A 144179-nucleotide genomic window follows, 5' to 3' on the forward strand; every position below is an offset into this window, starting at 1 on the left:
CTCCAAGTCTCGTCCTTGTGCAGGCAGGAAGTAAGGTCGGGTCGGACTCGGAACGGAAGTTCTCGGTGGCCGCAGCGGGGGGGCTTTATGGGGGGCTAATGAGTCGCCAGCTGGGGCTGAAGCCTGGGTAAGCCCCAGCGTGGCGCCGCCACTGTGTGCGATGTGGAGCTTCTGCTGCACCGAGCTCTGGCAGATGGTGTCGGGAGGAAGGAGTAGTCGGATAATTGTTATTGTATTGATTTGGTTGCGTCTGACATTACAGATTCCATCTACATGATACAACATTATGAGCAGTACATAGTAATATGTGAGCAGAGTGCTGCTGATAGCAGTTCTCCATGGCCTGCTAACTCTGACACAGACAGCAGTCAGGTAATAACTATTATCTACACATTCAAGGCTTGTTTATCTGAGAATGGCTGTAGTATATGTGCAGAAGGCTTCAGACTTACATCTGAGCTGGCAATCAAATGTCTTCATTGTCCTAACTCTACAGAAGCACTTAAAGTGTTGCAGACTTGAGGGATCCTAAAGATTTTATACTCACCCAGAGCTTCCTCCAGCTCCATAAGCAGGTGCGGTGCGAGTCCCGTGCCGTCCTCCCGCGGTCTGCGTTCAGCCGCGATCAGCCCCGGTAATAGGCTCAGTCGGGATCAGTCTGGGCTACTGCGCACGCATATGAAATCTTTAGGATCCCTCAGCTCTGGTTACCTGTAACTACTTGCGGACCGCTCCATGCTAATTGGCGTGGACACAGAGGCAGCCCCAGGACCGCTCCATGCCGATTGGCGTGGACGTGTCAGCAGCCCCAGGACCACTCCATGCCGATTGGCGTGGACGTGTCAGCAGCCCCAGGACCGCTCCATGCCGATTGGCGTGGACGTGTCAGCAGCCCCAGGACCGCTCCATGCCGATTGGCGTGGACGTGTCAGCAGCCCCAGGACCGCTCCATGCCGATTGGCGTGGACGTGTCAGCAGCCCCAGGACCGCTCCATGCCGATTGGCGTGGACGTGTCAGCAGCCCCAGGACCGCTCCATGCCAATTGTCGTGGACGTGTCAGCAGCCCCAGGACCGCTCCATGCCAATTGTCGTGGACGCGTCAGCAGCCCCAGGACCGCTCCATGCCAATTGTCGTGGACGTGTCAGCAGCCCCAGGACCGCTCCATGCCGATTGGCGTGGACACAGAGGCCGCCCCAGGACTGCTCCATGCTGATTGGCGTGGACACAGAGGCAGCCCCAGGACCGCTCCATGCCGATTGGCGTGGACACAGAGGCAGCCCCAGGACCGCTCCATGCCGATTGGCGTGAACGGCATTCTATGGGGCTAGCAGGAGATCGCGCGCTCCGCCTTCAGTCTCCCAGCGGTGATTGCTGCTCGGAGACTGTTATATATAACGAAACTGCCATCTAATAACTGTGTACAGCGCTGCAATCTGCTGTCACACAGCTGTCCCCTCTTTTGATGCGGAAGTGATCCGCTGTCATAGCCTGAAGCCTATGACAGCCGATCACGCTGATTGGCTGGCGGGGGGAGGGAGGGTGCGGGGAAAAAAAAATAAAATTTGGAGGAGCGATCACTCCCCACTAACAGAGAGCTCCCTTGGTGGGCAGAAAAGGGGGGGGGGGGGGGTTGGGAAGGAGAATCACTTGTGTGCTGAGTTGTGCAGCCCTGCAGCGAGGCCTTAAAATTTCAAGAAAAAGGGCCTAGTCTTTAGGGGGGGGGGGGGGGGGGGGTTGAGTTTAACACTGCGATCCGCAAGTGGTTAAATCGGTCCTTAAATTAGGTTTTAGATACTTACTGTTCTCTGGAACTGTTTTCCATCCTGTTCTTCCACCACTGTTCCCCCTTTAAAATTTTACGCCCTGCTGTGTCAATGGCCCTCCTCTGTCAGACCAGGGCCAGTTCAAGTAACAATTGGGCCCTAGGGCAAGATTAGCCTGGGGGCCCCCCAACAGACACCACCCCAACCAAAAAGCGTCATCAGAGGCCCTATGTTGCAGCCAAATTTCCCACCTGGGCCCCTGAGCTGGCTGCTGACCCTCCCCCAATCACCTCCCAACTTAAGAGACTCTACAGAGTCCCTGGGGAGCAACAGTTAAGATGGTGGAGGGACAACTTGGGGGCCCCTACAGGCTCTGGGGCACTGGGGAAATTGCCAATTTGTTCATTGGTAGCTCCGGCCCTGAGTCAGACTTTGGAAGAACTTGGGTCCCGGTCCCCATCTACTTCCGAAGACCTGCAGCTCAGTATTGTGCACTGCAACTCGTGTCCGTGATCGGAGACACAATTACTTCTGAAGACTGCCTGAGGAGGGCCAAAGATGTATGGGACTGCAGGTCGATACTTTTACCAGGAATACAGCAGGGGGAACAAGGACACGTAGAGGGGACCGGGAAGGCTCTATAGGACGTGGAGACTTTCCTCTAGAAAGGTGAGTATTTTAATTTGATTTCCAGGTCACTCCAGTGTCACTTTAAAATAAATCTGTAAAAAAAAAATAAATAATAATATTTGTTGCATGTAATACGTGTGTTAGTGTGTATTTTGAGTTGGTCCTCATATGCTTGTATATTGTATCTATGTGTGTTGTTGCTGTGTGTGTTGGCATGTGTGAATGACGACACGTTGGATGCAGAATGCAACAGTAGAACTGTGAATATCCCTGTGTGGATGGCAACAAAGTATCATTCTATGATTTTATATGTACTTAAGCTGGCCACTAACGGTCCAATTTCTAGCGAAAAATCGTTCGAGCGATCAGAAATTCTGATCGGATGAAAAATCGTTCACTACACCATCAGCTAACCAATCATTGCTTCCTATCTATCACGACCACCAAGAAAATCTAGCTGGCCACTAAAGCTGGCCACTAACGGTCCAATTTCTAGCGAAAAATCGTTCGAGCGATCAGAAATTCTGATCGGACGAAAAATCGTTCACTACACCATCAACTAACCAATCATTGCTTCCTATCTATCACGACCACCAAGAAAATCCAAATTTTCGTTCGACGAAAATTCATTCGGGCGACATTTTTTTCACTCGTTCATAATCGATTGTGTCCACCAATGGAGATTATTTACAACCAATCCGATCAGAATTTCTGATCGCTCGAACGATTTTTCGCTAGAAATTGGACCGTTAGTGGCCAGCTTAACTGTCTAATTTCTAGTGAAAAATCGTTCGAGCGATCAGAAATTCTGATCGGACGAAAAATCGTTCACTACACCATCAACTAACCAATCATTGCTTCCTATCTATCACGACCACCAAGAAAATCCAAATTTTCGTTCGCCGAAAATTCGTTCGGGCGACATTTTTTTCACTCGTTCATAATCGATTGTGTCCACCAATGGAGATTATTTACAACCAATCCTATCAGAATTTCTGATCGCTCGAACGATTTTTCGCTAGAAATTGAACCGTTAGTGGCCAGCTTAAATTTTCGTTCGATGAAAATTCATTCGGGCGACATTTTTTTCACTCGTTCATAATCGATTGTGTCCACCAATGGAGATTATTTGCAACCAATCCGATCAGAATTTCTGATCGCTCGAACGATTTTTCGCTAGAAATTGGACCGTTAGTGGCCAGCTTTAGATCTGTATACAGCAAGATCTCAGTATCCGGCACAGGCGGGGACTGCATGATACATGTTCTTGCCAGTTGCATGAACCGGTGTTAAAAGAACTCCCCTGAAAGGTTGTAATAATGTGCTGCTTAAATCACCCCGATATTAAAATATATACAGCACATCACAATTTCTTAAAAATGACATCATTGCTTCAGCAGCACATTCCTCCAGACAGTGCTTTACAGATACATTAATAATTAACACTCTAGAAGTTCCAGGCACCTGAATACAAAACCTGTATTTCAATACCCAGTTGGTATATTACCATACAAGCCACTGTGACAGAGATCTGAAGACTCAGACCTATTCATGCATTGTTGTTAAAAAACCTGGTCTATTGAGAAATTAACACATGTAACAAAGTCTTCCTCTGCCAGTTGTTTACAGAATAACAAATCCTATTGTCTCTGCTGTCTGTACCATGTCTATGCTATTGTTTCAAATATTTTCTATGTGCACTCCGGTCTAATCTGGTTTTTTCCCTAACATCAGGGTGTATATAAGATTGACCTGTAAATAAAGATTTCATTTCTGATCGCTCGAACGATTTTTCGCTAGAAATTGAACCGTTAGTGGCCAGCTTAAATTTTCGTTCGATGAAAATTCATTCGGGCGACATTTTTTTCACTCGTTCATAATCGATTGTGTCCACCAATGGAGATTATTTGCAACCAATCCGATCAGAATTTCTGATCGCTCGAACGATTTTTCGCTAGAAATTGGACCGTTAGTGGCCAGCTTTAGATCTGTATACAGCAAGATCTCAGTATCCGGCACAGGCGGGGACTGCATGATACATGTTCTTGCCAGTTGCATGAACCGGTGTTAAAAGAACTCCCCCCCTCCCCCACTGGAACAGCAGGAACTACTCTCTGATTGCCCGGGCACCATCTTTTATGCATTTTGCACCTCCCAACGGGTGTCCGGTGTCCTCAGCGTATGGCTGCCAGAATGTCATCTGGCTTGCATTGGGTCACGTGACATACCTGGAGTCATGCGTGGATGTCAGAAAGCTGCTGCGAGGGGCAGGATACGTTGAAGAAGGCGGCTGGACGATCAATGAGGTTTTTTGCTCTCAAAACCCCCCTAAAACCACCAAAAGCTTGGGCCCGTTACTTTGCTGTATACCCAGGGGCGTAACTAGAAATCACTGGGCCCCCTGCGAATCCCCACCCGTCACACACATGGTGTACAGAAAACGCATACAGAAAACCGACGAGTGTGCTCCCAGCTTCAGCTTATTACATTCACTCTGTCCATCTCTGATGAAGCAGGACTGGCTCTGCAGACTTCTCCAGCATCACTACAGCACACAGCACTTGGGAAGGGGAAGAGAGGCTGGGGGTTGGACGTTGTACACAAGACCCTGCTGCACACTGAATAGGGACTGTCTACAAATCTCTGTCTGTAAAACTTTGTATGATTCCTGATCAGTGGCTGAGCAGATGCTGTCATTAGAACAATTGTGCTGAGAACAGAAAGCCTTTTCTCTCCATGCCCTTAGTTGTCAGTCTCTCAGGACAGGGAAAATAAACTTCTCCCCCCATGCCACATCCCTTGCAGGGCCTATTGTTACTCCCCTATGTATATCAGTCCTGAAAGAAAGAAACATGAGGAAAAAAGAGGGACAGAGAGATTAGGTTCCCAAAGAGGGACTGTTCTTCTAAAAATTGGACAGTCAGGAGCTATGCATGATATTCTTGTTGCCGGAACCCCCTAGAGATATTGTATCAGACGACAGAGGCTCAGACCAGCAGTCTGCTTCCATTAAAAGCAGTTTTGGCTGGAATAAGACTTTTATATCGATGCTTTACTTTGCCGCAGAGTGCAATCAATAGCTTGAAGAGCTAATAGTGCAATCAATAGCTGGAAAGTGATAGCAGACTCTGTTTTGCCAACAGTGTGAGTCACACGTTTCGCCATGTCTTGTAAGCTGTATCAGAGCCAGCCAGCGATGCCAGTTCAGTATCGGGCATGTCGCTGCGCTGTTTGCTTGGCACTGGCAGCCTATGGTAACCGTGTGTCCCATGTCAGCTCAGCAGTTCACACGGGTGCAAGAAGAACAACTCCTCAGTATGTAAAATACTATGTAGAGAAGAAAATCTTTTATGATGTAAGCTTTAAAACTGGAACTTCAGCAGTTAGCTTAACACACTTAACACGTAACTGGGGCAGAGTATCGTGCCGTCCTGTGGGAGTCGAAGGATCGAGCGGCCCCAAGGGGGGGGGGGGGGGGGGCTGGAGGAAACCCTAGGTAAGTATAAAACCTGACATGTCGTTCATCTCAGGTTCAGTTTAAAGTGTGGGACTAGTGATGTTCGTAATCAGCAAATTACGATTACGCAAAGTTTCGCGTACACCTATAAGTATTTACGATTTGTAAATTTAATTGATTTCACATAGTCATTTGTAATTTTGCGTAATTTTTGCATGATTTTCGCGTAATATCTTGCCGGCTTTAGCAGTGTATAACAAAGACCCCATACATGCTATTGACACCAAAATTGTTACATAGGTTAAGGAGAATAGTCGGTACAAGTCTAAAAAGGAACTTTCCAAAAAAACCTTGTAGTTTTTAAGAAAATCGATTTTAAAAATGCAAAGAAAAAAATCATTTTTAAAACTGAAAAATTAGTTTTAAAACGTTTTTTCTTTGTATTTTTAACCACATAAGGACCAGGGGTGGATCTGTGCTGGGTGGGCTCTTCAGCCCCCAGCACAGATCAGCAGGCGGGCAGGGATGTCCTGCTGGGGGGGTCTGATCGCCGCCGCCGCTCACGTGTGCCTAGCGGGGGGGGGCACCTCAAAGCTCCCCTCCGCAGCGCTATTCCCCCTCCCTCTCCTTCCCTCCCTCTCCTTCTATCTATGGGCGGTACAGGATGGCGATCCATCCTGTACCGCCTCTGATAGGCTTCAGCCAATCAGAGGACGGGGATCGCCGATCTCCTTTACAGCGCTGCTGTGACAGCAGCGCCGTATGCTGTAAACACCGGGGATTTCTTCCCCGTGTGTTTACATTTCGCCTGAGAGCCGCGATCTGACGCTCCCAGGCTGTTCACGGAGCCCCCTGTCGTGAACTGACAGGAAACGGCCGCTCGAACAAGGAAATACCACTGCGACCACCCGCCGCCTATTGGCGTAAGTGGTTAAAATCGTTTTTCTCAAAAACTACAATGTCTTTTTGAAAAATTATTGTTTCCTCTTGTACCCACTATTGTTTTTAACATACAGTATGTATCACTTTTGGTAGCAATAGCATGTATGGGGACTTTGCTATTAACCACCAAAATCAGCATAAAAGTTAGCGACATTGCGCTAAATTACGTGAAAAATTAAGCTAAATTATGAAATACTACTTTTACATATGAAATTAATTACGGTTTTCTCTGAAATTTTGCATTATGATTACGATGCGTAATTGCACATTTCGCACATGGGAAATTTCGGCTCACCACTGTGTGGGACTAAAGTTTAGAGTCAATTAAACAAATTTTTGTGTGTGGAAAAATACATATATTTACACAGATCAGTACATCAGTCCTGAAGAGGGATAAGTGAGGAAAAAATAAGGATTTGATTGCCAAAGAAGGGACTTTCCCTTAAAAAGAGGGCAGTTGGGAACTATGGCTTCCCTTGCTATGGGAGGGGGGGGGGGGGATTGCTGGGTGCACGGGAGCTGGGGGGTCCTGTACATTGTTAAAGCAGAGTGACAGCAAGGAAAAGCCTTAGTGCCCGCTTCCACTAGCCGTGGTGTGATGCCATCATCGCATTGCATCAGATCGCACCCGAACGGAGCCAATGCAAGTCAATGGAACAGTTTTGGATCGGGCGCATGCTGCAGATTCTAACAGCATGCATCCAATTCCTGTACAGAACAACTAGCGGCCGCATCCGGACTTCCGGAAGACAACCAGTACAACAAGTACACGGGAGCTATCGGCAGGGGCGTCGCTAGCCCTATTTTGGGGGGGCACGTGCCCCCAATCTGTGCTGGAGTGCCACGGATCTCCGCCCGCCGCTCACCCCTCTGTCAGCGCAGCCGCCGCCGCCGCCGCGTCACACTCAGTCAGACCTCAGCATCAGGCGGCGAGCCGGCGACCAATCATGCGGGCGCTAGGACCCAGCGCCCGCACTGATATGCGGTAGTGAAATCACTTCCGCATATCGAGCGGGTGCGTCCGGCGCCCGCTGGTACTGGTCTGGTCGCCGCTGATCATGAGGTCTGCTGCGAGGTAGGGGAAGCGGCGGCTAGAGGGGGGCCCTCCCTGTCACTCACTCACTGCCTGGGGCCCTGTCCCTCACTCACTGCCTGGGGCCCTGTCCCTCACTCACTGCCTGGGGCCCTATCCCTCACTCACTGCCTGGGGCCCTGTCCCTCACTCACTGCCTGGGGGGCCTGTCACTCACTCACTGCCTAAAGGGGCTCCTTGGCACTCACTCACTACCTAAAGGGCCTCCCTGTCACACACTCACTACCTAAAGGGGCTCCCTGGCACTCACTCCCTAAAGGGGCTCCCTGGCACTCACTCACTACCTAAAGGGGCTCCCTGGCACTCACTCCCTAAAGGGGCTCCCTGTCACTCACTCACTTCCTAAAGGGGCTCCCTGGCACTCACTCACTCCCTAAAGGGGCTCCCTGGCACTTACTCACTCACTCACTCACTCCCTAAAGGGGCTCCCTGGCACTCACTCACTCCCTAAAGGGGCTCCCTGGCACTCACTCACTCCCTAAAGGGCCTCCCTGTCACTCACTACCTGAAGGGCCTTCCTGTCACTCACTCACTCACTCACTCCCTAAAGGGGCTCCCTGGCACTCACTCACTCCCTAAAGGGGCTCCCTGGCACTCACTCACTCCCTAAAGGGGCTGCCTGGCACTCACTCACTCCTTAAAGGGGCTCCCTGGCACTCACTCACTCCCTAAAGGGGCTCCCTGGCACTCACTCACTCCCTAAAGGGGCTCCCTGGCACTCACTCACTCCCTAAAGGGGCTCCCTGGCACTCACTCACTCACTCACTCACTCACTCACTCACTCACTCCCTAAAGGGCCTCCCTGTCACTCACTCACTACCTAAAGGGCCTCCCTGTCACTCACTCACTACCTAAAGGGCCTTCCTGTCACTCACTCACTCCCTAAAGGGGCTCCGTGTCACTCACTCACTGCCTAAAGGGGCTCCCTGTCACCCACTCACTCCCTAAAGGGGCTCCCTGGCACTCACTCACTGCCTAAAGGGGCTGCCTGGCACTCACTCACTGCCTAAAGGGGCTCCCTGGCACTCACTTACTGCCTAAAGGGGCTCCCTGGCACTCACTCACTGCCTAAAGGGGCTCCCTGGCACTCACTCACTGCCTGAAGGGGCTCCCTGGCACTCACTCACTGCCTGAAGGGGCTCCCTGGCACTCACTCACTGCCTAAAGGGGCTCTCTGGCACTCACTCACTACCTAAATGGGCTCCCTGTCACTCACTATCGGGGTCCCTGTCACTCACTACCTAACTGGAGGCGCCTGTCACTCACTAGCTAACCTGGGGGTCCCTTTCACTCACTACCTAACTTGGGGGGCTACCATATTAAGGGGGCATTCTGCCTATTTATGTGAAATGCTGTCTATTTATGTGCCTCATGACTGCTGAATTTGTCTTGTTGGGGGCCTCATGATTTGTTGGGGGCCTCATGATTGCTGAATTTGTCTTGTTGGGGGCCTCATGATTTGTTGGAGGCCTCATGATTGCTGAATTTGTCTTGTTGGGGGCCTCATGATTTGTTGGGGGCCTCATGATTGCTGAATTTGTCTTGTTGAGGGTTACATGATTGCTAACTGCGAGACTATGGGAAAAGCTGAATCCTTATCATATGAGACAATAGCATTAAACCTACTTTTTTAACTTTTTTAAACAGAAAATAAAACTGGGAGGTTCTAAAAAATGTAATACATTTTTCAGGAGTAGGATGGATGAAATTGTTTATCTTCACAGTTCAACTTGGATTTTACATAATGTTCATGTATGAGTTAAAACGTTTGTACAGTATTTAGTTTAAATTGCTGTTGCCACTTTGCGATAGATAAGTGACTTTTGGGTTGCAGTTTGGGCACTCGGCCTCCAAAAGGTTCGCCACCACTGTCATAATCTAATGTCCCACCATTTCTAGGTTCATGTAAATTTGTCTCCACCCGTTACCACACCTATATTCTGGTCCATGGCCCACCCATTTTTTGGTGCGGCGCGATAAGCACGCCGCACAACGTGATCGTCATATTTTTGGCACGCTAGCTGCAGTGTGCTGAATTCTGCTGCCTACAGTATGTACAGTATACGCTGTTCTCTAGTGCTTGCACTGTGTGCTGATTTACCTCCAGTGTGTACAGTGTAAGGTGTTACTCTGTGCCTTTACTGATTGTAAACCAGCTATATTGTATGCTGATCCCTGCTACTTTCAGTATGTACAGTATTAGCTGTAAAGCCTGGTACACACATACAATTTTGATTAGCCAATTTTAGCTCTGTTCATAAAATTCATTGTCTGTTGGCCCACTTACTGCACGGGGGTGGTAAAACTGGGGGTCAGCGATTGACCAATCAAAATTGTATGTGCGTATACATCTTTGATCTATGCCTATACTGATTGTAAATTATCTAAATAAAGGACAGGGGGCTCCATCCAATATTTCGATGGACAGGCCCGTTATCTGTAGCTTACACCGCTGCTAAATTCATGTACATTTGGCCCCACCCATGGCCATGCCCACTCACCCCATGACCACGCCCATTTTTTGCCGCGGCGCGCATATACCTCCCCGTCTGGTGCCCACAGGTGCCCCCGATCTCCGAGGACCCTAGAAACGCCCCTGGCTATCGGTAGTGGAAATGGGCCCTTATACATTAACTGCTCTCGCCAGTGATACACCTGTCACATGACCTGGCACTGAAGCTGCGTGGTGATTGGCACTTGCAAACTGAAAAGAAAGTGAAGAGGGAGCTGTATCAGAGGGAGCAGGTCATGTATAACGCCCCACTCCGCTGCTGCTCTGCATTATGTACAGGGTCAGAACCCTCCTCCTAACTCCCGGCTCGACCCGCGTGATGGAGGTTAAAGTGATCCAGAGCCGAAGCTCGGGTACATCAGTAGATACTTACCTAAGGATAGGGAAGCCTCGGATCCTGTTTAGGCTTCCCTCCCTCCTCTGATGTCCCCCGTCGCTGAACGTATCCCCCCGGAGATTGCCGACATTGATGGCAACATAGTAATGTCGCCAATTCCTATTGAGGCCATGCGCCTCCTTTTCCGCATACTTGGCCGCGCTGTAGATGCTCGAGCCTGCCCACGCATGTGCAGTAGCATGGAGCCACGGGCTCTGTTCTACTGCCGTGCTCACCCATCTCATGACTGCAAGGAGAAGAGCTGTGCAGCATTAGGGTGGGAAGCCTCAATAGGATCCCGAGGCTTCTCACTTTTAAAAGTAACATATTTAATAGCAAACCCGATCTTGGGCTCGGGTTTGCTTTAAGGGGGATATTGTCCGAGAGCAGGGGTGCAGCTAAGGTTTTTGTGGCCCCAAGCGGACTGTAGCAAGAGGCCCTAGGCGAAAAATGGGTGTGGCTATCCCGCATAAGTGGGCGTGGCCATGACATGTGGGTGGAGCAGGAGGGCAGATTGGGGCGGGGCTGTTTGCGGGGAAAAAATGGATGTTGGGGTGATTGAGGCGCGCGTAGCGCGCCGAAAGATTGGCGCGGCCATGACATTGTATGGGCGAAGCTTAACCGTAGCACAGCAAATATAGCCAACTATGACCATTAAATAATAAATGCAGCAACAGTTACCCCAGACACCAGAAAATAAAAACGCAATTTGGGCCACATTTCAGCAGAAATCAAACGCAATTAGGGCACATTTTCAGCAGAAATCAAACGCAATTAGGGCACATTTTCAGCCGAAATCAAACGCAATTAGGGCACATTTTCAGCAGAAATCAAACGCAATTAGGACAGAGTTCAGCAGAAATCAAACGCAATTAGGGCCACATTTTCAGCAGATATCAAACGCAATTAGGGCACAGTTCAGCAGAAATCAATCGCAATTAGGGCACAGTTCAGCAGAAATCAATCGCAACTAGGGCCACATTTTCAGCAGATATCAAACGCAATTAGGGCACAGTTCAGCAGAAATCAATCGCAATTAGGGCCACATTTTCAGCAGATATCAAACGCATTTAGGGCACAGTTCAGCAGAAATCAATCGCAATTAGGGCCACATTTTCAGCAGATATCAAACGCAATTAGGGCACAGTTCAGCAGAAATCAATCGCAATTAGGGCCACATTTTCAGCAGATATCAAACGCAATTAGGGCACAGTTCAGCAGAAATCAATCGCAATTAGGGCCACATTTTCAGCAGATATCAAATGCAATTAGGGCACAGTTCAGCAGAAATCAATCGCAAATTCGCAATTAGGGCTGCGGCTGCAAAAAGAAAAGAATTTACTCACCTGGCAGGCTGGCACTGGCAGAAGTCTTCTCTCCCTGGTCTCCTCTCCCGGCCGGCTCCTCAGGCGCGCAGTTCCCACGGAGCTCCCTCCCTGGCTTCCTCCTCCAATCTCCCGCGCTGATTCATGCAGGGCTACGGGTCGGGAAGATGGCCACCCGAAGCCCTGTACTGGAGACATAGTCTCCAGAGCAGGGCTTCGGCGGCGGCCATCTTCCTGTAGCCCTGCTCTGCTCTGCCAGTGCCAGCCCGGCGGGGCTGCGGGGAAAAAGTGACGTCACGCCGACGTCACGGAGCCGCCGAGGCCCCTAAGATTGTGAGGCCCCAAGCGACCGCTTGGTTCGCTTTATGCCTCGCGGCGCCCCTGTCCGAGAGACCTATGCAAGGGAAGGGGGAGGGGGGAGGTTACACATCAGGGGCACAAGCCCCTGTTAGGCCTCTCTCAGGCGGCCGGCTAAACTACATGCTTGCCGGGGGCAATTTAATGCAGCAGTTATAACACATATACATATACACATGTCAACATTTGATCAGCCTGCATGGTTGACAAGGGGTTAATAAAATCTGTGGAGTGGAGGGGAGGGGCTACATTTTTTTGAAAATTAAAAAAACAATTAGCATGGCCCCTCCCCTTTAAACTTTCATTAACCCCCTTGTCACCCATGCTGGACAATTCTCATTGGGCAACCAAGCGGACTAACGCGGCACGCAGGGGAAATAGACCCTTGATGACATATAACCAAATGTATCTTTGTCGGTATGAATGGAAAATTGGAATGCAAAAATTCACATAAAACACGAGCAAAAAAAAAAAAATAGGACGCGAAAAATCACTAAACGCAGAAAAACATGGCGGCACATTTCAGGGATAAGTGTCAATGGAGCTTCATAATATTTTAAGGCGTTTTATTTTCCATTTCAGTGTGAGAATTTTACAGGCGCTGGGTGGGGTGTTTTTGTGCCGCCTCTGGAATTACAATGAAAAAAAGGCGATATTTACACAACTGAGAACCCTGTGGACCTAGCGTGCGGCGGGAACCATTAATAAAACGTGAACAAACAGGATTTCACTGCTCTGTAGCATGCGGGCAGCGGTGGGTGTTGGAAACCTCAGAAGTGTTTTATGAACAGGAGAAAAAACTGCTCCGTAACGTTGGTTACTGAAACAGAAGAACGTCCGCCAGGTCTTCGCGACGTGTAACCGCCATCGTTTTACAGCAGCTTATCAGGACAGACGAGTTATAGTTTAACAAATAGATATACACTATGCTGTCTACTTTCAAGGCTCAAAAGATCTTTCTGAAATTCAGAGAATAGGAAGGAGTAAACCTTTTACCTTACAAAGGCTGGAGGGACGGGGTTCTGGGAGAAAGAAGACATTTGGGCACCGGAAAATCGCAGAAGTTTGGGTGCTGCCATAGACACCCATAGAAATGTCATCATGGTGCTCGCTGACATCGCTGTTTAACCGGTGCCTTCAGTGCCCAAATTTCCTTTAACCAATAGTGCTTTGAACCCCTATGGCGGTGCCCGGTGATTTGTGTCTTTTTGCTGTGGGGAGAATGGTTAAGGTTAGGGGTCAGGAAGCGGGTTTGCATTGGGGGTGGTGGTTAGGATTAGGCGACAGGAAGGGGGTTTGCGTTGGGGGTGGTGGTGGTTAGGATTAGGCGACAGGAAGGGGGTTTGCGTTGGGGGTGTGGTTAGGATTAGGCGACAGAAAGGGGGTTTGCTTTGGGGGGGGGGGGGGTTAGGATTAGGCGACAGGAAGGGGGTTTGCGGGGGGGATGGGTGGTTAGGATTAGGCGACAGGAAGGGGGTTTGCGTTGAGAGTGGCGGTTAGGATTAGGTGACAGGAAGGGGGTTTGTGCTGGAGGGGGTGAAGGTTAGGCGTCAGAGGGAAGGATTCTGACTATGTGAGAGTAGAGTTAGGTTTAGCTGCAGTAAAATACGGGTAACATTTACAGACATCTTGCTATCAAAAATTACTACTGAAAAAAAGTAGACTATCGTTAAAACTGGCTATTTGCCAGTAGTGATGGTCGTAATCAGCTCATTACTATTATGCAAAATTTTGCGTACATTTTCGCAATTTTGCCTATACGTAATTACGATTTGTAAATTCAATTGATTTCGTATAGTCATTAGTAATTTTTGCGTAATTTCGTGCCGACTTTGGCAGTGAATAGCACAGCCCTTATACAGGCTACTGACACCAAAACTGCTACATATGTTAAGAAGAATAATGGGTACAAGTCAGAAAAATAATTTTTCAAAAATACTTTGTAGTTTTTGAGAAAATGGCAAAGAAAAATTGTTTTTTAAATGCAGAAAAATGACAGTTTAAAAGCCATTTGTGCATTTTTAAAAATCGATTTTCTCAAAAACTACAAGGTCTTTTTGAAAAATTACACTATAGCATGTATGGCGGCTTTGCTATTAACCGCTAAAGTCGGCACAAAATTATGCAAAATTTCAAGAAAATTATGCGAAAATTTACGCAACATTATTAAATATTACTATTACATACGAAATTAATTACGATCTTCTCTGAAAATTCGAAATTACTATTGTGATACGTAATTGCGAATTTTGATGTGAAATTTCAGCCCATCACTGTTTGCCAGCACCCAAATCTCATGACGCCTCTATTTTGTGTACGCGCTTTTGGGGATGGGTGTGAGTAACGTGTGTGAGTAACGTACGTGTGTGTGTGTGCGTGCGTGTGTGTGCGTGCGTGCGTGCGTGCGTGCATGTGTGTGTGTAAGTGGAGGTTGGTATAACTCAGCTCTTACACTAATGAGGCAACTAACATCAATAAAATATGGGTCTTCTATAAAATGTGGGGATTCTAATTCAAATTGATCTACTAGGCAATTGGAAATAGTGGCATTGCATTTTTGTGATTTCTGCATATGCTGGAGGTGCAAGTCTAGGGGTGGGGGTACAGGTGGGATGTGGGGGAGGGGCATGGGGGTTGGTTGTAGGGGTTCAGGAGTTTTTTTAATGTCTAGAATTTCTATTAAATAAGGTTTATACATTTTTACTAAATCTCTTGTTGATTTGTATCATTGGTGTGTACCCTCCTCCATTTTCTTTACCTTCCTACTTTGTTTAATATAACTTCAATAAAAGTTTGCTTTCTTAGAACAGAAAGAATTTGCAATAATTGAGGTTGGAGTGAGCTTGAGATGTCTCCCAGAGCACCACTGCTGAATATATGCAAATTAACCATTGTTGCCCTTAGAAGCTAAACACACCTCCAGAACCACTGGAATGCAATGATGTGTCATCTTGTTAATTTGTGCAGAGCCATAATAATCCAACATGCATACAGACTGTTTTGGATTGTTTCCTCATCAGTGCATGGCATAGATTAATTTGGCTCTATGGAGTAGGGCTTGTAACACCGAGAGGTACAGACTAACCAGCAAGCTCATGGTGACCCAGAACTCATTGGAGTGTGTAAGGGACTACAATGGTCCTAAAAGCCCCCTTACTAAGATGTTAAGAAAAACAAAAGTTTGCTTTCTTAAAGCAGAAAGAATATGCAAATTAACCATTGTTGCCGTTAGAGCAGGGGTCAGGAACATTTTTGGCTGAGAGGGCCATAAACGCCACATATTTTAAAATGTAATTCAGTGAGAGCCATACAATATGTTTCAAAATGGGACAGTGCGCATGCTCAGCAGAGGGCCATGCAGGGGAATTGTCAGACACGTCTTCAGCTTCTCTTGGGTTTCAGCAACATCAGCAATTTCCCCGAGAGCCAGACAGGAGAAATACAGACTAACAGCTTGTACAATTAGCCAGCTGACTAGGGGGTCGATTCACTTTGTAGGACGAGATCCCCGCACTTTGGCCCAATTGGCTGCCTGTCAAGTGACAGGCAGCCTATTGGGCCAATCAAAGTGCGGAGATCTCCTCCTACAAAGTCACTGTACCCGACACGGTCCAGAGTGGAACAATTGGAGCAGCCATTCGTTTTGGGGTAGCATGAGTAAGTTAGCAGTGCATGCTACAGCAGTAGTGTGCCTACTTTGAAAATTTTATTTGCGCTACCACACTAAGCTGCGCTGCTTGAGCAGTGTAGCTTAGTGAATCAACTCCTACTGATTGTATGTGAGCCAGATGTAGCCATCAAAAGAGACACATCTGGTTCCCGAGCCATAGGTTCCCTACCCCTGCCTTAAGCCCCGTCTACACGGGGAGAGGTTGTAGCGATCCGGCGGCTCGATTAGCCGCTGGATCGCCTCTTCCGCGTGCCCGCCGCGTCCCCGCTCGCCGCGCATGCGCCGCATTCGATTCCCCGCTCGTCCCCGCCGGCGCCGCTTATCTCCCGCACGATTCCCTGCCATTGTCCCCTCTCGCGGGGATCGAGCAGGGAATCGGCGGTGCGGAGATCCGTCCTGACGGATCTTATCAATCGAGCCGCATCAGCGGCTCGATTGATAAGGAGCATCGCGGCCGCATCTACGCGTGTAGATGCGGCTTTAGAAGCTAAACACACCCCCAGAACCACTGGAATGCAATGATGTGTCAGCTTGGTAATTGTACAGAGCCACAATAATCCAACATGCTCACAGACTGTTTCGGATTGGTTGATCCTCATCAGTGCATGGCATGGATTAATTTGGCTCTATGGAGTAGGGCTTGAAACACCCAGAGGTATAAAGTAGTATTATTAATTTTATTTTTGACATCATTATAACTACTGTATTGCCAATATTCCGAATCTGCTTGTAAACAATAGCGGAGCCGCCGCTGCGCAGGGCAGCGTGGCGACGGCCTCCGCATCCCAGCCGGCGGATTTCGGGACGCGGGCGCGCGTGGACTCGGGACCTGGCCTCTCGGATGTTCTGAGGCTGAGGGTCACACGCGCGCGCGCAAGGAGGCAGGACTCTTACCTCCTACGTAGGAGGGTCAGCTGACATCAGGAGAGTCCCTGATTGGTTGGGCTTCTGGGCGGATTAGCTGAGGAACTCTCAGCATATAAGGAGCTGGGTTTCAGTTGCTCCTTGTCTGCTGTCGTGAATACACTTGTGTTAGCGCTCAGACCTTAGCTCAGTGCCCTGGTGTTGATACTAAGGATTTCACACCTTAGTTAGGATTGTATTTGATATTGTATCTGTGTTTTGACTCCGGCTATCCTTGACTACTCTCTCTCTCTACGCTATTGTACCTCTGCCTATCTGATTCTTGTTGCCAACCTCTGCCTGATTCCCGATTACTCTTCTGCCTTCAGCTCCTGTACCGCTGCTGTCATCTCTGTTGCCGAACCCTTGCCTGTCTGACCTTTCTCCCTTCAGTGGAACGTCTCCCACTGGAGGGTTATCTCTGAGGCTTGCCTCTCCGAGACGCCTGCCCCAAGCAGACGATTACTGCTGGGGGTCGAAATTCCTCACTCAGCCTGGTTAGAGGATCTCACGCACGGGGTTCCCATTCAGAGGTAACCACACCTCTGAGGAATTGCAGTGAGGTGGATATTTCCACACTTTTTTGATATTACTGTATTTCTTGTGTTCCTTTTGCTGGGTGTCCAGAGGTTAGCGATATATCCGTATTATCGGTGATTCTGCAGATCGCCAATAATCAGATTCTCTCTGAGTGCTGATACCGATCGTTACACTGCTGAAATGTCTTAATTTTGCATGGAATTCCAAACGAATACCAAAGGTGGTCATTAGTGTTGGCCTTGGCCGAGCTTAAACTAGTGTGTGTACAAACCTTTACTCAGAACCACTTTCTAAATCGATGGCAAAACGTTTTTTTCCCCACATGTCCTCTAGTCTGTAACTGTCTTCTTTGCATTTAGTATTGTATTACGTTAATTTCTCTCTAGACCTTCCAGTAAGGTTGGCTGTAGTTTGTACTGTGTATAATTCTTGTCTCTCTGTTTATCTGGTGAAAGCACATGGAAATTATGATCAACATGCTTGTTTTTGGATTTGGGTAATCCCAGAGACTAGACGGTCAGTGAACCCTGCAGGCCAGGAGGATGAGAGTGACTCACAGTCCAGGGGATGGAAGCAACGCAAACAGCTTACTGTCAACTATCACAGCTTTCTACTATATGTCTGTATAATGTATGAGTTGAATTAAGTGGTGAAATTGGACCTCCAGTAAGGGACAGGTTCCTAACTGACTTCAAGTTAAAGGCCATTTATATGAAAAAATAGAATTTCCTTCCTCCTTTCTGTTCCCCTGCTTAAATTATACCAGGCCCATGGCAAAGCTAGCCAAGGTAAGTACAGAATTCTCTATCTCAATTACTGCAAGACCAAAAGAGGAAAAAAAGTCCCTGCGTCTTATAGTCCAAATTCAGGGAGCTCCTGACTTTTGAATGCCTGCCATGCAGAGGAGGACACAGAGGGAACAGATGGAGGATACAGGTGACACAAAGGGGCATGGAGGAAGACACAAGGGGGACACAAAGGGCAGAGAGGAGGACACAGAGGGGCATAGAGGAGGACACAAGGAGGACACAGGGGGAACAAACGGAGGACACACGGGGACACACAGAGGGGCATAGAGGAGGACACAAAGAGGACACAAAGGGCGTAAAGGAGGACAGAAGGGGGGCAGAGGAGGACACAGGGGGACACAGAGGGGCATAGAGGAAGACACAAGAGGACAGAGGAAGACACAAGGAGGACACAAAGGGGCATAGAGGAGAACACAAGGAGGACAGAGGAGGACACAGGGAGACACAAGAGGTACAAGGTGGGGCATGTGGTACAAAGGGGGCATAATCCACAAGATGACCCTTCACCATGGATGCACCAGGTTTAGTGCATTTTTCCCCTGGTTTTGTCCTCTAAACCTAGGTGCGTCTTATAGTCAGGAGTGACTTATAGTCTGAAAAATATGATACTTTGGCTTTTGGCTAAAGTCAAATTCTCCAACAGGAAGAGGCGGGCTTGCTGTGATGTTCCCTCCTATCTCCTCCCATTCCCACTTCCTAATTGAACTGAATGGGGCGGGGGAAGGGACAGGAATTTGTTTTGGGGGCTCTGCTTAGTTATAATGTTTAGCAGGAGACTCTGCCTACTTATTAGTTTGTGCTCTAATTATTTATGATTTTTGGGTGACACATAGGTAATTTTGATGTTTAGTATACGCTCTGCTAAATTCTTTGCTAACATGCTGCCTCATTGTTATGTGGGGGGATCTAGCTGCCTAATTATTATCTAAGAAAAGAATGTAGAAAATGTATATTTTGTTACATCGTATAAAATATATCTGTTTAAATAGTAAGTTGAGAGCCTTACACTTTAAATATTCATGTAAGGCAGAAGTCCCCTCTGCAGCTGTCAGAGCCGTGAAGAGAGGAAAGCAGTGCCAGAGCGGTTGCAGAACTCTGCATGTGATCAGCATGTTACCAGCTTGTGGTCAGGTGACTGATTTATAAGGCTCTGGTTTGCTGGTTCTGATCATGTGCTGCTTTTGTTTCTTGTGTAAACTCAACTCAAGCTACATACACCAGGCAAATTACGATGTTGGAAACGACCAATGAACAACCCAGCATCCAAGTGTCATATGTAGATCACTAGCACAAAAGACGGCTTAAGGGAACCATAAATGACAGATCCCCAATGATGTTCAGACACCTGACGAATCGCCTTGGTAGATAATCGTTCATCATCAGTAGTGTGTACAAAGCTTGTTAGATTTTTTCCACTAAGGGTTTTTACCCTAACGGCCCAGAGCTATTTTCACCTATCAGTGCTCCTCTCTTTCATTTGCCAATAACTTTATCACTTCTTATCACAACAAAAGGATCTTTATCTTCTTTTTTTTGCCACCAATTAGGCTTTCTTTGGGTGGTACGTTTTGCTATGAATTATTTTATTTGAAATGCAATTAAATGGGAATAATAAGAAAAATATGGAAAAAATTCATTATGTCTCAGTTTTCAGCCATTATAGTTTTAAAATAATGCATGCTACTGTGAATAAAACCCACATATTTTATTTGCCCATTTGTCCTGGCTATTACAATGTTAAAATTATGTCCCTAGTGGTGACAATATGTTATTTGGTGCATTTGTTCAGTTTTGTGCCCATCACTAATTACAAGCCCATATATGCAAATATAACAGTAATATACCCTAATGCCATACATAGTAAAAAAAAAGAAAAGCATACAATGTAACTGTATATGTATTTTTATGTATTTTTTTTAATTCTGTTTTTTTAGATAAGTGTTTTATTTTTGTAACTATGGAGGGCGTGGGAAGGAGGTATTAATTTATTTGTATTTAATGTACAAAGTATAAATGTAGTGTAAAATGTGTATTTTAACTTTTGGATGTATATTTTTTTCTTACCACTAGATGTCACTAGTCAGTGTTGCTACAGTGAAGATCATTGGTTTCTCGTTGAAGCCATGATCTTTGCCTTACAGGCACTTTGGCTGGTTCATGGAACACTTCTTCCCTTTTACCAATCTCTCTGGGTTCAGACAGGTACACACAGTGGGGGCGCAGACGTGTGAAAGGCAATGGCGGCGGAGGAAGTTTTAAAACGTCTGTTGGTCCGTTAAAAGGCGCATGGCCCAAAAATGGTTAAATGATGTGTCTGTGAAGTCTATGTCACTTTCCCCATGGTCTGTTTCTACGACATCACATCCTGCATCATTTAACAATCATATAAGTTCACAATCATATGGCATTTGGTTGTAGTCTTCTGCTGATCTTAATCCTGATACACACCTTCAATTTTGATTGGCCAATCACTCACCAATTTGTCATACTACATGAAGGTGGTAAAATTGGCCAGTCAAAAGTGAAAATGTGTGCGCCAGGATTTACATCACATTGCTTGACATTTTCTGTTCTTGATCATGGAATGGTCTCTTATTGGTTGTTTCAAAAGAGGACTATCTTCCAGAGTGTATAAGGCTTTCCACACAAAGCGATCACAGCGAATAAGAGCCTTGCAAATCTATCACCTGACCGAACTGATCACGTGCTTCCCCAAGAGACCTGCTATGCATTAGGAACTCACTCAGAGGCATTGTGAAGTCTGTCGTCCTTCAGTTTAGGGTGAAACTCAGGTCTTCTACTAAGGACTCTAGCCTGAGAGAATAGCAAGCCTCATGTTCCTACTGTTCTTCACTGCACTCCAAGCAAATGCAGGCATAGCAGGATTGGTTTGATTTGCAGAGCAGCAGCACACTGATGAGTCATCACTTCACCTCCTTCTACACTGCAAGATTGAACTGTCCTTCCTCCTCACAGTCCGACATCTGCTGTGCAGGATTCCATTGCGTGATCTAGTGGTATGTTAACAATAAATTTAACAGTTTGAATTGTTTATTCATTTTTTAATGTGTTTTAATTTTTTGCAATATTTGCTAGTCCCAAGTTGTACATCTGCCCTGGTAAAGAAGTTTGTGCTGTTCTCTATAAAGTCCAATGAGGCTAAGTCTGGGGTGAAACAGAGGATGTACCACCTATGACAGCTGAAAAAGTTTGGTCTACCACAAAAATTAATGGTGCAGTTACGGTATATACTGCAATCATTGAATCCATCATGACATCATCTATGACTGTATGGTTCAGCTCATGCTCTGTACAAGAAAAAGTGAGATTTCAGGGCATCATCCGAACAGCGTAAAGGATAATTGGCTGTAGCTTACTTTCCCTGCACGATCTTTACGCTAGCAGCTACAGAAAGAGAGCGATCAAGATTGCGATCAAGAAGAGAAAGTAATTAGCACAAAATGTCAGACTAGGCAGCTCAGGAGCAGCAGGTGCATACAACTGTGCCTCCAGACAAGGAACACTCCAAGTAGTAAACAAAAGGTAGAAAAATCCAGGCACCAGTTGAATTTGCTAGTCACCTATTTATTGAGCTCCCGACACCTTCAAACACACATGCAATGAAATCTTGGCCTTCCAGCCGTTTCGCAGGGATGCCTTGCTTCTTCAGAGGCAGCAGATCAAGATTGCCTCTGAACCCTCTCACCCTGCTCACTCCATCTTCCAGCTCATGCCTTCAGGGGTGAGATACCGGTCAGTCGCAACACAAATTTCCAGGCATAGGAACACCTTCTTCCCTCAGGTGGTAGCCATGCTTAATGCAGAACCACGCTAGAGCTGCTAAGACTGGAAAGCGTTACAGCACAGAACTGAAAATCAACACTACTCACCCTGTTTGATACCACTTTAACTTATATACTGTCCTTGACTTGCAATAATTTTCACTGTGTGTCCTTGTATTGTTTTGTTTGTGTCTGTTAAGCAACTGCCAAGTCAAATTCCTTGTAAGTATAAATAATAAATTATTTGGCTGAACAGCATGCTAAATTTCAGCCAAAGGCTACGTTTCTAACAAAGGGCACATCGCGACTGCCAGCTACAGCTGGGGTCATCGCACTGTGTCCAGGCTAAATGTCACTATTGTGCTGTGTGGAGAATGACAAGTGACATTACTGACATTCTGACAATGACATCAGCCAGGATTGTTTCAAACAACGGAACAAGTGTTTGGAGCTTTGTGTTGTTTTTTTAGATGGAAACAGAACTAGTACTGATACCGGTTAGAATAAAACACTTAAGGTGGCCACACACGATGCAATAAAATGATCCGATTTTACTGCAATTCGATAAAAACGATCGGATCTCCCGAAAAAATAGAAAGGTTTTTTTTTCATTCGACTGAAAAATCCGATCGGTTTCCTGTTTTTTTCAATTTTAATCGATCCGGAATGTCAGATATTTTTCTTCAATCTTTCCAAAGATTGTATGGTGTGTGTTACATTGTCAATTTATTAATATACTTACCCTAGCAATTTTGTCAGAGTTTCCAATCATTTTTATCATAATTGGGTAAAAATGTAACATGTGTGTGGTACATTGGTCAGATTTTTGAAATGTTGCGATCAGCCAGAAAAAATAATTGCAATCCTTAAATTGAACAGATATTTAAAAAATTGTAAGGTGTAAGGCTAGGTTCACAGTGCTCAGTTACGTTGCGTTAAAATATCACACATCCTGCTCTGCGTTCATGCAAATATATGCGTTGACGCACTCAATGTTAGTCTGTGGCAATGCTGGCATGTTTGAATATTTGCATTGCGTTGCACTACATTATAGGCATTGCTATTGTACAAATTTGTTTTAAAAAAAGGCGGCACTTTATACTCTTAAGGCTGGTTTCACACCAAGACGTTGCGTTTTAGGGGACGTTATGGTCGCATAATGTGCCCCTAACGCAACGCCTGGTGCTCCCTGCTTTGGACGTCAGAGTGAGCCGCGTTGTGCAGCTCACTATGGCGTCCGTGATGCCGTGATGCGCACTCTTGGACGCATGCGGCATCACGTGGTCCCGCCGGCCAATCGCCGCACAGAGCGGCCGCTCCAGGAAGTAAACACTGCACGTCACTGAGTGCAGTGAATATTAATTAGCCATGTGCCTGGCCGCTCTCCGCTCCTCCCCAAAATTACTGAGCATGTGCAAGCAGTCTAACACGGCTCTGCCGCTTATAAAGTACTGCATGCAGTACGTTGCCTTATGGCGCAGCGTTACTAAGTAATGCATCGTGGGCACTGTGAACAGCCCATAGATTTTTCATTGCTGTGCGGTGGGGTGCGTTACAGGCTGCTCTAACGTGCCCTGTAATGTCCCACTGTGAAACCAGCCTAAATGTGCGACACAAACGTCGCACACCTATGATGCAATTTTGATTCTTATGCCTCCGTTACATCACATGCCACAGCAACAACATTACTTGCTACTTTTTAGCTGCGTTGTGTAGCAACGCAATGCGCGTCCACACTGTAAACCTAGCCTAAGGCCTCTTTCACAGTGCACATTATAAAATATTTCAACGCAGAATAACGCACAACAATACTGAGTCTGTGCGACATTCACAGTGCACACGTTGCGCTTGTGTGTAACGTGTAGCGTTATTAGAAAGTGCTGCATGCTTTGCGTTATACACGTTATTAGCTGCGTTGGACTGTTTGCACATGCTCAGTAATGACTTGGAAGCATACTTTTCATTGCCTGTATCCGACGATAACAGGGCATTAAGTTGCGGTGCAACTTTTTTGGGGCGTTGCATTGGAAGTTTGCGTTTTGACTTTAAAGGGACTCCGAGCTCACGAAAAAAAGAAAAGTTGTACTCACCAGGGGCTTTCTCCAGCCCAGTGCTGGTCGGGAGGTCCCACGCCGGCGTCCTGGCTCCTCTCCTTCTCCCCGCTCCGGTATAGCTGACAGGCCGCAGCCCTGGCGACACTCGGTGGAGTGTCGGGCTGCAGCTTCCGCGTATGACGCGGATTACGTCACACGCCGGCCGCCTCGCGTCATCACGGCGGCCGGCGTGAAAGTACTGCGCATGCGCGCTTTAATCGCGCATGCGCAGTACTTTCACGCCGGCCGCCGTGATGACGCGAGGCGGCCGGCGTGTGACGTAATCCGCGTCATACGCGGAAGCTGCAGCCCGACACTCCACCGGGTGTCGCCCGGGCTGCGGCCTGTCAGCTATACCGGAGCGGGGAGAAGGAGAGGAGCCAGGACGCCGGCGTGGGACCTCCCGACCAGCACTGGGCTGGAGAAAGCCCCTGGTGAGTACAACTTTTCTTTTTTTCGTGAGCTCGGAGTCCCTTTAACAGCGCATCAAAACGTCCCATTGTGAAAGAGGCCTAAGGCTGGGTTTACAGTGCTCAGTTGCATTACTGAATAATTCTGCATGTCAACTCACTGTCCATACAATTCTGTGGGCCTGTTCAGAGAACTTTGGTGTAACTGATTGCTTTATTCTAACTGGCTGCATGCAGGCTTTGTATTAAAGTCTACTAGCCGACCCGCGGCGTAGCATACGCCGCATACGAGGGTAGAGGGCAGGAAGGGGGTATTGGGCACAGCGGTGGGGAGGGTGGTTGGACCCTCCCTCAACTGGGTACCCCATGTGTGCTCTACCTCCAGCTTAAGCTCAGCAGGAACCCCCCCTCACCTTGGTCCCCCATGTGCACTCCCCCTCCTGCTTAAGCACAGTAGCAGCCGCCACTATTAGTAAGAGGCAGCGGGCGGGGATGACTCACCTCTTCCGTGTTCCATCGTGCGTTCCACTGTCGTCACTTCCTGCAATGCCGCACACTGTATTGGTGTAATTTGCCTTTTTAAAACAGAAGGAAATCTGCAATAATTCAGCTATAAGTGAACATTTGTGGTTATCCACAATGCACTGCTACTAAATATGAAAATTACCCCTTTCCCCCCTTGGTAAGCCAAGCAAGCATCCAGAGCCGCTGGAGTATAGCAAGCATATAGCTTTAAATTTTACACAGTCATATCAAACCCACATGTAGATAGCCAGTTTCAGACATTTGGTCCTCATCAGTACATGGCACAGATTGATACGGCTGTATGAGATAGGGATTGGACCAGTACACCAGAGTAACCAAGCAGCTGAGGGTGACCCAAACCACTCGTAATGTATAGGGGGATGAAAGGGACCAAAAAGACCTCCTACTAAAAAAAAGCAAAGCTTGGTGTAATTTGCCTTCCTAAAACAGAAAGAAATATGCAATTACTCAACTATAAGTGAACATTTGTCATTACCCACAATGCACCGCTACTAAATATGCAAATTATTCCTTTTCACCCTTAGTAAGCCAAGCAAGCCTATAGCTTTAAGTTTTACACAGTCACATCAAACCCACATGTGACAGCCTATTTCAGACCTTTGGTTCTCATCACTACATAGGCTATCATTCATAAAGCATTTCCGCATGCGGAAATGCTTAAAACAGCTGACTTTCCCGCACACGTAGCAAAATCTGCATTCATAAAGGCTCCTTCCGCATCAAAAGCTCACATTACTGAGCAGAGCGATAAATCACCGCCTTGTGCGGTGATTGTTGTAAAAAATGTAGCAAAATGTTAATTCATAAAGATCACCGCAAGCAGTGTGAGGTCGGGATGTACCGCTCCCTCTGATGTGGCGATAACAATGTTAAATGAATGGAGACACAGAGACCTCCCAGGCAGCTGCAGTAGCACGGAACACGGAGAAATGTATCAACTCGGCAGCTTCTGTGTCTCCGCAAGCCTACCACCTGCCTAGTTTGGGGAATCTCAGCACTGCTACCGCACCTGGATACTTTTTTATGAATCAGCAGCCAGAAGTCAAAAACACCATCAGCGGTGTTTTCCCACACTGATTCTCCATACCAACAGCACTTTCATGAATGATAGCCATAACAGAGATTGATATGGTTGTATGAGATAGGGCTTGGACCAGTACAACAGAGTGACCAAGCAGCTCAGGGTGACCCAAACTACTAAGAATGTATAGGGGGATAAAAGAGACCAAAAATCTCCCCTACTAAAAAAAGCAAAGCTTGGTGTAATTTTCCTTCTTAAAACAGAAGCAAATCTGCAATAATTCCGCTATAAGTGAACATTTGTGGTTACCCACAATGCACTACTACTGAATATGCAAATTATCCCTCTTTGCCCTTGGTTTGATATGACACTACTTCTTCTTGCTTGGACCAGCCCCTTCTTCTTGCTTGGACTGGCCCTGGGGGCAGGGCACTACTTCTTCTTCTTGTTTGAAGGTTGAGGCACTTACTCTAATATATATATAGATGGGCAGTCTCCATTGTAGTTTACACTCATTATAACGCGTGCAAATATGGAACTGAGCACTGTGAACTTAGCCTATAGCTGGGCTCACAGTGGTCAGTTGCATAACACACATGTTATAATGAGTGTATGAACAACACTTGAGTCTGCCCATAGACTTTAATACAAAGCCTGCATGCAGCCAGTTAGAATAACGCAATCAGTTACACCACAGTTCTGTGAGCAGCCCCATAGAATTGTATGGACAAAGGCTATCATTCATAAAGCATTTCCGCATGCAGAAATGCTAAAAACAGCTGACTTTCCCGCACACTCGGCAAAGTCAGCATTCCATAAAGGCTCTTTCTGCATGAAAAAATGACATTCCCGTGAAGAGCGATACATTTCCGCCTTGTGCAGAGTTTTTCTAGATTAATCTAGAAAAAGTAACAAACACGTCCATTCATAAAGATTAGAGCAAGCAGTATCCGGAAGGAAAATACCGCTTGCTCGACAGTAGCGATAGGCGGGCGGATTACATGTAAATGAATGGGACGGACCTCCCAAGCAGCATCAGGCAGAGGAGCGCACGGAGGGAATCAGGCAGCTTTTTTGTTTCCGCATTTCTTCCGCCACGCTACCGCCAGCTTCCTCCAGAAAACCTCCGCACTTCTACCGCAACAGGCAACTTCTTTATGAATGACCACCCAGAAGTCTTAATTACCGGTTGCGGAGAAGAACGGTGTTTTCCCGCACTACCGATAGCCTCTTTATGAATGATACCCAATGAGTTGACATGCCGGATTATTCTGCAGCACAACTGACCACCAGTGAGGATCACACATTTTGCATAATCATAATTCCACATCGTAATTCGCAATTGCAATGCAAAATTGTAATGCGAAATAATGCAGTAAATGGTAATTCATTTTGTTTGTAAACGTAATCAGGAACTGTAATTTCACAATTTTTTGTAATTTTCACGTAATTTGATTCCAACTTTAGTGCTTAATAGCAAAGTATTTAGTAGTAGTTTTTGAGAAAATCAATTATAAAAATGCAAAAGAAAATGTTTTTTCTGAGTTTACAGTAAAAAACATTTTTCCTTTGCAGCTTTAAAATCCATTTTCTCAAAAACTGCAAGTTTTTTTTTGAAAAAATGTTTTTTGCCCTGTTGCCACCCTTCTCATTAAAGCAAGTCTGAAGAAAATAAAAAAATAAAAAAACAGATACTCCCCTATGGAGAGGGAAGGCTCTGGGTCCTAATGAGCCTTCCCATTCTGCTCCCGATGTCCTCGTTTCCCTGCAGGCTCCTTCGTTTGAATCTCCTGCCACGGGAGACTTCGTAAGTCTTTGAAAGCACTTGGGCGCACGCGCAAGGGAGGGTGCTTGCGAGTATGCAGTATGGAGCAGCTCGTCTTCAGAAGACTTCAGAAGACAGTTTTCTGAAGAGTGCTTCCGAAGACTGCCAAAGCGCACCCAACACGGAAGTGAGCAGTCCACGACTGAACGGCGGAGACCGGGAGGAGAACGAGAAGGCTCTATAGGACCCAGAGTCCTCCCTTTTCTTAGGTGAGTATTTTTTTTTTTTTATTCGCTTCAGACTCCCTTTAACATACATAGAAATTTTGTTGACGATAGCATGTATGGGGCATTGCTACTAAGCGCTAAATTCGGCACAAAATTGCTGGACAATTACAAATGGAATACATTAAATCAGTTAAAAGCAAAGCCCGGGCTGGGGGCCGCAGGGCCTGGGGAGGGCACACATGATGGGGTTAAATTCGCCCCATCCTGGAGGGAGAAGGGGTTCATGATTGGCCTTAGTGGGAGTATGGCGAGTGGCTGGCCAATGGGAAGAGGGAAGGGGTGGGACAGGCGGGGAAAAGGAATTTAAATAAGGGGCAGAGCAAGTAGCTTCAGGGTTTGCTTAGGAAGAAAGCTCCCTCTCTTTGTGTTAGGATGTTTTTGCTGTGTCTCTCTGCGTTTTTATCTTCGTCATTGCAGCTGGAGGGGGTTCAGTATCCGGAGGTGGTTAAGAACTGTGAGGTGGGGTTGCGCCTTGGTGCGTATACCTCCAAAGAAGGTCAACGTCTTCAATAAATGACTGTGTTGGGCGGAATTCAGCTGTCCCTGAGTCGGTGATCGCGGCTAGGGGCCGGTGCTAAGAGCTGTATTCCCTTTAAGTTAAGAAGGTGTTTTACGTGTACCTCCGGATCCCTCCCCCTTTGTTTTTCTTGTTCCTCAAAATTTTGCATTATTGTTAAGTTATGTTTAATAAAGACTAAGGGCTGCTCTGGCCTATAATTTTTCCATGTCAAATGGCAGTCCTGCGTCTCTGTTATAATGGGTGTTTAAGTTGGTTGGGGGTAAGCTGTTTTGAATGGGTTGGGGAGGATGGGGTGATAGGTTATGCCCTCATCATGCCCAAACTGTAGTCACGAATTGCAAAAATTGACACAAAAGTTTGCATAATCGTAATTAGCAGATTACGATATCACTGCTGACTACTGTGAATTAGCCCATAGGCCCTACTGCCTGCTGTGGTCATGGCCACTGCTTGTTGAGGCCACCAATGTCCTTTCGGGGGGGGGGGGGGGGGGGAGAAGGGGGGTGCATCATTGGTCTTACGTGCCAGGGGCAGTACAAACATCAAGCCCTGGTCATTGCACTCGCTTTACAGAGTTGTGGACCAATGAGGATCCTCCCTGGTGGAGGGAGGATTTCCTTTGGTCTGACACAATCCAATGGGAATCCCCATAATTCTTCTGTCGGGCTCCAATATGTATACTGGTGCTTCACTCCTGCAGTAGACCTGAGTGGCAGCAGCGGTGGTGGAACAGAACATGCGGGTGGCAGGTGGACAGGATGAGTCATGATTGGAAGCAGAAATGCACAACTGTCGGTATGTGTACAAAGCAGCGGACACTGCTGGATTTTCATCAAACCAAAATTTGGATTTTCATGTCGGTTGTGATAGATAGGCAGCAAAGATCCCAGTGACATACTTTCTGTCCAGTGAGAGTATGTCACTGCCGGGTGAAGTGTGGCGAAAGGCATCGAAGGGTGTGCAGGGGCCATGCAAGGGGGTTGTAATAACTGGGACAAATGGGCAAATTAAACGTGTAGGTTTTATCTACCGTAGCACATTTTATTTTAGAATTATAATGGCTAAAAACAGAAATAATGATTTTTTTTTCATTTTTTCCCTTTTATTCCCTTTAAAATGCATATAAAATAAAATAATTTTGAGCAAAAACTACCACCCACAAAAAGCCTAATTTGTGGCAAAAAAAAAAAAAAAATTAGATCATTTTGGTGTGATAAGTTGCAATAAAATTATTGGCGAACGAATAGGAGGAGCATGATGTGTGAAAATTGCTCTGGGGAAACAACCTGTGGTGGGTGTAACGATCGGTGTAACACAGAGAGGATCTGATTACCGGTGATATGCAGTATCACCGAGAATACAGATATATTCCCGATTATTGATGATCTGCAGTATCACCGATAATCAGATATATCTCTAACCTCTGGACACCAGGTAATATGAGTGTTATGTGCAATAGTAATACTTTGAGGAGAGCACCCGTATAGAGGGTGCAAGGCAGTAAAGGGTACCGCCTAGAGAACAGGCTCCTTCCAAAGGCCTGAGGCTCCCCAAGGGGCGGAGTCAGGCTGAGAGTGGGAAGGACCAGAGTGTGAGTGACACCAATGGAGGGATGTCACAAACAGACTGTGAACTATCTCTAGCTGGGGAGATAGTTCTCGAGGTCGGGCAGGCCAGGTCGTCAACACACAGACAGATAAAGTACAGAGACAGGAGACAGATGCGGAATCCTAAGACTAGCCGAGTTTGGCAACAGAGTATCAGATATAGCGAAGTACCTAATCAGAGATCAGAAGAATGGTCAGGAAAGCAGAAGGTCATAACAAATAATCAACAATGCCTAGACTTGGGTGTGAGCTCCTAGATCATCAACACCCTGGAACTGGTCTAGATAATAACACAGATGGTAACAGGATTCCTAGACTAAGGTGTGAGCTCCTTGATCATCAACACCTTGGAAACTGGTCTAGATAATAACACAGATACTGACAGAAGGTCTGAGTGCTACCACGTAGTGATCGCAACGCCAGACACCAGAGAAATGACCAGCATCCAGTATATATACCCCAGCGCTCTCCAGCGCCACCTCTAAGTGCTGGACCAATGAAAACTGCTGGAATTGTCAGCTGACCGGCTTGGTCAGCTGACACCCTTCTGACTGTCATAAAGGCTCTGCCTCTCCGCGCGCACGCGCATCCTCCTGAACCTGTGTGGACTATCAGTCCCAGCCACACCAGACATGTGTTGTAATGTTTCTGCTGTGTTGGATGCGGAACCAGCTGCACCGATGTCCAAGCATGCGGCGGTTCCTCCGCTTTCAGCAGTACTGTCAGAAATATGCCTATGCGTGCAAACCTCCGCGTCTGACGTGGAATCCACCGCCTTGTTCATAAGGCATGCGGCGGTTTCATCGCGCTCCGTCATGCCAGTGGATGCAGACCCACGCGCGCAACCTGCCGCGTTGGACGCGGAATCAGCCGCCTTGCTCTGAGTACCCGCGGCGGCTTTTCCGCGTTTTCTCACAGTGGGAAAGTGGTTAAATCTTTACAATACATAGCAAAAAACTAAATTAAATTTAACATGAATCAGCATCAGGTACACTTTAATATGGTAAATGAACAGGAAAAAATGATCGAGTTTGGCTTCCATGACTGGTGACACTTGTTTTAATGCCACTCCATTTATTTCCTAATGGTTTGGTTGTCGCGGGGGAGCCTGATCTGTCCAAGCACATTATGACATCACCACAAAAGTGTCCCCAATCACAGCAGTGTTTACTCATCTCCTTCCTCGTTGCTGTTTGAGGGAATGTCTAAAAATTCACACACACGTTCACACAACACTGCGGCGGTACTGTGTACATGGCGATAATAGGCGCTCCAATGATAAGCCCGCACTGCCTGCCAAAAACACAGTGACTCATTTCTGGAAGAACAGCGACAGTTCTGAGGAAGAGATTTAACAATTCCACGACTGTGATAAGGAAAAATTCCCAGAGAGAAAAATAAGAAAAGATTTGCATAAAGCGAAATGTCGGCACACAAAGCCCAAATAATAATTGCCAGAAGAAAGAGGCGGGATCAAGGAGATGACACATTATTTTGGTTGTATTCATAATGAAGTATTTTAACAGACCATTACTGCTAAAAATAAAATATTATTAAAATAAATAAATTCAAGTTTAAAGAGGAACTGTAGTGGAAATAACGTTATAAATAAAAGCATATATATTTTCACAAAATTAATTTATATTCACTTATAAATTGTTTAGTCAGTGTTTGTCCTGCCAGGGGATGTCTGCGGAATGTTTGGTTACTGAGAGTTCTATGCACAAAGGGAGATACTGGCTGCTTGGCAGTTGGAAACAGCCATTATTTCCCACAATGCAATGAAGTTCATAGACAGAAAACTGTCAGGGCCATGGCCATGACGTCAGACTGTGGGAGGTGTTCATCCACAATATCAGCCTTACTGATGTCCCTGATTATCTATCAGAGATAAGATAAAGATGGGGTGAAGTTCAAGCCTGGCTTAAAGATCCTCTCTACAGCACAGGTATACACATAACAGTAGGCAAAGACTGCTACATTCACTGTTTGGCTCCATCCTCACAACAAGTAAAAACTTTCCGTTTATCGGAACTGTATGGAACCGAACGGATCCTATGCAAAGCTCTGTTCTCATTAGTCAATTCAGAACTGAATTGTTTGGTTAGTTTTTAGGAGCAGAATGCAAATTTGAGTCCCATAGGACTCTTTCAGATTGGACAGATGAAGGAGATGGTGATGGAAGCAGACAGAACCAATTCTAGCCTATGAGAAAGAACGGTGTCTATTCTCACTAGGCTGTTCGCCGCATACTTTTTGCAAGATGCTCAGCTGCTCTCTCATTCTTGTCCTCCAGCGGCTGCTGCCGCTTTTCATTAAGAACTCTAAACGAGCTGTCTGATATTCCAACCCCAGAGCCCCATCAGAAGCATCAGGCTATAGTTGGTTTGCTTTTGGTTACCTCCAGAGGGAGGCTTTGTTGGCTCACTGAGTAGCGGACCAATGAAAATCCTCCCTGATGCTCAGGGAGGATTCCCATTGGTCTTTTGCAAACCAATGGGAGCCTGATGCTTCTGACGGGGCTCTGGGATTGGTATACCGGTGTTTCTACTGTGAAGGGACCTGAATGGATTCACAAAAAAAAACCAAATGAAGCTTATGGGAAACTCAAGAACAAAAGAAGTCAACTTCTAGAGGAAAATGTGGTTCTAGGGATTGGGCAATACAGAAAGTGTGTTGAGGGATAATATTCAGGAACCTTTGCCTTGAGTATGAGAGGACCTTGTCCCGGCCTTGAACTTCTCCACTGATGGATTTGCAGCTTAATTTGATTGGTGTAATTAAGTTCTGCATTGCTAATTGCTCGGTTGTTTTGGTCATATGGAGAGAGGGAATCTGTCCTCTCTCACATTAGATCTGGAAAGCAAGGCAGCCCTTGTGACCTTCATTGTTCCATGGCTGGTGGCCAGGGCAGCAGCTGCGGCAGGCACTGCATGATGTCAGCAGTGATGGTAGCTGGAGCCTGGAGGTATTCCTTGTCAGCTGAACCTCGGACACTCTACAGTACAGCTCTTCTTCATTGATATCTTTGCTTCATGGAGGCAAACCCTCCTTGTACTTCTAGAGTCCTAGTTCAGAAACCCGACCCAGACACACTACCTTCATGGAGTATTTGTGAGATTCCCCCCAGGTGCTCCAGATTACTCTCACATCCCAAAACGAAAGTTTGCTTTCTTAAAACAGAAAGAATTTGCGATAATTCAGGTTGCAGTGAGCTTGAGATGTCTCCCAGTGCATCACTACTGAATATATGCAAATTAACCATTCTACCCTTAGAAGCTAAACACACCTTAGTAAGGGGGCTTTTAGGACCATTGTAGTCCCTTACACACTCCAATGAGTTCTGGGTTACCATGAGCTTGCTGGGTAGTCTGTACCTCTCGGTGTTACAAGCCCTACTCCATAGAGCCAAATTAATCCATGCCATGCACTGATGAGGATCAAACAATCAGAAACAGTCTGTATGCATGTTGGATTATTATGGCTCTGTACAAATTAACAAGCTGATACATCATTGCATTCCAGTGGTTCTGAAGGTGTGTTTAGCTTCTAAGGGCAACAATGGTTAATTTGCATATATTCAGCAGTGATGCACTGAGAGACATCTCAAGCACACTCCAACCTGAACTATCGCAATTTTTTTCTGTTTTAAGAAAGCAAACTTTTGTTTTTCCATGCATATTAGTAAGGGGGCTTTTAGGACCATTGTACTCCCTTACACACTCCAATGAGTTCTGGGTCACAATGAGCTTGCTGGTTAGTCTGTACATCCCAAAACAATACTGTTAAATTAGTTCTCGTTCCCCGAATCAGCTGCAGTCTCTGGTCAAGGGGAGGACATTCGTTTGTGAGTACCTCTAAGGGACAGATATGATTTGTTTGATGTGCTCTGTGTAAACTAGCACTGGGATAAGAAAGAATATACTGGTCCTTATTAATTTCACTTTTTCCCTTACGAGATAACTTTTCATCTTCTGTTTAACTTTTCAGCACTCTGCAATTGGAAAAGTACAAAAAGGAGGGGGAAAGTCTGTCAAATTTATTCTGAGAATTTTATTGCTTGCTGCCTAATGTGTTTTTATTGATAAGGTGTAAAATATCACCTAGGAGAAAGCTTAGGAGAAAGCAAAATGAAATGAATAAGGACCAGTTATTAGTTATCCTATTAGCTTTTCTCCTGAGTTTTCGCCAAACAGATAATTTTTCATCTCATCTAAAAAAATAATAATTTTTCAGTACTTTGTTGTAGGTAAAAATGTAAATGTAAATAAAACTCATTTTGACTAATTTCTTGCTTGGTAGGAGCTTTAAAAGTATTTTATTGATATAGTTTGAAAATATCTACTTGGAGAAAACTCAAAAAAAGGTATTTAGCCTTTATATGTCATAGGATGGACAAATGACGATGGTAGGACTAGATTGTGAGCCCCTTGAGGGACAGTTAATTGGCATGACTATGTACAACATTGCAGAAGATGTTGGTGCTATATAAATACAAAATAAAAGTAATAATTATCTTTAGAGGGTGGATGCAGTCAATAGGCATGGACTGCTCATATCTGAACCCCTTCCACCTGCCCCCCCCCCCCCCCAAAAAAAAAAATATTCTGAATTTATATTAAAAAAAAAGTAGCAAGCCTCCCCCCCAGCTATTTTTCATTTTTTATTTGAAAAATATACTTTAGGACATAGGCCATGTCCTTTACGCATTAACAAAGTCTTATTGACAAACTGTGATGTACACAGAGGATCTGATTGGCTAGAGTTTACTAAAATACCATGACGCTGTTTAAAGGGAACCTGAGACGACTATTATGGGGGTATTTATACTTACCAGAGGTTTCCCCCAGCCCCATGAGGTGCGTAGGCTCCCCTGCTGTCCTCCCCAGTCTCTCCGTTGTGTAGTAATCCCCCCGGTAATCTGTCCAGCTGCGCTCTTCTGCACATGGGCAGCTCGGTCACCTGTGCAACCGTGTCGCTCTCCTGCAGCCGGGGAGCATTCTGCAGCTGCGCAGTAGTACTGTGCAGGGGCAGAACACCCCCAGGCACAAGCCCACGATTGCCCGCGACTGCCCAGATTATCGGGAGAGGGGGGATTACTACACAGGTCAATGGAGCAGCTGGAGAGGATGGCGAGTATGTGTGTAATCGGCCTTATACAAAGCCTGCATGCAGCAAGTCAGAATAACGTGATCAGTTATAACTCAGTACTGTGAACAGCCCCATAGTATTGTATAGGCGGCGAGTTGACATGCAGAATTATTCTGCAATGCAACTGAGCACGGTAAACTAGTACTTAGGGCCCTTTAACAGCGAAAAGCACGATCCCGATGCTGTGATGGAATTGTGATTTTCTTGTGGGTTCTTCCCCACGATTTAGCAGCGCTTGCATTTCGCAAGAGCTCGAAAAATGCAGTAAGCCGGGCTTTTAAAAATCGCAAAGTTAAAATCGCACTGCTGGAAAAGAACTTCCACAATTACCATTAAAATCAGGTTGTCATTGCGATCTTAGAATCGCAAGCGTTTGCATAATTGCAGCGCATTGCAGCCGAAGGAAAAGGGCGCCTGTACACACTGTCTGCGTTGAGCTGCATTTTTAAAATCGCTTGCCTTTTGAACAATCATGAAAATCCTGATGACCAGTACACAGTGGTGCAATGTGTTTTTATAAAAACGCAATCGCAGTGACTGCAGCGCTTTTTAAACGATTGCGTTTTTGAAGCACAGGAAAATTGCAATGCATGCGATATTCATTGTGCTTTTTTAGGTAAACAATCAGGAAACCAGGAAACGATAGCTTCAATAAAATCATAATCGCATCACGAGCACACAAAAATCACAAGTAGAATTTTAATTAAAAAACGCAATCACATCACACTACGTTTTTGATTGCGCTTTTCGATTTTCATTGTGTAGTGTATGGCCACCTTGATTCTCAACACGCAGAGATTGGCTGAGCTTATCTCCAGCCACCAAGCACCAGCGTCTCCTTGGAGGTGTCAGTTTCTCCCAGCTCCTTAGGGCCGGGACGAGGCAGAGGCAAGAGAGGCTCCAGCCTCAGGGCGCAGTGTAGGAGGGGCCAGGCAGAGGCAGGAAAGGCTCCAGCCTCAGGGCGCAGTGTAGGAGGGGGCGCACAACTCACTCAGCTATCATTCCCCTATTGTGTATGAAGCAGAGAGAAATAAGAAAAGGGGATACATAGCAGTGACTGCAAGCCAGATAACTAGAGATGAAGGTGTTGGGGGCCCTGGGCACCTCTTAGTCTAATAGCAATCAGTGTGTGACGGCTGGGGTGGGAGGGATGGGGGGGCGCACTTTGGTGTCTCAGCCTTGGGTGCTGGAGGACCTTGTCCCGGCTCTGATCCGTCAGTGCCCTGAGATGTGTGTCTGTTATCTGCCTTCCCAGTGAACAGTGACTACAGTCACTCCCAGCTCTCCTCCCTCTTTTCATAGCTGAGCTCTCTAAGTATTCATCTGAGGGAATGATAGCAGAGGGACGAGCCTGAGCTGGTTGGTGTTCAGCGCTGGGAATCCATGCTGATTCTGTAGACTTTGGATCCAGGGCTGGTCACGCTTCCACCGAAGGACATGTAGCCTGGGAGAGACTCTGAGAGCTCGCCTCAAACTTCTCCGGTGAGTTCTGGAAACTTTTCACTGCTTAGACTTTTGTGGCAGTTGGAGGTGCTGCTGGGAGGGTTGCTGTTCTCATTTAGGATACAGTTCAGGTTGTGCTACTTCCTTGTATGTGTTGAGTATGTAGGGATTAGCTGTTACAGAACTACAAAGCCCAGCATGATAGGGCAGGCTGGCACAGGATTGGCAGCTTAGCTGATGTGTATCCAATCACTGCAATCTGCTGGGACTGTAGGATGTCAATTTTGTCTTTTTTGGCCAGTGCAGAGCGGAGTCTTGAAAGAATTACGTTACTCCATTTTCCATATAGAGATTAAGCAATCGACTTTATTGGGCGATCAAAAACAGTGTGGTCAATCGAAAGTAAATCGACTAGTGGCCCACACACTGCAAGCGAGATCCTGGTAATTCTCCTTCACGAATCGATCTGAACAATGTTGTGCCTCTATGCTTGTAAACCAAAAATCCACTCTGTGTCAATTAAAAAAATTAGAAGATTCCTTTACGATCCCCCGATACTTTCCATCTTGCTAGATCAAGCTAATTTGTCGACTCTGGCAGATGTCAGCCCATTCGTCAGGGAAGAACACATGTCAGGTATTGCCTGAGGAATATCAAGCTGTCAGCCAAAGTGATCACACCTACGATCCGTTTGGCTGGCAGAAAGCCTAACGTGGGTATGTTCCTATCACCACCACAAGCATGGCAGAAAGTTGTGCCAATCTCTGGTCAATTAACTGCCATAATTTTGAGGGACAATTCTGCCAATGTATTATTATTATTTATTATTATTATTTATTCATAAAGCGTCAACATATTCCGTGGCGCTGTACAATGTAAGAAAACAAACAAGGGATACATAATGATACAGACAATGATATACATTAAACATGGACACTGGTACAAAATGCAGAACTGGTGATTACAATAGCAAATTTAACATGATGACTAAAATGTGTAACAGAATGCAAGCTATTAAATTAATAACAATCCACGACATAAAAGGGTGAGAGAGCCCTGCCCCTATGAGCTTACACTCTAAGATGTATAATACTTTAAAGCCTCATTCACACTGGTCCGTTTTTGTACATATTTTGCACCTGCAGAAATGGGTTAGAATTGACAACTCATCTTGATCGATCTGTGGAAACCAGCTTCCTGAGTTTTTTACCCACTTGTCGATTCTGTTACACGCTGGAACGGGCTGCTGTTGCTGCTGTGTGTATTTTAACGCATGAAACTAGGGATGGTCGTAGTCAGCCAACTTCCCTACGCTGGAATTACGCGTAGTTTTCTGCGATTACGCTTCGCAAACTACGGCTACAAAATCAGAAGCTTCGCTACGTTTGCATTTCGTAGACTACGCGTTAAAATACGGAAGCTTCGCGTAGTGCGAAGCGTAGTTGATGCGGACGCTTATGCACTTATGTGGAAAAATTTCTGCAATAATCCGCTAGCTATGCAAATGGGTGAACTAATATATGCGTACATTCCACCTTCCAATGCGGAATTGTATACGTATAGAAGGGCAATAATATTTCTGCGCATGCGCAATGATCCGTATAGACGCAGTTACCGCACGTGTAGTTGACTTCGCAATACATATGTCAACTACGCGTAGCGGGCGAAGCTTCGCATAACGGGACTACGACTACAAGGAAATATGCATGCAAAGTTTTTAAACTTCGTCTATGAACTACGATGCGTAGTTGCGGACTACGACGCGTAGATTCGCGCTGGCGTAGTTTATGAGCAACTTCGCATAAAACGTGCATATAAACAGCATAGTACAAGTCAGAAAACTAATGCCAAAAATACTTACACTAATGTAGTAATTCGGTACAGTGACATAACTACAATTCATGAACCCCCCCCCCCCCCTCAATGGTCACACCCCTTCCCTTGCCTCCCCTTGGTGCCCTTCATGGCCTTGGGGCCCATCTCACAAGGGTCATATAACAAGTGTGGCCATCATGATCTTCACACCCATAACAGGTGTAGCCACAAAAACACCAATTCTGAAGTATAGTCCCCTGTATCGGACGAAGGGAAGGTTAGTAGGGGCCCCAAAACATCTCTACCCCACACCCTCTAGTTAAAGGATACCTGAACTGACATGTGACATGATGAGATAGACATGTGTATGTACAGTGCCAAGCACATAAATAACTAGGCTGTGTTCCTTTTTTTCTTTCTCTGCCTGAAAGAGTTAAATATCAGGTATGTAAGTGGCTGACTCAGTCCTGACTCAGACAGGAAGTGACTACAGTGTGACCCTCACTGATAAGACATTCCCCTTTTTACCTCTTTCTTGCTCTCAGAAGCCATTTTCTGCTAGGAAAGTGTTTTATAGTTGGAATTTCTTATCAGTGAGGGTCCCACTGTACTCACTTCCTGTCTGAGTCAGGACTGAGTCAGCCACTTACATACCTGCTATTTAACTCTTTCAGGCAGATAAAGAAAAAAAGGAACACAGCCTAGTTATTTGTATGCTAGGCACTCTACAAGCACATGTCTATCTCATCATGTCACATGTCACTTCGGGTATCCTTTAAGCTTCTGATTAGGTGAGATGCAGCCTAAAGCAATACCACAGTCACAATATAAATAATATAATACGTTTCTCTTCCCCTCCCCATTGCTAACAACTTGTTACATCATATAAAAGATACCTCCACATGTTTGTTTAAAGTGGAACTCAATGTAGAACTTCCTCTCTGCTCTAAGAGATCAGCCACAGCATGATAACCCTTCTGGGGAAAAAAAATCTTCATTACAATTTATGGAAATCCTACAAAACCCCTGAAGTTTTAACTTGGTTTCACTTTTGCAGTGATCACTGAAAGGGTTAAAGGGACTCTGAAGTGGAAATAAACTTATGAAATAATGATTTGTATGTGTAGTACAGCTAAGAAATAAAATATTAGTAGCAAATATGAGTCTCATATTTCTTCCAGTACAGGAAGAGTTAAGAAACTTCAGTTAGTATCTATGCAAAAGAGCTTCTCTGAGCTCTCTGACTAATTTAGTCAGAGAGCAGTGTTATTTTCTGAAGCACTTATACATCAAAGAAACAGTGGAAGTCAACTTCAAATAAGATTTTTCTGCAGGAAAGTTCAAAGGGTCATTTTCTCTGCTCTGTTTTATAGGTTAAAATACAGAGTGTAGTTTGTACACTGCAAATATTAGAGAATGGTGCAATGTTATAAAAGAAAGCTGTATAACTGAAAATAAAACTATGAGACTCCTTTCTCTGCTACTAATGTTCTAGTAATTATCCATGCTACACATACATTTCTAATATCATAAGCTTTTTTTTCGTCGCTTCAGTGTCACTTTAAAGGACAACTGAAGTGAGAGGGATATGGTGGCAGCCATATTTATTTACTTTTAAGCAATACCAGTTGCCTGGCTGCCCTGCTGATCCTCCGCCTCTAATACTTTAGCCACAGACCCTGAACAAGCATGCAGCAGATCAGGTGTTTCTGACATGATTGTCAGAACTGACAAGATTAGCTGTGCGCTTGTTTCTGGTGTGATTCAGCCACCACTGCAGCCAAATAGATCAGCAGTGCTGCCAGGCAACTGGTATCTTTTAAAGGGAAATAAATATGGCAGCCTCCATACCTTTCTCGTTACAGTTGTCCTTTAAGACTTTAAGAGTGTTTACTGTGTGGGGAGAGCTGTCTTGACAGATCTCCTCTCCTGCAATCTAGTCACAGTTGCTTCTAAGAACTAATTAGACACTTTGATCTGGCTAAACAAACACAGGAACACAGAGCAGTGCATTTCTTCACCAACTATATGTAGAATACAGACTTTTCATTGTGTGCTGTGGAAGAGGTTGGGTCCTCTCTAAATATTGTGAAATTGCAGCCATAAGACCACTCCTACCCTTTTTTTTTCATTTTTCTGGCCCAGCCCTCTGCATCTCTTTCGGACAGTATGGTCAAAGATCCATTGTGCTCTATAGGAATCAATGGAGCTTATGAACAGAAAAATGTATATCGCCATAATTAATATTGTTGTTGCAGAAGGTGTTTTTGTTATTACTTTTGCCATAATCGCAAATGAGATGGCCGATATCATTATGGCCCCTGGCTCCTGGGCTATGCAGGAATTAATGGGATATCACAACAATATTATTTTGTTATGTCACATTCATTTTACAAGATCCTAATTATTATTATTACTATTTAGTATTTATATAGCGCCGACATATTACGCAGCGCTGTACAATGTATATATATATCTTGTCACTAACTGTCCCTCAAAGGAGCTCACAATCTAATCCCTTCCATTGCCATATGTCTATATATTATGTAGTGTAAGTACTGTAGTCTAGGGCCAATTTTAGGGGGAGCCAATTAACTTATCCGTATGTTTTTGGAATGTGGGAGGAAACCGGAGTGCCCGGAGGAAACCCACGCAGACACGGAGAGAACATACAAACTCTTTGCAGATAGTGTAATTGATATTACAATCGTTACTTTTGTTTCCGAAGGGTTTTCTTTGTTATGGCAACAAATTATATGGTTAATATTATCATAGCCCCTGGCTTCCGGGCTCTGCAAGAACTAATGGGGTAGTAAAACATAATTATTGTTAAAATGTTATGTTCCACCAATGAAGGATACTTCAATTATTTTATTCAATCCATTATTTTATACTACCCATTGTTAATTTTGATAATGTAATGCAATGTAAGTGATAAATAAGCAATAAAGTTAAAGAGGAACAGTAATCAAAGTAACTTAAAATGAATAAAATTGCTTACCTTTTTACAATATTCATTTATAAATAATTTAGTCAGTGTTTGCCCGTTGTAAAATCTTTCTTACTCTGGTTTTCTTTCTGAAATGTATTATAGACAGCAACAGTTTTAGTACTGTGCAGGTGAACTCTGCAGAATGTTTGTTTACTGAGAGTTCTAAAGTCAGTAGAAAATATCTCTGGTCTGCCACAATGCGTGTGGGAGGGTGGCGGGGGGGATTCAGCATAATAAACAGCCTAGGCTAAGTCTCGGCGGGAGATCAGGGCTATAAACCAACATACAATATTCCTTTAAAAATAATTTAGTCAGTTTTTGCTTTTGTAAAATCCTTCCTCTCCCTACTTTACTTTGTGAAATTTATTGCAGGCAGCAACATCTTTGGTACTGCCAGGTGAACTCAGAATGTTGGGGTAATGAGAGTTCTAAAGTCAGTAGAAAATATGGGCAGCACATGGGCAGCACGATGGCGTAGTGGTTAGCGCTCTCGCCTTGCAGCGCAGGGTCCCTGATTCATATCCCAGCCAGGTCAACATCTGCAAGGAGTTTGTATGTTCTCCCTGTGTCTGCGTGGGTTTCCTCCGGGTACTTTGGTTTCCTCCCACATCCCCCAAAACATACATATAGGTTAATTGGCTTCCCCGAAATTAGCCCTAGACTACGATACATACACTACACTAGACATATGACTACGGTAGGGATTAGATTGTGAGCCCCTCCGAGGGCCAGTTAGTGACAAGACAATATATACTCTGTACAGCGCTGCGGAAGATGTCGGCGCTATATAAATACTAAATAATAATAATAATAAAATATCTCTGGTCTCCTATAATGCTTTGGGCGGGGGGAATTCAGCATAATAAACAGCCTAGGCTAAGTCTCAGTGGGAGAGAAGGGCTACAAACCAACATAGGAAGTGTCTAATGCTGAGACCAGGATATTTAAAGTAAAAGTAGGTATCCAGAGGCAGAGAAAGAAAAAAAGGAACACAGCCTAGTTATTTGTGTGCTAGGCACTGTACATACACATGTCTATCTCATCATGTCACATGTCTGGTCTCCCTATGACCCGAACAGCCCCACTGCAGTCCATCATGAATGCGGCAGCCAGAATTATCCACTGCTCCCATCGCTCCACCACGGCAGATCCCCTCCTAGAATCCCTCCACTGGCTTCCTATCCAGTCCAGAATCAGATTCAAGATACTGTGTCTGACCTACAAATCTGTCCACAAAACCTGTCCAACCTACATTTCCGATCTTACTCAGAGGTACACACCTAGCCTCTCACTCCGCTCTTCCAATGAACTTCGCCTAACCACCCCCCGCATCACCCAGTCCCATGCACGCCTCCAGGACTTCTCAAGAGCTGCTCCAACACTATGGAACTCCCTACCTCCACCCATTAGGGCAGCCCCCTCCTTCAACATATTCAAGAAAGCCCTCAAAACTCACCTTTTCACTCAGGCCTACTACCCCTCACAAGTGCTCTAAACCTACACTGAACTCTGGTCCCCTACCATTCAAGTCCTTACCTCTCCCTCTAGATCAGGGGTGCCCACACTTTTTCGGCTCGCGAGCTACTTTAAAATTTGCCGAGGCCAGGAGATCTACCAACGTCCCAAATGCTAAGCACGCGTCCCCCCCCCCCCGCCCGCGTTAGCCAGGTATATGTGCCTGCAGCATAGGTTACGTGCCCTCAGTATAGGTTAGCCTGGTATTTGGGCCCTCAGTGTAGGTTAGCCAGGTATATGGGCCCTCAGTGTAGGTTAGCCAGGTATATGGGCCCTCAGTGCAGGTCAGCTAGGTATACGGGCCCTCAGTGTAGGTTAGCCAGGTATATGGGCCCTCAGTGTAGGTTAGCCAGGTATATGGGCCCTCAGTGTAGGTTAGCCAGGTATATGGGCCCTCAGTGTAGGTTAGCCAGGTATATGGGCCCCTCAGTGTAGGTTAGCCTGGTATATGGGCCCTCAGTGTAGGTTAGTCTGGTATATGGGCCCCCAGTGTAGGTTAGCCTGGTATATGGGCCCTCAGTATAGATTAGACAGGCATATGGGCCCCCAGTGTAGGTTAGCCTGGTATATGGGCCCCCAGTGTAGGCTAGCCAGGTATATGGGCCCCCAGTGTAGGTTTGCCAGGTATATGGGCCCCCAATTTAGGTTAGCCAGGTATATGGGCCCCCAGTGTAGGTTAGCCAGGTATTGGTGCCCCCAGTGTAGCTTAACCAGGTTAACCAGGTATTGGTGCCCTCAGTGTAGCTTAGCCAGGTATTGGTGCCCTCAGTGTAGCTTAGCCAGGTATTGGTGCCCTCAGTGTAGCTTAGCCAGGTATTGGTGCCCTCAGTGTAGCTTAGCCAGGTATAGGTACCTGCAGCGTAGGTTAGCCAGGGTCCTCTAGACTCCTGGAACCTCCGGCAGGCAGGCCGCTGGCCAATATGAATGTCGGGGAGAAGACGGCTAGACGCGGCGAGGAGAGAGGCGGCGCGGCCGCTACGTCATGGCTGGGGGCGGCGCAGGGCATGTTACCAGCACGCACGTTGCAGGCTGCCCGGCGCCGCCCCCAGCCATGACGTAGCGGCCGCGCCGCCTCTCTCCTCCCTCTCTGCTCGCCGCGTCTTCTCTCCCCGTCTCCCGTGCATTCTTATTGGCCAGCAGCTAAACATGATGAGCTGCTGGCCGCAAAATTTAATAAGACGCGGCCAAGAGGCCGCGATCTACCGAGGAGGCGGTCGCGATCTACCGGTAGATCGCGATCGACCTATTGGGCAGCCCTGCTCTAGATTGTAAGCCTTTGGGCAGGGTCCTCCTCCTTTTGTGTCCTACCAGATCATGCACCTCCATTACTGTGCACCCATGCTATGCATTTGAGTGAACCTAACTTGCCTAACTCCATGCTCCCATCCAGTGACTGACTAAGCATTACCTTGTACTCACACTGTGCTGCATGATCTGGTCTTTCCTGTATTCCTGTATTGTCATATTGCTGTATGTCACCCTTAAATATTGTCTGTAACTTAAATTAATGTCCAGCGCTGCGTAATATGTTGGCGCTTTATAAATACAATAAATAAATAAATAAATGTCACTTCGGGTATCCTTTAAAGTGCTAGCGTATTGAAAAGCGCTCAGGAACGCTCTAGGTGTGCACAAGCCCTAAGAGAGGGAGGAGAAGAGGTGGTTTGAATTTTATGAATGTGTTAAATCAGGGACAACAGCACGGTGGAAATTTACCATCCTGTCTGTGCCCGTACAAGAGAGGATCAATAAGATACTAAGACATACAGATTGCATGCAAATTGTATGCAGTTAAATGCACTTGCTGAGGGTTTTGGCCAAAAATCCAAGCTGCATATAGAAGTCTGCTTTGAATGTGCATGCAGTTTGCAATTATTAGAGTCTCATTAACCATCATTACATCAGACTCTCAAAACCAGTCAAAAATGCTAAAAAAATGGACTGTTGTAGACTAAGTCTATGTCTGCCTTTAGTTTTATCTCTTACAATCCTTTGTGCCACATATCAGTGCTATAGACCATAATTACATGATAATAATGATCATGGTTATTATTATTTCTCTCCAGAAAATAAGTTACAAGTCATAGATTATATTATTATTTTTTATTTATATAGCGCCAACATATTCCGCAGCGCTTTACAAAGCACAATAAGACGACAAGGGGAACATAGATACAACTAACAAATGTACAGCAAGAGTTCCAAGTAGCACAAATATTGTTACAAAGCAGTAAACATTAGATGGATGACCCTGCCCTTGTGAGCTTACACTCTAATGGGTAGTGGGGGACACACTAGGTAAGGGGGTGGAGGATGGATGAGGCAGTGACCCTTTGCCTCTGATTACAATGTGACAGATAAGGGCTATAGAATGTTATAAGCTTGTCTGAAAAAATGTGTTTTAAGAGTGCTCTTGAAGATGTCCAGGTTTGGAGCATGACGTACAGGCTGTGGAAGAGAGTTCCAAATGAGGGATGATGCCCGTGTAAAGTCCTGGATGCGAGCATGAGAGGAGGTGATCAGCTTAGAGGCCAGGAGAATTTCTTGGGAGGAGCGAAGGTTGCGGGAGGGACAATATCTTGAGATTAGTGGGGGGATAGATACATGGGATTGTTTAATAGAATGCGCGATCAAATCTGTCATCAGTCCTGATTAGGAATGATCAATGAATGGCAAATTTCTCCACCTTAAATCAAACCTGGAACTTTCAAAAAGTTGAACGTTAGATACTTACCTAAGTTGTAGGAAGCCTCTGGAAGTTCCCACCTATCATCTTCCTATTTGCTCCACTTAAAGGGAAGTGAATGGGGCGGGAAGAGGAGGAAATGGGAGGCAGATGGGAGGAAACATCTCGTCAGGCCTGCCTCTTCCTATCTGAAAATTTGTCTTTAGCCAAAATAATAATTTTAGATTTTTCCTCGGGTCAGGTGTGCTTTAGAAGATCCCCTGGATAGCGTACTGGTTAAGGCTGTTTCTTTTGACGTAGGAGTTTTAGCCTTGCACCAGTGCTCAAATTCCGGATCAAGCCAGTAAGGAGTTTTTGGGCAAGACTACCTAAAGATCGTAATGGAGCATGCCCTAATTGGCTGCAACCGTGAAGCATATGATGTACATGTCCCGTGTCTGTGTGACAGTAAATTTGCATTAAATAATCCTAAATTGTTGGTACAGTGTTGGGGTGGTTGTTGGAGTTGTTGGTACATTTTTGGATTGTTGGAGTTGTTGGTACAGTTCTTGAAAGAAGTGAAGTTCCGCTCAATGTTCCACACAGAATTGTAGCCTTTATTGAACACCAAGTATCAAAAAACACACAGCACTGCATGTTCACTGACGTTCAATAAAGGCTACAATTCTGTGCGGAACATTGAGCTGAACTTCACTTCTTTCAAGATCTGTCTATTGGGGATTGAGGCACCTGGTTCCAGCCCTGTTCCTAACAAAAGGTAGAGCGGACATCACCTTGAACTTTTATATTGTTGGTACAGCGTTGGAGTTGTTGGAGGGGTTGGTACATTTTTGGATTGTTGGAGAACAATGTTGGAGTTGTTGGAGTGGTTGGTACATTTTTGGATTGTTGGAGTTGTTGGTACAGTGTTGGAGTTGTTGGTGCATTTTTGGATTGTTGGAGAACAATGCTGGAGTGGTTGGTACATTTTTGAATTGTTGGAGTTGTTGGTACATTGTTGGATTATTGGAATTGTTGGTACATTGTTGGATTGTTGGAGTTGTTGGTACAGTGTTGGAGTGTTGGAGTTGTTGGTACAGTGTTGGAGTCATTGGTGCATTTTTTGATTGTTGGTACAGTGTTGGAGTTGTTGGAGTGATTGGTACATTGTTGGAGTGTTGGAGTTGTTGGTACAGTGTTGGAGTCATTGGTGCATTTTTGAATTGTTGGTACAGTGTTGGAGTTGTTGGTGCCTTTTTTGGATTGTGGGAGTTGTTAGTACATTGTTGGAGTTGTTGGAGTGATTGGTACATTTTTGGATTGTTGGAGTTGTTGGTACAGTGTTGGAGTTGTTGGTGCATTTTTGGATTGTTGGAGTGTTTGTTACGTTGTTGGTGTGTTGGAGTTGTTGGTACAGTGTTGGAGTGGTTGGTACATTTTTGGATTGTTGCAGTTGTTGGTACAGTGTTGGAGTTGTTGGTGCATTTTTGGATTGTTGGAGTGTTTGTTACGTTGTTGGAGTGTTGGAGTTGTTGGTACAGTGTTGGAGTGGTTGGTACATTTTTGGATTGTTGGAGTTGTTGGTACAGTGTTGGAGTGGTTGGTACATTTTTGGATTGTTGGAGTTGTTGGTACATTGTTGGTGTGTTGGAGTTGTTGGTACAGTGTTGGAGTCATTGGTGCATTTTGATTGATAGTAGTAGTACAGTGTTGGAGTTGTTGGAGTGTTGGAGTTGATGGTGCCTTTTTTGGATTGTGGGAGTTGTTAGTACATTGTTGGAGTTGTTGGAGTGATTGGTACATTTTTGGATTGTTGGTGTTGTTGGTACATTGCATGCCTTTACTTTTTGCAGTAAACATAACGAGGGCACCAGTGTGGCTTCTGGCAGGCGGCATCCAGTAGATATTAATAAATGAAAAAGGGATGGAGGTATTATGTGCTATGGGTGGTAACATGCTGTGTCTGTGTAATTGCGGTGGAGGTTCGGGTCTCAGCATGTTATGCCAGGGCGAGGCAAGGTTGAACGTTAGCTAATGAGGACCTCCAGAATAATATGTTATTCTGGCACAGGCTTGGCTACTCATTATAAAGGAGTAAGAGAGTCTCTGCTATGCTGTGCTGGTCTGAGACAGGCTGCTACGAGATCCTGGCTGCTCTGTTCAATAATGAGGACCTCCAGAATAGTACGTTATTCTGGCACAGGCTGGGATTCTCATTATGGAGGAGTAAGAGAGTCTCTGCAATGCTGTGACGGGCTGGTACGAGATCCGGTATGCTCCGTCACTACATAACTGGCTCTTCAACCTCAACTCCCTTTCCCATCTGGCAAAATGTTCACATTCTATGGTGATCCTCTCAGGAGGGAGTCACAGAGGCTGCCATTGCCAACCTTCTTCTGAAAGGTCCCCTTTTCTAAAGCAGGCAGTTTGTTCAGTCGTTAGGGTTAGGCATCAGTTATGGGCTTGGCAATGGTTGGAGAGGTGGTTAGGGGTACCAATTGGTTGGGGTTAGGCATCAGTTGGGGGGCTGATTAGGGTTAGGCGTCGGTAGAGGGAGGGTTCACGTGAGAATTGGGTTGAGTTAGGAGATAATAAAATATTGGTAAAATGTTACTATCGTAATTACATGGTAGACTATAAGTAATTTTACCGATATTCTACTAGCGGCTATTTCTGGCGTCCAAATTCCAGGGGGCTCCTTTTTACATGTACACCCCTTTTCTGCCTGGTTGCCATAGTGACACTTCCTGAGCGGCATGTCATGTGCTCATGTAACCACGCCCGGCTTCTAGAATGGCCACAAAGGCTACAGGCTAGAGTAACTATTCCCTAAATGAGGAGAATGGAGAAGAAAGATGGGATCTCCTGACTATGAAAGAACAGAAGATGCCAACATATGGAGGGCTGCACATATAAGAAGGGAGCTGCTAGACTTATAGATAACGCACTGGCAGAAAGGGGCAGCTGGACATGGAGACACATGGAAGATAATAGCAGTGATATAAAGCCATAACTCGAGGCCCACAAAAATGTATAACAAATTGAAATCCGTGTTGGCCTACCTTCATGAAGATGACTGGCGCATTATTCCTGAGAAAAGGAGCTCTGAGCTCCACTACTCTACTTATCTGGCACTGTATTGACCCGATGAAGCGGGCTTGAGCAGCGAAACGGGTTGTCCTCTGTGTGGCATAAAAGTAATCTTCATGACGGTAGGCCAAAACGTAGCTTCATCTTTAAAAGGATATTAAATTTTTATTTATTTTTTGGGTACCTCTATTTATCGCTTTCTATCAGTCTTAGTCACCTCTGTTAATTTTACAGAGAGAACAGGGCAAAACATTTTTTTTCAAAAAATACCTTGTAGTTTTTGAAAAATGCTTACTACAAGAAAATTTATGCGTGCTCAACACCAAGCTTAACCCTTACAAGTCTGGTTGTGCAAATCTGGCTAAATTAGCTTATCATGAGGCATTGCTCATGCAAAAATGCATTTGCTTTCGCATGCCAAACTTTGCAGGGTCAAAAACCAATACCGCGAAGCGGTTGCCCTGCGGGAATTAGTTCATGCTACATAGCACTATCCAGGAGCGCCACGGGGAGGCTTCCCAATGCCCCCATACAACCGGGGGGACTGCGGGGCCCCAGGCTCTGAAAGTTTTTGAAAAAAAATCAATTTTGAAAATGCAAAGGAAAAATGATTCTAAAAATTTTTTTTTTTTAGCATTTTCAAAATCTCTTTATTTCCCTTAACACGGGATTAAACTCTGACATAACATTCAGTAAACGTGTTTTCCTATTTTTTATTACCCATAAAGTTACCATATTTGCTTTTGTGCACAGGTGTTATTGTCTGTTTACAAAGTACAAGTTCCCTAAGTACAATTTATCTGCTCTGAAGCTGACATTGTAATTTATTTCATAGCTGCTGTATTTATCCTATAATAAAACCCTTCTGTCCCTGCGTCATCCTCCTGTCCCTGTGTCCGTGTGCTTTAGCTACTGCGCATGTGTAGCCGTTGGGACAGGAGGAGGACGGGGCCAGGGGGGCGAGCGCGTGTGTGTGCAGTGCACGGGCATGCGCGCTTACATGCAGTGGCGGTGGCAGCGGTCTCAGGGGCGGGGTTGTGAGGGGCTAGAGCCCGTTATATTTACGGGCTTAGGTCCACCTAGTATATTATAATGTATCCACTGAGAATGTATCTTCTGTGTACATTTTCTGCTTGTCTTCAGCTAAAACTCTGCCAGAAATGTTTACTAATAGTGGCAGATAAGGAAACATAAATAAGATAATGTAATCACTTAATCAACCTTGGATTTGGATTTTACTGCAGAGTCCTGATGAGAGTGTAAATGAGAGGTTACTCACCCAGCTCTCTGCATTCCACTGACCAGATCTCCCTTCAGTCAGATTCACCTCTAGCTACTTAATACTGAGGTTCCTCTAGCTACCTAATACCTGAGGGCACCTCTAGCTACTTAATACTGAGGGTATTTCTGGCTACCTAATGCTAAGGGGCACCTGTAGCGACCTATGATGGGCAAGGGAAGTAAGGGAGAAGTGACAGCTGGGCCAGCCAGCACACTTGCGGTGCAGTTCAGCGGGGGTTTGTGGGTTCATGGAGGGCGAAGTTTAGGGTGCCAGGACATCTGTGCCTATGTATTGCACTGTCCACGTTATGATTCCTGTGAATTTTTATAAAGGAAAAGCAGAGAATCCTATTCTAGACAGTTTCCATCTTGGTTACCTTTGACCTCCTGACATCATTTCCTCCCTCACTCTTTTTTTTCTCCTCTTGCTAATTGTGTATCTGTTACCCACCCTCCTCCCAGAGTCTTTAGACACTCCCACTGAGGTCTGTACTAGGAAGTGCACTGTCCTATGTTATTAGAAGGAGGGGGAAATAAAGGAAAGAGGGTAAAAAGACCCCCCAGCATGCAACTGTTTGGCAATGGCAATAAAAGGGCCAGTGCTCCTAAGGTATGCGATAACTCTAAAAGATTACAGCAGAAAAAGTTTTGAAAGTTTTGAATGTAGGATTAGCATCTTTATCACTTAATGCACTCAGACCAGTTGCAGTTGAAATTTGATTTTTATGGTGACAATCCCGCTTTAAGGGGGCAGAGACCGCTGGTACTTAGGTGGTTAACAGTACATGCCATATCATTGTTATGCTATTCAGAACCCTTTCGCTGTACTTATCAGCAATGCCAATTTACATGTTAAAATTACCTTCCTTTCTTAATGGAACAAGTAGTTCTGTAATAGCCTCTGCCTGGTTTGCCTATGCCTAAAAACGGCCCCGAGAGAATGGAAATAACGTTTAGTGTCAATTAAACACATTTTCAATAGAGGATGAATACATATATGTACATAGATGGCTACATCAGTCCTGAAAGATGAACAGTTAGGAGCTACGACATGACCCAAATATACACAGATAGGTCATAACATCTCACCTGATTCTGCGTTCCAGATCACTGCCATTTACAAAGTAATGCAGGACTAGATCTACCATTAAAGGACAACTGAAGTGACAGTGATATAGAGGCTGCCATATTTATTTTCTTTTAAGCAATACCAGTTACCTGGCTAACCTGCTTATCCTCTGCACTTAATATTTTTAGCAATAGCCCCTGAATAAGCATGCAGCAGATCAGGTGTTCCTGACATTATTGTCAGACCTGACAAGATTAGCTGCATGCTTGTTTCTGGTGTGGGATTCACACACTACTGCAGCCACATAGACCAGCAGGGCTGCCAGGCAACTGGTATTGCTTAAAATGAAATAAATATGGCAGCCTCCATATCCCTCTCATTTCAGTTGTCCTTTAGAACACTGTCCTGTGATATAAACCCTAATATGAGGTCTGCACTGGCAGCCTCCTCCATATTTCTTGCATAACTGGTTCACTTGCCACCTTAGGCCACAAGTAAATTGCCTGTGCGTATAGCTTGTGATTACCTGCGTACATGGGACAGCCACATTCTCTCATGGCAGATGGGGCACCTGTAGAGTGATTGTACGGTGCTGTTTCTCGCGCTTTCGGTGTAAAACTGCGTACACAGGCCGGAAACTTCAACAGAGGGGACCGCTTTGGGCTGTCTCACCGAGATCCTTGCATTAGTAGTACAACTGCCCCAATATCATTCACATGACGCACCATGCAATTTCCCATCAGCTCAACGATTTAGAATAGATAATTTCCGATAGGTCTGATCAAGTTTACAATCTATTTTTTTTTTTTTTTTTTACAGAAGTGATCAGAAAGTCGAGTTGAAAAAGTGATCGGACCTTTCATAGTTACATAGTTAGTGTGGTTGAAAAAAGACATTTGTCCATCAAATCCAAGCAGAAAAAAAAATATATAAAAAAAAAATTAAAAATAAAATTGCACATATCCCAGGTGATCCAGGGGAAGGAGAAAACCCCTACAAGGCCTGGGCCAATTAGCCTTAAAAGGGAAACATTCCTTCCGACTCCGGATGGCAGTCAGATAAATCCCTGGATCAACTCTCCCAGGCATTTCCTAGTAATTATAGCCGTGGATGCCCTTCAATGCAAGCAAAGCATCCAAGCCCTGTTTAACCACTTGAGGACCACAGTACTAAACCCCCCTAAAGACCAGGCCATTTTTGGTTAATTGCAGCTTTAAGGCCTTGCTGCAGGGCCGCACAACTCAGCACACAAGTGATTCCCCCTTTTCTCCCCACTAACAGAGCTTTCTATTGGTGGGGTCTCAGTCATCGCCCACTAGATGTTTATTTTTTTATAAATATTCATCACTTTATTTTTAAAATAATTTTAACTATTCATTATTTTTTTTATCCCCGCCCTCCGTCCCCCCCCCGCCAGCCAATCACTGTGATCGGCTGTCATAGGCTTCAGCCTATGACAGCTGATCACTCCTGAGCCAATGGAGGGGACAGCCGTGTCACACAGCTGTCCCCAGTACAGCACTGCTGCAGATCGCAGCGCTGTACAAGGTTTATAGACGGCGGTTTCGCTGTCTAACAGTCTCCGGGAGACTGGAGGCGGGGCGGAACTCCGCCTTCCAAGCCGAGATGCGTGCGCTTAGGCACGCAATCTCCTGCAGTAGCCGGCCCCGGGACTTGACACCAATTGGCTTTAGGCGGTCCTGGGGCTGCCGCCGCGGCCACGCCCATTGGCGCAACAGGGTCTTTAGGTAACTAAATGCAGATATAGAGTTGGCCATAGCTACTTCCCGAAGTAAGATATTTCGAAAATGATCGATCATTTAAACCCGTCGATCCGACAGGAAATTGCATGGTGTGTACCAGGCATTAGACTTTAACCTCTGAGGCAGATTCAGCCTGTTGGCGTATTCATTCCATAAAGTTTCTCTGAACGTTTTTTGCATGTTCGGCTGACTTGCATCACTTCGGGCAGCATCAGAAAAATCTTACCTGTATAAACAATTCACTGAGATTACAGCATAACTTCACAGCCGTGGCTCAAAGGCCTGTTTATTGTCTGTAGCGGCGGTAACTAATCCTTCCTGTTCTGCAGGTAGGCGGCGATCCCCCTGGAAATAACGTTGTATTATGCGCTAGTGCCGATCAATGAAACTAGCGGACGAAGCTGCCAGACTGTGACACGAAGGAGGTAATTTTTTCTGTATTACTGTAACACATTAGCATGTAACTGATATAATAGAGCGGAAAATAATTCTGATCCTGGAAAAAGTTAAGCTTTGTCTAAGCAGCTAGGCGGGAAGTAGTCCACCGGGGGAATCTCATTCAAGAATTCCCCTAAATCTGCAGCTACTAGGGATTAGTGATGGACAAGTCTAGGGGAACTCACACAGAAGCATGTGGTTTGTTTGATCAGCTGATAGATTTGCAAAGCTCTGATTTGCTGTGATCACATGATCATAACTAGAAAATTTAGAGACTAATGCTGGGTACACACGTTGCGTTCCTGCATCGAATGCGCTGCTCGATTCCCGACGATTCGATTATTTCCAAGCATTTCCGCGCGCATTTCGATGATTTTTAGGTTGAATGCCATGTAAAGTATGGCAAATCGACCTAACGATCCATCGAAACGCGAATCGGACATGTTGGAAATAAACGAATCGACGGGAATCGAGCGGCGCATCGACGGGAATCGAGTGCCGGAACGCACCGTGTGTACCCAGCATTAGAGAATACCCAAGGTGACATGTGACATGATTAGATAGACCTGTGTATGTACCGTGCCTAGCACACAAATAACTATGCTGTGTTCCTTTTTTTCTTTCTCTGCCTGAAAGCGTTAAACATCAGGTATGTAAGTGGCAGTTCCTGTCAGGACTGGGTCAGACTACAGTGTTACCCTCACTGATAAGAAATTACAACTATAAAACATTTTCCTAGTAGAAAATGGCTTCTGAGAGCAGGAAAGAGATAAAAAAGATCAATAGTTCATAGATTTTAGCTCTGGCATACTTCAATGAATGTGTCATTGAGCAAAAACAATAAAACAGTAAAAATTTAAAAAGTAGATTTAAATATAAAATAAACTGTAGAATATCTTAAAAAGTCATATTTAGGAGAAGGAGGATAGATACAATTATTTATTTCCTTCGTACTTAGCAAGGAAATGAACAGCGCAAGTGCCTACCTGCAAAAGAGTGCAAGCCCCACTTGTGGGATATAATACACACATAATACACACCGAGCATACACATGACCTGTCTACCACTGGAGGAGGATGTTAGTTTCCTGTAACAGCTTGCATGCAACCTATTAAGTACTCGTCCCTCCCACTGCGTAGAAGTCGATCCTCCATGGGAGGGGCCTAACACTAACTAAATCCTAACCTATGTATATGCATAGCCTGGGTGCGGCTAATCAAATAAAATCGAAAATTGAAAATTGCGCAAAAGGTGGATCAGCGCAACACCAGGCCGCCTCCGAATGGCCTCCAATCAGAGGTGCGCTGAGCCCCCCCAGAAACTACAAACGCACCTTGAACCCAAACAGAAGCTCTGCATATACATCAAAAGCATGGCTGTTAAGTGGGAGCAGCTGACCAAAAACGAATTAAATTAGTACATAGCAAGGAAATGAGCAGCGCTACTTAAAAACAGTCTAGTGCCTACCTGCAAAAGAGTGCACGCCCCACTTGTGGGATATAATACACACCGAGCATACACATGACCTGTCTACCACTGGAGGAGGATGTTAGTTTCCTGTAACAGCTTGCATGCAACCTATTAAGTATTTATTTCATTCATTTTTTTTTATCTCGGGTGTCCTTTAAGGTGGTCATATGTCAGGCGACTTGGCGGCCGATCGCCCATCCGATTAGATTATTATAATCAAATCAGATAAAAATCAGTTCCAAAATTGGTCGCAAAAATGAGTTGGACATGCTGCAAGATGTCGGTTGGGTGCATAGCTGTAATGACAAGTGACGAGCGCAGCAAAACCCCAAGTGCTGTCGCCCCTAATGCGTCGGAGAAGTGGAAATTTAAATTCAATGGAATCTAAATGAGCATTGGTACATGAGATGGCCCAAGGATGCTGCTAGCAGTGTCCACCAAACATGCTGCTAATGGAAGTGTGGAGTCCAGTGTCAGCTGACTCCCCCGGATGGAAAATGGGGGCGTGTCGTGTGAATTTAGCCTGGAGGCGTGGCAGCTCTGTTGTTTGCATGCTTTTTGCTGTGATTGTTACAGTCTCTATGTACACTGCGTGTTTATTGACAGTATGGCATAGCGTACATCTGGCTCGGAGGTGAACTTGTCCTGGACTGGTGTGTGAACCTTTTTTGTGTTTCGTTTTTTTTTCCTGATAGTCACATTTTTTTGTAAATCTTTTTTACAAAAATCAAAAGTGCTTTACCTATGTGAGGATTGGGAACAATGCGGGGAATGTCAGCACGTCCCCGGGGCTCAGATCTTGTGTAATCCTGCGGTGGCCGCGCCTTTGCTGAATGTCAGAGCTCTGCGTGTAGAAAACTGTGACAACAGACACCTATAGCTGGCTAACCTATACTGGGGCATCTATGTCTGGCTACCTATACTGGGGCACCTATAGATGGTTAACCTATACTAGGGCACCTATAGCTGGCTACCTATACTGTGGGACCTATATCTGGTTAACTATACTGGGGCACCTATAGCTGGCTACCTATACTGGAGGCACCTATAGCTGGCTAACCTATATTGGGGCACCTATAGCTGGCTAACCAATACTGGGGCACCTATAGCTAACTAACCTATACTGGGGCACCTATAGCTGGCTACCTATACTGGAGGCACCTATAGCTGGCTACCTATACTGGGGGCACCTATAGCTGGCATCCTATACTGGGGACACCCATAGCTGGCGAACATATACTGTGGCATTTATAGGTGGCTACCTATACTGGGGGCACCCATAGCTGGTAAACCAATACTGGCAGCACCCACAGCTGGCGAACCTATACTGTGGCACCTATAGCTGGCTACCTATACTGGGCCACCTATAGCTGGCTAACCTATAGTGGGGCACCTATAGCTGGCTAACCTATACTGAGGCACCTATAGATGGCTACCCTATAGCGGGGCACCTATAGCTGGCTACCTATACTGGGGCACCTATAGCTGGCTACCTGTACTGGAGGCACCTAAAGCTGGCTAACCTATACTGGTACACCTACACTTGGCAAACCTATACTGGGTCACCTATACCTGGCTAACCTATACTGGAGGCACCTAAAGCTGGCTAACCTATACTGGTACACCTATACTTGGCAAACCTATACTGGTACACCTATACCTGGCTAACCTATACTGAGGCACCTATAGTTGGCACCTGTGACTATGGGGGGAGCACATGTGAATGTCTATGGGTGTGTGTGTGAGGCGTTAATGGTTTAGGGCACCGGAACCTTTTTGCCTATAGGCTCCTCAGCTGTAAACCCGGCCCTGCTGGATCCATTTTTCTCCACCAGTTGGTTAGTATTCAGCTTTAGAGTTCTGGTCCTGTTTTCTTGGCGCTTTTAGCCGTGCTGTTAGTATTGTTTACGCTGCTGTTAATACATGCCGCGGTCCTGTATCATTAGTCTAGCGAGATTTACTGCGTGGGACTCAGGACTATCTCGTTCTTCTGGTTTGGAGCAGCTGACACTTGTTCTTTCGATGAATGTCTATAACGTGCAGTTAATTCAATAATGTCAGCCAGAAAAGCAATAGCTCTCTGTCATTCTGACAATGTTCTTGGAATGTCTCTGTACGTTATAGGCAAGGGTCACACGCAGGCTTACTGTAGGCTGTGGAACATTGGCCAGAGCTATTACTGACATGAGGTAGCAGTCTATGGTAAAGACATGAGGTGATTGCTATGAGGTATTCTCAGGAAAGATGGCTTCAGGGGTATTTGGGCTCGTAGTGGCTCTGCCCGAGTATCAGGGGTCAGGTTTAGGCAGAGGCTTGGAAGAAACAAGGTGCTGGGTGCAGAGCACTGAGGGTGCGCATGTGCCATATGCACAGTATTCGCGAGCACACACATCCTGCTATCCAGTGGCGTAGCTAAGCAATTGTGGGCCCCGATGCAAGTTTTACAATAGGCCCCCCCCCCCCAAGCACTCTATACATAGCAATTGATACGGCGCACCAAAACCTGCCAATGGCAATGACAGTGTCAGAGGTGCAAGAAGGGGGTGGGGAGCAATTTGTTAATGATTACCACTGTTCAAAGTATCTATAGAAGTGATTATTATGAGCACAGGACCAATAGAGAGATAATACTGTAGTTAAGGGAGGGCCCTTCGGGGCCCCTCTGGCTCAAGGGCCCCAATGCGGTGGCTACCTCTGCAACCCCTATTGCTACGCCCCTGCTGCTATCTATACTGGGGAGGGGGCTACCTAATAGTGGGAGCTCATATATCTACCTATACCGGGGAGGGGGTTACCTATACTGGGGAGGGGGCTACGTTTACTAAGGAGGGGGCTACCTATAGTGGGGACGGGGCTGCCTATACTGGGGAGGGGGCTGCCTATACTGGGGAGGGGACTGCCTATACTGGAGAGGGGGCTGCCTATACTGGGGAGGGGGCTGCCTATACTGGGGAGGGGGCTGCCTATACTGGGGAGGGAACTGCCTATACCGGGGAGGGGACTGCCTATACTGGGGAGGGGGCTGCCTATACTGGAGAGGGGGCTGCCTATACTGGGGAAGGGGCTGCCTATACCGGGGAGGGGACTGCCTATACCGGGGAGGGGACTGCCTATACTGGGGAGGAAGCTGCCTATACTGGGGAGGGGACTGCCTATATAGGGGAGGGGGCTACCTATACTGAGGAGGGGGCTACCTATACTGGGGAGAGGCCTACCTATACTGGGGAGGGGGCTGCCTATACTGGGGAGGGGGCTACCTATACTGGGGAGGGGCTACCTATACTGGGGAGGGGGCTGCCTATACTGGGGAGGGGGCTGCCTATACTGGGGAGGGGACTGCCTATACTGGGGAGGGGGCTGCCTATACTAGGGAGGGGGCTACCTATACTGGGGAGGGGCTACCTATACTGGGGAGGGGGCTGCCTATACTGGGGAGGGGGCTGCCTATACTGGGGAGGGGGCTGCCTATACTGGGGAGGGGGCTACCTATACTGGGGAGGGGGACGACTGTACCGAATACTAGAGGCACATCTGCTATCTATACCCAAGAGGGGGTGCTGTCTAAGGGCCAGTGCACACCAAAAAGCATTAAAGAGAATCTGTATTGTTAAAATCGCACAAAAGTAAACATACCAGTGCGTTAGGGGACATCTCCTATTACCCTCTGTCACAATTTCGCCGCTCCTCGCCGCATTAAAAGTGGTTAAAAACCGTTTTAAAAAGTTTGTTTGTAAACAAACAAAATGGCCACCAAAACAGGAAGTAGGTTGATGTACAGTATGTCCACACATAGAAAATACATCCATACACAAGCAGGCTGTATACAGCCTTCCTTTTGAATCTCAAGAGATCATTTGTGTGTTTCTTTCCCCCTGTTCTCATGCACTGAAGTTTCAGGCTGCTCTTTTCTTCCTGCAAACAGCTCTGCCCTTGTCTGTAATTCCTCAGTATGTGAAAGCCCAGCCAGCTCAGAGGACGATTTATCCATCTTGTAAAAGATAAGAGAGAAGAGAGAAGCTGCCCTAATCTAAATAATACACAGGCAGTGTGCAGAGAGGGGCCTGGAAGGGGGGGAGTTCATAGCAGAACCACAACACTGAAGAACTTGGCAGCCTTCCAGACACAGGCTGACAAGTCTGACAGGGGAAAGATACATTGATTTATTACAGAGACAGTGATAGTATAAAGTGCTGCAGTAAGCCAGAACAAATTAGAATAGCTTTTGGAACTTGTAGGATGATAAAAAACAGGATGCAATTTTTGTTACGGAGTCTCTTTAACGCAATCGCAAACGTTCAGTGCTTTTTGAAGTGATTTTTCTAGGCGATTCTAGGCATGTGCTTAGCGATTTTCTAATTACGCCTAGCGATTGTTGTAGCAGGTTTTATTTTTTGTTACGGTAGAGCTGTAACTGATTAACAGCCTCTGTAACAAAAACGCTTGGAAAATCTCTCTGATCTGGCGCTTTTCAGAGCGGTTGTTCACTTATCTATACTTAACATTGAGGCTGAATTGCCTCAGAAATCAGCAAAAATGCTGCAGGACCCACGTTTGCATTTGGGAAAAAAGCTCATCGCTCCGGTGTGCTCCATCCCATTCAAATACATTAGCCAAACGCTTTTCAAAGTGCAAGCGTTTTAAAAAGCGCTCAGAAGCGCCCTTATACTGGAAGCTCATCTGGGCACCTATACTGGGGGGACATACGTAAAGCTGGGGGCATATCTGGCTAACTACACTGGGGAGGGGGGTCTATCTAATACTGGGGACAAATAAGACCTCCTGTGCTGGGGGGGAGGGGGAGTTATGGTGGGCTGTCCCAGGCCAACCCCAGCAACTGTTCAGACTGAAGAGTAGCAAATTATGTACTACACTGCACGCGTACGTTAAAAAAGGGCGTTGGGAAAAAAGGGTGCAGGGTTTTAAACGATAAGCATGAATAACGTTTAAAAAAAATTGTGCTATATTTCGTTTAAAAATAATGTTTTATAAAGTTATAAATCATTAAATAATGTGTATGAAATCGGCAATTGTAAAAAACGTTAATCTTTCCTGTTTAAAAAGTGAAATTTATAATAACGTTTCATAAAACATTAATAAGAATGTTACTAAAGATATACCTTACCCTACTCTCACACAGAACCCTCCCTGTACCTACCCCTAACCCCTAGACCCCCCTGGTGGTGCCTAAACCTAAGACCCCCCTGGTGGTGCCTAAACCTAAGACCCCCCTGGTGGTGCCTAAACCTAAGACCCCCCTGGTGGTGCCTAACCCTAAGACCCCCCCTGGTGGTGCCTAACCCTAAGACCCCCCTGGTGGTGCCTAAACCTAAGACCCTCCTGGTGGTGCCTAACCCTAAGACCCCGCCTGGTGGTGCCTAACCCTAAGACCCCCCCCTGGTGGTGCCTAACCCTAAGACCCCCCTAGTGGTGCCTAACCCTAAGACCCCCCTGGTGGTGCCTAAACCTAAGACCCCCTGGTGGTGCCTAACCCTTAGACCCCCTGGTGGTGCCTAAACCTAAGACCCCCCTGGTGGTGCCTAACCCTAAGACCCCCCTGGTGGTGCCTAAACCTAAGACTCCCCTGGTGGTGCCTAACCCTAAGACCCCCCCTGGTGGTGCCTAACCCTAAGACCCCCCTAGTGGTGCCTAACCCTAAGACCCCCCTGGTGGTGCCTAAACCTAAGACCCCCCTGGTGGTGCCTAACCCTAAGACCCCCTGGTGGTGCCTAAACCTAAGACCCCCCTGGTGGTGCCTAACCCTAAGACCCCCCTGGTGGTGCCTAAACCTAAGACCCCCCCCTGTGATAAGCATTAATAACGTTTAAAAAAATATTGAGCTGTTTTTCGTTTAAAAATAATGTTTTAAAAATTATAAATCATTAAATAATGTGTAATCATGAGAAGCAGTTATAAAACATTAAAAGTCTCTGGGCGCCGCTTGTAAAACGTTATTTTTCTCCGGCGGCCTTTTTTCCTGTTGGGCGCCCATTAAACGATATTTATTATGGGAGTGAATGGCAGCGCCCTTTTTGTCCTACTGCCTCATGCGCTCAAATTTCCTGCCTCCACACTGCACACTGAAAGCAGAGCAGGATCATCTACCAGGCAACCTAGGCAGGTGTCTGGGGCCTAGTGGGTGGCAACGGGGCCCACCTGCCACCTTCTCTGACCTCTCTCCAGTTCAGCTTACTAAAAGGACCACAAGTAGGCACTAAATCGAATAGTTTTCCTAGGGCCCCATTACATTTTAATTTATCTCTGCGGAAGTGACACGACATCACATGGAGGTTGATTAACAAACCTTATGAATGATCTGATCTGTAGCGTTGGTGCTTTGCCTTTTGTAAACACATTTGCAAATGCACATTAGGGATTTCGCTTTCCCGATGGCTGGTGAATGCAAACGTTTGGTTATGATTGCAAGCAGCGATCCCATTACACATGATACTCAGGTGATCTGAGCTGAGATGGCCAATCAGAAGCGAGCTCTAGTGTGCAAGCAAGAAGACGCAAACACAACTGCAGAATACTGGAAGGAAGACAGTGGCATAGCTAAGGAGCTATGGGCCCTGGTGCAAGTTTTACATGGGGCCCCCCAAGCACTCTATACATAACAATTGATACAGCACACCAATACCTGCCAAGGATTTCCACAGTGTTAGGTGCAAGTAGGGGGTGGGGAACAGTTTGTTAATGATTACTACTATTTAAAACATCTATAGAAGTGATAATTACCAGGCGTACGTACGAAAAGGGCGTCGGGAAAAAAGGGCGCGTGGTATAAACGATAAATGGAAATATCGTTTATAGAAATTATTGTGTAGAATTTCGTTTATAAATAGTGTTTTAAGAATTTATAAATCACTAAATAATGTGTATGAGATCGGCAATTCTTAAAACGTTAATCTTCCCTGTTTGTAAAGTGAAACTTATATTTTCGTTTATTAAAAACCCTCCCTGTACCTATCCCTAACCCCTAGACCCCCTGTTGGTGCCTAAACCTAAGACCCCCCTGTTGGTGCCTAAACCTAAGACCCCCCTGTTGGTGCCTAAACCTAAGACCCCCCTGTTGGTGCCTAAACCTAAGACCCCCCTGTTGGTGCCTAAACCTAAGACCCCCCTGTTGGTGCCTAAACCTAAGACCCCCCTGTTGGTGCCTAAACCTAAGACCCCCCTGTTGGTGCCTAAACCTAAAACCCCCCAGTTGGTGCCTAAACCTAAGACCCCCCTGTTGGTGCCTAAACCTAAGACCCCCCTGTTGGTGCCTAAACCTAAAACCCCCCAGTTGGTGCCTAAACCTAAGACCCCCCTGTTGGTGCCTAAACCTAAAACCCCCTATGGATAATAATGTTTTACAGACATTAATAAATAAAAAATGTAAAGAAAAAAAATGTAAATTATTTTTTTGGGTGGATAATAATGTGTTAGAAATGTTTTAGAAATAGTGATTTATTATCTTCATAAACGTTATTCGTCACGGGCTCATTTTGTAAACTTAAATAATCACAAACATAGTTATAAATCCTTAAAAATCTCCGGGCGCCGTTATAAATCCTTAAAAATCTCCGGCGCCTTATTTTCCCTGTTCGGCGCCCATTAAACGATATTTATAATGGAAGTGAATGGGGCGCCCTTTTTGTCCACTTGTCTCATGCGCCCAAATCTACTGCTTCCAATTACCAGCACAGGCCCAATAAAGAGCTAATATTGTGCTTGAGGAAGAGCCCCATAGGGCCCCTATGACCCAAGGCCCCCGATGCGGTCGCTACCTCTGCATCCCCTATTGCTACGCCCCTGCTGGAAGCCCTGAAATCACACTCAAAAATGCTAGGACAAGTTGGTGCAATGTAAAACTGTCCTAGTCAGTATAGTTCAGCTTTGCAACACAGAGCAACACAGTTTTGCAAAAGGCAGGTTCGGCCACCGGTGTTGCAGAGCGATGCAAGGCTTGCGCTCTTACCCGGTAATTGCACTCTACAGTCTCTGTAAAGCACTGTGGGAAAAGAGTCACTGTAATATAAACAAGCTCTGTCAATAAGCAATATATGTACAGTCTATGACATGTGACATTAATAATATTTGCCCATGATATGATTCTTTTGCTTTCAAAGATTTATTGAAACAATGATAGAATAGAATTTATTATACCTCCTGCTTTTCTGATCACTTTTTGGCTGTTGGTGAGTGAGCACTGCAGGCATTAGCAGACCCCTGAAAACTTGTCTTTAGCTTATAACTTCTTCTGCTATGCATTGGTCTGGCTGGTGAATATGTACGCTTGTACTATTAATTTAGCTGGATGATTACTGACGTCCTTACGTCCGTTTTGTGATAGTTTATTATGCTCCTGAGTTTTTGCTTTGTCCTCCATTGATTGCTTGTCTATTTTCCAAGACCGTATTTGTACTTTTTCCACCCCTAGGCCAGCTTTTTGTACAGCACCCTGTGCAGGAAAACAGTAAATTCGGGCGCCTGAGGCTAGTGGACAAATCGGGCGCCGCCATTCACTCCTATAATAAATATCGTTTAATGGGCGCCCGATAGGAAAAAAGGGCGCCGGAGATAAATAACGTTTTAAAAGCGGCGCCCGGAGACTTAATGTTTTATTACTGTTTCTCATGATTACACATTATTTAATGATTTATACATTTTTTAATTTTATTTTTAAACGAAAAACAGTACAATATTTTTTTTTAACATTTTTAAACGAAAAACAGTACATTTTTTTTTTAACATTATTTTTAAACGAAAAAACTAACAGGGGGGGTCTTAGGTTTAGGCACCAACAGGGGGGTCTTAGGTTTAGGCACCAACAGGGGGGTCTTAGGTTTAGGCACCAACAGGGGGTCTTAGGTTTAGGCACCAAAAGGGGGGTCTTAGGTTTAGGCACCAACAGGGGGGTCTTAGGTTTAGGCACCAACAGGGGGTCTTAGGTTTAGGCACCAACAGGGGGGTCTTAGGTTTAGGCACCAACAGGGGGGTCTTAGGTTTAGGCACTAACAGGGGGGTCTTAGGTTTAGGCACCAACAGGGGGGTCTTAGGTTTAGGCACTAACAGGGGGGTCTAGGGGTTAGGGGTAGGTACAGGGAGGGTTACTTAGGCACCAACAGGGGGGGTCTTAGGTTTAGGCATCAACAGGGGGGGCTAGGGGTTAGGGGTAGGTACAGGGAGGGTTACTTAGTATTTTTTTTTTTAAACGTTATTATACGTTTCACTATTTAAACGAAAGATTAACGTTTTTACAATTGCCGATTTAATGCACATTATTTAATGATTTATAACTTTATAAAACATTAATTTTAAACGAAATACAGTACAATACATTTTTAAACGTTATCCATGCTTATCGTTAAAAACCCGGCGCCCTTTTTTCCCAGCGCCCCTTTTTAACGTACGCCCCTGTGCAGCCCCCTCTCCCATGTCTAACATTCATGTACAGCAGCCTCTTTCAGTTAGATACAGATCTATTGCACAGCAGTTCTCTTCTATGTGTTGCTCCAATTTGCAGCCTCTTCTTCCATATGCAGCAGTCCCTCTTCCATGTCCAGCCGCCCCTTGGCCAGCTGCCGCCCAAGAACCGAGCCTTGGAGGCCTTTCCGGAAATCCGGCCCTGCTATTATCTATCCTCTTCTCATTCTAACCCTGACCAGACTTAAAGGGATACTGTAGGGGGGGGGTCAGGGGAAAATGAGTTGAACTTACCCGGGGCTTCTAATGGTACCCCGCAGACATCCTGTGCCCGCGCAGCCACTCACCGATGCTCCGGCCCCGCCTCCGGTTCACTTCTGGAATTTCCGACTTTAAAGTCAGAAAACCACTGCGTCTGCGTTGCTGTGTCCTCGCTCCCACTGACGCCACCAGGACTGTATAGCACAAGCCCAGTATGGTCTGGGCCTGCGCAGTACGCTCCTGGTAATGTCAGCGGGAGCGAGGACACGGCAACGCAGACGCAGTGGTTTTCTGACTTTAACCACTTCAGCCTACAGGGTTGAGAATTTTTTACATCTGAGCAACTTTCACCTCCCTTTCATTTGCCAATAACTTTATCACTACTCATCACAATGAATTGATCTATATCTTGTTTTTTCCGCCACCAATTAGGCTTTCTGTGGGTGGTACATTTTGCTAAGAGCCACTTTACTGTAAATGCATTTTAACAGGAAGAATAAGAAAAAAAACGGAAAAAATTCATTATTTCTCAGTTTTCAGCCATTATAGTTCTAAAATAATACATGCCTCCATAATTAAAACTCACGTATTGTATTTGCTCATATGTCCCGGGTATTACACCGTTAAAATTATGTCCCTATCACAATGTATGGCGCCAATATTTTATTTGGAAATAAAAGTGCATTTTTTCAATTTGCGTCCATCACTATTTTTTGAAGCCCATAATTTAATAAATCTTATTGATATACCCCTTTGACATGAATATTTAAAAAGTTTAGACCCTTAGGTAACTATTTATGTTTTTTTTTTTATTATTATTGTAATTTTTTATTTTATATTTTATTAAAACTTGTATGTGGGTATTTTTGGGTGTGGGAGGTAAACAGGGGTTTTTACATGTTTAAAAATGTATTAATTCAACACAATGGGTCTGATTCACAAAGCGGTGCTAACAGTTAGCACGCTGGTGAAAAGCCCTTTATCATGCCTAAACTCAGTTTAGGCATGATAAGTTTAGGTGTGATAAGTTTAGGTGTGATAAGTTTAGGCATGATAAGTTTAGGTGTGATAAGTTTAGGCATGATAAGTTTAAGCACCAACTGCGTTAGCACCGCAGTGCACAGCTGATCAAAAGTTTTGCGCTAGCAAAGTCTGGTGCACATCGCATAGAGTTTAATGGCGCTGCTTTGCGTGCGGGACTTTGCACGCTATCTACACTTATCTAAACTTAGCATGCCTAAACTTATCACACGTAAACTTATCACACGTAAACTTATCACACCTAGGGCTCGATTCACAAAGCGGTGATAACCCAGTTAAAGACTTTAGGCGTGATAACCATTTTTATCATGCCTAAACTCAGTTTAGGCATGATAAGTTTAGGCATGATAAGTTTAGGCATGATAAGTTTAGGTGTGATAAGTTTAGGCATGCTAAGTTTAGATAAGTTTATATCGCGCGCAAAGTCCCGCACGCAAAGCAGCGCCATTAAACTCTATGCAAAGTGCACCAGACTTTGCTAGCGCAAAACTTTTGATCAGCTGTGCACTGCGGTGCTAACCCAGTTGGTGCTTAAACTTATCACGCCTAAAAACTTATCACACCTAAACTTATCATGCCTAAACTTATCACACCTAAACTTATCACACCTAAACTTATCATGCCTAAACAGAGTTTAGGCGTGATAAAGGGCTTTTCACCACGGTGCTAACTGTTAGCACCGCTTTGTGAATCAGGCCCCTAAACTGGCTTTTCTCCAGCATGGTGCAATGGTTATCACGCCTAAAGTCTCTAACTGGGTTAGCACCGCTTTGTGAATCGAGCCCAAAGTGTTTTTTTGGTGTAGTTTGCTATTTGGCCACAAGATGGCCACAGTCAAAAAGTCCTGGGAGCGATCAAGCTCGCTCCCAGGAAGAAGATAGAAGCAGGGGAACTTTTTGATCTCAGAAAAGCCGCAGCGTCCGAAGAGACGCTGTAGGCTTTTCTCCAGGGGGGTCCGATCAGTGAAAGGGATTTATAATAATCCCTTTCAATGATCGCTGGGCTAACGGCCCCCAGCGGGAGCGCGCACGGGGGGCCCGCGGGAGCGCGCGCGACCCTCGGGAGTGCGCGCAGCCTAACTGGACGAAAATTTTCGTCCAGTTAGGCTGAAGTGGTTAAAGTCGGAGATTCCAGAAGTGAACCGGAGGCGGGGCCGGAGCATCGGTGAGTGGCTACGCAGGCACTGGACGCCTGCGGGGGACCATCAGAAGCCCCGGGTAAGTTCAACTCATTTTCCCCCGACCCCCCTACAGTATCCCTTTAAAGCCTTTACTGCTGCCAATCCTATTCCTATATATGACACCCGCCGTTCTCCTAGGCTATCATTGATTCTACCATCGCCATCAACATTGTCCAGTGTATCCGGTAAAGTCCTGCAGGACCTCGTACTTGCATTCTGCTCACTGGAGTGGACCAAACGGATCCATTCCAAATGGACTATTTTGCTGAGATCCCTTCCATTTTATTCCGCTAAAGTGAACTTTTTGTGTGCCAGTGTGAACAGAGTCTTATCGTCACCAGGGTCGTAACTAGAGGGGAGCAGCCCCAGCAATCGCAGGGGGCATCAGAGCTGTGAGGGGCCCCAACTACTAACCCTCTCTTTCTCTAATACAGGGGACTATACTTCAGATCAGGTGTTTTTGTGGCTACACTTGTTATGGGTGTGAAGATAATGATGGCCTCATTTGTTGTATGACCCTTGTGAGATGGGCCCCAAGGCCATGAAGGGGAGGTGACGGAAGGGGCGGGAACATTGGAGGGGGCATCAAAATTTTGCTTGGGGGCCCGATGAATTGTACCCTATTGACTGTCTCCCAGAAAATCATTGGTGATACCAGGGGCGTCGCTAGCCCCAAAGATCAGTGGCACATGCTCCGGATCTATTCTGGGGTGCCCCGGATATCCCCCAGGCAGAGTCAGCTGTGTTGTCTCAATGGTGGGCATGGGAGCTGTGGTGCATCAATTGGGGGTATGCTGGGTGCTGTGGTGTTTTTTACGTGGGTAAACTGGGTGCTGTGGTGCTTTTAAGGGGGCATGCACAGAGGCGTATCTAGAGTGTTGCAGGCATGGATTTTGCCATGGTTGCCACAGCACTATGTGGGCACCATGCCTGCCCCTGTGCCTCCCTGCCACTCATACCTCAGATCAGATTAATGCTGTTATCTGGGGAACATGGCTACTTATGTATGTAAGGCGCACTTGACTTAGTGTTGGCATAGAGTATAGAGAGTAAATAAGAGGCATTTCCAAAAAAGTAATTTCAGCAATATCTTGAGCCAAAAAACACAGGCAACCATAACACACGTATGGCGAGAGAACATTTTTGCGCTTTGAGTCCTATGGGAGAAAAGCGCTTTACAAATGTTATTGTATTGTATTGTATTGTATTTTTTGGGGGGAAGGGGGCTCACAATTTCAGTGTTTGCCATAGGTGCTATATTACCCAGATACGCCCCTGGGCATGCAGGAAGCTGGGTTTCTTCTATGGGGTCATGCTGGGAGTTGTGGTGTCTGTGGTCTGCCCGCCCAGCAGAAAGCCAGACCAGACAGCACAGAAGCCAGGTAACTCTGCCTAGTTATGTTTAAGTGACACTGACTATTTATGTGATCTGCTGCATTTTAGTTTTTTTTTTTTTTTGTATTAATGGAAAGGGGGCTTCATACAACATTTTGCTGGGCAGGCCTACTTAGATGGCTATTAAGTTCATGTAAATTTGGCTCCACCCATGACCACACCTACATTCTGTTGCGTGACCACACCCATTTTCTGGCTGGAGTGCTCAAAAGTGCCCTAGGTGTCTTAGGATCCTAGCAACGCCCCTGGGTGATACTAACAGGTGACAGTTATTACTGAGTAGCCTGTTCTGTTGTAGGGAAGCAGGCGGGGGGAGGGAGGGGGATGATGTGCGGTAGATGAGCAGCCCACAAGCCATAGATCCTAGCTAATAATTTGCAAGTGTCCCTGCGTATTGTCCAAGTGTCATTGCTTTTGCACTACTGTGCATGTCAAGCACTGACAGCCGTTGGGACGTCCGTGCGGGCGTGCGTGCGAGCCCGCGGCGGGCGGGAGCAAGCGCACGTGACAGGTGGGTGCGCGCGCAATCGGGGCGCTTGGTGGTGACAGACCTAGAGCCTATTTTCAAACAGGCTTAGGTCACTTGTGTCAAATAAATGTCAAAGTGAAGTTTTATCTCCTAATAGCATTAGGTTTAAAAATATTCTGCACATATTCAACTTTGACTAATAATTCTAAGACTAATAAAGGCAAGGTTTATGGTATTCTGTTTTCAAGAAGGGCAAATCTTTACATGGCTGAAGTTGTGGTCAGAGGTGTAAAAACAATACAGAAACAACGTCACACTTCTTTCCTTGGAAGACTAAAAGAAACAGTATGACTCAGTTGTGAGAGAAACATATCTTATCTTGTATATCAGGCGTTTGTGGCATGTTCCTGATATGGGGGTTTATTCACAAAGCTAACTTATTTTTCACTTTAAAAAGAACCTGAGACGAAAGATGTAAAAGAATTGATACTTACCTGGGGCTTCCTGCAGCCCCACGACCACCGTTGCCTTCCTCGCCGGTCTCCCATATGGCTTTGTCCGCCTGCTATCGGCTAAGGACCGGTAATCTTCTTTCAGACACGTCAGGCAGGCTCTGCACATGCCCAGCCGCCCATTGCGTTCACGTTGCCAGGAGTGTTCCGCAGGCAGTACTGGGCAGGTGCAGAAAACTCCCAGCGACGTGCACGCGACCGGGCTGTACATGTGCAGAAGAGCTTGACTGATGTGACTGAAAGAAGATTACCGGAGCCAAAACGCGGGTGAACGGAACCACCCAAGAGGACGGCGAGGGATGCAACAGTGGTCGTGGGGCTGGAGGAAGCCCCAGGAAAGTATCACTTCTTTTACATCCTTTGTCTCAAGTTACCTTTAAAGGGGTTCTGTGGAGTGTAAAAACAAAATCCGACACTTACCTGGGGCTTTGATCGGCCCCCTGTAGCTGTCATGTCCCGCGCCGTCCTCCTCCGAACCGCCGTTCCCCGCCGCCGGCACCAGTCAATTATTCCTCTAGTGAGACTGCGGCCGCGCGCGTGCTCATCCCACTCGCGTCTCCGGGAGCTTACTGCGCAGGTGCATTATGAGAAAACCTCATACTACGCCTGCGCAGTAAGCTACCTGAGACGTGAGCGGGAGCGCGCACTATTCGTCTTGTCAGACGAATAATTGACTGGTACCGAGGAATGGAGGATCATAGGAGGACGGAGCGGGACATGACAGCTACAGGAGGCCGATAGAAGCCCCAGGTAAGTGTCTGTTTTTGGGGGTTCTTTTATACTCGAGAGAACTCCTTTAAGGGTTTTTTCCACCGGAAGCCGCATTTACAGTTTGGCCGGAGCTCTGGTTCTGCTCTTTAGCCGTAGCCCAAATTGTTAAGCTGTACCGTCTAATAAAATATTTACAAAAATGTGAGAGGTGCACTGACTTTTATGAGGTACTGTACAAATCACTGGCTATGAAAGCTGTCCAAAAGTTTGCTTTCTTAACCTGCTGAGCGGTCTGGACGAGCTCAGCTCGTCCAACACCGCCAGAGGCTGCCGCTCAGGCCCTGCTGGGCCGATTTTCACCAAATAAAGTGCAGCACACACAGCCGGCACTTTGCCAGCCCCGTGTGCTGCCTGATCGCCGCTGCAGCGCGGCGATCCGCCGCGTGCAGCGGCGAAAGAGGGTCCCCCCAGCCGCCCGAGCCCAGCGTAGCCGGAACAAACAGTTCCGGCCAGCGCTAAGGGCTGGATCGGAGGCGGCAGATGTCAGGACGTCGGCTGACGTCCATGACGTCACTCCGCTCGTCGCCATGGCGACGAGGGAAGCGAAACACGGAGGGCCGCTCATTGCGGCCTTCCGTGTTATTTCTTGCCGCCGGAGTCGATCAGAAGATCGCCTCCGGAGCGCCCTCTAGTGGGCTTTCATGCAGCCAACTTTCAGTTGGCTGCATGAAATAGTTTTTTTTTTATTAAAAAAAAAACCTCCCGCAGCCACCCTGGCGATTTAATCAGAACGCCAGGGTGGTTAAAACAGAAAGTATTTGCAATTAAATAGGTTAGAGTGAGCTCTATTAAAAGAAAGCAAACTTTTGTTTTGCAAAACATTTTAGTAAGAGGGCTTTTTGGTCCATTGTAGCCCCCTTACACATTCCTAGGAGTGTCGGTTCACCATGAGCTTGCTGGGTGCTCTGTAACTCTGATTGGAAATAATTACTGTCCAAAAAAACCTGTTGTGAAATAGATATCTCGCCAGGCTGTACCTCACTGTTATATAACCTCTCAGTCCTGTGGTTCTCCACTCTTCATACTGCTAGGCTGCCCACACCAAGCATGTGCATTTACAGGCTAGGTCAGTGGTGGCGACCCTGTGGCACGCATGCCAGAGATGACACTTCGAGCTCTCTCTTTGGGCACGTGCGCCACCAGCCGCCACTACTTTAGAACACAGATTGCAGAGAGGTGATGTGCATATTCCACAAGGTATTCACCCACCCACCCACCAGCAGGAGGCTAATTACTGCATTTCATGTGTGGGGTAATTACTGCATTTCATTTGTGAGGTGATTGATGCAATGCAAATGTGGAAGTAATGTCCTGTTATGATTTGTGGGGTAGCTGCAGCATTTCATTTGTGGGGGTAATTGCTGCAATTCATTTGTGTGGGTAATTGATAGACAGATAGACAAATATACTAATGGCTGGATAGTGTACTGGTTAAGGGCACTGCCTTTGACATGGGAGACCAGGGTTTGAATCCTGGTTTGGGTCAGTACCTATTCAGTAAGGAGTTCAAGGCAAGACTCCCTAACACTGCAGGGTGGCCTCTTGAGTGTGTCCCAGTGGCTGCAGCTCTTGAGCCCTTTGAGTCCAACAGGAGAAAAGCGCTATACAAATGTTCAGATTATTTATTATTATTAATTGCTGCTATGCCTGTGTGAGGTGATTGCTGAATTTCAAATGTGGGGTAATTGCTGCATTTTAAATGTAGGGTTTCCTTCAATTTATGAGGTTATTTTTTAAAAAACGAAAACCTAAATATTCAGTATAAATTGCTGTGTTAGCGCTATGTGATGAATAAGTGAGTTTTGGGTTGCAGTGTGGGCACTCGGTCTCTAAAAGGTTTAACATCACTGGGCTAGGTAGTAAGGCAGACTTTACATTTCCCTAGAGAAAATCTCATACATTAGTGTCTAGTCTGAGTGTTTCCTTCTGTCGGTTCCAGGCAGAGGGCTGGGCTTCAACATATGTTTATACTGCAAGGAATACATGTAAATGTTCTGTGTCACATGGGGATGTACATAAGGACTGATGGGCTATATATTCAGGGGATAAGTGAAGAAGACTAACAGCCCTGGCATCAGTGATCCACTCCTACCAGATGCCTGACTGCAGACTGACTTACGCAGGAGACACAGGTACAGCACTATTCAGCTTGTACTGTATATTAACTAATGTATTGATAGACAGACAGAAAGATAGATAGATAGATATTATTTAGTATTTATATAGCACTGACATCTTACACGGCGCTGTACAGAGTATATTGTCTTGTCACTAATTGTCCCTCCGATGGGCTCACAAGCGAATACCTACCATAGTCATATGTCTATGTACAGTATGTATAGTGTGGTGTATGTATCGTAGTCTAGGGCCAATTTAGAGGGAACCCAATTAACCTATCCGCATGTTTCTGGGATGTGGGGAAACTGGAGTGCCTGGAGGAAACCCATACAGATAGACAAATAGTTAGAAAATGGACAGCTAGTTAAATAGATAGCTGGATAGATATGAAATGGGTCATTAGATAGATATGAAATTGATGAATTGAACATTTTTATTTAAGACACATAGGCCCTTATTCAATTCACTGTTTCTCCTAGGAGATACATTTTCATTTTCTGTTTAAAATAACTTTTCAGCACTTTGCAACTGAAAAAAATACCGCAAAGTAGGTGAAGAAGAACTGTCAAAATTATTCTAAAAAATGTTCTTGGTTGCTGCTAGCTTAAACGAGATTGGCCCACATGCAATTCATTTTTTCTCCTAAGTTTTCTCCTAGGAGATACATTTTTAACTTTTCAGTGTTTTGTAATTAAAAAAGGACCAAGCGTTAGGTCTGGAACCCACTGAAATCCGCAAACGCAAAACGCAACCGCTAGCGTTTTGTCTGAGCGGTTTGCAAGCGGATTCATGCGCGTTTTTAGTCGTGTTTTGCAACATTGTATTTTTTTCCCCAGCGGGTGCCTAGCGTTTTGCGTTTTGCGTTTTTATCCTGATTGGTCCTGTGAATTATTTTTCATTTTGTTACAGTGTGCTGAACCGCAAAACGCTAGCAAAACTGCTCAGTTTAGGTTTTGCTGAGCGTTTCTGCTAGCGGTTCAATACTTTACATTGAAGCGCTAACGCTCCCAAAATGCTGCAGGTCCTGAGTTTGCGTTTCTGGGAATCGCAAACGCTCCTGTGGAAGTTGCCCCATCCATTAACATTAGCCCAGCGTTTTGGCAAACTGCTAGTGTATCGCAGTGCTGCCAAAACGCTGCCAAAAGCGCTCCTGTGGGTTCCAGCTCTTAGGGGAAAAGTACTATTAATATTATTTTGAGCATTTTCTAGCTTGCTGCTGATTCAAAGGCATTTTTTTTGACAAGGGCCTTTATGCAATTCACTTTTTCTCCTGAGTTTTCTTGTAGGTGATTTGCTCATAACTTGTCAATAAGATGCCTTTGGAACCACCAGCAAGCAAGGAAATACTCAAAATCATTTTGACAGTACTTTCTGGTACTTTTTCAATTGCAAATGCTGAAAAGTTATTATTAAGAGAAGTTTAAAAATTATCCCTTAGGAGAAAACTGAGGAGAAAAAGTGAATTAAATAAAGGCCATAAGAAATACATAAATAGGCAAACATTAAATGGGTAGAGAGATGGAGAGATAGATAGATAGATAGATAGATAGATAGGAAGATAGATAGATAGATAGATAGATAGATAGATAGATAGATAGATAGATAGATAGATAGATATTAAATGGATAAATAGATATAAGGGCTCATTCACATTAGAGGCACTTTTGACATTTTTTAAGCGTAGGCGATTTTCAAAATCGTCCTCAAAACGCGTGTGCAATTATTCTCTATGAGAGCGTTCACATATGAGCAGTTCGTTTCCGATTCGCTCAGAGAATCGGTGCGTGGACCATTTTTGAAGCGATTTGCCACAATGGAAGGTATAGGTAAAATGCAAAACGCTCACAAAATTGCTTTGTGCATCGATTGCATTCACGGTTTTTAAGAATAAATATATTGGATTCTTTTCTGGATCAAAAGACAGAAGTGCTCTGCAAAAGCGCTTACAAAAACTCTTAGCAAAGACCGCGCGCGAACAGGGAACGGGAAAGGGGGAAAAAGTGTCTAAAAACGCCCAACGCGAACGCTAACTGGAGCGGAACGCAATGTGAATGGGGCCTTAATACATCTGATGAAGGGCTTTGCCCGAAACATGTAGTGTCATCGCTTGCTCCAATACAGCTTGTTGCTGCATACAGCTCCTGAGTGCCGTGTCTTTTTTGATGTTTGTCTGTGAATGGGGCCTTAAAGATGAGCTGACAGAATAAGAAAAACTCAGAGATTTGATTTTCACCTTGGAATTTTCATGCTTCGAGTTAAAACGCAGGACTTTTAATTCTCCAAATTCCAAGGTCCAAAGTACCAGGTTTAGCATAGAAGTCAATGGCATGGACTTTTATTGCAAAGCCCCCCTGCATGCTATCGTCACCACATTTGTATGTAGGTATTTCAGGGCCTAGAGTAGGAAGGAATGTGTCCATGTTTTGTAAAAAAAAAAACAAAACAAAAAAACTTATAGTGAGGAAATTGATTTGAAAAGTTCAAAGGAAAAAAATGTGCAAATGCGTCGCTAGCCTGCAGGATAGAGACGCATGGTTGTTTCAGGTGTGTGATTCAGACACCACTGATGCATGAAAGTTTAGGGGGACTGTCAGGCAATTGGTATTGTTTAAAAGGAAATAAAATATGGCAGCCTCCATGTTCCTCTCGCTTCAGGTGTCCTTTAAATGCCAATGACTTTAAATGATGGAGGTTTTTGGGCTACTTACACATAATCAGTGCCTAAACTGCATCTAACTAGCCAGTGAGTTGAATGGGTTTTGGAAACAAGCACACAGGCCGCATCCTGTGCAGGAAGTGGAAGAACAGAAACTATCCGTATACTTTATGCTATAGATTAGAAAGATGTAAGTTCCATAATAACTAGGGTTGCTTGTAAACTACGCCAGTGTGAATCTATGCATCGTAGTCCGCAACTACGCATCGTAGTTCATAGACGAAGTTTAAAAACATCGCATACATATTTACGTATAGTCGTAGTACCGCTGTTTGAAGCTAGTTGACGTATTATTGCGAAGTCAACTACGCGTGCGGTATTTGCGTCTATACGGATCATTGCGCATGCGCAGAAATATTATTGCCCTTCTATACATATACAATTCCGCATTGGAAGGTGGAATGTACGCATATATTAGTTCACCCATACGCATATTTAGCGGATTATTGCGGAAATTTTACCGCATAAGGGCATAAGCATCCACATACACTACGCTTCACACTACGCGAAGCTTCCGTATTTTAACGCGTAGTCCACGAAATGCAAACATAGCGAGGCTTCTGATTTCGAAATCGTAGTTTGCAAAGCGTAATTGCATAGAACTACGCGTAGTTCCAGCGTAGCGAAGTTGGCTGACTTCGACCATCCCTGATAATAACTCAGTTGTAGGGATCTGTAGCCGGCAGTCAAACGCTGTGTCACTAAGGGCACTTTTCCTCTGGGAAACACAATTGTGTGCGCATGCGCGTTGGAATTACAATTGCATTTCCTTGCAATCTCACGTATACACGACGTCGCATGACGTTACCCGTCAGGGCGCGAATGAGACTTCAAGTGATTGCGGTACTTTGCGCGGGAGTCTTAGGCGGTCTTAGGCTAGGTGCACACATAGCATAGCGTGAAAATCCGGCGTTTTACACAGGTGAGTTTGAGTTTATGTATTCCGATTTTAGGTGCGTATGCATTTTTTCGTGCAGAGGCATTTTTCATGCCTTTTTGCATGCGTTTGTATGCATTTGTGGTTCGCTAAGAGAAAACACATATGCGTTTTGAGATATATGCAAATCATTAGGACAACAGGAAGCGGAAACACGTCAGAGACCTTTTACTTTTTAATTAAAAACACAGCATCAAACGCATGGAAAACGCAACGCATATGCGTTACCATAGACTTTCATTATGTGCGTTTTGGCATCCAGCCTGCATATTCTGCAACACTACCAGCATCTGCAGAACGCTTACTGTAAATCGCAGGTGGAACGCTGGTCCTTCTACGTCCCATAGACTAACATTGCTGCATAAAACACAGCGTTTCCCGCTCCGCAAGCGTTTCTGCCATGTGTGCACCCAGCCTGACAATAAGCAACATTCGTGTTGTGGTGCACCTGTACCCACATCAAGATATCGCGTAAATGACTGCTCAACGCTCAAAAAATTGCTGGTCATCAGAAAAATCATTGGGAATATTGCGTAGTGGGTATGTGCATGTTAAGCTGAATTAAAAAAAAAAAAAAAAAAAAAAAACTGAGAGAGGGTTCTGGGTCCTATAGAGTCTTCCCGCTCCTCTCCTGGTCCTCTCGTTTCAACACTGCTTCTCCCGGTAGCAGTATCCAATACTGCTCTCTGCCACCATGCCACCATGGCCAAATAAAAGGGATGATAGAAAGCTGCAAGGACCGATACCTAGGAGAAGTGACATAAAGAACTCCCAGAAACTCACCGTCTACCAATCACTGCAGAGGGAGTACACAATGGCTCCGTATCTGGAGAGGCTACACCACCACAAAGACAGACAGGCCTTGAGCCTGTACCGTCCCACAGCCTGGAGATAGAGACAGGGCGACACAGACAGACAAGGAAGCCCCGGGAGGAGAGACTGTGCAGGCAATGCGACCAGGGGGTCCTGGACAATGAGGCCCACTTCCTGCTACACTGCAGCAAATACGCACCTGTGAGGATCGCCCACTTCCAGAGACTCTCCGCCCACATCCAGGATTTCACCTCGACAGATGAGGAGAGGAAACTCTACATCCACTGGGGGAGGAGGTGCAAATAGCAGCCCGATATATCCCTGCCTGCCACTAACGGAGAGGAACATGATACCACATGGACTATATAACCCTTATACCTATGGACTGTATATCTCAGCCCCCATACCATTCCTTACACCCTCCACATGGACTGTATACCTATATCCTTCCCCTATTCCCAAAATTCCAACCCCCAATGTTAATGTTTTTGTTTTGTTTTGCTTTGGCAATGCTAAATGTGTTTGGTCCTGCCAATAAAGCTTTTTGGATTTGGATTTGGCTTTGGAAGTCTTCGGGAGCCCAAGTACTCGGAAGACGGGCATCTCAGTACAGCACATGCGCGAGCACGCTCTCTCGTCTGCTGCACGGTACAGAGCCCAGCAGCACTCTGCAGCACTCGGGCACCCAAAGACTTCCAAAGCCTCCTGCGGCGGAGGATTCAATTTTTTTTTGTTTACAGCCTAAAGAGGAACTCCAGTGAAAATAATGTAATACAAAAAGTGCTTCATTTTTACAACAATTATGTATTAATGATTTAGTCAGGGTTTGCCCATTGTAAAATCTTTTAAATCCCTGATTTACATTCTGACATTTATTACAAGGTGACATTTTTACTGCTGGCAGGCAGGTTATGTCACTGGAAGGAGATGCTGCCTGCTTTTTGTGCAGTTGGAAACAGCTGTAATTTCCCACAATGCAGCAAGGCTCCCACAGTGTGATGTCAGGACCTTGGTCACTGTCACTACAATATCAGCCATACAGTGCCCACTGATGATCCGTTTGTGAAAAGGAAAAGATTTCTCATGTAAAAGGGGGTATCAGCTACTGATTGGGATGAAGTTCAATTCTTGGTTACAGTTTCTCTTTATCGTTAGTTTTATGCATTCCCAAATGTTTTCTCTTGAAATCAGTAACATCTTTACAAAGTGCATTACCATGTGCAGGATCTGGCCGGGTGCATCAGCATGGGGATGTGGTTTAGCAAATACACAATACCAGCAGAATTTCCATGCTGCATGGTCCATTTAGATCCCGCTAGGGAGAGCGAGAGGAGAGAGGCGTCAGTAATGGATGCTGTACTAGTGAGCGAGGCTTGAGTTACAGGCATGGAGGCTGGCTGGGCTCACAGCCTAATGATTTCTCAGTGAGATGTGTAAGCACTGCAGTGGTGATCACTGAGTCATCGCGTTGGAATGCAGCTCTCGGATTATCCAACATTATTTTTGTGGGAACGGGATTGTCTTCTCTGCGGTGAGGATTAGTGATTGTGCGCACACGGGCGAAACTCTGAGCGGCCGAATTCAAGTCATTAGACAAGCGTTCACTTGTCCCGGGATTCAGTAATGATTAACACAGCATAAAACTAATAGCATAAAGCATATTATTGGTTTCCAAGCTAGGGCCGGTGCACACCTAAAAGCGCTAGTGTAATCACAAACTCTCAGTGCTTTTAGAAGTGTTTTTTCAAGGCGATTCTAGGCATGTGCAGAGCGATATTCTATGCGTACCTAGCGATTTTCGGAGCATTTTTGTGTAGCATTTTATTTTTTTAGGTACAGTACTACTGCTAGTGTACTAGTTTTGTATCAAAAACGCTTGGAAAATCGCTCTGATCTAGTACTTTTCACAGTGATTTTCCACTTTCCTATACTTAAAGGGGTTCTGTGGCCTTTAAAAACAAAAAGTGTCACTTCCCTGGGTCTCCTACAGGCCCCCTGCAGCTATTAAGTCCCGCACCGTCACTGAAGCCTCCGCCGTTCACATCCAATTATTCTTCTTACTAGACGAATAGCACTGCGGCTGCACGGCCATGGTCACGCGTCCTTGCTCCCGCGCGCGTCATCGGGAGCTTACTGCGCAGGCGCAGCACAAGAAAGCTTCCTACTGCCCCTGCGCAGTAAGCTCCTGGAGAAGCAAGCGAAGACACACGGCCGCGCACCCACAGAGCTATTCGTCTAGATAGACTAATAATAATGACCCGCGGTGAGGAACGGCAGAGGCTTCAGTGACGGCGAGGGACGTAATAGCTGCAAGGGGCCGGTAGAAGCCCCAGGTAAGTGACACTTTTTGTTTTTTAAAAGAAAACCTGTATCTAAAAAAATTTCCCCTGGGGAAACTTACGGATCCTATCGAGGCTTTCCCCGTCCTCCTGTGTCCCACGGCGGTCTCGCTGTGCCCCTCCGAACAGCAGGGATGTAAATAGGTACCTTCCCAGCTCCAGCGCAGGTGCAGTATCGGCTCTACGCTCGGAGATAGGCGGAAATAGACGATCGCTGTCGGTCCGCTCTACTGCACAGGTGCAAGTCTCCTGTGCCTGCGTAGTAGAGTGGACCCAACAGAGATCAGCTATTTCCGCCTATCTCCGTGCAGAAAGAGCCGCAACAGCGCCCCCGCTGGAGCCAGGGAAGGTAAATATAGCAAGCCTTGTCAGCCTTGTTGAGCCAGGTTTGCGGGTCGCTTAGGGGGAGCCAGCGCTGGATTGCCTGCAGCTACAGGGGAGGGGGAAGCCTCATTGGGACCCTGAGGCTTCCCCTGCCCGAGGTGAGTACCCCCCAGGGAAACTTTTTTTTTGTTACAGAGTCTCTTTAAAGGCCACAGGACCCCTTTAACATTGAAGCTGAATCGCCTCAGTAATGTTGCAGGACGCGCATTTGCCTTTTGGGAGAAATCACATTGCTCTGGTGTGATCAATCCCATAGAGAAACATTAGCCAAGCGCTTTTGAAAGCGCTGGCATTTTAAAAAGCGCTCAGAAGTGCTCTAGGTGTGCACCAGCCCTTACTGGAACCCAAACGTTCCATATTTGGATGAGATTGCCAGTGCTGTAACAGAATTATCAGATTGACTACAGTGCGTAAACAATGCAGAAAAGTTTCTGCTTAACCAGGGGGAAAGCACAGAACTTTCTCTCTTTTTTTTTCCTCATTAATTACTTAACCACCCTGGCGTTCTATTAAGATCGCCAGGGCAGCTGCATGAGGGTTTTTTTTAAATTAAAAAAAAACTATTTCATGCAGCCAACTGAAAGTTGGCTGCATGAAAGCCCACTAGATGGCGCTCCGGAGGCGTTCTTCTGATCGCCTCCGGCGGCCAAAAGTAACACGGAAGGCCGCAATGAGCGGCCCTCCGTGTTTTGTTTACTACGTCGCCATGGCGACGAGCGGAGTGACGTCATGGACGTCAGCCGACGTCCTGACGTCTGCCGCCTCCGATCCAGCCCTTAGCGCTGGCCGGAACTATTTGTTCCGGCTGCGCAGGGCTCAGGCGGCTGGGGGGACCCTCTTTAGCCGCTGCTCGCGGCGGATCGCCGCAGAGCGGCGGCGATCGGGCAGCACACGCGGCTGGCAAAGTGCCGGCTGCGTGTGCTGCTCTTTATTTGATCAAAATCGGCCCAGCAGGGCCTGAGCGGCACCCTCTGGCGGTAATGGACGAGCTGAGCTCGTCCATACCGCTAAGGTGGTTAAAGTACATCTGTAACTTAAAAAAAAAATACTTACCATGGGAGGGAGAACTCTCTGGATCCTAACGAGACTTCCCATGCTGTCCTCTGGACCCCCATTGCCGCTTGCAGACCCCCAGAAGCTTACCCACAAGGGCTTGTCGGTAGGAACATCGGGGCCACGCTCTTCTCCAGGCATGAGAGACAGCGGAGCAGCACCTGCACATGTATAGCCACACCTGTGTAGTAAGCAATATCCGCTTGTGCACGAATAGCTCTGTGCTGCTGTGCAGGCGCGGATGTGCTCACGCAGGGGCAGTGCAGCTGCGCTTGTGCACAAAGAGGAGCACAGCCTTGATATTATGTAGGGTCCCAGGCAGTGGCGGAGGACTGGACGACAATGTGAGAGCCCTCAGGAAGTCTTACCCACATGTGCTGATCATGTGGGTAAGAGTCTATTTCTTGCAGGCAGAGAACTCTGTCAGGCTGCCCAGAGCTATGATAGGATAAGCTGTGTGTCCTGGGAAGAGGTGAAGTGCTGCTGATGCTTATCACGACAGATCAGGAGGGCTGGCTCCAACAAAAACACAAATTGCCTGACACATATACAGGACTGTAGAACTCACATTATACTGCTGCTCTCCTATATCCAGGCTTTGTATTGAGCGTGACTTGCTGGTGTCCTGCGGGCTGCTGCTAGGGCTTACATTCGGGGGAGGTCTTATATTTCAAGCATGCTAGGAATTCCTGCTAATGCTTATTCTCAGGGGATGTCTTACTTAAAGGGAACCTTAACTGAGAGAGAGATGGATATTTCCTTTTAAACAATACCAGTTGCCTGGCGTCCTACTAATCTCTTTGGCTGCAGGAGTGGCTGGATTACACACCTGAAACAAGCATGCAGCTAATCCAGTCTGACTTCAGTCAGAGCACCTGATCTGCATGCTTGTTAAGGGGCTGTGGCTAAAAGTATTAGAGACACAGGATCGGCAGGAGAGTCAGGCAACTGGTATTATTTTAAAAGGAAAAGTCCATATCCTTCTCAGTTTAGGTTCCCTTTTAAGGGGAAACAGGTACTTACTACGGATCATCAGGTGGCGCTGTATGGCTGATATTGTGGTGAAACCCCTCCCACAGGAAACTAAGAAGACCATGGTCCTGGCAGTTTCCTGTGAACCTCATTGCACTGTGGGAAATAGCTGTTTCCAACTGATAAAAAAGCAGCATTACCTTCCACTGACATCACCTGCCTGCAGTAAAAATGTCACCATGTGATAAAGGTCAAAATGTAAATCAGGGAGAGGAAAGATTCTACAATGGGCAAACACTGACTCAGTTATTTATACATAATTATTGTAAAAATGAAGCACTTTTTTATTACATTATTTTTACTGGAGTTTCACTTTAATTGAGAAAGCCAGAGCTAACATCTATCTGAAGTATTATTATTATTATTTTTATTATTTAGTATTTGTATAGCACCAACATCTTCCGCAGCGCTGTACAGAGTATATTGTCACTTAACCATGGCTAAAGAGTTGGTACAAAAATCAGTGTGAGCCCGGAGTTTGTGCGGGAGCAGGGTGAGACGTTTTTAGGCCTCGCCCTGTGCCGATATAGCCCGCAAAACCTCCACTAAGGATACCTAACCGCTCCCACCCCGATAAGTCCCAAAACCCCCCTTCACCCAATGCCTAACCCTCACTAAGTTAACCTTAACACCCCCCGACTAATGCCTAACCCTACCAACCCAACACCCCCCCCCCCCCTCCGCCTATCTAACGCGGGGATCAGTTGAAAAGGGCGCCCGAGCTGCGTGTATGAAAAGGGCGCCGCCATAGACATCAATGGTATTTCTGGAAATATGGGCTACAAGGTGTAGAAAAGGGCGCCCGAGTTTTGATATAGGCTACAAGTGGGCTCCCCTTTGTAGCCCATATTTTTTCGGCTACAAGGTTTTCGGCTACAAGCGGGCTCCCCTTTGTAGCCCATTTTTTTTTCGGCTACAGTAAGGTGCCCCTCTGTAGCCCATATTATTGACTTTTTTTTGTAGCCGAAGTTTTTATATGGGCTACAAGCACTGTAAGCCGAATTATTTCATTCCCCCACTATCCATGGCGGCCTGGAGGGGGAATAGTAATTAACACATCCCGGAGTTTTTTTCTAGCCGAAGTTTTTATATGGGCTACACCAGGCGCCTTGGATTTTTTGTAGCCGAAGTTTGTATATGGGCTACACCAAGCGTCTTTTTTGTAGCCAAACTTTATATGGGCTACACCAGGCGCCTTTTTTGTAGCCGAAGTTGGTATATATATGGGCTCCACCAGGCGCCCTTTTTTACCGGCGCCCTTTTCATGTAGACCCCTAACCGTACCTCTACAAGTGGCTGTAGCCATTCATTACTATGTAGTAACCTATCTGCTTCTAGCTGCACCAGGAGCCCAAATCACAGCTTTGGCGTTTGATTACTGACAATTAACCCATTAGCCACTTCAGTAGCGTTATCTCGTTTGAGATACTGCACTTCTTTTTGTGCTCAGTCGGCAGAAATTGTTGTGCTGTAAATTCTTGGAATGCTTTGATGTCTCTCTGCTAGCAGAAGATATAGAAACTGAAAGCAGAAGTCCTCTGTTATTGTTTCACACTGCCCCCTAGTGACAAGTGGCCATAGATACACAATACAGCAGTACTAATTAGAAGCAGGGAATTGTAACAAATTAAAAATTGGCCTGGAGCACTTGCAAGCCTCTAAATAAATTGGCTGCTAAAGGGTTAACACAGGCATCCACTAGATTCCTTCAGATACTGGAGCTCAATGACCTGATTGGGGGGGCGGCGCTATGTAGCATTTGCATTGCATTGTGGGACACTCCAAAAAAGTTAGAAGGACACTGCAATCAATGTAGGAGGAGGGCACAAAAATCAGGGTTAAAAGTTGAAGTTTCGTTTGAACTCCCCAGTGAGAAATCAATAGAGAGGAAACAGCGGATAACATTCAGCTCACAAAGACTAGTGACCTCAGTGCCAACCCACCATACCCGCGTCACCGTGTCGATCGCTGACCGTGTGACATCTGCTCGCCAGATCTGTTTCGCAAACTGTCATTTACCCCAGAAAGGAAGCTTTTCCAGATGGCGGAGCACAAATGGAACATTGTATTATGGTTGCGTCATACCGCCCTCCGTTTACTGCCCACCTAGTACTGACTCAGCGACGCTATCACAGCAGGAAGTATATTAGAAGCCCACTACTAACAATTACACATTTATTTAAAAAAGAATAGGTAAAAATAGGGCAACAGACGAATTGGTGCTCCTACGGTAGGATAATATTGTTAAAGAGGAACTGTCGCAAAAATCTTAAAATTTAAAACACATACAAATAAGAAGTTCATTTCTTCCAGAGTAAAAAGAGCCATAATTATTGTAGGTAGTAGAAATCTGACATTACCGACAGGTTTTGGGATAGTCCATCTCTTCATAGGGGATTCTCAGCATGGCCTTTATTCTTTATAAAGACATTCTCTGAAAATGATTAATACAAAGATGCTGGCTGGCCTCCCTGCTCGCTGCACACTTTTTTGGCAGTTGGACGGAGCAACTGCCATTCACTAAGTGCTTTTAAAAATAAAGAAAACCCTGAGAACTCCCACATGAGAAGATGGGCTAGTCCAAAACCTGTTGGTAAAGTCAGATTTCTACTACCTACTCTAAATGACAGCAACATAGGAGAAAAGTAATTTATGGCTCATTTTATTCTGGCAGAAACGTACTTCATATTTGTATGTGTTTACATGTATTTTAAATTTTAAGATTTTCGGGACAGAGGTCCTTTAACTATTTTTTATACTGGCGTCAGTCTGCTGTTTAGAGGTAATTATTGAAACAAGAAGATGGAAATTAAGGCATGGGGGGGATCCAGTGTCTGTCTGCTGGCAGTGGAGTGATCCTGGAGGTAAACCTAACAACTGTTTTAAATTAAAAAAAGGGACACCTTCAAGACACACCCCTGCCACACCTATAAACCTCACTGATTTCAGCCTGACTCTCTATATTGCAAAGATTAACGGCAAACATTATTTTAGACTAATTATTCCATGGTGTGTGTGTGTGTGTGTGTGTGTGTGTGTGTGTGTGTGTGTGTGTGTGTGTGTGTGTGTGTGTGTGTGTGTGTGTGTGTGTGTGTTTGTGTGTTTGTGTGTTTGTGTGTGTGTGTGTGTGTGTGTGTGTGTGTGTGTGTGTGTGTGTGTGTGTGTGTGTAAAAAACCCGGCAGATGGGAGTACAGATAGTCTGCTGCTAGTTAGATTAGTGCAGGTGTTAAAAATGAGCACAAAGCGTAGCAAAGCCTCCTGCTACGTGCAGCTTATTACTTTTGCAGCAAGTTGGAAGTTTTTGGAGAGGCTCATAGCAACAGTATTCCAAGCGCACTACACAGAGTGCCGTTATCATGGCTGCAAAGTAGAGAAGTTTAAAGTTTCTTTTTAAAAAATGTTTTAACCAGCAACAGACTGAATTTGATATAAAAAAAAATACATAACACTGAATTACAAAAATACTTGTACATCAGTGATCTATGATTACAGGACTTTTCTTTCTTATGAAAGTGGAATGCCCTTGTATTAGTCATTGGCTGTGTGAGAAAATGCCAGTCACTGTACTGTGACATGCTCGGTAATAAATAGCGAATAATTGTGCAAGACATCCAGTTCTTGTTTGTTCGGTGACAAGATATTTAACAAGTGTCACTTCCTGCATATTTTCCCCTGTTCTATGAATTCCAGCCGTATTTCCCAGATCTGCTTCTCAGACACAAAGACCACAAAAACAATCAACAATATCAGAATTAGCTTTATTCGCCAAGTCCGAGAGGGGGGTACACCCATAGCTCCCAACAGTCCTTCTTGGGGAGCCCAGTCCCTCTGTCTCTCTTTCCTCCTCATTTGTCCCTCTTTCAGGACTGATGTACAGATCTATATAAATATATGTATTATTCTACTGAAAAATGTGTTTAATTGACTCTAAAATGTATTCATATCCCTTAAATTGATATATTTCTTACTAGCTAACCTAAGCCCGTTTAAAAATGGGCTCTAGGTCTGTCACCACATGTCACTGCGCTTGCTGTGGCGCGCACACACCCACCCATTGGCCCCGTCCGCCCCTTGAAGCCGCACGTCACTCCCCCTCAGTCTCTCTGCGCACATGCACAATTCGTTATGAGCAGGGACACACATACAGGGACCCACACGGACGCAGAGACACTTGGACTTTATTATATAGGATTTTCAAATGTTAATATGAAGGTCAATGAACCAGGACAGAAAAGACCCGTGTGGTTTGAATTATAAAACAATATATTTTCTTATGAAATCTTTATGGTATGCGTCATTAGGGATGTGACAGGGGCGTGATTAGGGGTGTGGCAGGGGTGTGGTTAGGGGTTATCAGGGTGTGGCTTAAATTAAGTGTCCCTCTCTTAAAAAGTAGGGAGGTATGGTCACACCTGGAATTGTTTGGGGCACAGACAGGGACAGCAATAGTGCAATTAAAGAACACAATTCAGTATTATGTACCAGTATTTTGTGTATGTACCATTGTCTGTATTTTCTGTAGCAGTAAAGTAAGATTCTTTTTTTTTTTGCTCTTAAAACATTGTCAGCCCGACCAGCACTCCAATGACATATAGTAGAAAACAGGTAGTCCCCGACTTACGTACGACCCGCTGTTACGAATGGACAGAAATGTGAAATTTGATTCTGTGGCAACAAGTCAAAAATGTTTTTCAAAAAGACGTAGTTTTTGAGAAAATCTATTCCCAAAAAAATTCAAAAAAACCCAGTAAAATGACATTTTGCTGCAGTACACCAAGGGCACAAGGGGGCAGAGCTGACACAGTGGGGTGGGGGTCAGAGATGGCACTTAGGGGGACACTAAAGGTACAGGGTAACAGAAGTGACACAGAGGGGGGCATTAGAGGCACAGTGGGCGCAGAGAAACAGAGCTAGCACATTGGGGGACACTGGAGGCACAGGGGGAGGGGGGCATTGAGGAGTTACAGGGGACAGAGATCGTACAGTAGCGCAGTAGTAGGACTGTCACAGAGGCGCTTGGCATAGCACCAGACCTGTTTTTGTATATGCTCCATCTTAGTGCCTGAGGAAGCAGGTCACTCCCACGAAACGCGTTGTATTTTACTGGAGTATGTAAATAAATTGTTTTGCTGAAAATTGATTGGCATTTTCTTGTGTCTGCCCGGAGGAGGTAAGTCCACCACTACCTCCTCATTTTAAACGTTTAAGATCTTTTTATCCTTCTGGCGCCTCTGTATCCATACTACGTTATGTTAGAGAAAAGGTAAAGATTTCTCTTGGGAAAGGGGGTATCAGCTACTGATTGGGGTGAAGTTCAGTCCTGGGTTAAAGTTCCTCTTTAAAGGATACCCAAACTGACATATGACATGATGAGATAGACATGTGTATGTACAGTGCCTAGCACACAAATACCTATGCTGTGTTCCTTTTTTTCTTTCTCTGCCTGAAAGAGTTAAATATCAGGTATGTAAGTGGCTGACTCAGTCCTGACTCAGACAGGAAGTGACTACAGTGCGACCCTTACTGATAAGAAATTCCCACTATAAAACACTTTACTAGCAGAAAATGGCTTCTGAGAGCAAGAAAGAGGTAAAAAGGGGAATTTTCTTATTAGTGAGGGTCACATTGTAGTCACTTCCTGTCAGGACTGTCAGCCACTTACATACCCATGTCTATCTCATCATGTACATACCCATGTCTATCTCATCATGTCACATGTCAGTTCGGGTATCCTTTAAAAAAAAATGAATAATAAAAAAAAAACAATTTGAAGAAATTTTTGTGCACCTCCACACTTTTTTCCTGGATGTGAAGGCTTGCATGAAGCTATCCACATGTTCTCATGCTTCGCTTATTGCGCTGAATAGAAGTAGAGAATGTGAAAGTCAACAGATCAGTAGCATGTTTGCCTAACAGCACTCCCGCGTGGTGACGTTCCACCGTAAGTGACATTATTTTCCCTTCCGTGATCGAGAAGCTGACACCTTTCCGGCAGGCAGCTGGAAGGCTATCTCGGTCAGAGACTTGTAAACACTCACCAATCTTTATTTAATGTCAGCTAACATTCTGTAACCAGCTAACACTAGTATCACAATGGAAATGTAGACATTGTAAGCGCTATATATATTCACCCTATGTTCTCTGCAAACAGCATAATGGACTGTGAGTCACTAGCAGATACATATCATTTCTCTATAACTTTCTATCCATTACCACAAATGGGAGTCATTATCAGGTGCTTTCAGTTAAACTGACATGTAAAGTGAACTTAAACCAAGAAAAATTATTTAAAATAAACACATGATGTACCTGCAAATGAATATTACATACTAACCTCACCTTCAGTTCCTCTCAGAAGCTCACCATTTTCTTCCTACAACGATTCCTTCCAGTTCAGACAAGATGTTGTCAGAACTGACATATATCAGTTGCTCTCAGTTATATATCAGTTGCTATCGGTTACATATCAGCTGCTGTCAGTTATAACTGAAAGGACAACGGATGTGCAAGGTAATGCCCATGTTTACCTAAGGCTCAATTGGGAGATATTACAGTTTAACAGTGTGCTGACCTGGAAGCTTTTATGAGGTAATGGCCATTTTCAAAAATGGGGGACGGAGAATTCCATTGATCACGGTGGACAAACAGGACGCAGGAGAGGAGAAAGAGATTGATGAGTAGACTACACCGGAGGTAAGTATGATGTGTCAAGGGCATAGCAATAGCCATAGCAGCTGCTGTGGGGCCCTGGAGCTGAAGGGGCCCAGGAGGTACCGCATTTTTTGGACTATAAGATGCACTGGACTATAAGACGCACCCTAAGTTTAGAGGACAAAAACTAAGAAAAAATTACTGTCCCCTTGTAACTTTCTTGTAACTCTTGTCCCCTTGTGTCCTTTTTACCTGTGTCCCCCTATGTCCTCTGTCACCATGGGTCATTTGTCCCCCTATGTCCTCTTTACCCCTGTGTCCTCTGTCCCCATGTGTCCTTTGTCCCCATGTGTCCTTTGTCCTCCTGTGTCCTCTGTTCCCATGTCCTCTGTTACTATGTGTCCTTTGTCCTCCTGTAACCTCTTTACACTGCCCTCCTGTGTCTTCTGTCTCCATGTGTCCTTTGACAGGTGGCGTTTACTGGGCCTGGTACATAGTGCATATATGCATTTAAAATTAGATGTTTTGCGACTGGACACCTAGTAGAGTCTGCTAGACCCGGCTGACCTGTTTTGGTGTGGGTCCTGGCTTGCAGTCATCCCTGGTTGAAGATGCAGTGTCCTGGTCAGCCAAATTTTTCTCACTTGAGTGGTCCTTTAAATTTGCATGCTGGCTGTCAAAATTAGTATGTCACCGCCCATCTCCAGCAGCTACCGTCTCCCTCCTCCTTAGTATATTGTGGAAGTTCTCATGAGAAAAAAAATCTGTCTGTCTGAAAATATTGAATATGATTCTTCCGAGTAGGTAACTTTCTTATCAGGGTGTGATAAGGCAGATCAATAGAACCGTTCCACAAACAGTTTGTTTTGCTTATCACAGTGGGGCAGCTAACCTCACACTGCGAGGAACATGTTTATCTAAGATGGCCGCTGGTCTGTCACAGACAAATGTCACATAATGTCATGTCACGTAAGCTGTGACTTGGCTGTACATGCTGCTAGAATACTCGCACTTTCTGCCCATCGATCACTGCTGACAATGCAAATATGAATGTGAAAAAAATCACACCTTAACTATGTTCAGCATGAGAGCTAGAAGGGCAAATAGAGCAAAGGCTAGATGGGAGGTATTGCCGTGAGCTGCTGAGAGCCACAGAGATTGTCAATACGAGGTACTCCAGTGGATGCTGATTACCGTATTTTTCAGACTATAAGACACACACTTAGGCTAAGTGGACAAAAAACATTGTGTCGTCCTAGGGCTTGATTCACAAAAGAGTGCTAACTGTTAGCACGGGCGTTCTCGCGCGAATTTTCACGTTTGCACGCGATTGCGAATTTTCGTGCGCAATTAAATGGTTCCACGCGCAAACGTGAATTTTCGTGTGAAATCATTATTGGTTTTGCATGCAATTGTGAATTTTCGTACGAAAACTATTCCGCGCGAAAATTCGCGTTTGCACGCGAAAATGGTTAATTGCATGCGAAAATTCACGATCGCGAGCAAACTCAAAAATTTGCGTGCTGTGCTAACAGTTAGCACTCTATTGTGAATCAAGCCCCTTGTGTCCTCCTCCTGTCACCCCTGGCTCTCCCTCTTTTTGTGCTTCTTTATGACCGCCTCTGTGTCCCCCTTTAGTGTACTCCTCCATGTCCTCAGTGTCTTGCTCCGGTACCCCTGTGTAATTACAATTAACAGAGTCAGCTGCATGTATCACTCACCTGACCAGAGGGCGCCGTTGGTGTCCTCCTCCTGTCTCCCTAGGTTTCCTTCTCCTGTCCCCCTAGGTGTCCTTCTCCTGTCCCCTAGGTTTCCTCCTCCTGCCCCCAGTGGCGTAGCTAAGGAGCTGTGGGCCCCAAAGCAAGTTTTACAATGCCCCCCCCCCCCAAGCATTCTATACATAACAATTGATACGGCGCACCAAAACCTGCCAATGGCAACTACAGTGTCAGAGGTACAAGAAGGGGATGGGGAACAGCTTGTTAATGATTACCACTATTCAAAGTACCTATAGAAGTGATTATTATGATCACAGGACCAATAAAGAGCTAATACTGCAGCTGAGGGAGGGCCCCTCTGGCCCAAGGGCCCAGATGCGGTAGCAACCTCTACAACCCCTATTGCTATGCCCCTGCCTTCCCCCTTGGTGCCCTCGTGTCCTCAAGGAGTGGCTGAGCCATCCCATGCTGAGTCACTGTCTTCCTCCATCGTGACCTCAGCAAATTCTCACAAACCTCCATAGCTCATTTGTCTAATTTTTCATTTCCTTGACACACGTATTTATTTTCTACTAACATAAATTGTTATGAGTTATTTGAAGGATTTGTGATTTTTGTCTTAAGGCACATGTACTGTAATACTAGAATGTGATACGTGTAGCATACAAAGATCACACCTCGCCGTATCCGCATGCCTGCTTCAATAAAAAAAACCCACAGTGAGGACACACACAACAATGCATGCTCCCTATGAAGGCTCCACAGCTTCCAGCATGTCACCACAACACCCAGCATGCCCCATAGAGGCATCACAGCACCCAGTATGCCCCATAGAGGCACTATAGCACCCAGCATGGCATCACACAGCACCCACCATGCATTTTTTTCGTATTAATGGAGAAGGGGCTTCATCCAACATTTTGCTGGGCAGGCCTACTTAGATCGCTGTTAAGTTAATGTAAATTTGGCTCCATCCATGACCACACCCACATTCTGGTGCGTGGTCACACCCATTTTCCATGTGGCGTGCCCAAAAGTGCCCCAGATCTCTTAGGATCCTAGCAACGCCCCCGGGCCATGGCAAGGATTGCAGTTGGCCCCACCTTCAGGAGGTGTACGGTCAGGGGCGTAACTAGAAATTACTGGGCCCCCTGCAAAACTTTGGATGGGGCCCCTATCACCAATCTACACCCCCACCCCTGCTTTCTGCACAGGTTTTTCTCTCTGTGACCAGAGTCCTCAAGTATCACTACAGAACACAGAATTTGGGGAGGGGTAGAAAGGCTGGGGGTAGAAAAGCGCTGTACACAAGACCCTGCTGAACACTGAATAGGGACTGTCTACAAATCTTTCTCTGAAAACATTTGGATGATTCCTTATCAGTGCCTGAGCAAATGCAGTCATTAGAACAATTGTGCAGAGAGCAGAAAGCTTTTTCTCTCCTTGCCCTTAGTTGTCAGTCTCTCAGGACAAGAAAAATAAACTTCTCCCCCCACGGGGCCCCCTGCTGCTTCTGGGCTCCCCTGCAGCTGCATCCCTTGCAGGGTCTATTGTTACGCCCCTGTGTACAGTGACACTACCAATAACATGGCCTCCCAGCTGCCAGGAAGGTGAGAGGAGACTGTGCGAGGGGACCACAGACTGCCAACAGTGCAAACATGGCCACGATTTTTTATTTGCAACGTGTATAGTTTTTACATTTCACCCGTTGGATCGGTCCTCGATCTCCATCGAGCGACGTGCCACATACCTGTGTACAAAACTTTAGATGGACATTGAAACCTGGGAGTCATATCACTGAATATAGTCTTGTTTAGTAGACATGTGTAACTCTTGCTGGAAGAAAGTGGCTTACAAACAAACACAAGTAAATTGTTTATCTCATAAATGATTAATCTTGCAATCCAAATCTCTCACTGGCTCTTAAAAGCAGATTGTAATAAGGATAGCAGGTGACCTTGATTCTTTGCCCAGTAGGAGTCTCAGAGCACTTAGAAAAGCTTTTCCACTCATAAATACCAGCGTGAAGAATGTCAAGGTTCATTGGGGACATGTGACACTGACGAAATCCACAGGGGCAGCTTTACCAGAGAACAATTGTGCAGATGATTTCTGATTGGTCCCTCTGAGCAACTGCTCCGCCTCTTCTCCAGTTTTTTGTGTACCTCTCTACATAAATCTGACCTGCAAAGCTAGAACCCTAAGCCTGCTATTCAATTATGGTTGGCCGTTCTCTCGCCACTTTTAACACCTCCATGTAATATGACAGATATCGACTACTATGAGCAGATTAGGTAGGAAAACCCTCATAATACACTAGTGGCATACCTAGAGCATTTGACACCTGGTGCTGGGTATTAAATTACCCCACCTCCCCAAAAAATGACAGTGTGGCTTGCTTAACAGTTGCTCCCAGTATAGATAGCGTAGAATAATTGCCCCAGTACAGTTAGCCATGCAAAGTATAGCGCAGCTGGAACACGTGATCAGTGCTGCTTGGATACCCCTTTTTAAAATCCGGATTGACCTAGATTCGGATACCCAGATATCCGATCCGGGTCGGATATCCGATTTCAAAAATTTCCAATCCGAATCGGATATCCGATCCTAGTATCTGGGATATCCGCGCAAATTTGAAAATCTGGATAGAAAAAACGGAAGGCCTTTAAATTGCTTTAAAAACGTTTTTTTAGGGTATATGAAGTATGTAGCATCATTATGTTTTAAAGGGGAACACTAATTGATGATGTGGGGACTTAAAATCCCCCCCCCCCCCCAAAAAAAAAATGGCTGTCAATGAACATCAGGCCTAGGTTCCAGACAGCGGTTGTGCAGCCCACATTGGGCTTGATTCACAAAGTGGTGCTAACAGGGCCGGCCCTAGACTTTTTGCCGCCTGAGGAAAAAAATGATTGCTTACAATACAGTGGGCGGCGTTGCAGGAAGTGACGTCAGTGGAGCGCACGCTGGATCGAGCGAGGAAGATGTGAGTGCTCCCCGCCCACTGCCTCTTACGAGTTGCGCTTCTTATCTATTTAAGGCTGGAGGGGAGCGGAGGACGGGGGACCGCTAGGCCCAATACCCCCGTCCTGCCCGCTACCCCTCCAGCTGGGCGGCCGGCTCCCCGCACCCACCGATGGGCGGATGCTCACTGCTGCCTGGTAACTGCTTATTGCTGCCTGGTAACTGCTCACTGCTGCCTGGTAACTGCTTGCTGAGCACGCAGTCCAACAGTCCATGGAAAAGAGGCCTTAGGAGTAGTGCTGCTCGGATACCCCTTTTCAAAATCCGGATTGATCCGGATCCAGATACCCAGATATCCGATCCGGGTCGGATATCCGATTTCAAAATTTTCCAATCCGAATTGTATATCCGACTCTAATATCCGGGATATCCGGCCATTAAATTGCTTTAAAAACGTTTTTCGGGGTATATGAGGCATGTAGCATCATTATTTTGTAAAGGGGAACACTAAGTGATGATGTGGGGACTTAAAATCCCCCCCCCCTCCCCAAAAAAGGCTGTCAATTAACATCCGGTCTAGGTTCCAGACAGCGGTCGTGCAGCCCACATTGTGTCCAAAGTCCAACCGCATAACTGGGACATGACAGTTTTCAGCCACGACACCTCCAAAAAAATTACACAGCAATTATGTTTTGGGCTAAATATAGGTGGTATCAGTGGCCCGTGGCACCCTGGCCTGGCAGTGGGAGCTGCACAGGCAGCAGGAGCAGGGCAATGCAGCAGCAGTAGGTGTAACGTGTGCCAGGAGCATGCCGGACGTGGCACATGTCAAGTGGCACTTGGGACGTGTCACTTGGCACGTGTCACTTGGCACGTGTCAAGTACCACGTGACACGTGCCAAGTTCCATGTGCCAAGTGCAAAGTGACACGTGACACGTGTCAAGTGCCAAGTGACACGTACAACAAGACACGTGCCGAGTGACACGTGCCAAGTGCCGAGTGATAGTCAGACAGCAGAAGAGAAGACACTAGTGCACACTAACTGTCACACTGGCACTGCTCACAGCCCAGCAGTTCTGTAGAAAGCTAACACAGTAGTACTACTACTCTAACAACTACTAGCACTGACTGCAGTACTACAGTACTAACTACACAATAACACAGTAATCCTATCCCTAAATCCCTAACCTAACCTTACAGTAGCTAGCTAAGGCTAATAGCTGGCCAGCAGGCAGCAGCTCGCCTGGTCTGTGCACAGCACACACACAGACACATAGCAGCTGCAGAAGCACTGGAGCACACACTCTGACTGTCACACAATGAAATCAAGCTAATGAACAATGTAACAATAGTGTAGCAATAGTGAAGGGGTTAATCACTGAACAGCTTATCACTGTGTGTACAGCCCTTGCTAGGCCAGCAGCTCTAGAGCACACACTCTGACTGTAACACTCTGACTGTCATACAATGACATTAATCAAGCTAATTAACGATTTAACAATAGTGTAGTTATTGTGAAGGGGTCAATCACTACACAGCTTTAGGTTTATAACTGTGTACAGTGCCCTTGCTAGGCCAGCTGCACTGGAGCATGTCTCTCAGTGAGCATTCCCAAGCAAGGGACGATATGTCTCATCATGGCAACCCTCCTTATTATACAGGGGGGCTGGCCAGTGTTCCTTTCTGTGATTGGGTGCCAGGGTTTAGGCTGGGAGGCCTCTGATTGGCTCAATGAGGTCAGGTGTGGCTGGCCAGGGTTCCCCTCTCCCTCCGATTGGCTCCAGGACATCATCTCCTTAGTTACAGTATTTCGGTTCCGGATATCCGCCATATCCGCGGACATCCGCGTTATGCGCCCAAATATCCGCAGATAGCTGAAAAATGAATTGGATATCCGGTTTACCCGGATATCCGGAATCCTGATGAGCAGCACTGCGCGTGAGGTTATCCTACCTGCTCCACTGCAGAGTCCACTGAAATCTGATTTCCTGTCACCGCTCAGCTCGCCCTCCACTGCCTGGTGCCTTTTCCTGCATCACGTGATTACCTGAGTGCAGGAAGCGAAGCCAGCACTAGGGGGAGAGCTTAGCGGTGACAGGAAGTCTGACATCGCTGGACTCCGGGGAGCAGATAAGATATCGGCAGTGCACTTCTTCCAGCTGCGCGCTATACTCTGCACGGCGGTTAGTGGTTGGGACACTGCTGCTACAGGGGGGCGGTTGTCACCCCCCGCATGCTTAGACCTGGGTCGGGCTGCCCCCTGCGTTACCCCCTTTGTACATCACTGTACCACACGGAGGTGGTGAAATTGGTCAGTGATTGGCCAATCATAATTGAAAGTGTGTACCAGGCTTTTCAAGGCTCCTGCTTCTCCGAATTCCCCTTTCTTCTCCTCTGCAGGGCTGTGGAATCGGTACAAAAATCCTCTGACTCCAACTCCGGCTCCTCAGTTTAAGAAGCCACTGACTCAAACTTTTACTCCAGATACCCAACATTTCTCAGACTTCTCGACTCCGACACCAAAGCTGTTGCAACCGAAGCCAATGGAAATATCAATAGGAATTAGGCAGCAATCCCTGTGGCTCTATGTCGGTGCTTAGCTTAGCGTCACTGCGTTCTGTTCTCGTTATGCAATCAGCTGACCCCCTCGGAGCGTGGGCTGTTTTATGTCACTGGTATGAGAATGGAGCATTCAGTTTTTCTTCAGATAAGAGTCATAAAACGGGGAGCAGCTTCACCTGGAGTAACAGATTATTGCATACGGCAAATATAAGGCTTTATGCTGAGTAAATACCGCCTGAATAAACAGCTGCTCAGTTTTTTTTGGCGGAGGGTACATGGTGGTGGTGGGGGAGTCAGATCTGCAGCTGTGCCCAATTACACCACTATAAAGTTTCATGGGAGTTGTAAAGTTCTAAAAAAAACATAATAAAGAAACACTACATTTTTAGCCTGCCCAGAATCTGCCTTACTACCTACTGAAATGTTATCTTGTGTCTTTTCCGCCAAGTAGTCTCTGCTGAATGCTGAAAGGGGAAGTTAGAAACTTGGAAACTCACTTGACGCTTGATACTTATCTGAATGATCTGCTATGGATCTTTGGTGGTCTTTGGGAAGCACTTGAAAGTCCTCATGTCCCGGAGTACTTCCAAAGACGAGGGCATCCGGGTTCACACATACGCAGTATGGATGTGCACGTCTTTTTAAGTACTCAGGAATGCAAGTACTTCCCAAGGCTTTCCGAAGACTACCAAAGCGCTAATTGATCCAGCAAGTCAAAGAAGTTTAACCGGGCATGGCGGCCAGCGCGGAGGAAGTGAGAAGGGAGACAACAAGTGGTAGCTGCCCCTCTGGGTGGCAAAAGAACAAAACAAATCACAAAAATCAAAAACACTGCACTACCAACCCTCCAAACCCAACTCTAAGGGTCGTCATCTTTGGTGACAAGATCCAATTACATAGTGATGGAACCAAAGATTGTTCAAGACATTTTGGCTCTGGTTAGTGATGTCCTCATTCTCCCCCTCATCTTCTCATTTGACTTCCCACCTTGCCTCCCATGTCTGACCACCATTCCCATGTCTGACCACTATTCCAGGTTTGTAGTGATTATCAGTCCTTAAAGAGGAATTGTTGCGAAAATCTTAAAATTTAAAACACATACAAATAAGAAGTACATTTTTCCCAGAGTAAAATGAGCCATAAATTAATTTTCTCCTATGTTGTTGTCACTTACAATAAGAAGTAGAAATCTGTCATTACCAACAGGTTTTGGACTAGCCCATCTTCTCATAGGGGGGTTCTCAGAGTTTTCTTTATTTTTAAAAGCACTTAGTGAATGGCAGTTGCTCTGTCCAACTGCCAAAATAGTGTACAGCGAGCAGGGAGGCAGGCCAGCATCATTGTATAATTCTTTTTCAGTGAATTTCTTTATAAAGAATAAAGGCCATGCTGAAAATCCCCTATGGAGAGATGGACTAGCCCAAAACCTGTCGGTAATGTCAGATTTCTACTACCTACAGTGAGTGACAGCAACATAGGAGAACAGTCATTTATGGCTCATTTTACTCTGGAAGAAATGTACTTCTTATTTGCATGTGTTTTAAATGTTAAGATTTTTGCGATAGTTCCTCTTTAAGGAGCAGCTCTAGCAGCTAAGAATGACATTCATGGAAGTTTTCAAACTTCTAAATCTCAGATTTATTTTCATTTCCATTCTAGACCTTCTCTAGAACTGTATCTCTAATGCTCACTACACACCATACAATTTTCTGTTAGATTTTATGTTAGATTTACCTGCCAGATTTTTTCTTCAAATATGTTGGAAAAAAAATCTATCTGACAGGTAAATCTAACAGAAAATTGTATGGTGGGTACCTAGCAGCCTTAAAGAGAATCTGTATTGTTAAAATCGCACAAAAGTAAACATACCAGTGCGTCAGGGGACATCTCCTATTACCCTCTGTCACAATTTCGCCGCTCCTCGCCGCATTAAAAGTGGTTAAAAACAGTTTTTAAAAGTTTGTTTATAAACAAACAAAATGGCCACCAAAACAGTAAGTAGATTGATGTACAAGTATGTCCACACATAGAAAATACATCCATACACAAGCAGGCTGTATACAGCCATCCTTTTTAATCTCAAGAGATCATTTGTGTGTTTCTTTCCCCCTGCAGCTATCTTCCACTGAAGTGTCAGGCTGTTTCTTCCTGCAGAGTGCAGACAGCTCTGCCTGTATGTAATTCCTCCGTATGTGAAAGCCCAGCCAGCTCAGAGGAGGATTTATCCAGCTTGAAAAAGATAAGATAGAAGAGAGAAGTTGCCCTAATCTAAATAATACACAGGCAGTGTGCAGAGAGGGGCCTGGAGGGGGGAGATGCATCACAGAACCACAACACTGAAGAACTTGGCAGCCTTCCAGACACAGGCTGACAAGTCTGACAAGAGAGAGATAAGTTGATTTATTACAGAGATGGTGATAGTAGAATGTGCTGCAGTAAGCCAGAACAGATTAGAATAGCTTTTGGAACTTGTAGGATGATAAAAAACAGGATGCAATTTTTGTTACGGAGTCTCTTTAACTCCTCTTCAATTTTGGAACTTCTTGTTTCAGTTCTGAGTTCTGACCCTGACATCCACACACTGTAACCTAACCAACTGCGACCTCTGTTGGTATGTACACACTGTCCACCTGAAAGGTTTGCAGGCTTTTTTGTGTAGTCAAAACTTTGTTCCACAGACAGGTTTATTAATTGTATTTACCAAAGTGCGACTGTAAATATATCTAAACTTCATACAAATACGTGTAACAGATCATAGCAAACAATGAATAAAAGGGATTCTGCTATCCAAAGAATGAGAAACACAACATGTAATGGCAAGCAAGCATACAATCTATCTTAGGTCGTAACCCTAAGTATTGTTAAAGAGAACCTGTACTGAGTAAAAATATTTAAAATAAACACATGAGGTAACTTCAAATGAACATTACACAGTTACCTTGCCATCAGTTCCTCTCAGAAGCTCGCCATTTTCTTCTGACAATAATCCCTACAGTTCTGACAATATTTTGTCAGATCTGAAATATATCAGTTGCTGTCAGTAAAATATCAGTTGCTGTCAGTTATAGCTGAGAGGAAAACTGATGTACCAGGTAAATGTCCATGTTTCCCTATGGCTCAAGTGGGCGATGTTACAGTTTAACTGTGTGCTGACCAGAAAGCTGTTATAGGGTAATGGCCATTTTCAAAATGGAGGACGGAAAATTCCCTTGATCACAGTGAGTGAACAAACAGGATGCGGGACAGGAGAAAGACACTGAGGAGTAGACTACATGGAAGGTAAGTATGACTTGTGTATGCTTATTTTGACTTTTAATGTTCAGTTCAGGTTTTCTTTAAGCTCAAATTTTGCATTACGATGTAAAAGCCTAATGCAAAATTTCTGGTTGATTTTGCGCATAAGAGTAATTATGTTTTGTTATTTTGTGATTATGCATAATTACACATAAATGCAAAATTTGACTCTTTGGGAATTAGATTAAAAAATATGGTTGTTTGTTTTTCAAAAAAGCCCTTGTAGCTTTTGAGAAAATCAATTGTTAAAACTTCAAAACTTTTGGACCAATGGTCCCAGTGAATGGGAACCGTATTTTTAAAAAAATGCCGCAAATACTTACCTAAGGAGAGGGAAGGCTCTGGGTCGTATAGAGCCTTCGGTCTCTTCTCTTGGCGCTCTCTATCCTGTGCTGGCTCCTCCCCCCCCCCCGTTTCAATCCCCCACAGAAAGGGTATTTGGAAGTCTTCGGGAGCCGTGTCCTCCCGAAGACTTGGGGCTCCATACTGCACAGGCGTGAGCGTGCGAGAGAGCGTGCTTGTGCAGGTGCAGTACAGGGCCGCCCTTCTTCAGGAGCACTCGGGCTCCCTGAAGACTTCTGAAGACTCCTTCGGCCGGGTAAAGCAGTATTTGACTAAATTAGTCAAATACTGCTACCGGGCGAGCCAGCACCGGAACGAGGGGACCAGGAGAGGAGCGGGAAGGCTCTATAGGGCCCAGAGCCTTCCCTCTCCTTGGGTAAGTATCTGTCTCATTTTTTAAAATGTGGTTCCCATTCACTTTAAGGACCAGGGCCTTTTTTTGCTTTTGCACTTCCTGATCACTGTGATTGGCTCACAGTGATCAGAAGGTCAGGCACCAATGAAAACGGCTCCTGACACAATTGTGCCCCGTGCACCAGATTGGGCGGCGTTAAAACTACGCAACATCAGGCTTCGGCAGCCCCGATTGCAGCATAGTTTTAACTATAGCTGGACCCGAACCAGCTAATATATACAGAGTTCTGAGTTCTGTATACGGATTTAATACATTTTAAGAAAACGGGCACCATGGGGGTCCCCCCTGGGAGGAATTTATGGTGGAATCTGGGGGTTCCCTGTAACAGCAGCACCCCCAGATGCCTGCCCCACCAAGTGAAATGGGTAGAGGGGTATTAATGTGCCCCTTTACCATTTATACAAAAGAGTTAAAGTAAAAAAAAAACAACAACTGGGGAGCGATTAGACCCCACCAACAGAGAGCTCTGTTGGTGGGAAGAAAGGGGGGGGGAGGGGGAATCACTTGTGTACTGAGTTGTGCGGACCTGCAACGAGGCCTTAAAGCTCCACTGGCCCAATTAGTAAAAAATGGCCTGATCTTAAAGGGGGTTTAACACCGCGGTCCTCAAGTGGTTAAAGATGGCATGAAATTACAGGAAAATTATGCAAAATTTACTAATGTATTACATGGAATCAATTGAATGTCCAAATCACAATTACGTATAGCCATAATTGCGAAAATGTAATAACTAGCAGACTACGATCATAAGTGACTTCTAAATAAGTTATTTCATTTTGGGGACAGTCCGAGGGAGATGGGGAAGGAAATACTTGAGGCTGGAAATGATCTTTACCTATCTCCGCTATATAATTCAGCCTCTGACTCATTGGCTGTTATGAGTGACATGCTCCCATTTCCTTAGTTGCAGCATTTCACACAGTTGGCCGGCCATATGGAAGACATCCTATGGCTGTAACAGGCGTGTCTCCCTCCAGATGGCCTGGAGAGGTGCACAGAGGGAGGAAGTGGCATGTGATTCCCGCCTCCTCCACCGGCTGGGATGACATTCAAGGGATGGGAGAGGCTACATTGCAGGTCATTGACTGTACAGTGCATTATTTCATAACACAGTCACTGCAGAGGGTGGTAACCAAGGCCAGGACACCAGAGACAGAGGGAACAGGATGAGCTAAGCCTGGTACACACCCTTTATTTCGAAGCAGGTAACTTTGGCACATGGCGAATATGGGTGCCATCATAGCAGCAATGCTATGATGTCATGCTGTGTAACAGTCATTTGGGGATCTGGTGATCACAGCAGACCCTGAATCACATCTCGCTCAAAGTTGCGGCAACTCGGAGGGGGAATAGTATTTAACACTGCCAAGAAGTTTAGCGGCAACAGGGCGAGCCGCCATTCAGCTCTCCCAACTCAAGCTGACCAATGCTTCTATTTTACCACCTCAGTGTATTATGAGGGTCAAGCCAGGATGTAACTACAGGGGAACAGCCCTTGTGACCACACGGGGAAGAGGGGGGGTCGGGCTAAGCTGTAAGAGGGCCCAACTACTACTTTACTTCCTCCAATAAACTTTTTAGACATTTATTTAGGAAAGGGTTATTTACAGTAAGAGTGATTAAGATGTGGAATGCATTGCCACAGGAAGTAGTTATGGCAAATTCTGTATGTGCATTTAAAGGGGGCTTAGATGCTTTCCTTAGGTTGAAAGACATCCATGGCTATAGTCGCTAGGTAATTCCTGGCAGTGTTGATCCAGGGATTTTATCTGATTGCCATCTGGAGTCAGGAAGGAGGTTTTTTTACCTTTTGGGGCTAATTAAAGCATGCCTTGTAAGAATTTTTCGCCTTCCTCAGGATCAACAAGGATATGTGAGGGAGCAGGCTGGTGTTGTACTTTGTTCTCTGGTTGAACTCGATGGACGTACAGTATGCCTTGTATGTCTTTTTTCAACCCAAATAACTATGTAAATAAACACACACACGGACACACATACATACACACACATACACAGACACACACACACCCGGACACACACACACACACATACATGAACACACACACACGTACACACACACAGGGACACACACACACACATACACACACACACATACATGGAGACACACACACACGAACACACATACATACACAGACACACACACATACACAGACACACACACAGACACACACACATACACAGACACACACACAGACACACACATACATACACACATACATACCACACACACATACATGGAGACACATACACACACGGACACACACACATACACAGACACACACACACACGTACGCACACACAGACACACACATACATACACACACGTACACAGACCTACACAAACGGACACACACATACACACGTACACATACATAGACACACACACACGGACTCACATACATACATACACGCAAACACACACACACGGACTCACATACATACATACATACACACAAACACACACAGACACACACACACGAACACACAGACACACACATACACACACACATACTCACACACACACACACACACACACACACAGACACACATACAATATACACAGACCTACACACACACATACACACGTACACATACATGGACACACACACACGGACACACATACATACACGCACACAGACACACACATACATGGACACTAGGTAGATAAAGTAACAAGCACAAGTTAAACAACTATTGTTGGCAGACAATAGTGTTGGTTACCTGATATAATGGAACAGTATTTACCCCACAGCTATGAACATATGACCTGCTGAAGTAAACATGTTCCTAGAAACAGTTGTCCAACCACAAATAATAGTAATGTCATTTGTCAACTTCATCAGCCATCTTTTTACTGTGAGGCCGGGAAAAAAGATGACCTTACTGTAAATAAAGAGTTTTTGATCCTTGATGGTTATCCATAACCTCCAAGTATCTGTGAATGAGTAAGACCCGGAGCCTGATGGTGCAGTATCGTTAGACAAAGGGATGTAGGAACACCTGTATAAGTATTACACTCACAAGGGTAGGCTGCAAAACTTGCAACCAGCGTCTGAGCCTGCGGGAATATAATGTCTCAGCTCAGTGTCCCAGGTCTGTTGGTGCCGAAGTTGGTTGGTCTCTCTCCTGCATTAACCCTCCTGGCGGTTTATTAAAATCCGCCAGGGGGCAGCACAGCCGTTTTTTTTTTATATCATATAGCGAGACAAGGTCTTGCCACATGATAGCCGCTGCTCAGCGGCATCCCCCCAGCCCCTCTGATCGCCGGAAGAACGGGATCTCCTGGAGGGCTTCCCCCATTGCCATGGCAACGGGCGGGATGATGTCACCGACGTCCTCGACGTCAAAGGGGACTCCGATTCACCCCTCAGCGCTGCCTGGCACTGATTGGCCAGGCAGCGCACGGGGTCTGGGGGGGATTAATTAATCCATGCCATGCACTGATGAGGATCAAACAATCCGAAACAGTCTGTACATATGTATTTTTCTACTTTTTAGTGACATTCCTTATTTATATATATATATATATATATATATATATATATATATATATATATATATATATATATATATATATATATATTTTTTTTTTTTATGAGCACACATTGGGTAGTCTATGTGTATCTGAGGGTCATGCATGATTGATTTTTTATTATGAAGTGTATATATGAATTTGGAGGTGACATTAAGCTGATAATTGATTTTACATTTTATGTCCATACATGAGGTAATAAAACCTTATTTGATTTTATGTATATTTGACATTATTAAAATATTATTATTGCTACATTTGCCCAGCGCAACCTAGTTTTGTCCTTTAAGATTCCAATTTCGCGTGTGGGAGAGTTGGGTACCCACACCTTATTGGTTAGCTGCGGGCTAAACAAATATAACAAGGGACCCCCATAATAAGCGCCCTCCACCCCCTAGACTGTACCAATTCCATCCTGAGATCTGTTAATAAAAACTAAATGCAGATGATGAATGGTCCAGCCACAGCCTGCCACACCTCTGACTGCCGGGCAACCCAGTGACTCTGTGAGGGTCCAAGCCACGCCCCCCTACTAGACTCTGTGAAGGCTATGGGTGCTATGTGACGTGCCTATGACACTGTGGCCTCTAATCCAGAGCTGAAGGGTCCAAGCCAGACCCCCTTCTAGACACCGTGAAGGATTTAAGCGCTATGTGACATGCCTGTGAAACAGTGGCCTCTACTCCAGAGCTGAAGAAGGCAGTGATAATGTATATCAGAGTTTAGTGTCCAGCTGTTTCCTTGTGTCGCTGTAGATGTGTCAGACAGAGAATTGGCAGAGATTCGGGGGATCTGTAGACAGGCAGACAGGTGGTGCGTAATACTTTAAAAATAAACCAAGAGCGAAGAGATGAATTGTGTTGTGTGGTGAGAACAGGAAACACTGCTGACATTAAAACACCACTGATAAACAATTGGGAGACACAGGACAAGCAGGCACCTAATTCTGCTTATACCTTTATTTCCCAGGCTGGACTACAAAGCAGGTACCTCACTATAACTCCTACCATCTATCTATCTATCTATCTATCTATCTCTATCTCTCTATCTATCTATCATAAAAATCTGATCATACATTTTGGAAAAATGTGGGCGACTGTTTGTTTGTGAAATTGTATAGTGTATGGTAGGTTGTATAAGAAAATACTATTAGATAAACCAACTTTTTCTACATATTCAACCGTTTTCCTTGGATTTGTGGAAAAATCGAACGTTCGTGTATGATACCTCAAAAAGAATTTCAAAAACTTTTCGACTAAAATAATCAATCAAATTTCTCTGATCCAAAAAAAAAAAATTGTTCCATGTATGCCCACACACGGTACCATCAAACAGTTTAATTTTCCAGTTTATTTGACAAAAACTATTGACTAGAGAAGAGATTGAAAATAATCCCTTTTTTGATCAATAAAAACGATCGATCGTTGAATTTTTTTCAATAAAAATCTTATCTGACGTATTGGAAAATCAGTTTGATTGCTTTGAAAATTGAAGGGTGTGTAGTTGGTTTGATAAAATAATCTAATAGATCAAAATCTTATAAAGAAAAAGAAATTGAATTGTGGATGGCCACGTTTATAGCTTTCCCACACTCACAACAGCAGAATATCAGGAGGAGATGAAGGTGTTCACGTGTATATATAACAACAGTATGGAAAAACATACTCACGACTTCACTGTGTGGTGAGAGGAGGCGCACATTATACGGTTGGAGTTATGACACTTACTGGTGATAGATACAGCTGATAACTAATCTATGGTGCTGGTTTTGACCTTGCGGATGAGAAATGATTGACAGCTGAACTAATTCACCTGCCACTTATCAGATCGTGCAGCAAACCTGTCAACAAGAAGGTACACGGCCCATACGTTTTACACGCGCGTACACATGCCGTATTGTTACAAACGACGGGTCCGTCCATGGGAGGACTGGCCAGGGGGGAAGGGGGGAGATTTCCCCCCAGGCTGCCTCTCACTTAATGAATAAGGGCTGGTACAGTGCCTGGCACTTTCATGTTTGTGTATAAGGCAATGTGAACCACTGGGCTGTAGGAGGGAAATAAAAGCCCAATTACAGAGCAATTAGAGGGTGGGCAAGCTGGTAAATATACACAGCATGATGCAGAGCAGCGGCTTGCCTGCAGGGTCCATGGCAAAAAAAATCTGTCTAGTCTCTCACCATTTTTAAAATGACTGCATGTGCACAGCTACATAGGGTATTTTCTAGGTTGAAAAGTTTTTAACAGTCACTAGACTCCAGAAGGGCTGCTAGCAGGTGAATTCTGATGATAAATTCTGAACGCAATGGAAACCCCGGCCGTTGTAACTCAAAATGTATTATGTACCCCCCTGGTGCCAGTGCATTATAGTTTACCTGTCACGCTGTCCCTCAAGGGTTCTTACTGTATTTCCCATGTGACTACTGGAATATAGCACGAGGGGCACATGTGTGATGTCATTTGGGCTTGGGCTACCGTGATAGCTGGCCTCTAGTTTGTGTTTTCCCTCCAGGCCAAAAGGTCCCAGTCCTCCCCTGGCTCCGTCAGACCCTCCCGCCGGGCGGATCAGTCAAAAACAGTCTTATCAGTCTGCCGACAGCCTGTACTCACATGCAACTGTCATCAGACTGCCCTGCGGGAGGGTCTGACGGACCCGTCGTTTGTAACAATACGGCGTGTCTACGCTCTTTAACAATAATTTTTGTTAAAGATTTTTTTAAAAATTGCTGTTTTTTATCAAAACAATTTACAATTATTATTATTTATTTTTTTTTTATGTTTTTTATCTTCAATGGATTTTTATCTGTATCCTATACTATCTAGCAGTATTAATTAATTCATTAATTTATTTTTTCTATTTTTGTATTAAAAAAATTGCTGTATTTTATCAAAACAATTTACAATTATTTATATGGGTTTTTTTTTATGTTTGTATATTAAATGGATTTTTATTTTTATCCTATACTACTGTATCTACCAATATTAATTAATTCATTAATTTATTTTTTCTATTTTTGTATTAAAAAAATTGCTGTATTCTATCAAAACAATTTACTATTATTTTTATGTTTTTTTTTTCATGTTTGTATCTTAAATTGATTTTTATTTTTATCCTATACTAAAAATGTATTAATATATTTTGGTACTTGAGCATTATACTGTCTGAAGGGTTTGGCAGTTCCTTGTTTAAAGTGAACCTCCGGACTAAAAATCGACTCAGCAGCACTGAAAAGGCTTTGTGTTTCTTTAACAGTTTCACAGCATTAGAACTTTTTTTTCTCTTATACAAGCCTCATTTTTAGCTGCACAGAAGAAAACTGCCCGGGCTTTTTTCCCCCTGATGCTGTGCAAAGCATGATGGGATTTCTGATGTTGTTCTCGTTCTGTTGTTTTGGTGCAATTTTTTTTTTTTTTTACAATTTGAATTTGACATTTGAAGCCTAGCACATGCAGCTGGGAGGGGTTATCAGGACACAGGACAGTTGGAACTGTGTCTCCTGCTCCTTGTCACCTCCTTTCAACCAAAAAGATGGCTGCCCCCATGACAAAGATGGCAGCCCCCATGAATCACAAACATTTGCCGTTTTTTTTAAAACAGGGTGGGCAAGAGATTATATTACCTATCTATTTTAATTAACATAACTAATGTAACTTGATGACAGTATGTTTGTTTAGGCTGAAGTTCCCCTTTAAGTTCTGTTTGCTCCACTTCCAAGATTTTTGAAAAGCTGAAAGTCCTGGCTGTCCATTACACCAGGTCCCGTGTCAGTGTGATGCTCGTTTGCCAAGTTAAAGGGTTTTGAAGGAGGCTGTCCCAATCATCAGTTGCTCATCGCAGATATCTAGAGATGTCGCGAACATCGGGATCTATGGCAAAAGTCCCACCAATATTACGGAGTTGACGCAAAGTCTGGCTTTAATCCCTAAAGGGCAGGAATCCCATTATGCAAAGCTCTGCGTGTCAGTGGGCTGTGGAGTGTCTCACACAGAGAAATGCAATAGTACTATCAGAATACAGTGAAATAATAATGCACTGGAGTGGTTCTGTGCCTGCAACTTAATGCGGCAATAGCAGTAGTGTGCACACAGCTCGGGGTGTCTGTGGGCTGTGGGGTGTCACACACAAAAAAACACAGGAGACCGATGTGCTAGCCCTCAAAAGGACTGTTTGGGGTGCTTTCACAGCAAGTGTGGAACAAGAACACAGGCCCAGCTAATGCTTTCCCTACTTACAGTATCTGCAGCAAGTCTGACCCTGCTCTCACTAACAGTCAGCAGCCAGCAGAGAATTGATCCAATATGGCCACTGCAACTACTTTTATATAAGGGGGTGGGGGGGTCCAGGAAGGGGTGCTAGCTGATTGGCTGCCATGTGTCTGCTGACTGTGAGGTAAGGGGTCAAATGATGTATAGGGGGCGAATCGAACACGCCCAAATGTTCGCTGTTCACCGCAAATGTGAACAGTCAATGTTCGCAGAATACGGCTCGCCGGCGAACTGTTCGGGCCATCTCTACTGAGATCAGCATTTTCCACCACATCCAATCATGTTAATTTCCATAAAATTGAACATTTTTACGGGATTTCAGGGATTCAATAGATTCCAGGCTGATTTCCCCAAATTATTCAATGAGCCTGAATTGGTTGGAGTGAAAGTGGCTGCCTTTGGTGACCATTAATGAAACAATTGTGATTGTACAATCTTACCACTTCTATGTACTATGAGGGCCTCCCTACAGTATCCATTCAATGTTCAGTCACTCTGTTTACCCTTCTACTACAGAACATAGATTTAGTGATATTGTACAATGCAAAGAGATGAGCACAACATTCTTTCCCACTCACAATCCCACTAAAATCAAATGATAAACATATTAAAGGGGACCTGAACTCTTGCACAGGACAGACGGAAAACAGAGAGAAATACACCCTGTGTGTATTTACAGAGGTTAGTCTGTCTAATTCCCCCCTCACCTGTGACTAATCACAACTGTAATTTGATCTCTTAGATGTGTCAGCTTACTGCCTCGACAGAGCAGCTAATTTGTAAACACAGGATGTTTACCCTGTGTCTGCTTCCATGAAAGCAGGAAGTAGACACACTGCAGATTTTTTTGCAGAATTTGAATGAACTGTAAGAAAAAAAATGTATTTCTTTAAAGGTTATTATACTGTTGCTTATCTCTTAGAGCTGAGAGTAAGGTCTGGGGTCAGGTCCGCTTCAGAAAAAAACAAAACATACACACACCTACACACACACACACCTACACCTACACACACACACCTACACACACACACACACACACACACACACACACACACACACACACACACACACACACACACACACACACACACACACACACACACACACACACACCTACACACACACACCTACACACACACACACATCTACACACCTACACACACCCCCACACATCTACACACCTACACACACACACCTACACACACACCTACACACACACACAGACACACACACACACACACAGACACACACACACACACATCTACACACCTACACACACACACACCTACACACACACACACACCTACACACACACACACACCTACACACACACACACACACACACACACACACACACCTACACACACACACACCTACACACACACACACACACACACACACACCTACACACACACACACACACACACACACCTACACACACACACACACACACCTACACCTACACACACACACACACACACCTACACCTACACACATGTGCACGCACACACACACACACACACACACACACACACACACCTACACACACACACACACACCTACACACACACACACACACACACCTACACACACACACACACACCTACACACACACACATACACCTACACACATGTGCACGCACACACACACACACACACACACACACACACCTACACACACACACACACACACACACCTACACACACCTACACACACACACACACACCTACACACACACCTACACACACACACAAACATCACACACACACACCTACACACACACCTACACACACACACACACCTACATACACACACACACACACACACACACACACACATGTGCACGCACACACACACATACACACACACACATACACACATGGACACCAGGTAGATAAAGTAACAAGCACAAGTTAAACAACTTTTGTTGGCAGACAATAGTGTTGGTTACCTGATATAATGGAACAGTATTTACCCCACGGCTATGAACATATGACCTGCTGAAGTAAACATGTTCCTAGAAACAGTTGTCCAACCACAAATAATAGTAATGTCATTTGTCAACTTCGGCCATCTTTTTACTGTGAGGCTGAGAGAAAGGATGACCTTAAAGGACACCCGAAGTGCAAATAAACTAATGAAATAACCGATTGTATCTATCTTTTTTCTCCTAAAAATGACTTTTTAAGATATTCCAGTTTTATTTTATGTTTAAATCTACTTTTTAAGTTTTAACAGTTTTATTGTTTTTGCTGAATGACACATTCATTGAAGTATGCCAGAACGAAAATCTATGACCTATTGAACCTTTTTATCTTTTTCTTGCTCTCAGAAGCCATTTTCTGCTAGGAAAGTGTTTTATAGTTGGAATTTCTCATCAATGACGGTCACACTGTAGTCACTTCCTGTCAGGACCGAGTCAGCCACTTACATACCTGATAATTAACTCTTTCAGGCAGAGAAAGAAAAAAAGGAGCACAGCATAGTTATTGGTGCCAAGTATATGTAGCCAGGGGGTATATATGCCCAGTATATGTAGCCAGGGGTATATATGCCCAGTATATGTAGCCAGGGGTATATATGCCCAGTATATGTAGCCAGGGGGTATATATGCCCAGTCCACGTAGCCAGGGGGTATATATGCCCAGTATATGTAGCCAGGGGTATATATGCCCAGTATATGTAGCCAGGGGTATATATGCCCAGTATAAGTAGCCAGGGGGTATATATGCCCAGTATATGTAGCCAGGGGTATATATGCCCAGTATATGTAGCCAGGGGTATATATGCCCAGTATATGTAGCCAGGGGGTATATATGCCCAGTCCACGTAGCCAGGGGGTATATATGCCCAGTATATGTAGCCAGGGGTATATATGCCCAGTATAAGTAGCCAGGGGGTATATATGCCCAGTATATGTAGCCAGGGGTATATATGCCCAGTATATGTAGCCAGGGGGTATATATGCCCAGTCCACGTAGCCAGGGGGTATATATGCCCAGTATATGTAGCCAGGGGTATATATGCCCAGTATATGTAGCCAGGGGTATATATGCCCAGTATAAGTAGCCAGGGGGTATATATGCCCAGTCCACGTAGCCAGGGGGTATATATGCCCAGTATATGTAGCCAGGGGTATATATGCCCAGTATATGTAGCCAGGGGGTATATATGCCCAGTCCACGTAGCCAGGGGGTATATATGCCCAGTATATGTAGCCAGGGGTATATATGCCCAGTATATGTAGCCAGGGGTATATATGCCCAGTATATGTAGCCAGGGGTATATGTGCCCACAGTAGGTAGCCAGGGGTATATGTGCCCAGAGTAGGTAGCCAGGGGTATAGGTGCCCAGGGTAGGTAGCCAGGGGTATATGCCCAGTATATGTAGTTAGGGGTATATGTGCCCAATATATGTAGGCAGGGGTATATGTGCCCAGAGTAGGTAGCCAGGGGTGTATGTGCCCAGAGTAGGTAGCCAGGGGTATATGCCCAGTATATGTAGTTAGGGGTATATGTGCCCATTATATGTAGGCAGGGGTATATGTGCCCAGAGTAGGTAGCCAGGGGTATATGTGGCCAGAGTAGGTAGCCAGGGGTATATGCCCAGTATATGTAGTTAGGGGTATATGTGCCCAATATATGTAGGCAGGGGTATATGTGCCCAGAGTAGGTAGCCAGGGGTATATGTGCCCAGAGTAGGTCGCCAGGGGTATATGTGCCCAGAGTAGGTAGCCAGTAGCCAGGGGTATATGTGCCCAGAGTAGGTAGCCAGAGGTATAGGTGCCCAGAGTAGGTAGCCAGGTGTCCCCCTCCCCAGCAGGAGGGGAGCAGCGCAGAGAAGAGGAAGAGCTGCTCTCTCTCCCTCGCTGTCCCCTCCAATGTCTGTCCGGTGGCTGGCAGCGGCGGGCGGAACTTACCTCCGTCTCGTCGCAGCGCCGGATGGATCTGCCGCTACTCTGGTCTGGTCCAGACCAGAGCAGCGGCTGCGCACCCGAACTTCCGGCCGGTGTTCCGACGCGGCGCTGGAGCGTGACGGAGGTGAGTTCCGCCCGCCGCTGCCAGCCACCGGACAGACATTGGAGGGGACAGCGAGGGAGAGAGAGAGCACCTAAGGTGAGGGAAGGAGGGGGGAGATGGCCCCCCTTCCCCACCGTCCGCACAGCTCTCTCTCTTCTCTGCGCTGCTCCCCTCAGCCCCGCAAAAAAAAAAAAAAAACCCGAAGCTCAGCTGGGCGCCCTTGGGGACCCGGCGCCCCGGGGCACTTGTCCTACCCCAACCCCCCCTAGCTCCGCGCCTGGCTCGGCACTGTACATACCCATGTCTATCTCATCATGTCACCTCGGGTACCCTTTAATGTAAGGAACATATGAGCCAGCTCCAGTCAAAACAACCAGAATACTGTAGCAATTCCTTCTTGAGATCTGTAAATAAAAACTAAATGCAGATGATGAATGGTCCAGCCACAGCCTGCCACGCCTCTGACTGCCGGGCAACACAGTGACTCTGTGGGGGTCCAAGCCACACCCCTTCTAGACTCTGTGAAGGCATGTGACGTGTCATGTGACGTGTCATGTGACGTGCCTGTGACACAGTGGCCTCTCATCCAGAGACGAAGAAGGCAGTGATCATATACAGTATATCAACGTTATTTCAGATTAGCGTTCAGCTGTATCCTTGTGTTCAGATTTGGCAAAATTGTACAATCAAGATTGTATCATTAATGGGCACCTTTGGAGATCCTGGTCCCTATTAATTTTCCTTTTTTCTCCTGAGCTTTCTCCCAAGTGATATTTTCATACCTTGTCAATAAAATGCCTTGTAAGTCACCAAAAAATACTCAAAATATTTTTCATATCACTTTCTTATCTAATCTTTAGTTCTTTTTTAATGGCAAAGCACTGACAAATTATTTTAAAGAGAACATGAAAAGTGATCTTCTTGGAGAAAGCTGAAGGTGGCCATAAACTGATAGATTTGCAGCAGATTCGACCATTAGATAGATTTCTGGCAGATGCCTGTCAAGTGGAATCTGACAGGAATCTATCTGATGTATGCCAGACACTAGGAACAGATCTCTAATAGATTTCAGAATGAAATCTATTGAAAGTCTATTGGAAATCAATCTAAATGCATTATTGGACCATTAAATCCAATGCAACTCTATGAGCCATTGATCGAAATCGGCCGCAAATCGATCGATCGATAGATTTGATAGAATCGATTTCCGTTCAATTGATCGATTCCATAGAAATCAGAAATTGATCAGAAATCGATTCTATTAAATCTATCGATCGATCGATTTCAATCGATTTTGATCGATTTGATCTATCTGACAGGATGGAAAATCTACTGTAGGTCGGTCTGCTGCCAGCAGCAGATCGATGCCCCGTAGAGTTGCATTGGATCTAATGGTCCAATAATGCATTTAGATCGATTTCCAATAGATTTCATTCTGATTCTGACTGAAATCTGTTCCTAGTGTGTGGCACACATCAGATAGATTCCTGTCAGATTCCACTTGACAGGCATCTGCCAGAAATCTATCTGATGGTCAAACCTGCTGCAAATCTATAAGTGTATGGCCACCATAAGGCCCATATGCAAAAAACTTTTTCAACTCCAAGGAGATAATTTTCATCTTCTCTTTAATGGGGTTCTCTGGTATTTAAAAAAAAGCTAAAACAGACTCTTACCTGGGGCTTCTATTGGCCCCCTGCAGCTGTAATGTCCCACGCTGTCCTCCTCCGTTGCTCCGTTCCCCGCCGCCGGTAACCTGCTAATTATTCATCTAACTAGACGAATAGAACTATGGCTGCGCAGTCATGGCTGTGCTTACTCCCTTCGTACTGCGCCTGCGCAGCAAGCTCCCAATGATGCACGCGGCCATAGCTGTGCTGCCACAGTTCTATTTGTCTAGTTAGATGAATAATTAACAGGTTACCGGCGGCGATGAATGGAGGAGGCCGGACAGGGACATGACAGCTGCAGGGGGCCGATAGAAGCCCCAGGTAAGTGTGTTTTAGCTTCTTTTAAAAATACAAGAGAACCCCTTTAAACTAACTTTTCAAAATGTTACGATTAAAAAAGTACCTATAAGTTGGTGAAAAAGTGCTATCAAATTTATTTTGAGAATTTTCTTGCTTTCTGATGGCTTAAAGGGCATTTTATCACAAGTTGTGAAAATATCACCTGGGGGAAAACTCAGGAGAAAAAGTAAATTGCATATGGGCCTAAAGCTGTTATTAAATTGTTAGATTGTTAGAGCAGCATGGTGGTGTAGTGGTTAGCATTCCTGCCTTGCAGCTGGTTCTCTGGTTCAAATCCCAGCCAGCCAGGTCAACATCTGCAAGGAGTTTGCATGTTCTCATCGTGTCTGCATGGGTTTCCTCCAGGCACTCTGGTTTTCTCCCACGTTCCAAAAACATACAGATAAGTTGATTGGCTTCCCCCTAAAATTGGCCCTAGACTGTGATACTTGCACTACATGATATAGACATATGACTATAATAGAGAGTAGACTTTGAGGGACAGTTAATGACAAGACAAAAATACTCATAAATAAATACTTAAAATAAATAAATAATAGATTGAGAATTTTTTGTTTACTAAGTATGCATTAAGTTTTACATTTCTGGCTAACATTTGTGTTTCTTTGCCTCAGAACAGGTCAGCACCACTGTCCATGAACCATGAATAGCTCGGAAGATGGCAATTCTACCTACAAGTGTGTATTCGATGAAGATTTCAAGTATGTCCTGCTCCCGGTGTCCTATGGGATTGTATTCTGTGTGGGGCTCATCCTCAACATCCTGGCCCTTTACATCTTCCTGTTTCGGATTAAACCCTGGAATGCCTCCACCACGTACATGTTTAACCTGGCCATCTCTGACATGATGTACGTCATCTCCCTGCCTCTACTGATCTACTACTATTCCCAGGGCGATGACTGGCCGTTTGGAGTAGCTCTGTGCAAAATTGTCAAGTTCTTGTTCTATACCAACATGTACTGCAGCATCTTCTTCTTGCTATGCATAAGCATTCACCGTTTCCTTGGTATCTGCTTCCCCATAAAGTCGATGGGTTGGTTAAAGGTCCGAAATGCTCGTATTATATCTGTGGTGGTTTGGCTTGTCATCGTTGCGTTTCAGTCTCCAATACTGTACTTTGTGACCACCAGCGAGAAAGGGGATAACACCATCTGCCACGATACCTCTAGCGCTGATCTGTTTGATGACTTTGTGGTCTACAGTACGGTGAACTTGTCTTTACTTTTCTGTGTCCCATTTGTTACTATCATCATCTGCTATTGTTTAATGATCCGAACCCTTATGCAGCCCTCAGCAAGTTCTTCAGATAGGTCGAATACCAAGAAGAAGTCCATTAAGATGATAATCATTGTTCTGCTTGTCTTCGTCATCTGCTTCTTACCTTTTCATGTCAACCGCACGTTGTATTACTACTTCAGAAAGTTAGACCTTGAATGTGACGTACTGAATGCCATTAATATGGCCTACAAGGTAACAAGGCCATTGGCCAGCTCTAACAGCTGTTTGGATCCCATTTTGTACTTTCTGGCCGGACAATCTGTTCGAAGGAATATTATCTCCTTAAACGGGCTCACGAAAGTTAAGAAGAAGTTCACCACCTATCTACGTACTGAAAATAACTCGAGTAACGTCTCAAGTGCTAATGCCGCGGAGAACATTATAGCCCCAAGCCCTATGCCAACAGACAGTTCTGCGGCCCCCAGTCCTTCACCATCTGTAAACACCAGGATGTGACTACAGCATTCTTCGTTAGTAAATAGTAGTCTATGTGGCCAGTGAGGGGCTCTCCGCTGATGAACTCCAGAACCGGAAAGTAATAAAGCCAAAAGAAAACCAGGAGCACCAATATATTGTTGTATTTACTGTATAAACCCTGGGATAAACAGCAACAAGAATGCTGCTTACAAAGGTGGGTTGCTAAGGGCAACCACCATCGAAAGCCTGTGGAAAATAATGCCTCCGTGCAGATAGGTCTGGATTCCTCTCTACGAGTTAGTTAGTCACTCTCTAATCAAAACGACAAGCCACTGAAGAAAATCAAAGGGATTGGTCCCTAACTAAAGGAAAGATAATTTAATAGGTGGGAAAAGGCATATATATGTCTCTTTTAAGCTGCTTGAAGCAATAGGTGATCTTACCTTGGTTGAGGATTGGATTTTAAAAGGGTATTTATAGGACACAAATGATGACGCATTTCGCTGGCCTAAGCTGCTTCTTCGGGTCAATATAACATACAGGCGACTATATAACACTCACAGCAAGTCCACAGTGTTTCTCTAAAAAGACACTAGTATATTGACCTGAAGAAGCAGCTAAGACCTGCGAAATGCGTCGCCATTTGTGTCCAATAAATACATTACATTACTCTCTCAAGGTAAGACCACTTATTGATTCAATCAGCTTACAGGAGACATATACACCCTGAGGCACCTCGTCCCACCAATTATAGTTAAAAAATGGTCAGTGTTTGGAGATGCTACTGGAAATTACTTGTTGTTTAAAGCAACCAGATCTTTTTTCATTAACGCCATTAGGGCCAAACGTTTTGTAAGAGGTGATTATCTTGTATTTTAGCACAGCTCTAGGCAATTTACAGCCAGCAGGCCATATCCGGCCCACAAGCATTGTTAATCCGGCCTGCCGCTGGGCATATGGATTCCTCTCCTCCCTCCCTCCATGCACAGTTGTGCGGGGCATATGAATGGGTTAACACTCACCTAATCTCACTACCTCCATGACAACAGGGAATCACGTGATATGCCGTCAGGACGTGCCAGTGTATTACATGCTGGCACGGCCTGATGGCATGTCACGTGATGCCCTGTCACCATTGAGACCCGACACTGGAAGCAGTACTTAGGTGAGTGTTAACCCACTCATATCGCTCGCTCATGACTCTGCAGGGAGGGAGGGAGGAAAGGGGGGGTTCAGAAAAAAGGAATGCGGGTGCGGTGCGCAGCCGCCGGACCAGGCCACGTAAACTTTGCCCAGTGCTATTTTAGCAGATGAAGAATCACCAAACGGTGTTGTTGATCATTGGAATGTATTAACAACATCTATTTATTTAAAAAAAAGTTTGACCATGATGGACATAGTTCTGAGTGAAGTCAGCTATCATTAGATGTGTACCTGTTTCACTGTAAAAGTAGATATCTGATTATAATCATTTTATTTGGAGAAGGGCTAGTAAAACTAACTTAAAGGATACCTGGCTGCTAAATTAAATAAATGCCTAATGTGTCTATGGGGAGCTGTGCTAATCCTTAACCCAGCGTCTCCCTCCATTCTAGGGTAATAATCCAATTCTTCTTCTTCCTGGTCGGCGTGGTTGGTGAACTCCGACCTACTACGCTGTGCAGCATGTCCACTAGGGCGCCTTGCCACCGCGCTCCCAGGCAACGCATTATGATGTCAGTGCGTTAGCTTGGTTGCAAAGCGCCCTAGTTGACATACTGCGCAATTTCAGCACAGTATGTCCGGGTTGGAGGTCGCCGACCATGCCGACGAGGAAGAGGAGGAGTTTGATTATTACTGGAGAGCAGAGGGAGATGCCGGGTCATGAGAGGGGCAGTAAGGATCAGCACAGCTTCCCATACACACATTAGGCGTCCTTTTTTAATTTAATTTAGGACTAAGGTATCCTTTAAATCGATCCTTCACAACCTTTATGGATGAAAGAGCATCTGCGCATACATCACTCCAAACCCTAGAAGGGTTGTTGAGAAAGAATGATGGTTGCGCTATCTTAGCATTTCAAAGAAATAGCATTTCAAAGAGAGATCCTCCATTGTAATGATGTGAAATTTTGGAAGTTAGTAGACTTAAGTTCTGTCTCTCAGTGTGATTGGTTGAGTTTGATGTATTTGTGTCTTGTTTGTGAGAATGGTTGAACTTGGCCAACGTGTGTCTGAAAAAAAAGTCACTAGACTTTGCACTGTTTGAGTTGATATCAGAGGCCAAGATCTTCTTAATTTGGAATAAGCAATAGCACTTGAGTTGCATCACCAGACCCTTGGACAGCATATACATACCAAATTGACCTGCCGTTGGCCCCAGCTGGGGGTCTATTACAGTTTCTTGTGTGGATGGTATAGATGTTGTGATCTTGTTTTTGCAAGTAAGGGATGAAGTTGATGTCTTCAGAGAGTCATTGTTTTAACCTGACAAATAGAAATGGACATTTTTATTTTGTTATTAATAATTTATACAGCGCCATCAACTTCCATGGCACTGTGTACAGATGCAGAAACAAAAAGGGGTACAAAAATACACAGATATTGGTAAACATGACAATACAGTCACTGGGCCAGATCGAATTTACTTTTTCTCCTAAGTTTTCTCCTAGGAGATCGTTCTTTTCCTTTTCTGTTTAAAATAACGTTTCCTCCCTTTGCAATCAAAAAAGTAGGTGAAAATGTACTGTTAAAAGTTGTATTTTATTGCTTACTGGTGGATTTTTATTAAAAAGATCTGAAAATACCAATTAGGAGAAAACACAGGAAAAAATGTAATTTGGATCAGACCCATTGGCCCATAGGCAAATCAATTTTTCTCTTGAGTTTTCTCCTAAGTGAAATTTTAACACCTTGTAAAGAAAATGCTTTTTAAAGAGGATCTGTAAAAACAACAACATTTCCCGGGGGATACTTACCTCAGGAAGGGGACGCCTCTGGATCCTAAAGAGACTTCCATCGTCCTCCTCTGTCCATCAGTTCCTGCATTGGCAGCCCCCAAATAGCAGAGAGGTAAATATTTACCTACCGCGATCCAACGCAGGCTCAGTCGCAGCTTTCTGCCCGGGATCAGGCGGAAATAGCTGATCAGTAAAGCGCACCCTATCATGCTAGGCTATTTCTTGCTGAGCCAATCGGGAAGGCGCAACTGAGCCTGCGCTGGAGCCGGGGAACGTAAATATTGTCGACTGTGGTTTCACGGGAGACAGCGCTGGAACGAAGAGGCTGAGGAGGCTTCCCCCTCCCGAGGTAAGTGTCCCCGGGGGAAGGGGGGTATTTTACTTACAGATCATCTTTTAACCACCAGCAAGCAAGAAAATACTCAAAATAATATTGATAGTACTTTTTCATCTACTTTTTGGTACTTTTTCATTTGCAAAGTGTTGAAAAGTGATTTAAAAAAGAAGCTGAAAAATGATTTCCTAGGAGAAACTCTGGATTAAAAGTTAATTGCATATTGGCCATTGTAATGTACGCTACTCTGAACAAGAGTGCGGTAGAGTAATGACATCAATCCCCCAGCATCCTTTGTACTTATTTTTAGAAAAGATAAAAAAATGTCTGAGTCGGATTTCAGACAAGACCGTATGTTGAATACGGACTCTGGGGGTGAGAAAATCATTATTATGTGTGATTTAATATATCTTGGCAACTTATTAGGTTTTGAAGGGGTTCTCTTGCATATATGATAAAAACAAAAAACTGATCTTCCGTTCCCCGCCACTGCCACCGATCTAATTATTCGTTTAACTAGACGAATAGAACTGCGGCTGGGCTGCTCGCTCCCGCGTCTCAGGTAGCTTACTGCACAGGCGCAGTATGAAGTTTTCTTGTCCTGCACCTGCGCAGTAAGCTCCCGATGATGCAGTTCTATTCGTCTAGTTGGACGAATAATTAGACCGATGCCGGCGGCGGGGAACGGAAGATCGTAGGAGGACGGTGCGGGACATGACAGCTGCAGAGGGCCAATAGAAGACCCAGGTAAGTGTCAGTTTTTGTTTTTTTATATATGCAAGAGAACCCCTTTAAAGCAAACATAATTTTTTATGTAGGTACTTTTTAAAAGGACATAAATATGCCAGTCTCCATATCCCTCGCACTTCAGGTGTCTTTTAAGAGCAGGGGTGTCAAACTCAAATACAAAGTGGGCCGAAATTGTACACTGAGACCTGGTTGCGGGCCATCCTCAATGTCTACTGGCCACTTTCCTTTCTTATAAAGTTATCTTGTGTCAAATGGCCCCATTTAACTCCTATAAAGTTCCCTGGTGTCTAGTGGTCCTCCCTCCCCTATACAGTTCCCTGGTGTCTAGTGGTCCTCCCTCCTCCCCATACAGTTCCCTGGTGTCTAGAGACCCCCACCCTAACCTATACAGTTCCCTAGTGTTTAGTGCTTCCCCCCTTCCTTCCCCATATGGCTTCCCTGGTGTTCTAGGACTTCACCTCCAGTATAGCTTCCCTGGTAGCTTAGAGTGGGCCAAACATAATGCAAAGTGGGGAAACCACTTGAGGGCCAAATGTAATGGCTCTAAGGGCCAGATTTGGCCCCCGGGCCAGAGTTTGACATGTCTGTTTAAGAGGTATGCAGCGGAGTGTTACACTGTTTATATATGACTGATTTGTCAGTCTTGAACCATTAGAGTATAGACACATCCTGTTTTATTACGTGTCACATGTAAATTGTACTAAACTATTATATTTCATAAATATAGACCTTTTACTCATTGACTCGAGATGCTGTAAGTCATCCACACAATAGTTAATTTATAACCTTATTCTGTAGATAAGAGGAATTATGGTTTTACCATGTGAGAAGAAAATAAACTCATATGTCATTTTTCTAAAATGTGTGCGTCTTTCTTTCAAAGTAAAATAAAGCATCTTGGGCCTGATTTGCTTAATCTTGGAATCACACACACAAACATAAAAAAAATATATAAAAAAAACCCACTAAAAACAAAAACAAACTCCTAAAAAAATACTTTGGCCTGTCAGCTGATCACCAGATGGGACATGATGATACTTTGCTCATCCCATGATGCACCGTGAACTACTGCAGATCTCAGCATATTAGGTATGTGCAAATACATGCATGTTTCCCTATTCCTCACCAGGGCCCATATGCAATTTGTTTTTTTCTCCTGAGTTTTCTAGGTGATATTTTTGAACTTGTAAATAAAATGCATTTTAAACCCCCAGCAAGCAAGAAAATATTTAAAATAGTTTTGATAGTACTTGTACCTTATTTCTGGTACCTTTTCAATTGCTGAGTGCTGGGAAGTTAAAGTGAACCTCCGGACTAAAAATTGACTCGGGAGCACTGAAAAGGCTGTGTGTTTCTTTAACAGTTTCACAGCATCAGAACTTTTGTTTCTCTTATACAAGCCTCATTTTTAGCTGCACAGAAGAAAACTGCCCGGGCTTTTTTCCCCTGATGCTGTGCAAAGCATGATGGGATTTCTGATGTTGTTCTCGTTCTGCTGTTTTAATGCAAAAACATTTTTTTTTACATTTTGAATTTGACATTTGAAGCCTAGCGTGTGCAGCTGGGAGAGGTGCTCAGGACACAGGACAGTTGGAACTGTGTCTCCTGCTCCTTGTCACCTCCTTTCAACCAAAAAGATGGCTGCCCCATGACAAAGATGGCAGCCCCCATGAATCACAAACATTTGCCTGTTCTTTTAAAACAGGGTGGGTAAGAGATTATATTACCTATCTATTCTAATTAACATAACTAATGTAACTTAATGACAGTATGTTTGTTTAGGCTGAAGTTCCCCTTTAATTTATTAGAAAATAAAAAAATAATCACCTAGGAGAAAACTCAGGGGAAAAAGTTAATTGCCCATGGGCCAGGACCCGTATGTAATTAACTTTTTCTCCAGAATTTTCTCCTAAGTGATATTTTCACACCTTGTAATAAAATGCCCTTTAAACCCCCAGCGAGCAAGAAAATGTCAATAATTTTGACAGTACTTTGTCATCTTCTTTTTGTTACTTTTTCGGAACGCAACGCGTCTGATCGCACGCCATTTGCGCTCCTATGCGCTGCGCTGCAGATCCCATTCATTACAATGAATGGGATTTGCGCTGCGATTCCCAAAAATGCGTGCAGCACGCGATAGCGCAATCGACAGCGCATATGATGGGAACGGTAGAAGGGCTGTCTATGCCCTACTACCGTTCTTGCGTGTCGCACACTATACACGCTGCCAAAATGCGCACGGCAGCGCGTATAGTCTGAACGAGGCCTTAATAAACTTATGAGATAATGTCCCATATACAATTCACTTTTTCTCCAAGTGATAATTTCACACCTTATCAGTAAAAATGCATTTAAAGCCATCAGCAAACAGGACAATACTCAGAATAATTTTGGCAGTACTTTTTCACCTACTGTTTGGTACTCTTTCTTTCAATCGCAGAGCACTTAAAAGTTATTTTAAGCAGAAGATGAAACAATATCTCCTAGGAGAAGATTAGGAGAAAAGGTGGTTTAGGTACTACTCAATTCACCAAGCTTATCTCCTGTCTTTAATAACGTTTCTAGAGTTATCACCATGGTGATGATGCATGTAGTATTCAGGAAGCATTTTACCTCAGGCAAGCCTAATGTTAACTCTTCTGTCTTTAAGTTAAAGTGAACCTCCAGACTAAAAATCTACTCAGCAGCACTGAAAAGGCTTGGTGTTTCTCTAACAGTTTCACAGCATCAGAACTTTATTTTTCTTACCCAAGCCTCATTTTTTCATTTTTGGCTGCACAAAAGCTTCAAAGAAATTTGCCCAGGCATTTTCCCCCTAATTTCTGATGTTGTTGTTCTCGTTGCCCCGCAACTGGGAGAGGCGCTCAGGACACAGGACAGTTGGAACTGTGTATTCTGCTCCCTGTCACCTCCTATAACCAAAAAGATGGCTGCCCTCATGAAATCAAACATTTGCCTGTTCTTTTAAAACAGAGTGGGTAAGAGATTATATTACCCATGTATTTTAATTAACATAACTAATGTAACTTAACAACAGTATATTTGTTTAGGTTGAAGTTCCTCTTTAAAGGGACACTTAAGCCAGAAAAAAAATGAGTTTTACTCACCTGGGGCTTCTACCAGCCCCCTGCAGCAGTCCTGTGCCCTCACAGCCACTCACTAATCCTCTGGTCCCCCGCTGCCAGCTAGTTTTGTTTTTGCCAACAGGCCCAACAGGACTGGCCACGCGTAGCTTTGTCCGCATTCCCGACTGTAATTAGCGCTATTGCGGGCCGCAACGCGTACAAAAATACGCGTTTCCGCACATCTATGCGTTGCGGTCGGCAATAGCGCTAATTACAGTCGGAAATGCGGACAAAGCTACATGCGGCCAGTCCTGTCGGGCCTCTCGGCAAAAACGAAACTAGCTGGCAGCGGGGGACCAGAGGATTAGTGAGTGGCTGCGAGGGCACAGGACTGCTGCAGGGGGCTGGTAGAAGCAGAACTAGCTGACAGCGGGGGACCAGAGGATTAGTGAGTGGCTGCGAGGGCACAGGACTGCTGTAGGGGGCTGGTAGAAGCAGAACTAGCTGGCAGCGGGGGACCAGAGGATTAGCGAGTGGCTGCGAGGGCACAGGACTGCTGCAGGGGGCTGGTAGAAGCAGAACTAGCTGGCAGCGGGGGACCAGAGGATTAGTGAGTGGCTGCGAGGGCACAGGACTGCTGCAGGGGGCTGGTAGAAGCAGAACTAGCTGGCAGCGGGGGACCAGAGGATTAGTGAGTGGCTGCGAGGGCTCAGGACTGCTGCAGGGGGCTGGTAGAAGCAGAACTAGCTGGCAGCGGGGGACCAGAGGATTAGTGAGTGGCTGCGAGGGCTCAGGACTGCTGCAGGGGGCTGGTAGAAGCAGAACTAGCTGGCAGCGGGGGACCAGAGGATTAGTGAGTGGCTGCGAGGGCACAGGACTGCTGCAGGGGGCTGGTAGAAGCAGAACTAGCTGACAGCGGGGGACCAGAGGATTAGTGAGTGGCTGCGAGGGAACAGGACTGCTGCAGGGGGCTGGTAGAAGCAGAACTAGCTGACAGCGGGGGACCAGAGGATTAGTGAGTGGCTGCGAGGGAACAGGACTGCTGCAGGGGGCTGGTAGAAGCAGAACTAGCTGGCAGCGGGGGACCAGAGGATTAGCGAGTGGCTGCGAGGGCACAGGACTGCTGCAGGGGGCTGGTAGAAGCAGAACTAGCTGGCAGCGGGGGACCAGAGGATTAGTGAGTGGGTGCGAGGGCAGATGACTGCTGCAGGGGGCTGGTAGAAGCAGAACTAGCTGGCAGCGGGGGACCAGAGGATTAGTGAGGTGCTGCGAGGGCACAGGACTGCTGCAGGGGGCTGGTAGAAGCAGAACTAGCTGGCAGCGGGGGACCAGAGGATTAGCGAGTGGCTGCGAGGGCACAGGACTGCTGCAGGGGGCTGGTAGAAGCAGAACTAGCTGGCAGCGGGGACCCAGAGGATTAGTGAGTGGCTGCGAGGGCACAGGACTGCTGCAGGGGGCTGGTAGAAGCAGAACTAGCTGGCAGCGGGGACCCAGAGGATTAGTGAGTGGCTGCGAGGGCACAGGACTGCTGCAGGGGGCTGGTAGAAGCAGAACTAGCTGGCAGCGGGGACCAGAGGATTAGTGAGTGGCTGCGAGGGCACAGGACTGCTGCAGGGGGCTGGTAGAAGCAGAACTAGCTGGCAGCGGGGACCAGAGGATTAGTGAGTGGCTGCGAGGGCACAGGACTGCTGCAGGGGGCTGGTAGAAGCAGAACTAGCTGGCAGCGGGGGACCAGAGGATTAGTGAGTGGCTGCGAGGGCACAGGACTGCTGCAGGGGGCTGGTAGAAGCAGAACTATCTGACAGCGGGGGACCAGAGGATTAGTGAGTGGCTGCGAGGGAACAGGACTGCTGCAGGGGGCTGGTAGAAGCAGAACTAGCTGGCAGCGGGGGACCAGAGGATTAGCGAGTGGCTGCGAGGGCACAGGACTGCTGCAGGGGGCTGGTAGAAGCAGAACTAGCTGGCAGCGGGGACCCAGAGGATTAGTGAGTGGCTGCGAGGGCACAGGACTGCTGCAGGGGGCTGGTAGAAGCAGAACTAGCTGGCAGCGGGGACCCAGAGGATTAGTGAGTGGCTGCGAGGGCACAGGACTGCTGCAGGGGGCTGGTAGAAGCAGAACTAGCTGGCAGCGGGGACCAGAGGATTAGTGAGTGGCTGCGAGGGCACAGGACTGCTGCAGGGGGCTGGTAGAAGCAGAACTAGCTGGCAGCGGGGACCAGAGGATTAGTGAGTGGCTGCGAGGGCACAGGACTGCTGCAGGGGGCTGGTAGAAGCAGAACTAGCTGGCAGCGGGGGACCAGAGGATTAGTGAGTGGCTGCGAGGGCACAGGACTGCTGCAGGGGGCTGGTAGAAGCAGAACTAGCTGACAGCGGGGGACCAGAGGATTAGTGAGTGGCTGCGAGGGAACAGGACTGCTGCAGGGGGCTGGTAGAAGCAGAACTAGCTGGCAACGGGGACCAGAGGATTAGTGAGTGGCTGCGAGGGCTCAGGACTGCTGCAGGGGGCTGGTAGAAGCAGAACTAGCTGGCAGCGGGGGACCAGAGGATTAGTGAGTGGCTGCGAGGGCACAGGACTGCTGCAGGGGGCTGGTAGAAGCAGAACTAGCTGGCAGCGGGGGACCAGAGGATTAGTGAGTGGCTGCGAGGGCACAGGACTGCTGCAGGGGGCTGGTAGAAGCAGAACTAGCTGGCAGCGGGGGACCAGAGGATTAGTGAGTGGCTGCGAGGGCTCAGGACTGCTGCAGGGGGCTGGTAGAAGCAGAACTAGCTGGCAGCGGGGGACCAGAGGATTAGTGAGTGGCTGCGAGGGCACAGGACTGCTGCAGGGGGCTGGTAGAAGCAGAACTAGCTGGCAGCGGGGGACCAGAGGATTAGTGAGTGGCTGCGAGGGCACAGGACTGCTGCAGGGGGCTGGTAGAAGCAGAACTAGCTGGCAGCGGGGGACCAGAGGATTAGTGAGTGGCTGCGAGGGCACAGGACTGCTGCAGGGGGCTGGTAGAAGCCCCAGGTGAGTAAAACTTATTTTTTTTCTGGCTTAAGTATCGCTTTAAGGACAGATCTCTAAAGTTATCCTTTCAATCCTTAAAATAACTACAGAATTCTAAAGTTAAAGACGGGCCCATATGCAATTCACATTTTCTCCCAAGTTTTCTTCTAAGTGGTATTTTCAAACTTGTCAATAAAATGCCTTGCCAGAAAGCAAGAAAATGCATAAAATAGTTTTGATAGTACCTTGCCATCTACTTTTGGTACTTTTTCAATTGCAAAGTTCTGAAACATTATTCTAAATAGAAGATGAAGAATTATCTCCTTGGAGAAAACTCAGGAGAAAAGGTTAATTGCATATGGGCCCGGCCGTTAATTAACTTCATGTGAAAATAACTACAGAGGCGGTAACTTAAAGTGAACCAGAGACGAAGCACCCTTGTGTATTTTACCATAGAAATCAGTGGGAACATTAGAGAAAACATTTACCCTGCTCTCTGTTCCATCCTCACTGCTAAAAGTGTCTGTTATCTAGCTGAGATAAGAATCCCGGACTGAGCATTGATTCTGGCTTTGCTATAATGACTCAGCTATAATGATTCCTGAGCAAAGCCAGCAGGGGGCAGGCTTGGACTTGAAGACAGCAAAGAACACAGTCTCAGCTATAATTATTCTGTAGCAAAGCCAGACCGACTGCTTAGTCGGGATTCTTATCTTAGAGGTGATAACAGGCAAATTAAACAGAGAACAATGTAACAAAGAGCAGATTAGGTGTTTACTGTCATGTTCCCTCTGATTTATAAGGTAAAATACATGAGGTTGCTTCATCTCTGGTTCTCTTTAAAGAGAGTCTGAAGTGAATTTAAATACTTGTTTTTACCTTTTATTTATGTTCAGCATTATGGCTAGTGCCAAAACGCTGCATCCCCGCGGCAGAACGAGGGTTTTTTACCCCCCAAATCCCCGGGGCTAAAATTGGGGAGCACTTTCTGTAAGAGGCAGAGCTTTGGGCTGTAGCTCTGCCTCTACTCCTGTCAATATGCATTGACCGCCGCCCCTCCCCGCCCCTCTCAGTCTTCTTTTACTGAGAGGGGCGGGGGAGAGGTGGGGATCAGTGGGGATTAACTGTATTGGAGGCAGAGCTACAGCCCAAAGCTCTGCCTCCCCAGGCAGGAAAATCCATGACTTTGAAAGTCGTGGATTTTTGCCCCGGGATTTGGGGGTTATAAAACCCTTGTTGTGCTGCGGGAATGCAGCGTTTTGGCACAAGCCATAATGTTGAACATAAATAAAAGGTAAAAACAAGAATTTAACCACTTCACCACTGAGGGGTTTTACCCCTTGAGCACCAGAGCAATTTTCACCTTTCAGCGCTCCTTCCATTCATTCGTCTATAACTTTATCATTACTTATCACAAATGAACTATATCTTGTTTTTTCCGCCACCAATTAGGCTTTCTTTAGGTTGGACATTATGCCAAGAATTATTTTATTCTAAATATGTTTTAATGGGAAAATAGGAAAAAATGTGGGAAAAAATTCATTATTTTTCAGTTTTCTGCCATAGTTTTTAAATAATGCATGCTACTGTAATTAAAACCCATGAAATGTATTTGCCCATTTGTCCCGGTTATAAAACCATTTAAATTATGTCCCTATCACAATGTTTGGCGCCAATATTTTATTTGGAAATAAAGGTGCATTTTTTTCAGTTTTGCGTCCATCCCTAATTACAAGCCCATAGTTTATAAAGTAACAGTGTTGTACCCTCCTGACATAAAAATTTAAAAAGTTCATTCCCTAAGGTAACTAGGTAACTATTTATGTATTTTTTTTAATTGTAAATTTTTTAATTTTTTTTTTAATTACAAAAAAAAAAAAAAAAAATGGGGAGTGTGTGAAGTAATGAGTTAATTCCAGATGCTTGGAGGAAGTACTTGAAGGCTGGGTATTTTTTTCACAATGATCGCGCTGCTTATCGGCAAAGCAGCGGATTATTGCGGGGCTTAGATCAACGAACGGGAATGGATTTTCCCGTTCATTAATCTTCGGGCAAGTGGCGGGCGGCGTGTTTACCCGCGGGAGTGCGCGCTAGAGCGAGCGGGAGCGCGGGCAGCGTCGGGAGCACGGAAAGTACGGACTTCTCCGTCCCTGGGGGTGAAAGGATGGAAAAAGGGACGGAGAAATTTGTACGGGTGGGGGTAAAGTGGTTAAACTCGCTTCAAGATAACTCTCTCACTGTGAAAACTTATCTCTACACCTTAATAAGGCAAGATCATGTGAGGTGGTAAGTTTTCTCTTGCCTTATTATCACCAGCATGATCTTAGTGAATTGAGTCCATTGTCTTTCTATCTCAATCTGACCCTGATTCAACTTGGAAAAATACCTTGTGGACCGACGAGACAAAAGTTTAACTTTTTGGAAGGTGCGTGTCCCGTTACATCTAGCGTAGAAGTAACACAGCATTTCAGAAAAAGAACATCATACTGACAGTAAAATATGGTGGTGGTAGTGTGATGGTCTGGGGTTGTTTTGCTGCTTCAGGACCTGGAAGGCTTGCTGTGATAGGTGGAACCATGAATTCTACTGTCTACCAAAAAATCCTGAAGGAGAATGTCCGGCCATCTGTTCGTCAACTCAAGCTGAAGCAATCTTGGGGGCTGCAGCAGGACAATGACCCAAAACACACCAGCAAATCCACCTCTGAATGGCTGAAGAAAAACAAAATGAAGACTTTGGAGTGGCCTAGTCAAAGTCCTGACCTGAATCCTATTGAGATGTTGTGGCATGACTTTAAAAAGGCGGTTCATGCTACAAAACCCTCAAATAAAGCTGAATTACAACAATTCTGCAAAGATGAGTGGGCCAAAATTCCTCCAGAGCGATGTAAAAGACTCGTTGCAAGTTATCGCAAACGCTTGATTGCAGTTATTGCTGCTAAGGGTCGACGCGCGTTATGTAGGAAATTGGATTATTCCTGGATATGGACATTTGAGTGGCCTCAGGCCATCCAGCAGACTATATAACCCCAGCCTGGGACAGTCACAAATTGTAGTTCCAGGAGATAGCAACAACGCTAGAACTTCCCCGGCTACTGGCCGGAACCGTGTTCTCCCGCAAACAAAGTTTAGACCTTCAAGTTGGTAACATTTTGAGCCCCATTTTATTTTTATGCAAATATCCTTGTGTGTATCTTTGTAACTTTTATCCTTGCAACTTTTAGTTTTTAAGTTTTACTATTTTTGTAAATCTTTTGTATATATTATTTTCTACATTGTTCCATTTTTTTCCTGGAATATTAAATTGTTATTTAATAAGTTTGACTTCTGCTGTACTAAGCTAACACTCATAGCCTAGAAGAGACTGAAGTGTAACTGTGTATAAGTCCATGCCTGATTTTACGCTTGAGCAACCCTATCGTACAAGATTGTAATTGCATTGTGTGTATGGGCACTGTTGCGCTCGACAGCAGAGTGGCTAACAGTATCGTTCGGAACGACTGTTAGTGGTTTTGCTGCACCACAGTGTAACTTGCATTACAAGTCAGTGCCTGATTGTGCCGTGTTACTGTACAACTGTACTGTGTGTGTGTGCGTGGCATTCCTGTATTTGGCCTAAAGCGTAAAGCTAACCTGAATACGAAAACGCGGATTGTGTGAGCACTCGACAGCAGAGTGGACATTTCTAGCAACAGCTAGTGGAGGCTGTGAGAAGTGTTTGAGAGGTCACCGCCTTGTTTTAGCTTGAATAAGGCTGCACCCCGCTTGATCTGGTCAAACCCGCAGTCGGGAACCGTATAAGCAGGTGTGTCGCGGGCCGGTTCTTGACAGTGAACACTGACCTTAATTGAGGCAAGTGAGGCCTGCAGTTCTTTAGATGTTGTCCTGGGGTCTTTTGTAGTCTCTCGGATGAGTTCTCTCTGCGCTCTTGGGGTTATTTTGGTCGGCCGGCCACTCCTGGAAAGGTTCATCACTGTTCCATGTTTTTGCCATTTGTGGATAACGGCTCTCACTGTGGTTCGCTGGAGTCCCAAAGCTTTAGAAATGGCTTTATAACCTTTACCAGACTGATAGATCTCAATTACTTTTGTTCTCATTTGTTCCTGAATTTCTTTGGATCTTGGCATGATGTCTAGCTTTGAGGTGCTTTTGGTCTACTTCTCTGTGTCAGATAGCTCCTATTTAAGTGATTTCTTGATTGAAACAGGTGTGGCAGTAATCAGACCTGGGGGTGACTACAGAAATTGAACTCAGGTGTGAAAAACCACAGTTAAGTTATTCTTTAACTAGGGGGGCAATCACTGTTTCACACAGGGCCATGTAGATTTGGAGTTTTTTTCTCACTTAATAATAAAAACCATCATTTAAAACTGTATTTTGTGTTCAATTATGTTATCTTTGACTAATAGTTAACAGTTTTTGATGAGCAGAAATAGTTTTTCACATCACTGTAGAATCAGCGCAGAATCCAAAAACAGAAGACGAGTCTTCAACAAAGAATAAGAGCAGGAAACTCTCCACTACAATAAATATTGCGGTCACGGCACAGCTCTGCAATCATGGATACCCAGAAAAAGGAAAGAGGCTTACCAGCTGGTGACAACCCACATTATAAGGTTGTATCAACGGTTTGGTAGGACATCAGGAAGCAACAGTCTGTCCAGGAGGATCCACCAATTCAGCAATGATTCATCTCACGAATGGATATCAGTAACCATCATAAAAAATAAACAAACGGTAACCCTTAGCAGGGCTGGGCCGAGGCAGAGGCGAGAGAGGCTCCAGCCTCAGGGCGCAGTGTAGCAGTGGGCGCAGCAACTCACTCAGTTATCATTTCCCTACTGTGTATGAAGCAGAAAGAAATAAGAAAAGGGGATGCATGGCAGTGACTGCAAGCCAGATAACTAGAGATTAGGGTGTTGGGTGTGTTGGGGGCCCTGGGCGCCTTCTAGTCTAATAGCAATCAGTGTGTGACGGCCGGGTAGGAGGGAGAAGGGGCGCACTTTGCCATCTCAGCCTTGGGTGCTGGAGGACCTTGTCCCAGGTCTGACTCTTAGGCCCGGTTTACATTAGCATTTGCCAACGGAACCGGCCGTACGGTTCTGTGGTCCGTTCTGCTGAGCAGATAAAAAGATACTGCAGGACCCAATTTTTCCGGACCGTTTTGCTCAGGGGAACGGATACGGAAGGTTTTTGTAACGATGGGTGTCAACACGCAGTGAGAATCTGATAACTGGTGATCTGCAGAATCACCCGCAATGCAGATATACACCAGATTATGGATGATCTGCAGTATCACCATTAATCCGGGTATGTCTAACCTCTGGACACCAGTATAAGTGAATGTTTGGTGTAACAGTACAACTCTGAGTATAGACCACCAGGGACCCCGGTGGCCTGAGTGACTTGAGGAATACTCCCCTGACTGTGGGGAATATTCCTGTAGCCTGAGGACTCCCTAGGAGAGGGACCCAGGCTGGGTTGCAGGAAGCCCTGCTGCTAATATGAACAGACTGGCCCTAACTAGGAGTGAGGGCCTATTCTCTATGCCCTGGAACCGGGCTAAGGCAAATACACATACAATACAATCCTAGCTCTGGGTGTGAGGTCCGTGATCACAACACCCTGGAACTAGTCTAGAGCATAACATAGAACTGACACAGTATCCTAGTCTTGGGTGTGAGGTCTGTAGTCACAACACCCCGGAACTGGTCTAAAGCATAACATAGAAATGACACAGTATCCTAGTCTTGGGTGTGAGGTCCGTAGTCACAACACCCTGGAACTGGTCTAAAGTATAACATAGAACTGACACAGTATCCTAGTCTTGGGTGTGAGGTCCGTAGTCACAACACCCTGGAACTGGTCTAAAGCATAACATAGAACTGACACAGTATCCTAGTCTTGGGTGTGAGGTCCGTAGTCACAACACCCTGGAACTGGTCTAAAGCATAACAGTAAAGCCACAAGAGTAATCTAGCTCAGTGTGAATCCCCAGGTCCACTTGGCTCTTAACACACTGTAGGATCTGACTGTGGTCTGTGTGCCAACACATAAGCATTCGTAACGGCAGACAACGTGAAACTGAAGGACAAGCAGCTATATAGTGCAGCGCAGATCAGCGCCGCCCAGTCCCCTTCAGCCAACCGCCGTTCGTTCTGGAATCAGCTGACCAGTAGAGTCAACTGACCCCTTTCTGCTTCCCATAAAGCTTCTGCCTCTTGGCGCGCGTGCACAGGAACCACATCAGACACATGTCGCCGCGCAGAAACCGCCGGGCTGAACGCGGAACTAGCTGCCGCGCCGTCAGAGCATGCGGCGGCTTTTCCGCAATCCTTCACAGTTTTGCAGCTACATAGTAACAAATAGAAAACTGACAGTTTTTCCCGATCCTGATGGCCAGATCCGTACGGCCGGCTCCGCAGAAAAACGCTAATGTGAACCGGGCTTAAGTGTAAACTGTTTAATGTAGAGTTTTTATAGTACAGTTTTTTATGATGGTTACTGATATCCATTCGTGAGAGGAATCATTGCTGAATTGGTGGATCCTGGACAGACTGTTGCTTCCTGATGTCTTACCAAATCGTTGATACAACCTTATAACGTAGGTTGTCACCAGCTGGTAAGCCTCTTTCCTTTTTCTGGGTATCCATGATTGCAGAGCTGTGCCGTGACCCCAATATTTATTTTGGTGGAGATTTGTCTGCTCTTATTCTTTGTTGAAGACTTGTCTTCTGTTTTTGGAGTCTGCGCTGATCATATATTAGTTACACAGATGTCAGAGATGTCACTTCCTGTACACGGTTACAGTGTAACGAGCTGCCTTCACCACAGTTTACCGCTGATCAGCGGTTTGAATTATAACGGCTGGCAATGGAGAACAGGGCCAAATAGAGGATAAAGCAGCGGTGGGGGAATCAGAAGTTTACCGCTGATCTGCACTTGAATTACTGGTGCGGAGGGCAGGGATGCGTCTTTCTGTAGGATGGGGTGATGAGGAGGTAAAGTGGCGGTGGGGGAGAGGGGGGGGGGGGGGGCAGACAGATGGGACGGGACTTCCAAAGCCACTAGGGCTTATTTTAGAGGTAGGTCTTATATTTCGAGCATGCTCGAAATATGTGATAGGCTTCACTTTAAGGGGATGTCCTACTTTCGGGGAAACACGGTACTTCTGAGTTGATGCATATTTTATGCAACCTATTTAGCCTGGAGATGGAACAATAAAATACAGAGGCTGGAAGAGATGAGCACAAATTTTGCATAATCGTAATCTCGCATTGTAATTCAAAATTACGATGCAAAATTGTAAAGTAAAATTTCAAGAAAAAATCAGAATTATTATTATTGTTGATTTATAAATTATAAATTAATAAATAAATTAAATACATTTATAAACTAATTAAATTTGTAAACATAATCAGGAACCGTAATTTCACAAATTTACGTCATTTTCACAGAATTTGATGCCGATTTTAGCGGTTGATAGAAAAACCCCCATACATGGTATTATCAACAAAATCGCTGGGTGTGTTAAGGAGACTAGTGGGAACAAGACAAAAAAATATAATTTTTTTAAAAAAAAGCAAAGGAAAAAGGGTTTTAAAAACTGTAATTTCTCTGAGTTTAAAATTTTCTCAAAAACTACAAGGTCTTTTTGAAATATAATTTTTTTTACTTCTTCTCCATAGCATAAGTAGCAATTTTGGTGATGATAGTATGTATGGTGGTTTTGCTATTAACCGCTAATGTCGGCACGGAATTATGTGAAATTACGAATGGACTATATGAAATGAATGAATTGTCCAAATAGTAATTACGTATGGCTGTAATTGAAAAAAAATTACACAAAGTTTCAGGTAGTCGTAATTTGCTGTTTAGAATCATTCCTAGTGGCTGGCTGGTGGGCAATGTGCTGCCCACATCTCTCAATGGGCATTTCTGGTAATTTATCTACTCATTTCATTTGCTCCTATTTATATTTCTGTAATAAAAATTGTTATCTGATATTATCTGCAGTCATCTGAACATGGAATTTATGTCAGAGTGTCAAACGAGTCACACAGCCTACGCTGAAAACTGGAAAAACTGACTTAACCGGTGATGGTTCCCAGCAGGTCGGACGAGCAGCTGCATAATTCCCTCCAACCTCCGCTCCCTCCAACCTCCGCTCCCTCCAGCCTCCGCTCCATTCCTCTCCGAGGCTCTCTTCAATTGTGCTATTGTGCTGCATTCTTCCTTCTTACACAGATAATATTTTTCTCAGTGTTTCAGATTTCATCACCACAGGGTGGGAACAGGTCCCCTTTTCAGTGGTGCTCTGATGGGAACTGTAGATCTTTCTCTCTGAAGTATTTGTGTCTGTATAAAAAGTTTGAAGGATAAAAGGGTAGGTTAAAGGGAGACTCCGACAGAAAGGTTTAATAGACAGAGGGAGTCATTGTCTATCTGTGAAAGAACGCAGCGATGATTAAGCTGCTGGTTTATACTGTGGCTTGCAATGAATGGACGGACGTATAACCTTTCAAGTGCTGCTAAATGAGAAAGGGAATGTGTTTTGTGTTTATACTGGATGAGACAGAAATGAAGAATAGGCCATGCATAGAGCTCACTGTGGAAACAACGATCTCTTTCTTGCATTGGGGTATCCCTGAATTATCAGCCAATCTGGTTTCACTGCTTATAGGTCATCAAAGTGTATATCAGCTGTGGCGTAACTGGAGACCTGATTATTAGAATCTAGGCGGAGGCAAAGTGGGTGTGAACAATGATGAGTGAAAATGCCAATATTATTTTTGCATTCATTTTCGTGAAAATAGATAATGTTAAACTTCGATTGTCAAAATAAAATGCCATTGAAAATAAGTTTTGTTATTTTTCACATTTTTGGTGAATTTTCGTGGTAAAAATAAAGTTTTTTCACAATAAAAATTGTCACGGCAAAAGTATGGTTTTTCCGCATTTTTGTGGTGAAATAATGATTGCCAAAATGTAAATCTAATAAGAACTAGTTTTGGTGAATTTTCGCAGTGAAAATATAGATTTTTCTCGTTTTTGCAGTAAAATAACTATTTTTAGTGTTTTCTTAAGAACGCAAAAATAAAAGCTATTTTTGCCAAAATGTTTCTTGAAATTTTGGCCTCTTTCACAGCAGGACGTTGCTTTTTGTTGCGACATTAAAGTCGCAACGCAAAATTACAACGCAACACCCCAAAAAAGTTGCACTGCAACTTAATGCCCCTTTATCGTCGCATACAGTAGAGCATACAAGCAATGAAAAGTATGCTTCCAAGTCATTACTGAGCATGTGCAAACAGTCTAGTAGCTAATAACGTGTATAACGCACAGCATGCAGCACTGTCTAATAATGCTACACGTTACACATAAACACAACGTGTGCGCTGTGAATGTCGCACAGACTTAGTATTGCTGTGCGTTAGTCTGCGTTAAAACATTTTGTAACGTGCGACTTAAACGCGCGTGAAAGCTTGGTACAAACGCTCCCATTCACTTGAATGGGAGCGTTTAACGCCAAGCCCCGTACGCTGGCGGTAAACGCTCTGCAAGCGTCTGTCTGAACCAGCCCTAAAGTCTGAAATGTTTCCCAGCATAAGCAGACAGAGGACTCGAGGGTCCCTCTAGTGGACACAGCTAGATGCACGCATTACTTTATTAAAACTTTTTAGAATTCAGAGCACACATATACTGTAATTATTCATCCCAAATAGTGATAATCGCAAAGTGCTAATTGCGATTATGCGAAAAATTCCATTTTTAAAATACTTAATTGTGATTACAAAGTTGGATTGATTTTGCGTAATCCATTTATAAATTTTGCATGTTAGGCAAAATTAGGAAGGCAGCAGTCGTAAAACAATTTTTGGGCGTAAAGTGCAAAAAAAAAAATAAAAAAAAATAAAAAGAATGGTTAGAGGGAATGGGGAAAAAGTGGGGAAAAGTTATTTTTTTTTCAAGAAGACCCTGTAGTTTTTGAAAAAAATTGAATAAAAAATGTTTTTAAACTCAGTAAAATAACATTTTACTCAAAACACTAATATATATCGAGTTCCAGTTCTGTGTAAACATTTTATACAGAACTCCCAACCCTCACTAAACTCTTATCACCCATGCAGCCTGGTATAGCCAGTATTCATAACTCTGCATCCTGAGCTATACCAGTGGAGTCAGGCCAGGAGGTTTGGGCACACCAGGCGCTGGCATACGCCATAATATGGATTACAGCTACATTGACGCTCGGTCAGTAATTTGGGCACTGTCAAAAGATGGTACCTAAATTTCGATAAAAACAGCGTTATTCGGCAGCCAGCTATTGCTCTGAGTCCATGGCAGTCTGGAGGGGGAATAGTAATCAACGCCACCGGGAATTTTGCAGGAGCAGGGTTAGCCATTTTTCGGCTCCCTAATTTTCTGGCGCCCTAATTACCTGAACAAATACCACCTCCTTGGTCATGATGCGGGTGAGGAGATCTCTGCGAGGGTAACAGTAAATTCGGGCGCCTGAGGCTAGTGGACAAATCGGGCGCCGCCATTCACTCCTATAATACATATCGTTTAATGGGCGCCCGATAGGAAAAAAGGGCGCCGGAGAAAAATAACGTTTTAAAAGCGGCGCCCGGAGACTTAATGTTTTATTACTGCTTCTCATGATTACACATTATTTAATGATTTATACATTTTTAAATATTATTTTTAAACGAAAAACAGTACAATATTTTTTTTCAAACATTATTTTTAAACGAAAAACAGTACATTTTTTTTTTTTTTTTTACATTATTTTTAAACGAAAAAACCAACAGGGGGGTCTTAGGTTTAGGCACCAACAGGGGGGTCTTAGGTTTAGGCACCAACAGGGGGGTCTTAGGTTTAGGCACCAACAGGGGGTCTTAGGTTTAGGCACCAAAAGGGGGGTCTTAGGTTTAGGCACCAACAGGGGGGTCTTAGGTTTAGGCACGAACAGGGGGGTCTAGAGGTTAGGGGTAGGTACAGGGAGGGTTACTTAGGCACCAACAGGGGGGGTCTTAGGTTTAGGCATCAACAGGGGGGTCTAGGGGTTAGGGGTAGGTACAGGGAGGGTTACTTAGTAATTTTTTTTTTTAAACGTTATTATACGTTTCACTATTTAAACGAAAGATTAACGTTTTTACAATTGCCGATTTAATGCACATTATTTAATGATTTATAACTTTATAAAACATTAATTTTAAACGAAATACAGTACAATACATTTTTAAACGTTATCCATGCTTATCGTTAAAAACCTGGCGCCCTTTTTTCCCAGTGCCCCTTTTTAACGTACGCCTCTGCGAGAGGGGCAGCTAGTCCTCCCCCTTTCTCCCAAAGCCCTTGTCCACACCGTGGATAAGGGCCTCTTACCCACCTCTGGTGCCTTGAGAGGGGAAGAAGGGTTGTGGAATGTGTTCTGCTCTGTACAGTTGTAGATGCTTGGGATTCCATCTTTAACACAAACCTGTGCAAAATGTGACACATTGACCCATGTGCAATTCACTTTTTTCCCCTCCATTTTCTTCTAGGTGATATTTTCAAAATTGTCAATAAAACGCCCTTTAACCTCCCTAGCGGTTTATTTATTTTGCCAGGGAGGCTGCAATGTGGTTTTTTTTTAATTAAAAAAAAAATATTTCATGCAGCCAACTGAAAGTTGACTGCATGAAAGCCCACTAGAGGGCGCTCCTGATGCGTACTTTCGATTGCCTCCGGCAATCGAAAGTAACAAGATAGGCCGCAATGAGCGGCCTATCTTGTTTCGCTTTCCTCGTCGCCATGGCGACGAGCGGAGTGACGTCATGGACGTCAGTCGACGTCCTGACGTCAGAGCCGCCCGATCCAGCCCCTAGCGCCGGCCGGAACTGTTTGTTCCGGCTGCGCTGGGCTCGGGCGGCTGGGGGGACCCTCTTTCGCCGCTGCACGCGGCGGATCGCCGCGGAGCGGCGGCGATCGGGCAGCACACGCGGCTGGCAAAGTGCCAGCTGCGTGTGCTGCTTTTTTCAGAACCGAAATCGGCCCAGCAGGGCCTGAGCGGCGACCTCCGGCGGCATACCCCGAGCTCAGCTCGGGATTACCGCCAAGGAGGTTAAAGAGAAACTCCGACTAAGAATTGAACTTCATCCCAATCAGTAGCTGATACCCCCTTTTACATGAGAAATCTTTTCCTTTTCACAAACAGACCATCAGGGGGCGCTGTATGGCTGATATTGTGGTGAAACCTCTCCCACAAGAAACTCTGAGGACCGTGGTACTCTTGGCAGTTTCCTGTCTGTGAAACTTGTTGCATTGTGGGAAATAGCTGTTTACAGCTGTTTCCAACTGCCAGAAAAGCATGCAGTAGCTATATCGCCTGCCAACAGTAAAAATGTCACCATGTAATAAATGTCAGAATGTAAATCAGGGATTTAAAAGATTTTACAATGGGCAAACACTGGCTAAATCATTTATAAATAATTATTGTAAAAATGAAACACTTTTTTTTATTACATTATTTTTACTGGAGTTCCTCTTTAAACCACCAGCAAACAGGAAAAGCCTCTAAATAATTGTAATAGTACTTTCTCGCCCACTTTTTGGTATTTTTCTGTTGCAAAGTGTTAAAAAGTTATTTTAAATAGAAAAGGAATAAATATATCCTAGGAGAAAACACAGGAGTAAAAGCTTATTGCACATGTGGTACCTGTACTTATGCTGGAGGAATCTTAGCAGGGGAAATGGTCTTGGTGCAGCTGAGAATCTAGCATATGTATAGGTGTTCCATGACACAGCACTAAACATATGTTAAAGAGAAACTCCGACCAAGAATTGAACTTCATCCCAATCAGTAGCTGATTCCCCCTTTCCCATGAGAAATCTATTCATTTTCACAAACAGATCAGAGGGCTCTGTATCGCTGATATTATGGTGAAACCCCTTCCACAGTGTGATGTCAGGACTATGGTTCTGACATCACACTGTGGGAGCCTTGTTGCACTTTGGGAAAATAACAGCCATTTACAGCTTTTTCCAACTGCCAAAAAAGCAAGCAGCATCTCCTTCCACTGACATCACCTGCCAACAGTAAAAATGTCACCATATGATAAATGTCAGAATGTAAATCAGGGAGAGGAAAATTATTGTAAAAATTAAGCACGTTTTTATTACATTATTTTCACTGGAGTTCCTCTTTAACTAAAACACAACCTACCTAGCTGACCATACACCATGTTCCGCCTTGTTGTAGAGGCTGGCTTATAGTGATTGGGAAGGGGGGAGGGAGAATGGGAAGTTTACAGGTGGAGACTTCTGCTCACTTGAGTACACAGGCCAGTAATGAAGATATTCCTGCAGCTTTCTCTCTTGGTTAGGCCTTCATTTGCTGCTGGCATTGCTACTTGCCAGTACAGCGGTAAACGCTCACTCCCAGAGAGCAGTATTAGGTCACTATCAGTAAAGGTAGATGCAGTATAAGTAGCTAGAGGTACCCTCAGTATGGGAAGCCAGAGGGGCCCCTAGCAGAGGTAGCCAGGTTAACCCCCAAAGTATAGGTAACTGTATTAGCCTCCAAAGTGTAGGTAGCCAGATCCGCCCTCAGAGGTATAGGTAGCCACAAGCCAGATTAGCCCTCCAGATGCAGAGTAAGCAAGAGGAGCGCTGATTGGAACTGATTGGAACCTCTCTGGGCTCCACCTACAATCTACAATCTGATTCCCCAGAGGATCTTCAAACCCTAGTCCACGCCTTCATCACATCACGGCTGGACTACTGCAATGCCCTTTATGCTGACCTCCCCAAAAGGACCTGCGTCGCCTGCAATACGTGCAGAATGCTGCTGCCAGATTGCTAACAAACCAGCCTCGCCACTGTCACATTACACCGATCCTTCGCTCACTGCACTGGCTACCAGTAGAATGGAGAATACTCTTCAAGATTGGACTGCTGACATTCAAATCCCTGCACAATCTGGGCCCTGGATACATGAAGGACCTGCTGAAGCTGCACCACACCTCTCACAACCTCAGATCAGCAAGTTCTATAAACTTGGTCACTCTCAGAGTGCACCTCAAAAAATCTGGAGATAGAGCCTTCTGTCATGCTGCCCCTACTCTTTGGAACTCCCTGCCACACCCAGTAAAGACAGCACCATCCCTGGAGCTATTCAAATCCAGACTGAAAAGCCACCTGTTTAGCCTGGCATTTCCGGACTTATAAAATTCTTCCTCTGTACCACGATGGTCGGAGCCATGCTTATGTGCTTTGAGTCCTATAACAGTGCTTTACAAATGTTAGTTGTTGTTGTTGTACCTTCTCTATGCAGCGGAGTCTCTATGATTACCGCCTGTAACGATTGGTGTAGCACACAGACGTCTGATTATTGTGTGATCTGCAGAATCACCAATAATACAGACTCTATACCCAATTATGTGGTGATCTGCAGTATCAGTGATCACCAATAATGCAAGTATAGACGGCTGAGAAACAGAGGTGTAAAGTGTTTGGTGCAACAGTAGATAAATGGATAGATCTCACCAGAGAAGCTGGTGAGTACTATCTGAAACAACAGTGCTAGCCCTCATCAGGGGAGCTGGTGGGTACTAGCTGCAATAACAGTAGTATAAATAATAGGTCTTACCAGAAAAGTACTAACAACAGGAGTGACAACAAAGTTTGGCTAAACCTTACCAGAGGAGCTCGTAAGGTACTATCACTCAGCACAAGCGACTGAATAGTTTAACTAGACCTTACCAGAGGAGCTGGTAAGGTACTATCAGTCACAGGAGCTGTATAATTTAAACTAAACCTCACCAGAGGAGCTGGTGGGTATTTAATCAAAAGAGCACCTCACTAGTGGCAAGGGCCCACTGGTGAGTAGAGAGGTCAGGCAGGCAAGGTTTGGCAATTGAGAGTAGGGATGCTAATTCGGATTCCGCGGAAATGCAATTTCCGAAATTCCGATCGGAAATTGCATTTCCGTATCGGAATGCGGAAATCGGTAATGCAAGAGCCGTAGGCGGATTTCCGCCGGAAATCACGGAAATTTCCGCCGGAAATCGCGGAAAATCCACCCGACTTTAACATCGATTTTCTCAAAAACTATAATGTCTTTTTGAAAACTTTTTTTTGCATCTTGTTCACAAGATTTGGTTTAATAAACGCTGAAAATTTGGTGTTTCTAGGACTTAAGGGGGCTTTTGTATTAACCACTAAAGTCGGCGTTTTTTTTTACTGTAATGTAAAATGCAGAAAATCTGCATCTGCCTATTTTCTGCATTTTACATTACAGTAAAAATCCGCCGCCTTTAGCAGTTAATAGCAAAGCCCCCGTAAGTCCTAGAAACACCAAATTTTCAGGGTTTATTAAACAGAACCTTCTGAGCAAGATGCAAAAAAAAGTTTTTAAAAAGACCTTATAGTTTTTGAGAAAATAGATGTTAAAGTCGGGCGGAATTTCCGCGATTTCTGGCGGAAATTCCGCCTTGGAATGCGGAAATTGGTAACGGAAAGCGGAATCGGTAATCGGTACAATACGGAATGCGGAATTACCGCGGAATCGGAATTTGGCATTCCGACCATTCGTAATTGAGAGGCGAATACAGTACAGAAATGTGAGGCAGAAAATTAGTGAGTTATCAGGCAGAGGTTCAGCAACTAAGGTCAGATAGGCAGAAGTACAGAATCGATAAGCAATAGCAAGGTCAGAGTATAGCCAGAATCATACACCGGTAATCAGTAATACAATATAACAATAGTCCTAGTCTTGTGTGAAATCCCTGGTTTACTTTCCAGATCAAAGCACACCGGATACTAGTCTAAGTTCTGCGCACTAACACGAGTGTATTCGCAACAGCAGACAAGTTGCAAATGACCAGTGAAGGCTTAAGAAGCCGAGGAGAGCTCACAGCCGTGCCCCTTACTAATCAGCCAATCCGGGCGGCGTAAGTCAACTCTGACGTCAGCCGACCGGCAGGTCAGCTGACACGCCTTCTTCCAGCATAAAGGTCCTGTCTCCGCGTGCGCCAGCGCGATACAGCGACCCTATGAGCACGAGACAGTACCGTTCCCGGCGTGCTAGACGTCGACGGAATGGATGAGGCCTGAGAACAGGGAACAAAGGCGCCTGCGGGTGTACCCTGCGTGTCCGCAGCCGCCATAGTAGCAGATGTTACAGTACCCCCCTTCTAGGCGTGGACTCTGGACATGATTCACCTGGCCTGTCAGGATGCAATCTATGAAACTGCTCCCTGAGTTCTACTGCATGCATGCGACAAGCAGGTACCCAAGTCCTCTCCTCTGCACTATACCCTTTCCAGTGGACTAGGTACTGTATGGAGTTACGCAAAAGGTGGATCAGCGCAACACCAGGCCGCCTCCGAATGGCCTCCATCAGAGATGCGCTGAGCCCCCCCAGGAACTACAAACGCACCTTCAACCCAAACAGAAGCTCTGCATATACACCAAAAGCATGGCTGTTAAGTGGGAGCAGCTGACCAAAAACGAATTACATTAGTACATAGCAAGGAAATGAGCAGCGCTACTTAAAAACAGACTAGTGCCTACCTGCAAAAGAGTGCAAGCCCCACTTGTGGGGTCGAATACACACCGAGCATACACATGACCTGTCTACCACTAGAGGAGGATGTTGGTTTCCATTAACAGCTTGCATGCAACCTATTAAGTACTCGTCCCTCCCACTGCGAAGAAGTCAATCCTCCATGGGAGGGGCCTAACACTAACTAAATCCTAACCTATGTATATGCATAGCCTGGGTGCGGCTAATCAAATAAAATCGAAAATTGAAAATTGCGCAAAAGGTGGATCAGCGCAACACCAGGCCGCCTCCGAATGGCCTCCATCAGAGATGCGCTGAGCCCCCCCAGGAACTACAAACGCACCTTGAACCCAAACAGAAGCTCTGCATATACACCAAAAGCATGGCTGTTAAGTGGGAGCAGCTGACCAAAAACGAATTACATTAGTACATAGCAAGGAAATGAGCAGCGCTACTTAAAAACAGACTAGTGCCTACCTGCAAAAGAGTGCAAGCCCCACTTGTGGGGTCGAATACACACCGAGCATACACATGACCTGTCTACCACTAGAGGAGGATGTTGGTTTCCATTAACAGCTTGCATGCAACCTATTAAGTACTCGTCCCTCCCACTGCGAAGAAGTCAATCCTCCATGGGAGGGGCCTAACACTAACTAAATCCTAACCTATGTATATGCATAGCCTGGGTGCGGCTAATCAAATAAAATGAAAATTGAAAATTGCGCAAAAGGTGGATCAGCGCAACACCAGGCCGCCTCCGAATGGCCCCCATCAGAGATGCGCTGAGCCCTCCCAGGAACTACAAACGCACCTTGAACCCAAACAGAAGCTCTGCATATACACCAAAAGCATGGCTGTTAAGTGGGAGCAGCTGACCAAAAACGAATTACATTAGTACATAGCAAGGAAATGAGCAGCGCTACTTAAAAACAGACTAGTGCCTAGAGATGAGCGTAATGACCTAATTACGATTTCGCGAAATTTCACGTAATTAGTGTAATTACGATTATGGCCGTAAGTACATAATCGTAATGAAGAAGGATTTCGCGAAATTTCGCGTAAGCGTAATTTTCGCGTAATTTTCGCATTACAATGGGTATTTGTTCATGCCGTAATTTCGCATTAAACGCTACCGTAATTTCGCGTTAATCCGTAACGCTCCGTATAATATAAAAAAGCCGCCGAATTTAAGGGTTAATAGCAAAGCCCCCTTAAATGCTAAGAGCCTCAAATTTGGAGAATATATTAAGGAGATCAGGAGGAATAAGAGGAAAATTTTTTTTTTCAAAAAGACCTTATAGTTTTTGAGAAAATCGATGTTAAAGTTTCAAAGTAAAAATGTATACATTTAAAAACCCGCCGACTTTAACGGTTAATAGCAAAGCCTGCTTAAAGTTTAGGAACACCAAATTCCTAGGGTATATTAAGGGGATCAGTGGGAATAAGAGGAAAAAAATTTTTTTCAAAAAGACCTTATAGTTTTTGAGAAAATCGATTTTTAAGTTTCAAGGGCAAAAATGTCTTTTAAATGCGGAAAATGTCAGTTTTTTTTGCACAGGTAACAATAGTGTATTATTTTCATAGATTCCCCCAAGTGGGAAGAGTTTTACTTACTTCGTTCTGAGTGTGGGAAATATAAAAAAAAAACGACGTGGGGTCCCCCCTCCCAGACCTCTTTAACCCCTTGTCCCCCATGCAGGCTGGGATAGCCAGAATGCGGAGCACCGGCCGCGTGGGGCTCCGCACCCTGACTATACCAGCCCGCATGGTCCATGGATTGGGGGGTCTCGGAAGGGGAGGGGCAGCCAAGCTTTCCCCTCCCCCTCCGAGCCCTTGTCCAATCCAAGGACAAGGGGCTCTTCTCCACCTCCGATGGGCGGTGGAGGTGGAGGCCGCGATTTCCTGGGTGGGGGGTTCATGGTGGAATCTGGGAGTCCCCTTTAAAAAGGGGTCCCCCAGATGCCCACCCCCCTCCCAGGAGAAATGAGTATAGAGGTACTTGTACCCCTTACCCATTTCCTTTAAGAGTTAAAAGTAAATAAACACACAAACACATAGAAAAAGTATTTTAATTGAACAAAAAACATAACCACGAAAAAAGTCCTTTAATATTCTTAATTAACCATTAATACTTACCTGTCCCTTTAAATAAATGATCCCATGCAATATCCTCGGAAATGTTCTATCAGTTACAATGTAACAAAGTTATTACAATGTAACAACTTTGTTACATTGTAACTACGCCGCACCCGACGTCACTCGCCGCTCACCCGCCGCACGGACCCGACAGAGCTCTGAGCTATATAGCTCAGAGCTCTCTAAGCATCTTTGTATTTGGGCTCCAAGGAGCCCCATTGGTCCTTAGCAGACCAATGGGGTTCCTTCTGATTTGAAGGAACCCCATTGGTCTGCTAAGGACCAATGGGGCTCCTTGGAGCCAAAATACAAAGATGCTTCTCAGAGCTCTGAGCTATATAGCTCAGAGCTCTGTCGGGTCCGGACTCCGTACAGGA

General features: G+C 45.3%; 1 protein-coding gene across 7 annotated transcripts; it reads left to right on the plus strand.

Annotated features, from left to right (window-relative positions):
* Positions 1-36871: 36871 nt before the first annotated feature.
* On the plus strand, positions 36872-119925 carry LOC137545411 (P2Y purinoceptor 2-like). Of its 7 annotated transcripts, XM_068266599.1 has the most exons (3): positions 36872-37043; positions 53524-53619; positions 113962-119925. In XM_068266599.1, the coding sequence occupies exon 3, from the start codon at positions 113990-113992 to the stop codon at positions 115079-115081; it is 1092 nt and encodes a 363-aa protein (XP_068122700.1). In that variant the 5' UTR covers positions 36872-37043; positions 53524-53619; positions 113962-113989; the 3' UTR covers positions 115082-119925. The 7 variants fall into 7 exon arrangements, with proteins under 7 accessions (XP_068122700.1, XP_068122698.1, XP_068122699.1 ...); XM_068266597.1 differs by lacking the exon at positions 53524-53619; XM_068266598.1 differs by lacking the exon at positions 53524-53619 and having other exon boundaries at positions 113967-119925.
* Positions 119926-144179: the final 24254 nt, after the last annotated feature.

This window comes from Hyperolius riggenbachi, chromosome 2, assembly GCF_040937935.1.
Source record: "Hyperolius riggenbachi isolate aHypRig1 chromosome 2, aHypRig1.pri, whole genome shotgun sequence".
NCBI lineage: Eukaryota > Metazoa > Chordata > Amphibia > Anura > Hyperoliidae > Hyperolius > Hyperolius riggenbachi.

Excerpts from the sequence above, each read along its gene's own strand:
- LOC137545411 (XM_068266599.1), top strand. The coding sequence starts at position 113,990 with ATGAATAGCTCGGAAGATGGCAATTCTACCTACAAGTGTGTATTCGAT.